The sequence below is a fragment of the Paroedura picta genome, chromosome 7 (genome assembly GCF_049243985.1).
Source record: "Paroedura picta isolate Pp20150507F chromosome 7, Ppicta_v3.0, whole genome shotgun sequence".
Lineage (NCBI taxonomy): Eukaryota > Metazoa > Chordata > Lepidosauria > Squamata > Gekkonidae > Paroedura > Paroedura picta.
In genome coordinates, this window is record NC_135375.1 from 71965833 (window position 1) to 72080952 (window position 115120).

General features: G+C 42.4%; 4 protein-coding genes across 11 annotated transcripts; 1 reads left to right on the plus strand and 3 right to left on the minus strand.

Annotated features, from left to right (window-relative positions):
• The first annotated feature begins 247 nt into the window (after positions 1-247).
• On the plus strand, positions 248-5297 carry TMEM252 (transmembrane protein 252). Its single transcript, XM_077344857.1, has 2 exons — positions 248-719; positions 3295-5297. The coding sequence occupies exons 1-2, from the start codon at positions 421-423 to the stop codon at positions 3572-3574; spliced, it is 579 nt and encodes a 192-aa protein (XP_077200972.1). The 5' UTR covers positions 248-420; the 3' UTR covers positions 3575-5297.
• Positions 5298-12525: 7228 nt separating this feature from the next.
• On the minus strand, positions 12526-61504 carry PGM5 (phosphoglucomutase 5). Its single transcript, XM_077344858.1, has 11 exons — positions 60940-61504; positions 49032-49194; positions 47496-47642; positions 46616-46741; positions 45498-45688; positions 43574-43728; positions 30265-30380; positions 25999-26134; positions 24621-24804; positions 23898-24032; positions 12526-15274 (listed from the first exon to the last, which is right to left on the minus strand). Exons 1-11 carry the CDS (start codon positions 61198-61200, stop codon positions 15185-15187), a joined length of 1704 nt encoding a protein of 567 aa, XP_077200973.1. The 5' UTR covers positions 61201-61504; the 3' UTR covers positions 12526-15184.
• A 12919-nt stretch (positions 61505-74423) lies between these two features.
• LOC143841101 (uncharacterized) lies at positions 74424-79172 on the minus strand. Of its 5 annotated transcripts, none has more exons than XM_077344864.1 (5): positions 78264-79172; positions 77180-77283; positions 76666-76942; positions 76114-76181; positions 74424-74735 (listed from the first exon to the last, which is right to left on the minus strand). In XM_077344864.1, exons 1-2 carry the CDS (start codon positions 79053-79055, stop codon positions 77221-77223), a joined length of 855 nt encoding a protein of 284 aa, XP_077200979.1. In that variant the 5' UTR covers positions 79056-79172; the 3' UTR covers positions 74424-74735; positions 76114-76181; positions 76666-76942; positions 77180-77220. The 5 variants fall into 5 exon arrangements, with proteins under 5 accessions (XP_077200979.1, XP_077200978.1, XP_077200974.1 ...); XM_077344863.1 differs by having other exon boundaries at positions 76666-77007; XM_077344859.1 differs by having other exon boundaries at positions 76666-77007; positions 77792-79172.
• Positions 79173-84776: 5604 nt separating this feature from the next.
• On the minus strand, positions 84777-112249 carry LOC143841102 (zinc-regulated GTPase metalloprotein activator 1A-like). 4 transcript variants are annotated; one of them, XR_013232559.1, is made up of 16 exons: positions 112014-112249; positions 110922-111071; positions 109712-109798; positions 109067-109163; positions 108638-108729; positions 105599-105658; positions 105321-105358; positions 98459-98505; positions 97742-97828; positions 96413-96457; positions 94447-94503; positions 93294-93345; positions 92230-92298; positions 91980-92016; positions 86715-86844; positions 84777-84997 (listed from the first exon to the last, which is right to left on the minus strand). XR_013232559.1 is itself a non-coding variant. In XM_077344865.1 (16 exons), the coding sequence occupies exons 2-16, from the start codon at positions 111058-111060 to the stop codon at positions 84924-84926; spliced, it is 1140 nt and encodes a 379-aa protein (XP_077200980.1). In that variant the 5' UTR covers positions 111061-111071; positions 112014-112249; the 3' UTR covers positions 84777-84923. The 4 variants fall into 4 exon arrangements, 3 of the variants coding, with proteins under 3 accessions (XP_077200980.1, XP_077200982.1, XP_077200981.1); XM_077344865.1 differs by having other exon boundaries at positions 91951-92016; XM_077344867.1 differs by having other exon boundaries at positions 91951-92016; positions 112033-112238.
• Between the last annotated feature and the right edge of the window lie 2871 nt (positions 112250-115120).

Here is a 115120-nt window from a genome sequence, read left to right on the forward strand (position 1 = left end):
ATAGAGCTTTCTCCTTCAATTTATGGAGAATTAAGAACAATTAACATTTCTTTTTTTCAAATTAAAAAAAAAACCTTCAGTGGTGGAACAGATTGTTCAAAAACTGGGAAGCGCTTGCCTTGGTTGTTCCAGCCCAAGCTTCCACTTGAACTGCCAGCCATTCGCATCCTTGGCCGGAAAAAGTTTGTTGAGTTTCTACTGGCAGCAGAACAATACAAGGAAATGTGTGGTGTGCCTGCTTGAGCCATGTTTTGCTTATAAATTAATCTCTTGGGATATTACAGCTGCTTCAACTGGTTAATGAGTATCCTAACAGTGCCTGCTACTCTTCCTTGTCCAAAGGCCAAATGAACTTATAAAGCCGCCAAGAGCTCCAGCAGAGGCGGCAGAGCTGAAGGAGAGCTACCCAGGTGAAAGCAGATGCTGAGGCTAACTGCAAAGATGCCCAAGAACCTTTTGTCCTTTCTTCGCTTGTGCGTGCTCCTGCTCGGCTTTGCCGTTATCTGCTCGGGAGCCTTCTGCATCTCAACAGGTTCTCCTGCCTGCAGATGCAATAATGTACCTATTGCATATTTCCTGTTGCCTCTGGGGTTTTTCCTTCTCATCTCTGGGATTTTCTGGAGCACTTATCACGAGGCCAGCAAACACAAGAGCTTGTTCCACAGAATTATGCAGCAAAGTCCTAGATTTCGAGAGAGTCACATCAATACCATAGACAGGTATGTCTGATGTGGTTCAGTGCCTAACATTTTCCTGTCCTGTGCAAGACTGTTCAGATCCACAGATGCTTCCATTCTTACCCCTCCCCCCTTTCATTTGCTTTATGTAGCCAGGTCTTCTTGCCGTCTTTCCTTCAGTTTTTCTTTGGGAATACTTACAATGTGCCTCTTCATCCTTTGCATCCATGACATCCTGCCTACCCAGTATTTGTTCATTAATTTCCCTTTCCACCTAATTCACTTTACACATGCTTTGTATTGCATGCTTTCTGTTCCTCTGCTTTCCATTCTACCAAACATTCCTGTTTCACATACTCATTGAATTCTATATGTTCATTCATATAAATTTCTTTCTTTCAGGCCAGCTAACAGTTTCTTATAAAATGTCTCCTTTGCCATATATACTCTCCTTTAATTCCTATTCTTGATCTTCTATCTCTGTTACTTAGTTCCTGGATATTTGCTCCACATCAATTGTATCAATTAGTCAGTAAAATATATTCCTAGAAGCACCTAGCCTAAATGAGCTGATAAGGCAGTATATTATTCACCTGTCCTAATAATCTGTTCCTTTCTTCTATAGAATACTGAATATTTTATTCTAGAGCTGGCTTTTAAAGGACTTTCTTGGTAAATTAGTTATATATATTTTTTGTCTTCTATCAAAACTGAGACAACAAGAATGCCCTGTTTGTTGTCTAAAATCAAACGGATTCTAAGTAATTTTAGTCCAGTCCTTCTTTGACTAAGACATATATTCTGTTGACCACACTCTGTTAAAGAGGCTGTGTAGTGATAAAAGATAAGGAAACCAGGTCAAGTTGGTATTCAGCTTCTGGGTTGATTGGGTAGTCTTGCAGATGTGATTACCTCTGGGGCTAGCCTGTGTCATAGAGCCATTGTGAGCATGAAAGATGTCTCTGGCTTCCTTAGAGGGACAGTAGCATGCACACAGATATATGAAGATAACTTATACTGAGCCAGATCCTTGATCTATTAAGCTCAGTATTAGCTATGCTTACTGGCAATTGGTCTTTAGGATATTTCCCTGCCTGAAAATTTTAACTGTAGAAGCTAGAGACTGACACTGGGACATTTTGCATGGCAAGCAAATACTCTATACCAGGGGTAGTCAACCTGCGGTCCTCCAGATGTCCATGGACTACAATTCCCATGAGCCGCTGTCAGCATTTGCCACTATACCACTGCCAAAGTCCCACCCATACAACATGTAAAAAGTACATAGCCAAGTTACCAGGGTTTCTAGATTGTTGTCTGGTACCATACAGTTTATTTCCAAATGCTGCTGGCACACAGTTTCATGATGGGAGAGATGATTCAGACACAGCGTATCTGAACCAAATACTGACAGCTAGGATATAAACTTGTAGCAGAAGCAGTACATGCGTTGCTGGGAGCTAAATTGCAATTCATATAAAAGTACTGTAGGCATTAATAGACTCATGTAAAATCTACATCCTGAAATCCAAGTCTTGGATTGTTTGCTCAAACCCATAGGCACTTCTGATCCTCCCAAATAGGTAACTCAAATATTGCGTTTTGTGTGTGCAATGTGCCATCAAGCCACAGTCGACTTATGGTGACCCCAGAGCGGATTTCAAGGCAGGAGACGTACGTTGCCTGTCCCTGCATAGCAGTCTGGGCTTCCTTGGTGGTCTCCTAGCCAAGGACTAACCAGGGCTGATCTTGCTTAGCTTCTAAGATCTGACAAGACGGAGCTGGCCTGGGACATACAAATCAGGGCACGCTTAGTAGAGTTTAGTTTATTGCTTCAGTAATTCTCACAATGCTGAAGGCTTTTCACAGCACAATCTGTGCCTGAGGTTCCTGTAAACATCTTTTGTCATACCTAAGCAAAGACTGATGCTTTGACAATGAACACTTCTCTAACTCAAGCTGGGCTAATGCCTGGCGGAGTTTGTTAATGGACCATGGATACAAATGTCACTTCCTATTCTGTTGTGGTAACAGCACCATAAACACTCCTAATAGGCCAAGCAGCCGCTCTATAAATATGACCCAGCACATACTCCAGTTAGATAAGCAGGAGACGATTTAGCGGTTTGAAAGAGCTTGTGGCCTGTACTGTGAAATAAATTGCCCTGTAGCCTGTACTATCAGCTTAGACAGAATAAATGTTTCCTTTTCAAGCAGAGGGGGGGTCTAACAGAAGAAAAGGATTGACAAACATCTAGGCAAAGCTAAGAGGAAGAGTTGGTTCTTATATGCTCCTTTGGTTACTTTTACGTTGGCAAAGTCATATTGTATTTTCTCTAGAAAACATGCAAAATGTCAGCCACATTCCATCCCCCCACTTTTGATCATTGTACTCAACATAGGCACTTTTGGTTCTTGTGTTCTTTGAAATGGTCGTGAGAGCCTTCCTCGATTTAGCCTTCAAATGAGTGGGCTTTGTGATGAGCAGCAATAGCCTTTGAAGAGTAGGGTGGGTGCACGCTGAGGGCTGATGCTCACCCTCTCAAGAGACCTACAGCATGTCACAGTTTCATGCAGAACTAACGCAGCATGTGTTTGTCTTGGTTGTTTCATGCAGACCTGACTTCTACCCCCCATCTTACGAAGACAGCACTGATCCTGAAAAACTGACCTTCCCCCTGCCAGACTGCCTACTGGAAGGAGAAAGGAATGCCTACAACATCCCTCCACCTCTATACACAGAGAGCAGTCTGGAATTCATTGAGGAGGCCAGCTTGCAGGAACAACAGCCACCATCATATGAAGTGTCCATGCAGCAACAGCAAGCTGATTCAGCACGTCAGGAACATGACTCAGCACTTCAAGAGATTTCTAATGCACCTGCGTCACAATCCTGATCAAACAGGTGTCAAAGGACTTGCAGAAGAGATAAGCTGTGTCTACTGTTCAGGGATAAAGGCAACAGTTAAGACGCCTGGTGTAGAAGAACATCAGGGCAAACACAGGACTGTGTCATTCCATTTGCGTACAAAGCAGGAGAGTACAAAGATAACCTTGTGAGAGTAGCCTTCAGTGGCTTGCTGTGTGGAATCACAGAGTAACTTGGTACCTGAAGATTCCTGGGGCTGCTAAAGATATGAACAATGTCACTGAGTGAGACTTAGTATTAATGGTTGCTCTGTTTGTTTACATGTTATACTTTTATTCTACCTGTTAAAGAAATGTCTGTAAGAACCCATGTTATCTTAAGAGCAAATAGTAGAGGCCAGATCTAGGCAGGGCTGCTTGAGAAAGAAAACACAAAGGGAAAAAGAAATCAACCACAAAGGAAGGAAATTGGGGAGGCCTATATATGTATCCTGAGAGACTGTTGCTAAGGAGCAAATGTATTCTAGCCCCGGCATAAGAGCTTCCCCCCATCAGCTGACATTTCTTAGACTGTCTTTGCAGGCACCCCTCTTTATAAATGGATTAATTCAATAGGTCTGTTAGATTCCAACAGTGGGCATGATTGGACCAGGCCACCCAGTCAAGAAAGGCTTGTGATTTTTACTGCAATAGTTCCACTGAAGTCTATGCATGTTAAATACATTGAATCCAAATTTTCCATTTCAGTTTATGTAGCTTTTTTCGAGCATTGTGGTACTCTTGTACAAGGTCTATGCCTAAAGAACTAGTTTACATAGGCCCTGTTCCAGCCACAATGGCCAATGAATTAAGCAGTTTGACTGACAGAAGATGCAGTTCCACTGTTAAAACATGATTTGTTCACTCTTCTTTTGAAAAATAGGATTTCAATCACAGTAATACTGTAGCAGTTTCCCTCTTTATCCTACTCCCCTTCCAGCTTGCCCCTCAAGAAGGTGAAAATGCCCAGTCTTTCTCAACATCTTTTTACCGTTGAGAAACCCCTGAAACATTCTTCAGGCTTTGAGAAACCCCAGAAGTGATGCAATCAGGCAGAATATGGTTGGGAAACATAGCTGTGAACATGCCCACCCAAGTCCCCTCCCCTTCTCACCCCCTCCAGGCCCATCATTGGGGTTTTTGAGGGGGGGGTCAACATGACCATATATAGCTATATCGCCTGATAAATATTTAACAAATTAAAAACATATTTAAAATATTTAACTCACACCCATTTGGGAAACTCTTTCAGGGCTGTCAAGAAACCCCAGGATTTCACAAAACTCTATTTGAGAAGGCCTGCTTTACACTGACCAACACTTTGATAAATGGCCAGCAGGGGTATGAAAACTACAAGGACCAGCACTATGAATTAAATACTAGCTTTAGAGAGAAATTCTAGGATGGTCTTCTCAGAAAGAAGTCCCATGTTATTCAATGAGACTTTCTCCCAGGAAAGTGTCTTTCAGGTCCCATATTTATTAACCTCTATTTCCTGTGGCATTTTGGCATAAACTTTCATTGTCTTCTCCTTATGTTGGTTAATTTGGGGTTACAAAATCTGATTCACTACATAACAGTTGGCATTTCTGTGTTATTTTGGAAGGCCAAAGCATTTATAATGTGGCAGAAGCTATCTTGTTTACATATCGATGAATATTGCCTTGCACTAACTTTTTTACAATAAAGTTTTGTATTTAAAAACAAAAAACATTTACGTTGAAAGCTGTGTTTACTTGAAGAATGGGGTAAATATCTGGTGACCAGCATAAAAGCTCAAACATAACCTGAAACATTGCAGTACATTTGTCAGTGGAGCTTCAGAAAGTCCTAATCAGTTGCTTCAAGAAAAGAGAGCTCCCCCCCCCCGCCCTACCGTCTGTCACATCAGCTTCTATAATATCACATCAATTTATCCCTATGGTAAAGATTCTCCCCACTTTCTAAGGCCATAGGAAGCAATGCAAAACATCCATGTGTCATATGCTAGCCCATATTTTCTAGAGATGCTAATCTTCAGGTGGGACTTGGGGATCCCCATTTTTACAGCTCATCTCCAGGTGACAGAGATTGGTTCCCTTAAAGAAAATGGCTGCTTTGGAGGGTGGACTCCATAACACTGTATTCCACTGAGGTTCCTCCCTGCCCCAAATCCTGCCCATTCCCAGCTCCACCCCCAAAGTCTCCAGTTATTTCCCAACCTGGATTTGGCAACTCAATGTCACAATGTTCAATGGAGTGTACCAATTCTAGGATGGAGAATTTCCCTCTAGCTTCCTCTGCTGATTATCCCTGCAAAATGCTACAGAAATTAAAAAGATAACACCTTGTGTGTATTATTGCGTGACCATATTCTTACAGTCATACTGCAGCTTATACCGCAGCAGAAACTTGACCAGAAAACAAGCTAAGCATGGCTAGGACTCTCGGGGTCAAACCATATTCTACCTCTCTCCTATGTAATGCCAGTTTTCAATTTTTTTTTTCATGAACTCACAACCTGCAGCTCAAGCATGACTTGCCCAAATAGAAGGAAGAATTTAAGTCCTTTCGATGCTCTGGATTTGGGTTCCACGGTGCAACCACCCTCTACACACACCATCCTCACCTTGCAAGCCACTTTTGAAATGAAAAAGCATCCATCAGCAATTAGTGCAGCAGCAATGCCTGCTATTTAAACTAGAAAGAAATCTATATGCAAATCCATGGGCAGGCCCATAGTAGCTCTTTGGATCTGGGCCCTTTTATTTTCAAAGAGCCCCCTGCCATTGGATTTAAGAGAGCATATGTTATACAGCGACAGCTGTATAAACATAAAAGGCTAAGGCCTAAGTGGGCGGAGAGTGGGCGGGGCCAGTCCGGGTGAGGACAGACAAGGGTTTTAGCCAGTCATGTGAGGGCCCAATAGGAAGGGCACACATCTCTTTAAACAGCATACACAAACATCATATAAAGCTTCTCTGATGCGCCTTTTTGAACCAGGGATCTAACATGCAAGGCATCAGTGCACTCCTAGACTCTTTCCGTTTGCTTAAAAAAATGAAATTGATAAAATGAAAAAGCAAGCAATGATGAGGGGGAGGGGAGACCATTTCGCTAAGATGGCCACTGGAAAGTAAATGCAATTCTTGTAATTTCAAAAAACACACCTAGAGCAAAACTGACCAATAAGGAGAGACCAAGCACACTGCCCCCTAAAAACCCCTCAGTGTTGCCAGACCACTTTTCTCATTAGTATGCAAAACACATACTCTGCAATGCCAAAGAGAAAGCTGGATTTTTTTTTAAAGGTGGAGATTGCAAACACAGGATTCAAATTAGAGGCATGCCAATGCAAATTCAGTGATAATAAAAAGTAAGCTGTGCATGCAGAAAGGGCCTGAGGAGAAAACAGAATTACACCCATCTAAGCCCATTGACCTTGTTTAAAATGGCACTGCAAGCTGTTTCCCAACACCCTGTGCATTTGGGAACATTTTCAATCCTTCGATTATACCATTTCCCCTGCATTCCTGGAGAGTTCCCTGAGTAGGCAGATAATTCTTACTTTTTCTGCAGCACTGGCTTTGTTATCTTGGGGCCAGCCAATTTTGCCATCATATATAACGATAGGGAACACAAACAGAAAAATGGTTTAATTATTAAAGGGCTGCACATGTCTAGCAGCAGGTTCTGATCTCATATATATAGCCACTGAACAACTTCCATATGATTCTTTCTCAATATGTGTGTCAGTGGAACCTTGGTAGAATGACGTGTCAACTCATTTTGCTTGTAAGTAATTGTGAAAACTGAAGCTCTTTTTGAAGCCAAGCAATTTACATTCCAAAGAGCATCTTCATGTGTATTGTGCCATAATTTATTCTTGCAATGGCAAAATGAACTGGTTTGGAACTGTTCAAGGAATCTAGATAGTGGTATTACTAAGGGCATATCTTATAGGTATTCTGTTAGACTGCTGGTTGTGTGCCTTCATATATAATCCTAAGTGTAGGAAGCAGGGTGAGACATGACTCCATTTCCGAGCCAAGCATTGTATAGTGGTAGAAGAGTAGTGGAATCTAATGTGGAAAAATGGGATTGTTTCCCTGCTCCTCCACATGCTGGGACTTTGGGCTAGTCACAGTTCTCTTAGAACTATTCTCACAGAGCAGTTCTCTTCCAGCTCTCTCAGTCCTGCCTTCCTCACAGGGTATCTATTGTGGGGAGTGAAAAGGAAGTTTGTATGCCCCTTTGAAACTCCTTTGGGATATAGTGAAAGGCAGGGATTTTAAAAAACTGCTTGTCCTCTTCTGAGTGGAGGACAACTCCCTCTAAAAATGTTAAACACAAGTTTTTTTTAAAATAATTGAACATAATAGTAATTTGTATATGAATTTAGGGTGATCACCCCCCTTTTATGTGCATGTCTGTGTGTTATACTTGGGGAAAATCTCTGGTCTTACATTTTAATAAAGAAACTAGCTGAATTATGGCATTTATTTACTTACTTAAAAGAGATTCCAGGTAAATCATTTTAGGTTAATTCAACCAGGATTCTACTTCATTTCTAAAGTCTCTCAAATTTCTTGCTGCATCACTATCTAGTTCCTGGTATCTCAGTCTATCTATGACATCACCATCGTCAATGAATATAAATAAGGCTGAGAAATCTCTACTTAAGAAAGACAACTTTAACATCACAGTAAGCCTGCCATTTTCTACCACATGAACCATACAGCTTGTGGACTACAGATGTAAACTTTCCTGAAATCACTTATTTAAAAGAAAGCTGAAAAGATATCAACGCCATCCTGAGCAGAAAGACTTAGAAGATATAACTTTGTTTAGTATGGGTACCATAATAATAGGAGGGATACCATAATACATACATGGAAAAGAATGGAAATTTGTTTTTAAAAAATCAAAATACAAAATATCTACTGCCCTATCAAATCTAAACTAAATCTACTGCTTTATCATTATAAAATACACCATGTATAACTTAGCATATCAAACTGCATTTTTTGACATACTAATGGAATTTAATAGTTATGAATGCCTTAGTTTAGTACAAGTAAAATAAATATATCTAAATATATCCCATACTTGACAGAAAACTGCAAGCTGATGCCCTTTATGCTGTCTGTTAGGACAGAGTCTGCCCTAATCCAGCAACATGGCCAAGCTGTAGTGGGATTTGGTTTCAGAAATTTCTCAAGTAAAACATACCATAAAGCAAAATAGAGCTTTATTAAAGGAATTCATTGAAAGGTTTAAAAACAAAGCAGTGTTCAGTGGCAGTAAAACAAGAAAGCTTACTAGCTTCTTCTTACAAGAAGCAAAGGGTCCTTGAGTATAATACAGAAGACCTGTTGGCAGCAGGGAGAGGTGGGGGTAAAGCAAAAGAGGCAGTTAAAAACCCATCCTCACTGACTACTTTTATAGGAAACTGGAGGCCATAGCCTCCTGATCTCCTCAACCAATCACTGGGCAGTTCCCATGGATTCTTCCAGGTTATAAGGAGTCCACCCCTCCTGTCCTAGATCCACAGCTGAACTAAGTGAGTTTAATTAAAGGAAGGGTGGGATATAAATGAAAAATTAAATTAAATCAGCAAGCCTGGATGGACTGCCTAATATCTGCCAGTGTGGGAGGTATTCAGTTCCTGTAGTAAATGAAGGAACGTGTAGAACAATGAAGTAACTTGGGGAACAGCATAGTTTCAGCTGGAAGTTTTAGCTCTCTCTATCTTGACAGATATCTTGTGTTAAGATATTCTCAAAGAATGTTTCAGAGTTTTCCTCTAATGCTTCTGCCCCACTGCCTGCTGGTCTTTTTTTCTTCCAGTAAGTTAGGGCAATAAGCTATTTTTTTTTAACCCAATCTGTTGGTAAGTGTGTCACGGTGGTTTGAGGGAGAGATGAAAAAGTCAACTATAAGTTAGCTCCAAAGGACAGCAGCAGGTATACAACAGCTGAAAAGCAATGGAAGCCCTTCCAGCTCCCCTCTTGAACATTAGTTATACTTCTAGGTGCAGAATTGCATATTGGATTTAAAAGCTGTAAATGTGTATAGCATGTCCACCTTGTCTTTAAAATTTTAAATGAGAGTTCTTTTAAACAAGTATTTCCTTAGTAAAAAGGGCTTGTATTGATCAACTAAAGCCTAGAAAAGCACCAGGAGCTGATGCGATCCATCCTTAGCTGCTTAAAACCTTCCCAGACTGGTGGGCTCCTCTTTTGGCTGCTCTCTTTACTGTAATTAACAAAACAGGCTTAATGCCTGACTCATGGACAAATACAATCCTTGTTCCAGTATTTTAAAAGGGTGACCGCTCGCTCCCAACCAATTATAGACCCATCAGCCTTCTCTCTATTGTTGGGAAGCTATATGCAGAACTCCCATCAAATAAACTTACCTTGTGGTTGACTAAGGAAAAGATTTTAGCCCTGAGCAGGTTGGATTCTGTCAAGGGAAATCCTCCCTTGATCATTGCACCATCCTTGCCTACCTTGTCAAAAAATATAGTAAGAAAGAGGGTCCAAAGCTCGTTGCAGCTTTTCTAGACCTTAAGGGGGCCTTTGATTTTATCCCTAGAGATCTTCTCTGGGATAAGCTGTTAAGGATGGAGATAGATAAAAGGCTCCTATATCTTATAAGGAAACTCTATTCTTCTACCTGTTGCTAAGTCAAACTCACCCCCTTGGGAATCTTACTCCTAAAATACCAATCAACAAAGGGGTAAAACAAAGATGCATTTGGGCTCCCCTCCTATTTAACCTTTTTATGAATGACCTTGCTCCATCTTTATCCCCCAATGCTTGGTTCCCTTCACATCCCACTGCTTTTATATGCAGATGATGCTGTAGTGCTGTCCCATTCACAAATTGGCTTAAAACGATTACTGGTTCAATTCCTGGACTTCTGTGAAGTAAACAAACTTGCTCTGAACTTAGAAAAATCAAAAATTGTGGTTTTGGAAAGCCATGGAAGCCTCTTAAATGGAATGTAAGAGGCAACAACATTGAACAAGTTAAAAGCTTCAAATACTTTTTTCACCATAATGCAAATTGGGCTACACAGAGGAAATATGTAATCACATCTGCAAAAACTAGTGCCCTGGCAATTACACGTTTCTTCTACACCAGTGGTAACCAGTACGTGCCAGCAGCCCTCAAAGTATTCAATGGGAAACTAAGTGCCCAACTGTTCTATGGCATCCCTATTTGGATCAACGCTTTTAACCAAGCAGTCGAAAGTCTCCAATCTGTCTTCCTTCATAAAATCCTTGGGACCCCGAACTGTGTCTCTTATGCAGTCCTATGTCTAGAAACCAGCCAAAGACTATTGGAAACCAGAGCATGGTTGTTAACAATCAAGTTCTGGCTTCGCATTCATTTTAGATCTGACCCCAATAGTCTAATTTCCCTTATGCTATCTGAACATGAGTCATCTACTTGGTTGAGACACATTGAGGGGAAAATTAAATCTATAGGAATCTCTTTAGACTCCTTGTATCTGGAATCTGAAAAGACTGCATTTGATTCAATTAAATGCAGACTGTTAGACATAGAACTGCAGAAACTTAGCAGTAAAGCTAGAAACGTTTGCTCGCCATTGAGCTTGGGGATCTCACCAAGCTCTCAGCCCCTAGCTGCGTACTTCTATCATCTAATCATCCCACAACAGCGTAGAGCATTCATGTTAGCTAGAACTAATGCTCTACCTTCTGATGTTCTATATGACCCATTATGCACGGGGGGAATAGCGCACATTCGGGGTGGAATGGCAGTGATTAAAATCACTGATAACACACGGTGCCGGCTGCAACCGGCCGCAGCTTCAGTGCATGCCGCCGAAAAAGCCGTGTTAGCAAAATGCGGAAGAAAGCGCAGCTTCCGGGTGACCGGGGCACAACCAGAAGCGGCGCCAGCATCGCCGTGTGCATAATCGGTTACTCTGGGTTTTGCCACTGTCGCGCCCCCTCCTGTGCATAACCGGTGTGCTTCGCTTCTTCCCTCTCCGCGTTTGCCATGTGACCCGAAATCACCGTTTCGGCGGCCGTGCATAATGGGCCTATGGGAGATTTCAACAGATCCCGCATTCAGCTAGGTTGTGCCCCTGTGGACAATGCTGTATAGAATCAATTACACACGTTCTCTTCCATTGTCCATTTTAATCCTCGATCTGAGCTAAATTTATTAACTCACTGCTGTGTAAAAGAGAACTGCATTTGGATGAACGTAAGTTTCAGTTTCTTTTGACATCCCAGAACCCTGATATAATTGAACCAGTTGCAAAGTTTTTATATCTTGCCATGAGAAATTGTGAATGTATTATGTCTTACTCTAAAGCATGATCTTTGCCTTTGTTTTCTCTAGCGGTGGATCCTTTTGCACTTCTTATATTGTACTTTGATATGCTATTAAAGGCTTGTTGTTGTTGTTGCAACAAGTATTTCATAAGAGTATTTAAAAAGTATTTAAAAGGGTGCCATATAGAGGATGGAGCAGAGTAGTTCTCTCTTGCCCCAGAGGGATGAACCAGAACCAATGAGATGGAATTAATTCAAAAGAAATTCTGTCTAAGCATCCGGAAGAAGTTCCTGACAGTTAGAGCTGTTTCTCAGTAGAATAGGCTTCCTCAGGAGGTGGTGGGTTCTCCATTTTTGGAAATTCTTGAACAGAGGCTGGATAGCCATCTGATGGAGAGGCTGATTCTGTGAAAGCTTAAGAGAGTAGCAGGTTAGAGTGGATGAGCAATATGGTTGTGAGTGTCCCGCATAGTGCAGGGAGTTGGACTAGATGACTCAAGGGACTCTTCCAACTCTATGATTCTATGAGAGGATCCTCCCCCTCCCAGAAATCTCCAAAATTTGCCTTGGGTGGGAAATAGTGTGTTTTAGAGCCTTCGCATCTCTAGTGTGGACATAATAGTAATATAAAAGAAACCATGAAACTTCTTTCGATTGAAAAAAGGTATTTAATAATACTGCAATAAATCATTGTGTTTTTAAAAGTGAGAAAGCAGTCAATTAGAGTCCAAATAACACTGATGCACTACAAAACAATCTCTGTTCTATCAGGTTGGGCTGTGCCCTATCATCATCAATTTCATGCAAGGCAGAAAAAAGGCATTCCGTTTTATTAAATGTCATAGCAAGTTTTTTTTACAAATATATAAAAAAGGAAACCAAATTAATTCCCCTAAGCATAAGGCACTAAATTGCACTTTAAAAGAGCCCCTTGGCCATCACAATGCATCACACTATGCTATGAAAAGTGTCAAATTGCACAAAAGCCATCTCCAAAAATGACATACAGCCACATCTCTGTTCCCAAAGAAGAAAAACATTCAAATGTGTCACATGCACAAAAAGTTCTTGGCAGTTAAATGTTGTGTGCCTTAGATGGAGTGGTGCTATCCTTTCACAGGCAGAAGAAACATATCCAAGGATCCCCAAACCATCCTTCCTTTGCTCCATCTGTTTATAGAGTTCCCTGATACGGCATCTGATAGGGCTTTCAGACAGCTAAATTAATTAGAATAGTTTGAAAACTTCATTCAATTTATTACAGCTTGACGGCAGCCACAGCTGATATTTCATTAAGGACAAACTATAGCATTCCTATCTATCACAGCAGGCTACCATGAGCTTTTCATAAAGGAAGCCTCTTGAAACAGGGTTGATGTTCCTCTGATCGGAGTTATACAAAATGACAGCACTCTGTTAATAGGTAAGGAAATAATCCAACACATTTAGGTCAATGAACTTCAATGCCCTTCAAATTAAGTGTCTGTCTTTTCCAATCTCCTCTCCATTTAAAGTGTTAGGACAATAACTTGATATAATGAAAACTGTGCTGGGGAACTTCAGGAGGACTACATGGGAGTTTAAATGGCGGTCATTTCCAACATCACATGGTTCCTTTAAAGGGCCAACATAAAACATAAACACAGTATATGGAACTGCTATGTGAGGATTTTGACATTTCAGATGAATCTGTGAATGAAGCATTTTTGGGGTCCTATTCCTAACAAAGTGACTAATCTCTGTCTAGTAGTTTCCACATGCATGAGGTACAGAGTTCAAAACAGTATGTTGGAAATGTTTTTATTCAGTTACCATGTACTTATTTAACCAGAGTACAATGCCAGTCCAGCACTGCAGTCTGGTTGAGTAAGAAATAACAGAGTACTCATTGGGACTGTGTCTGGTATTTGCACCCTTCTCTCAGAATGGCTTTTTAAAGGGTCATGCTTTCCTTTCCAGGAAAGTGCCAATGGCTACTCATCCCTAAGGAGGTGGAACATAAATGCATCTTGAGACAAAAAGAAAAATTTAAAAATGAGTACAGTGCCTCCCTGAGTAGAGTTATGCTGAAGGTGTTGGACTCAGAAGAAGATGAAGAGTTGGTTCTTATATGCCGCGTTTCTCTACCTGAAGGGGACTCAAAGTGGACTCTCCCCACAACAGACACCCTTTTAGGTGTGTGAGGCTGAGAGAGCCCTGATATCACTGCTTGGTTGGAACAGCTTGATCAGTGCCATGGCAAGCCCAAGGTCACCCAGCTGGCTGCATGTGGGGAAATGCAGAATCGAACCCAGCATGTCAAATTAGAAGCCCGCACTCCTAACCACTACACCAAACAGGGCAGAACTCTGCTAAGGATGGCACTATTAGGTACCAATCCATAAGATACCATTTATTCGTAAAAAGGGAAGGGGAACTGCAGCACTTTCCACCCCAAAGCAGTGAAGCCTAACCAAAGATTCAGTCAGATGTCCACCAAGGCAAGTGGGTTTACTGCATTTTTCATTATGAGCATGTGAATCTAGCATTCAAAACATTTATGCTGCTAACTGGGATGTGAAGAACATTGCAAATAAAAGCAGGAAACCACTGAACTAATTTAGACTTCTCAGCAAGCATGCATGGGATCCATATCTAGTAGGAATTTGAGAACCCAAAACCGCGGTTTCTGAACGTGAACAGTAGTGCTTTAACTCTGCTTACATAGTATAGCTAGTCCTTTACAGCAGCTGGAGTAGAAAAAACCTTGCTACCTTCTAGCTCAGTTCTTTATAAATCATAGGATGGGTTTTGAAAACATAATGTACTTTCTCAGCTTGCTGAAAAGTACTGCATTATATTTCATATACTTACCTTGGCTTCCATAAACTCTTTTATTTCTTTCCTTTTTTTTTTTTTAGTTGAAGCCAAGGTTCACAAAATAGCAAAAAGAGGCTGTACATTATACCAAAGTTCAGCAGGGGTTATATGCAGTCCTGCTTTGCAAGCACAAAACACAAAATGGCAATCACAACAACAATCTTGTATGTCATGCTAGCATTTTGTAATAACTGAGTCTAGATGAGAGGGAGCTTTCTCTTTGGTATTTTTTTATAAGAGGATACCAAAGATATTGATAATACAAAATTAAATACACCGCAGTCTTAGCAGAACAATAAGATCAGAAATGAGTTTTTGTTCCCCCACCCCTACCCTCAAACCCTTAGAGTAATATAAAGGCACAAACAGCTGGTGTGTCCATGCAAGAGCGTCCTCCTCCCTTGCTTTCTCATCTTTGGCCCTGGGTTAGCGATCCTTCCTTGGTTCAGGTGATGACAGTAGGACCCTTCCGACCTGTCCTCTCATGAATCTGAGATATTTTCAGTGCAATTGCTATGAGAGGACTCAGTACAGCCTAGGGGAAAAGAAAACAGCAAAAATGGCATTTGGAGGAAGACTTGTGATAAAATTGTAGCCCTTTTGTTAACAGTTTTAAATCAACTGAGATTTTGCAGGGTGCTCATGGGCACGCACATACATGCAATTCCATGTGTATGAAATTCACTAGCTGCTCCTTGAGGGCAGCCTTGCAGAGCACTGAGTATGCAATTCCATATTTCCCTTTAATAAGGGCCAAGGAGCAGCTATTGCGTGATTAGAGTGTTTCAGTTCCCAGCAAGCCTGGAAGTCCAACAATTTGTGGCCTTACATTTTCCTCTGGATTGTGCTCAAAGTGCAGATGCAGGTGAAAGTTACCTACCAAAAACTTTCTAAATTCACTTTTTGAATCAAGAAAGAGAGCAGTCAATATTATCATGCACAATGAATCACATGTACCATTTGAACTGGAAACAAACCAACTGTGTTGCTTGTTCAGGCTCTGTGCTGACCCAAAAATATTTTGCGCACTTTCCGCCTGCTGCCTTTACTGGCAAAACCGCAGCCCTCATACACAATATGCCAGGAGCCTTCAATGTAATCTCAAAATCCTAGCTGACTTCACATGCCTAGCAACTGGAGATGTAACCTGAGGATACAAACTAGGGACAGACTGAAAGGGCAGCCAGACTGTATTCATTACTAACTATAACAAAAAGGAATCCTGGAGTGGCATGCGGGTGAAACCTCACACAAGCAACCCCTCCTGGCTTTAGTCATCCAAAGTTTTGTGCAAATGAAGATCTTCCCAAAAATGAAACTATGCTACTTATTTCCCATATATGAATTGCAATCTCCCTGAGGCAACATGCAGAACATGAACTGTATATCAATTCTGTTTGTCTGAACAATCTCCTGACCTCTGTTCTCCAGGAAAAAAAAAACATGTTTTGAAACCATTTACAGAAAGAGCACAAACTGTGGGAATTCACAGCACTTCCTTCCACACAAACTACATGTTCTCCAGAGATTACTTAATTCCACACACACCCCCATGATGTCCTGGCTGTTTAATCACTTGGGGATTATATGGTGATCACGTCCACACATGCAATGCACATGCAACCACACCCACACCCTGTTTGAGATGAAAAGCACCCACTTTTGTTTACTCAAAGTGCCATCTGTAAGACATTAGCACTGGTCTCATCTTTCATAAATAAACATTCTTTTATCTGCTTTCACACACAAAATCAATACAATCAACAGAACCAACCTGCTAGTTCAATGTTACAGTTAGCAGCATGATGTGCATTTCTAGCCAACCCGGTGGAATAGTTATTTACTACTTATCAACTGAACTCTGCATATAATTTAATATCATCAAGACCCATAACTAAACTTCCAGAACTTTCAGGTCTTTGATAATGGGAGTGGGTGGGGGGGATAACCTGCATAATTGGCCAGAGACTCATGAAGCAGCTTTATACTGAATCAGATGGCTGGTCTATCAAGGTCAGTGTAGTCTACTCAGACTGGTAATGGCTCTCCAGGGTCTCAGGCAGATGCCTTCCACCTACTCTTCCATTCTTTTAACTGGAGATACTAGGACTCAAACCAAGAACTTCCTGCTTGTCAAGCAGATTCTCTGCCACTAAGCCATGAGCTCCTGCAGGTAGCTGACGGGTTTCCAAGACATGGGGATTGCATGTTATCAGTCCTGTGATAATATTTCAGGGTAGGGAATATACTGCTAGTGATGTGTTCCGTGTTGATATCAAGAGGAACAGAATTGGTCTCTTACTACATCTTTAATAGGAGTGTCACATGATTTTAAAATTATGGAAGACTTTTAATTAATGTAATAAATCAGTATATGTTCATATATGAACAAAATATTCTGGAATACAGTGTTTGGTTTTAGGTTGTGCACCCATAAATTGCCACATAAACTATCCTGAAAGAGTGTCACTAGGACAGTGAATGCTTACTTCTTTTGCAGCTTTTGTTGGTTTTTGTTCTAGCACTTAATCACTTGCAATTTTTGTAAGCATTTCTACTCAAGATAGTTATGTTTTTAAAAATTATTGCCTGATTAGGGGCATCTTTTTGATTCATTCAAAGGTTTTTAGATTAATTTGATCAACCAAATGGCTGATGAAATAGAATCATAGAATCATAGAATCATAGAGTTGGAAGGGACCTCATGGGTCATCTAGTCCAACCCCCTGCACTATGCAGGACACTCACACCCCAATCGCTCATCTACTGTAACCTGCCACCCCTTAGCCTTCACAGAATCAGCCTCTCCGTCAGATGGCTATCTAGCCTCTGTTTAAACATTTCCAAAGATGGAGAACCCACCACCTCCCGAGGAAGCCTGTTCCACTGATAGAGACCTAGTGTTTGCAGATCTAGGGTTTGATCCTATCAGCTATTTTACAGAAGCAAAAGGATAACAGGGCCCCTTTCTGAATCCACAGGAATACTATCCCAAGGACTAAAGGACCCATGTAGACCAGTGGTCCCCAACCTTTTTATCACCGGGGGCCGGTCAATGGTTGACAATTTTACTAAGGCACGGGGGGGGGGTAGTCTTTTGCAAAGGGATGTCGCCGCTGTGGCCTGAACCCCTGCTTGACTTGCTTTCCCGCTGGTGCCCCTGACTTCCCGCCACTCACTGGGGGCGCTACCAGCAGAAGTTGTGCAGTGCCACACCGAGGGGGAGCCCCAGCCATGGCGGCCGCCAGAGAGCACCAAAGGTGAGCTGGTGGCAGAGTGGCATTGCAGCCCCTGAGACAGCAGCCGGGGAGGAGGGTGAAGAGGAGCTGCAGCCCGGTACTGACTGATACACGGATCGGTCCTGGTCTCCGGACCGGGGGTTAGGGACACTGATGTAGACAACAAGCCACAGAGAATGGTGATGTAGTGAGGAGGGGAATCGGTTGAGATCCCTAATCCTCTCTTGTTTTCAGAATAACGGTTGTAGGATTCAACCAATATTCTTTGTTAATTTAAATTCAAGTACTTCAATTTAACTGGTCTCTAGGTCTATTTAAACATGTAAAATAGCAGATAAGCACTGTACAGTTTGCAAACAGATAATGAGATGAAACTGTACAATAAAATGCACCTAGAAAAGCCCAAACAATTAATGAGATTCAAGGCAATCATTTTATTATCATTTTCATCTAGATTAAATTTGATAATGCTGATGCAATTAGTGTAATCAAGGTTTGATTTGCTAAAGACCAACAATGAAATTAAGCCACCACATAAAAGTCCAAAACATTGTTTATTATAACTAGCTAATAAAAGGTAATGAGGTGCTGTTGCTATCAATATCAGCGGAAAGGAGGGGCTCATTCTGAGCTCCTTACTATGAACCCACAAAGAGGGTTCCTAGACACACGGAGTTGACTCAGAGGATCATTGAAGCCCTGGTGCAGAAGACTGAAAGCAAACTTCAAAAATTACTCACATATTCTTTACCTGAGTCCAGTGACACCTTTAAGACTGTTACTATAAAGGTGGCCCATAATTGAAGGGTGCCCCACACAGAGACACCTTCATGCAAAGAAGCCCATGATTGCACTCTGAGCAGGTTGGCACAAATAGAAACCAGCCTGGCATAGATCGACTTTGGAGCTAGTAGGGTCCCTCAACAAACCTAGGAAGCCAGGCCAGTTCTCCATCATGTTTGGCTTCACTAGCTTTCTTTCTCGAGCCTAGAAAAGCCAGGCCAGATTTCCATCTGGACTAGAGCCTTAGCTTCTACTTCCTGCTTGCCCAACTGACTAAGCTAAATGTGCACATTATGGAAATCACCCCCTCCCAGCCAAAGGCCATTAGACTATCAATAAGAAAGGTATTTCCCTTCAGGAACTAACTGGTGCTTCTTTTGTCCTATCTTGTACTGCACCAAGACGGGTGAAGTATTTCTCAAACTTTTTCCCCTGTAGAAGGTAGCGTATGTATAATTTCGCTTGTGTGTGTTTTGAATGTACCCCAATATTTTCCCCAAATAAATCCCCTTCAGTGTAAGCTTAATTGTCATCTTTATTTAAGGGAATGGACCCCTTAAAATTGGTAGAAAAGATCTTGCATTACCCAGCCTCTTGCTGTATTAACGATTCCCCATAATTCCCTTTGAGGGATCCAATTTGGGTAATGAGACCAACAAAGATGTATTCTGGGTATCTTTGGTGTATACACACAAAAGTTTATACCCCAAATTAAACTCTGTTGGTCTTAAAGGTGCCACTGAACTCAAACTTTGTACTATTGCTTCAACCAACATGGCTACCCACATGAAACTATGTTCCTTACCTGTCATACCCAGCTCCTCTTTTTATTTCTTTTTAGAGGTAACTATAAATGGCCATAAGCCCCTCAATTTCGTATGATCTTTCTTCTTTCCAGTGTCCTCCTACAGCTCCAATTTTTCCAGTGGAAAAACAGGGGGGAAGTCCTGGCCGGGGGGAGGAATCCAAGTATACTTTTTTCATTTATTCTGGTCAACCCACAGGCAGATCTATTGTTTTACTATGGTTTATTCTTCTGATAGTTCTTTTGTAGGTCAACTGAAAGTTGGGGAGTGGGTAGAAGAAAGGGAGGATATATCATTTAAAATAAACAAACTTTGCACAGAACGAATTATCAACTCTCTCCCATAGCACCTGACAGTTCACCTTTTTGTCATTAAACCTAGTATTCAATGTATCCATCTTTAGTATGGATTATAGTAAAAAAAAAATCAAAGCCAGACACCTAACAATAAAAACAGGACGAACATTAATGTATTAATTTAAATTAGACCAAATTGGCACTTAAGGTCTCTGCCTTATGCTGATTTTCCAGCAGGACTGGTTTCAGAGAAACTGTTTTCCTTTACAGATGCTGAAGATTATCATTTGCACTTTTACTAGAAGTTTTTTTTAAATCTCAGAGTACAATTTTTCTCCACTTTTAATAGAAGTGAACTCATGTACACTATATAACTAATAACGTAATAGTGGTTAGAATGGAGTGTTGATAACTAGAATAATTTGTCATCCTTTTAAAACTGCTGCTTAAGCAGGCATGACGGCACTTACTGGCAGCGGGGAAAGTAGTGAGATAAGGCACCTAGTACACATCAGAATGCAAGGAAAGAAATCTAATTCTGCTTGTTCAGATGATGTTGTGATATTTCCATCAAATGCCTCTGAAATTGTATTGTACATTTATTAACAGAACAATTACTGTAAAATTTTATTTGAATTAATTTAATACTGCCACTCTAAAGTTGAAATTCTGTCACACTTATATGGGAGTAAGCCCAAGTAAACAAAATATAATGTGTTTCTGAGTAATCATGCATAAATCTGGCCTGAAATATATAAAATACTGTTTAACCATCTCCCTGCAGATTTTAATTGCTTTATAAGCTCTAGTACTTGAGATTGTGGAAATAGTGGGGGCCAGAGATTACATGGAGAGCAACAGCAATGGAACTTCTCAATCCCAGCTGACCAAACCTTCAAACAAAGAAATCATACAACTCAGAAGTCATATATCACAGATAGAAAAAAATATCTTTCTTGAGGGGCTTAATTGCTGAATGCCTGGGGATGTTAGGAGGAAACAGGCCTAGGGCCTATATAGCAAAAAGTGTTTACTGTTGAATGTAAAGCAGAGCACCCACATGGTAAAGGAACACTGAATACCACATGAGTAGTACATGAAGCCTTTCAAACTCAGCCAAATTCAGCACATATCCTAGGATCTCCCCTGGTGCTGTGAAAGAAACCATGCTGATTTCTATACTTGTTTTTGGAAATTAATTCTGAAATTAATTTTTAAAAACCTCCTAACTTAGAAAATGTCTTGTTTGGATACCTGAAAGATGGAGAGAGTGAAATGAGCTGAAAATGATGAATCACAACTGCCAAAATGAGTGTTGTGGCCTTTTGGAATAAAGCAGATTTACTTCCTATTGCCAAGTGGTTTAGAAGAACTCAAGCCTATTTTTAAAAACATTTTAAGTGTACTTATTATGGGAGAAATATCACTCCCCAAGCTAATAAACTCACTGAAAAATGAATACTGTTCAGCACATTCAGGAACAAAGATGTTTATCCTTTGCACTTCCTTTTTTATAGTACAGCATTTTGATAACTTGTACTCGTTACTTGTACTTTGTATACTGCCATAAATAAAGCTATAGGAGCAATCCAATGTGTGTGTGTGTGTGTGGGGGGGGAACTAAAGCTATCCTAGACGTTTCATATGTGGCCTTGGTTAATTGGGTAATGTTTGTTTGGACAGTTTGAGAGAGCCAATTTGCTGTAGTGGTTAGGAGTGTGGACTTCTAAGCTGGCATGCTGGGTTCCATTCTGAACTCCCCCACATGCAGCCAGCTGGGTGACCTTGGGCTCGCCATGGCATGGATAAAACTGTTCTGACTGGGCAGTGATATCAGCACTCTCTCAGCCTCACCCACCTCACAGGATGTCTGTTGCGGGGAAAGGGAAGGTGACTGTAAGCTCTTTGAGCCTCCTTTGGGTAGAGAAAAGCGGCATATAAGAACCAACTCTTCTTCTTCTTCATAGCAAAACCAAATCTACTACACTGCCCGTTTGTTCACCTCTAACTCTCTGTAAGAGTTTCTTTCATCAATTGATAGTAAAGGGCATTGTTTAGGTCTTTCCACTTATGCAAAGAGTGATTTCTCTAGTCTTAAATAGATGCATTAAAATATTTTAATAATTCAGGCTTTCCCACTGGCAGAACATTCGCCATTGTTTTCAGGTTCATCTCAGAAGGCTCTGGAAAATAAATCATTTGACAAAGGAAATACTTTTGGGCTCTTATGTGTGTTTTACAGGCTACAAAGCTATTAGAAATGGTATATCTTTGCAAGAGAAGAGGCTATACATTTTTTTAAATGAAAGCTTGGAATTCACAGAACTTGTTGCACCTGTTACAATGGTGTAGCAGTATAACAGTATTGTAGTGCTGATTTTTTTAAAAAATGATATAACTGCAAATGCCCCCATTGACCCAGGGGAGGAAGGGTGGCCAATCTGTCATGTGGAAGCCCCATAGCCACTGCATTTTATCTGCAGCTGCATCAATAATGCACCTCACCATTAGTTAGATCAGGGTCACTGAATAAGAGGATGTTAGAATGGAACCAAGAAGATGGTGGGGGTATCTTTTAAAAGGACTTTTGACTTAAAGATAAGTTTTCAGGTCTCTAGGATGCAGACGGGTCTTTGCCTTTTGACTGTACTAGTGTAATTACCAGATCACCTTTTTTGCTGAGGTGCTTCTACACTTATTTTGGAAACAAAAAGAGACCTCTTCAAATCTGGTGGCGAGAGAATATGCTAAAGTGTTACCTAAATGTGTTTGTTTCCTTCTCTTCTTTCTATTACCAAAGTTGATGTTGGAATTCAGCATTTTTAAAATAACTTGCTGTTAAGCCAGTTTGTCTGGCAAATCACTTAGCTAATGTATCCCAGTGACTTGTCATCATAATAATATTACAGTTGGGAAACACAAATTCCAAAAGTACAACAAAGTTCTAGATTCCTTGTAAGGAAGAAATGGAGAGCTGCTTGTGAAGTTCTCTTGTATTTATAAACAACAAATCTTTTCTACAGAGGAGTTAAAGGCCGGGGGAGCAGAATGCAGCCAACATTTGCAGAATCCTTCTAGCTTTATAGTGTTGCCTGGCTGGTGGGAAGCTTTACAAGAAAGTCTTTCCCAGAGAGTGCATTAATGGCATTTGAAGTTTTGCATGATGATGAAAGCTATACTTGGTTATCTGTGAACTGAGACCAATTCTTAACTCTTATAATCCATTTTCTTCCAGTCCAGCTAAACTCAAGAAGAAGAGTTGGTTTTTATACCCTGCTTTTCACTGCCCAAAGGAGTCTCAAAGTGGCTTACAATTTCTGTCCCTTCCTATCCCCACAACAGACACCCTGTGAGGCAGGTGGAGCTGAGAAAGCCCTGATAGAACTGCTTGGTCATAACAGCACTATCAGGGCTGTGATGAGTTCAAGGTCACCCTACTGGCTGCATGTGGAGGGAGGAGCAGGAAATCAAACCCAACTCACCAGATTAGAAACTGCCACTCTTAATCACTACACCACACTAGCTCTAGTTTACAATGTTCTCCATCTCCCAATTCAAACTGCATCAGTACCACTACTTTGCCCCTTCCCTTGTTGCAGGGTTACCATTTTCCAAATGTGGAGGAAAGGAGATTTCCAGCCATTAGATCCCATTAAAATAACATCAACCAACTATCCCTAGCTATTTAGCAGGCAGCCTACTTAAAGGATACTCATCACTGCAACAACATTTAAAACAGGCAAGTTCATTCACTAATGCAGCTAACCGAGCATCAGAGAACTGAGGGTATGAATCAGGCTTTTGAGGAATTTTCCTCCAAGTCTAGGATGCACTCATTAAGTGCAGGAGCAGCTTGGGATCCTCCTCACAGCAGACACAGGGAATCCCTGGGATACACATGGGGGTCAGATTACACAGAGAGATGTCCACCTCATACAACACGGCTACTCAGTTGAATTCTTCTCCCTAGGACTTCTTCTAAATGCTCAGTGTTTGCTTTTACCAAGCCTAACGCAGTTTCCCTTTGCACTTACTTGTGGCTCCTTGTCATGTTTGCTGGGGTCCTTTTCATAGCTTTCTGCATAGATCCTAAGAGTGGATCGCACATGACTAGAAGAGCTTAATCTGAAGATGAGCCTGGATGCATCTGAGAAGATTATCCTCAGCCCCTTAAGGAGAAATTTCAATGTATTGGTGTCAACAACTGTTTTCAAGCTGATCACATCTTAGTATCATTTAACATTATTGTAGATGCTAAATAGCTGTTTTGCAAGAATGCCAATATGCCTATCCCTTCATCCCAACCCGGGCATCAGAGAGCTGGGGGGGGGGGGCTATAGAGTTATTGTAAAGGGCCTACAAATCCATATACACACTAAGCATTGCACTTTGATCTTCTAGTCTTCAGGTATTTTCTCAATACACAGATAATAGTACAACTGTCTGGTGGTGGTGGGGGAACCACCTTTTTTTTAATGTTACTGGAATAGACTAGGAACTATGGCTCTGTATCAATACAAATCTGAACCAGTTTGCAACATATGAATTTACTAGGACTTGGAGCTGATTAAAGTAGAATGAGTCTGAATGTTCACTCCAATTTAACATACACTTAATATGGAGCAATTCTTTATACATAAATCGGAAACTTTACAAAAGTTTAAATGTCAAATTGTTTACCAAAAACTAGGCTTGCTCTGTTGAAGTGGAATTTTTGTTGCTGTTTCTTTGCCTTTCATACCTGTCTCCTTTCATACCTGTCTTTTGGTCACAGTGCCATCTACGGGATCCACATATTCAAAGCTATTTGCTTTTTGCACACTGTAGACATTGCTTCCAACAGCAAACTGTTGATTACTGAATGACTTGTCAGTGATCAAAGCTTCAAGTTCTCTCATTATAAAATACGCTGTTTTAGGATCCAGTGCTTCATAATCAAACCTTGTAATGCAGGAAAATTAAGAGAGCAGAACTTCAGCAGATTAATGAAAACTTTAAAAAGGAATTTTAACATATTTGGAAAACAGTATCTGAACAGCATGGTCTTGGAAACAAAACTGGTGTCAGCAGCACTGGGACCGTTTCCACACAACTCAAGATCTTAAGTTCTTTTAAGTCCTGGATAGTTTTTATTGGCTGTTTTATATTGGCTTAATGTTATAGCTTGGTCTAATTTTATTGGCCTAGCTTATTTTATTGATTTATTTATTTACATAACTTATTTTATTGACTTGGATTGGCTTTGTTGTGAGCTGCCTTGAAAACATCAGGAGAGGCAGCACATATATATTTTATAAATAAAACAAAATATCAAAGGCAAAGGAAGGCCTGGTGCCAGCCACAGTCCCTTTGCACCATACAGTATGGTTCAGTTCAGTTATTTCACACAAGAAGATCATGTCACTGTTGTAGCAGTGATGCCAAAACCCATTGCTAGTTCTGCCACAACAATCACAGTTGTTTTTTTTAAATTCCAGCACTTGTCACACTGTTAATGGGGTGTTATTTGTTTTTTTCTTTTCTATCATGCCTTTGTCAGATGCCTAAGATACCTTAAAAGCAAAATAAAACCATTTTTAAAGGCCCAGTGCGGTTGGCCCAATACAACATGAATCAAGCATCCTCCTCAAGAAGCATTTGCTAGTTTTCATAACTACTCCTAGATCAGTTTGGCTTGGCTTTTCTTGGAACTGGCTTCAGATCAGACTTAACACTTCAGCTGCAATCTACAAAAACATGCTTGCCAGATTAAGGTTCTTATAGAGGCCATCCCTAAATGACACTGTGTTAAGTATGTACACCAAGTTTAAATCGTGGTTTGCAGTTTGACTTGAACACAGCCAGAAGCGTGTAGATAACTATTACTAGTATAATTATTTTTAAGATACCAAAAATCTAAGGCGCTTTGAAAAAAACAGTCCCTTGTATGAAGTGGCTCTTCTGAACTGAACATAGTAATCTGCAATGAAATGGATGTCATTTAACTTCCCTTAAAGAGATGCATTTGCATTAGCACTAAGCAAAGAACCAGTCTTTGGATGTATCACTATGAGGTAGACTATTCACTACACCTGCTGCTAGTTTAGCAGCAGACTGTCCTATGGTGTACTGATCATACATATTTGCTATTCTTACCTGCAGTAGTAATGACGGCCAAATTTAGCCCAGTGTTCTCTGACTATCTCTTCCACGCTTTGTTTGCGGGCTGCCATGATAGAGAGCCAAACTAGGACAGCCCAAAGTCCATCTTTCTCCCGGATGTGGTCAGAACCTAAAAGAAAAATATTAATGTACTAATTACACATCAAACAAATTTTGAAGATTAAGAATAAAGACACTAGAACATAGTGCTTCATAATTGTCATTGGGTCACAATCTTGAATACATTTCATGGAAAATATAAAATTGTCCAATTAACAAAATACCCATCCATACCTAAGAACTCAATTGAAATAGCACATCTGTTGGCTCAATTGAAATAGCACATCTGTTAGCCTCTGTAATTTAAAAGTTGTATTAATAATACACATGATCCATTTTTAAGAAATGTAATCCAAAGATGGTTGATAAGCATGTAGGAAACGTTTATGTCTATAATTTGAATTTAATTCAATGAATTTAACTATTTAGATGGTATATGTGTGTGTGCATAACAAACCTGATTAGAGTATCATACTCTCAAGTACAAAAAGAATTAGAATCCACCATTGAAGGCTGAAACTGCACAGATGATGATGAAGAAGAAGTGTTGATTCTTATATGCTGCTTTTTTCTACCAGAAGGAGTTTCAAAGCGGCTTACATTCACCTTCCCTTTCCTCTCCCCACAACAGACACCCTATGATGTAGGTGAGGCTGAGAGAGCTCTGATATTACTACTCAGTCAGAACAGCTTTATCAGTGCTGTGACAGGCCCAAGGTCAGCCAGCTGGCTACATGTGGGGGAGCAGAGAATCAAACCCGGCTCGCCAGATTATAAGCCTGTGCTCCTAACCACAACTCCAAGCTGCTTGACAGAGCTTAAGTCTCGTGAACCAGCTTGGACTGCTGACCTCTAATCTGGAGAACCAGTTTTGCTTCCCCACTTCTCCACATGCAGCCAGCTGGGTGACCTTGGGCCAGTCACAGTTCCCTCAGCCCCACCTACCTCACAGGGTGTCTGTTGTGGGGAAAGGAAGGGAAAAGTGTTTGTCAGCTGCTTTGGGACTCCTTCAGGTAGAGAAAAGGTGAGTATCAAAAGAAACAGCTGCTCTTAACATAACCTGTATGATTATCTGAAATGTTAATTTACAGAATTACCACTCTGATAAAGATGATCCTCAAGTCAGCTTACAAACAATACGACAGAATTTTAAAAGTTCCCTAACAGCCCTTGGGTCACTGGTCAGTGGCACAGGTCAGAGTAGCCTTCCTGTTGCATCTGCAGAGTATGGGCAAGTGTGAGTTACACAAAATGTTCTGTAAGGTAAGGAGAAAGAAAGCTCCTGCGGCTGTTTGCTGGTCTTCTCCAGGGAGGCTGTGCAACTTTCCTGCAGCTCTTGGACCTCTGGAGGAGGCCAGCAAATCTTTCCTCTCATGGTTGTCACTTCATATCTTTGACTTCTTCCTATTCAAGTTACCGCACAGAGAGCCAACAGCTGCTCGTATAAACTTGGAAACAAAGTTTAAACAAAAAGCAACCCCCCCCCAAATGTATTCCTACTACTGCCAAAATGGATTAAATCAAATATATAAATCATGTGTGCAGCTCTCGCAATGGTGAAGAAAAGTTTGCAGATGGAGCCTGAAGTGTGATGGCTATTGCTGCCCCTTTCTTTTTTAAAAGGCCAAGGCATCACTCATAATATCCACATCTTACTAATTTCATATGACAGACCCCTTTCTGCTGCTACAAAAAAGGAAGACTTTGCTATAACATTGGTTGAACTCCAGAATCAGCTCCCAGGGAACAAGTCTGAGAACACAGAGCGTAGTGAGTCATTGCCAAAACTCCTTTGTCCTTTTATAGCATAAAGGATGCTTTTATTTACCATGCAGCACTTTGTTATAAATGTGGGTATTTACATTACTGAGAGATTGCGGTCAATATATTAATAACTAAGAAATGATCTCTGTTTAGATGCAGATTTGTGGGAGCATCTCTCTTTTTCTAGTCATCGAGTAAAGCAGTAATTTGGATGCCAATCTGAATTAAGTTTCCAAGAACAAATCAGAGAACTATTAAACTCTGTTTTGAAGTAGGTAAAGAATTATTCTTGATACGGGCTCAATTCCCAAATATAGGGGGGAGGGGGGAGAGTAAGGAGAGTAAAAAAGTTACACTTGTAATCCTAGTACCAATCAATAAAGCCATCACTGGAACCAAGGAATCCTTCTGACAGCCTGAACATTGTTTACTGTATGGTACATAGACATGCTTCCAGTGTATAGACTTTGCCTTAAAAAAAGGGAAAAAAAACAAATTTTCCACTGAATGAATTTACTTATCAGTCCTAGACTGTCATGTGATATAAACAGAGCATGTTTATGGCATCTCCATATCGAAACCATGTAGAGAGATAGGGGCCTCCCTCCCACTGGTTAGCATGATTAAGTATCAGCTCTTTCCACACATCAAGGATCTCTGTGTAGCTCTTGCTGCTGTTGCAAATACAAACACATTTATAGTGGCAATGAAGTGGCCACTCAACAGTTTGCCCTGCATTTTTCATACCTCTGCTCCTACAGCCATTGTTTTGCTGCATATCATTGAAAAATCCATTTTCTGGCTTTTAAAATCAGCAACGGCTAGGTTACTATAGATTACTATGGCAGTGTAAAGTGTGGAGGCATGTGACAGGCGGGGGGGGGGGATCCCATCTTCTCCCTGCTCACTGGGCCAGCTATTCAGTGGTCATCTTACCCGCCTAAAGCTCTGCCACTTCTGCCAGCTTGGTTGAAGCAGGAGTGACAGTCCCTGCATTTCACCTGCTGTTTCCATCTTGCAACGCCAGCTGTGGAGAGGGCAGTAATTAAAGATGCTGCTGTTTCAGCCTGACTGGCTCACATTGCAGCACTGGGGGGGGGAAGCTCCCCCTGTTCTTTGCTTGCCTGTGTTCAGGTGTCCTGACTGGCTGATACAGCAGCAACTCTCACTCCTCCCTCCCCTTCTCCTTTTAGCCCACCCAGCACCCACCCACACCAGTGGTATGGTGGGGAGAAATGGCAATATCTCCCACTCACTTGCAATGCCACTGCCTCAGTCCAATGGGTTTAGCTTAGGTGGTTCCTCTAATCCTCCAAAAATCTTGCAGTGTGGCTTCACAAGATTTAGCATACTACCTCCCCAATTTTTCTACAAACCTGGGCATCCTCCCAGATCTGTAGGAAAGTGTTTAATATGGCTCCATTCTCTGGTCTATTGATGTGTATTGGAAAAAGATTAATAGGGGTTGACATTGTGTGGATGCTCCAAAACAATTCCTGATGTAGTTTGGATGCAAAACTGAAGTAAAACTTCTGTGATGAAGCAACCATAGTCTCCTGAATATGGGAAATGTCTTGCAAGGGAACAGCAGGGAGTGCAGGATCAATATGGATCAACCTAAGCCTCATGGATCCCAGCTGCATAAATGAGACTCAAACATCAATTCAATAATGCTTGTATTTGTTTTATATATTAATGTAAGAATGAAATGGTTTCCACTGAATACCTGCAAGATTTCGTTAAATTAATGTATGCGTGTTTGAGGTATATGTGCATGTGTATCTAGAAGAAAGATCCGTTAAGGGAGCTAAAATTTGAGTTACTTTAATCAGGCCATTTTTTCCTGTTCTTGGTTCAGGAGCAGGAGTCCACGGAGGGTCTTCCCGTCACAAAACTCTGTGAGCTTAAGCAATGGTATTATTAAATTTAGAAGTCTTTCTTCATTGTGGTAGGCTTCTGGTCTTATGAAACAGAAGTACCAAGATAGCCCTTGCTAGTTATGTCCAAATATCCAACAATGAATATGGAACATATTTTTCAGTTTGTTCTTCTGATAACATTATGTAGTTTGTAATTCCTTATGTGTTTGACAGATTTCTAGTCAGCTGTTAATACCATGGGACTGGGGACTTTCATAACGTGGACTAAAACAGGCCTACAAAAGATGCCTTCATCTTCACTGCCAAAATTAAGATAGCCCATTGACTATATGTTGCGACCTGTACAAGCTCCTGCCCCCACAACATAGGCAACAAAGCCAGGAGGTGCGTGGGGATCCTAGTGGGCCAGTATATATACATACATATGGGATGCATAGTCATAATAGGAGTAGTCTGCATTAAAATATCCAGCCCCCCTAAGTGCCCAGTTCTCATGTATGCTTTATGCCATTATATTTGACATAAAATCTGCCACACAGAATACATGAGGTCTCACCAGTGCCAAAGCTTTCTTCTCCACAGAGTGAACATCGACCAGAATCCATCAGATTTGAGAAGAACCTCCAGCCTGATGGTGTTTCATAGACAGGAACTTTCATGGATTTTGCCACCCTAAGAGATACGTCACAGAACACCACAACATAAGGATGGTTCAGTTATTTTATACATGTTTGCAAATTTATTCTATCAAGAGGCTATATTTGCTGAATGGGAAAAGATATCTCTTCCACACATGCAGCTAGCAAAACCAACTTCTATAAATCAGTGATAAATATAAGGCACCACTTAAAAAAGACACACTGAAATCTTGAAACTGCCAAATGAAGTCTTTGGGGTATCCAAAGAACAGATTATTAAATTTGCATCCTACTTTTCCTCCATTTCCTCACATAGATTCCTAAAAGGTCTAGAGAGGCATTGATTTTACCTACTTGATACATAAAGCAGCAGTCTTGATTAAATGTTCAGACCACTCCGTTATGTAAAGATTATATATTAAGGGTATAAGCCAAAAGGGTGTGAGCCAAAAGGGGGGGCAGTACAGAAGTAAAAAAAATAATAAAGTGCTAGTTTTAAAGTGCTTGATTTATGGTTAGAAAGCCAAAAGTTAAACTCTATTCACAACAGTTAAAAATAGCCTAAGAAGGCTCGAGATAAAGCTGATCACTTTTTCCTTGAAGATCACTTTTTCCTTGAAAATCGTATTTAAATCCACCATTCAAATTGACTTAGAAAGGACCATAACCCTGTTGGTGTATTCTTTTCTGCCAGTGTAATTCCCGTTGTAGCTCTTAATGTAAAACTGTCTTATCTCAAGAGCTACAAGCCATATGATATAGGAAATCTGCTAAGAACAATAAAAGCCTCAATTCCTATTTTCCCTCAAAGTCATATGGAAAAAGACTCCTGACATTTTTTGCTAAAGTAAGATGATTTATTTTTGCTATATGACTAGAGCATAGAATGGATCAAAACAATTTATTGTTAATTTTTTTCTGGACTACAGAACAATGAGAGAGGCTTTTTAAAAGAACAACTGAGAAACTATTCTTAACATCTCTCTCTCTCTTCCTTGGCTTTTCCACTGACCAGGTGTCAGCTGCACATTTAAAAAAATGCTGATGGTGGCATGGGAGAACTGCCTGGAAAGTCTGTAGTATGTGCACTAGCACCTCACTGACACACAGTTCACTCCTAGGGAACATAAGTCACAAACAGTTAAGTAGTGTGCAAATACAGACTGGATTCTAAAAAATGGACTGAGACAATAGCTTGGGTTTAGAATGAAGTAAACAGGCACCCACGCTATCCTCCCAGAACTTGTGAACGGAAGAGTAAAGTCAAAAGTTGGTGGAAAATTGAGGGCACTGCAATTAATAGTTGAAACATATGAAAGGATAAGTTTTTAATGACACATACTTAAGTACACCAATGGAAATCACTCACTGGCACTGTAATAACCTTTGGAAAGTAAGAAATAATTAATGGCCTGATGCAACATTTAGAAGATTTATATCTTTCTTCTTGACTGCAGAGTTTGAGATAACTAACAAAAACAGTAAATCAAAACAATACAATAAAAATGAAAGTATAAAGTTCACCCTAAACTTTAAGACCAACCCAGCAATACAAGAACAGGATTTTTTTTTTAATGTGCCATCCAAAGCAAGAAAATATATGCATCGTATGAATGGTTATAGTATCATGAAGATTTATTTGTATGACTACTAACTCTTCTGGCTGGACAGAAGATCCTGAAAACATGGTTAAGAAACTTATTCAACTATAACCATTTCTGTTGTCTTCTCTTGAAGCTACAGACATATATTTCAAGAGAACTATATAATGCGGAGGAAGGAGATGACATTATCCAACAGATAAGCATGCCAACCTGTCTTGAACTCTTTAAACACTAGGACACAGTCCAGCAATGAGGATGTCTAATCAGACAGCACAAACTGGAATATGTAGACTAAGATAACGAGAAAAATTTCAAGTGGAAAACTGGGAGGCTGGTATGGGGGTGGGGGAAAGAGAAATTCCAAACAAGCAGTAAGATTTCAGGATCACAACAGTGCTACAGCCAAGAGAGGTCAGTCGCTGGGAAGGCCATCACGAATATCTACATGGACACTTCATGCCATAAGACCAACTGGGAAGAGTTGAGTCACACAAATTTCTCAGAGCATCAGCAGATATTATCTCCAATTGTGTCTGGGTTTGTATATTTGTGGCTTTCATTGTGTTGAAATTTGTAGAGAAACACCAGACTTCCAGCCCTGCATCCCCCTTTAAAAAAAAATAAAATCTACAGAATGAGCCAAAGTCTGCAGGAGCAATACATAGATGCAGCAATGGTGAATTATACTTTTCTCTATGGCAACCAGCAGGGGACATTAAGTACCGTTTAGATGGAAGCCAGTGGCCAAAATGGCGAGGTGAATCATGGTATTACTCCCCTCCACACCTTCCTGACGTGTCTTCCCCTTCCCACATGCTGCACAAGCAGCAAACATGAAAACAAAACCACAGCAGGCCAGCAGAGGGCACAGCGAAGGCGGCAGATTCCCCCATCCACCCTCCGCCATTGCAAATAGCATAATCCTCTTTTTAGGTGTTCTTACCTAAGTGCATCCTTCCCATTCTGAAATGTGCGATCCCCCAGCAAGTTGTTTTGCTTTTTTCTTTTTCAAAGTTGAGCTTTTTGTTATAGCCAAACTAAACAAACATTTTAAAGACACCAGGCTCTTTTCATGCATGACCACAAATATTTCAATGCTAACTACAATTCATTTCAGATGCGGAATCACAAAATTAGCTTCAGTACAAGACTTCTTATAAGGTATGACAGGCTTTCCTGCTTCTTTCTCAGCATAGATTTATTTCTAAAGTTTATATTGCCTATGTATACAAAAGATTCACATGCAAGAGTTTACACCAAGGATGGTATTAGTTCTATCTGCTACATTCTGAATAGAACTAATTGTTTGATTTACTCTTAGAAGACTTGTGGAGTTCAATGGGTTGTATGCAATTCAAATAGTTATCTTTAACAGTGTGATCTAAATACACTGTTCCTTAATGTCCATCAATTAGACATAATGAAATGAGTACATTTTCTAAAGCTTTTTTGCTTTGTAATGAAACATTCTTCAGATAAATGGTTCCACATTATAGGGGTGTGCATTCAACTAATCTGAGCCAAAAAATACTCAAAAGAAAACTTATTAGTATTTTGGGGGTATTATTTCAGCTGGATTTTGATATATTTCAGCCTGATAGCTGAAGTTGAAGGGTGTTTAGAAGGGTTGCACTCCCTTTAAACAACTTCTGAGTGAACTCCTAGCTTGGAGGTATTTAAAGGAATCGCAAGCCCTTTAAACATCTTCAGAGTTAATATACACCACAGCTTGCAAATGGAATTTAAATTTTAAAGGGACTGCATCTGCAGGGGCAGACAGAACAACCATTGTGAATGGATGTCCACAACATATCAGGCTGCTTGTTCAGCCTCGCGTATGTTTAACAAGGTCTCCTGTGTGCAAACTACAGTCCTAGTAAAACCCTTCAGGACAGGGGATTGTTATAAAATCAGCCACACACAAACTAGCCTCTTCTGCAATATCCTGAAAAGTCAGGAATTTGTGAATAATCCAAAATTAAATTAAATGCGAATGACACAACATATGCCAGTATTCAGACAACACTTTTAGCAAACTCTTCTGATTTTAGAACAGGTCAAAATTATACAAACAACTTACTGAATTCTCTCTTCCTCCCCCCAGGTCTGTTACACTCCAGTGCCTGTACTTCTCATCTGACCCCATTAAACCCTAACAATTTAACAGTGGCAGCCCTATGAAATAGATGTTTGGCTTCTGGATATTTTCACTCTGATTGCACTGTGCTCCCTTAAAAGGCATCAAGTGTCTATACCGAGAGTGAAACCAAACAACTGCCAATCCTCCATATATGGTAAAGTGTTAGAGATGCTATTTCCACTGCCTTTAATTTACGGACTGAATAGCAATGGAACGGTCCTCCTTAAACAGATAACCAGGGATGTTTCAGAGAGCTAAGATACAACATGACAAATAGGTCTTTAGAAGAACTAGAAGGGATAAAATATAAAGGAGCTGGAAGCAACAAAGAAAGTCTGCTCCAAGCCCTTGGTTTTAAGACAGATGACTTCAGAGCAAATGGTTTCAGGCACCTCACATGCTAATTTGCAAGATCTCTGGCTGTTGCATATCTCCTCTCTGCAGGAATCCCAGCTGGGGCTCTAATTCCAGACATAATCCTGGCTGAGAGTGTGCCACTTGGGAAGAGCACAAGGAACTACCACTGTCATGTCTAGATTTGTACTGGACTTAATCATTGCTTGCTAATAATGTACTTTAAAATTATGTCACTTTATTAATTAGTTTCTGGAACACTTTAAAGTTACTTTCCTTCAATGGAACCCCAGGAGCAATGGAAAAGGACTGCTATGCCAAAAGAGCAATTAAATAGCGTCTCCTCCTTCTCCGTTACAAGTTGGGCTGTTCTTATGTATTAAAGGTTTTAAAGGCAGAACTATCAAAGCAGACCCAAAGGACTAAGCAAAGCCACATAAATATTAACTGCTCTGTTAAGAAAATATTAGTTCAGGAAAACAACTGCATTATACTTAATATATATAAAGAGACAATGGCTAAGCTCCAAAGCTTTATAAAGGCTGGCTGCCTTTCCAAAAGATGCTTCCTAAACCACGAAACCACTATTTGGATTTCTCTGAAGATTTCACCATACCAATGCTGCTTCCTGAAATTTCTTCTCTGAAAAGCTTTCTCACCTGCATACCAAATGACCTGAATGGAATACCATACTGTGGGCATAATTACTTCAAATAAATAAGTGCCAAACTGCTTTGTGATCTTGAGATTAATACTGGAGGACGTGGGAACTATCCCTTTGCACTCTACCTCAATTGATCAAGGACACAAAAAGAGCTTCCAGCACTCCATTCTCAGTACAACCATGGAATGGCAACATTTCCTTCTAAGTTATCCTTTACAGAAAAAGAATGACTGAAACACCCTGAAGGGGTAGTAAGACTCCCATTCAGGTGGGGCTTAGTGCTTAGAGTGCTAGACTATGAACAATGGGGCTCAAATCCCTCACTCTGCCTGCCATGAAAGTTTGGATCTACCACAAGATCTCACTCTGACCTACCTCTCAAGATTTTTGTTGTGAGGATATGGTGGAGGTAAGGGATGATCTAGTAAGTTACTCAGGGAGAAAATTAGGGATAATTTATTTCTTCTTGGGCAGAAAACTAAGCTTCTAGGGAGCCCTGGCCTTGCTGCCTCTATCTTAAATGCTGCCTTCCAAAGGCCATTTCCTGCTTCCTTCCCAGCTTCCTTGGCACTGCCATTGTTTGCAAGAGAAAGGAACATTCCCCCCCCCCCCGTTATGGGGCAGCCGCTATTCCAGAGACTCACTCTACACATAAACAAATTACATTTTGACATCTTTGACATTTTATTCTCCTTTTCTTCCCTCCTGTAGTGACCAAGACAAAAACCTTATTCAAGGCAGAAAAAAATCACTTTTGTAATGAAAAGGCATTACTGATGTACATAATCAGATAAAGAAAATACAATTCCAGTTAATTAAATTTACTGAAAGTTTATTTACCAACTTGACAGAAGCCTAAATTACATGATTCTTTAAGTCTGGCTCTACAAACACCAGAATTTACCAAAAAATCATATGAACAAGAAATTTAATTCTATGGAGAGGGACATAGCACCTGTTTGTAGCTGCAAAACACGGGAGAAGAAATAATTTCATAAACAAATAATTTAATAAACAATTATTTCATATGAAATAATTTCATAAACAGAAGAAATAATTTCATAAACACAAAATAATTTCATAAACAAATAATTTCATAAACATAAAAGGCTGAACTCTGAGAATTGCTGGCTCTTCAGAGCTCAGCTTGGAGAGAAAATCATGATGCAGCATGACAGAGTCAGAAGTTACAACCAAATTTGGGAACAGTTGTAAGCGGAAAGTTTTGGCAAAGAAAGTGTCAGTTTCAGGATTGTTTTTATACATCAGTATGATATGACTCTGCCCTCAGACCTAATTGTTTCATCTGCCAAAACGTACAGATCTTGAAAGGTTATGTCGGGCCAACAAACAGAGCGTTGTGGTGGAAAGTGCTACAGCCAACTGATGGGGACCCCATAGCAACCCAGGATTTCCCTGGTGCTGTCCCATCCAAATACTGACTAGCAGGGCCCATTCTGCACACATAGAATAATGCACTTTCAATGTGCTTTGGCAGCTGGAGGTTCCTGTGTGGAACAGGAAAATCTACTCCTAAAGTGCATTGAAAGTGCATTATCTATTGTGTGCAGACTAGGCCCTGGGTGAACCAACATAACCTCTGAAATCTGACTAGATCACCTGGGGCACCCAGGTCAAGGCAGCCAAACACTGCCCTTCAATCTTTAATCTGTCTAATTTCAAAATAACATCTTCTAGTAAGCAATATCAGACATTTGCTCTTCTCTGGTTCCTGCTATTCCTCTAACCGCTAAATGAAAAGATTCTTGATCATTCTGTGATACAAAAGCAATTTAAAATGATGTGTAACATACAGCCAATCTAAAAATTAATCACATGCAGAACCACATCTTCTGCAATAATGTGCTACTGCTGTTCGAGTCTTACCTAATAAATACAATCATATCACATTTGTGCTTCTTCCCAGTACCTCAGAGAAGCATAATTAGGGTTTCTCTCCTTTTATCAACCCGTTTGAATTCTAGTAGCAGAAGTTAAGTGTGAGGGTTTCTCCACAAAATTCTATGGAAGAAAATGTTTGGAAGGACATCTTTCTACAAAGAAGGAGAGCTTATGCTCTCCCAAAACCCTTGGGAAATGCGCTAAAACCAATATAAGCAGCTTGTTATGCATATAACTTCTTCAGATCAAAGCCAAACACAATGTATGCTGATATGGGCAAAAAAAACACAAATAGAAAATTCAAGCATTTCTGACAAAGAAAGATTTGTGACTGGGCAGCAGTTTTCTAATAACAAAAGCACTTGGCTCCTAGCTCTTACTTCCTATTGTGTGAAACTGCACACACAATGTACATCCACAATACTTCTGATGCCTGAATTTTCCACACTCTCCCCAGGAATCCTGCAGAATGCTGTGCAGCATATAAGTTGTTCAATATGTTTTAAAGGTTATCTTGATCCATCCAGGTCAATGGATTGGTGATGCTTTAAAAGTGCTTAGCTGATATCAGAATATATTTAACCCATCAATGAAAGGGACAACAACAGGATGGGGACCCATGACTCATAAATGTAATTATGTTCCCAGATTGTGCAGCAAACTCATCAAGTACGCTGGACCTGTTCCAGGGCAACACTGTGTTGACAGGCCCTTTCCCTTGAATTCTGCAACACAGAGACTGTTCCCATGGCCGAAGGATTTGACGACTTTTTCAGCAGCTATGCCTACTTAGGTTTAGCAGTCACAGAATGATATTCTCTGAACTGTATCTTGTGATAACTTCTCATTCTGTCAGTAATATTCACTTTTAGGGGAAAAACAGAAAAGCCAGACTGGCTCTTTACTCACCAGTCATGCATCTGCATCAACAGTTAGACCAGGCTTTTTAAACCAGGGTTCCGTATTCAAATCAAAACGTTGAGGGAGATTGTCAACCTCTCCTTAACATCTGGAGAGTTTCCCAAGGGGCTCAAGGAAGCAGTGGTACGCCCCTTACTAAAAAAGCCATCATTGGACCCACGGAACCCCGCCAGTTACCGCCCAGTTTCGCACTTGGCGTTTCTGGGTAAGGTGATAGAGCGGGCCGCGGCGGACCAAGTCCTAGGTTTCTTGGATGAAACTTTGGCCCTTGACCCATACCAGTCTGGCTTCCGCCCTGGCCACGGGGTGGAGACCGTGCTGGTCACCCTCATGGATGATATGGATAGGGGCCAGCTGGATAGGGGCGGCTCCGCCATTCTCGTGCTTCTAGACCTGTCAGCCGCATTTGATGTGGTCGACCACAAGTTATTGGTACACTGCCTCGCCGGAGCTGGAATAAGGGGGACTGCGCTTCAATGGCTGGTCTCCTTCCTCCAGAACCGGACGCAGAGGGTTGCGATGGGGGAGAGTATGTTGAGCCCTTGTGAGCTCCCTTGTGGGGTTCCGCAGGGGGCGATACTCTCTCCCACACTTTTTAACATCTATATGCGCCCTCTAGCCCAGCTGGTCCGGGGCTATGGGCTGGGTTGCCACCAATATGCGGATGACACCCAGCTCTACTTCCTAATGGACGGCCAGCCGGACTCCACCCCGGATACATTTGCCAGCTGTTTGGAAGCGGTAGCTGGATGGCTCAGGCAGAATCGCATGAAACTCAACCCCTCCAAGACGGAGGTCCTGTGGCTGGGCAGAAGAGGGCAGGACCAGAAAGCATGCCTCCCATGCCTGAACGGGGTGCAATTAACACCTGCACCAGTTGCCAGGAATTTGGGAGTGACATTTGATGCCTCCCTCTCTATGGAGGCTCAGGTCACCAATGTAGCTCAGACAGCATTTTTCCATCTTCGCCAAGCCCGGCTACTAGCGCCCTACCTGTCCTCGGAACACCTGGCCACAGTGATCCATGCAACGGTCACTACCAGATTAGACTTCTGTAACTCACTCTACGCAGGCCTTCCCTTGTCTTTGACTCGGAAGTTACAGCTGGTCCAAAATGCGGCTGCCAGGGTCCTCACTAGAACACCTTTGAGGGCCCACATTCAGCCAGTGCTTCGTCATCTGCACTGGTTACCAGTCTGTTTCCAAATCAGATTCAAGGTATTGGTATTGACCTTTAAGGCTATACGCGGCCTGGGTCCCATCTACCTGCGGGACCTCTTGGTTATGAATTTACTGGTTGTCCCGGGCCCACGGGATGTTCGCCTGGCCTCGACCCAGGCCAGGGCCTTTTCAGTGCTGGCCCCAACCTGGTGGAATGAGCTCCCAGAAGAGCTAAGGGCCCTGCAGGATCTACCAGCTTTCCGCAGGGCCTGTAAGACGGAGCTCTTCCGCCAGGCATATGGTTGAGGCCAGGGCAGCTCTCCCACTAATCCATCAGAGGATCCCCTCCAATATTGAGATCTCTAACATCGAGATCATGGTTAGATCTATTGTATTGGTGCCACCCTCTTCTGAGCATTATTCTCTCTACCAGGCTGAACTAAGATCAGAATTGTGACCACCGCCGCTATATGTTATATGTAACTTTTAATTGGGGTTTTTATGGGGAATTGATTGTGTTTTAACTATTTATGTTGTAAACCGCCCTGAGACCTATTGGGAGAAGGGTGCTCTAAAAATTAAATAATAATAATAATAAATAATAATATAATGTACTACAGTATGAAAGTTTCAATATAAACAGCCCTGAGCCACAATTAATATAAAATCTGTGCATCAGTTTTTAAACACAGGCCAGCTCATTTTTTAGTACTTCACAGAGATCCAGTCAGAACTAGTATAGAATGATGCTATTATTCCAAAACAGAGGCAAATATCAGAACTACCGCCCTGAGCCCCCGAGGAGGGCAGTATATAAATATAATAAATAATAATTATAATAATAACTATGCAATATACATGCAAAATGATCTGAAGGACTGGCTGAGCTTTCAAAGAGAGGTCCCTGCAGCATCAGCTTTGTGAGTGGAATTTTCAAGCAGTTTGGTTAAGACATTCAAGAATGAAACCCAGCTGGCAATCCCTGGATAGTACTGTTCAAGCAGGGCAGTACTTCAGTCCAAAGCTTCTCCTATGAGTAGGCCAAGAACCAATCCCACGTTCACTATGTCACTAAGGTATACTTGGGGACAAGAGATGAACGAGTTATCCCAAGTGCCATCACATCATTCAGGCCGCTGACTGGGGTACCTTGGATGGGACCTGGGGAGGAGGCCTCATCACCATGAGCTAACTGACTACCCAGTCCTTTTCTACAGTCACCTGCATTGCCACGTGGCACAGTTCTGGTTCTCTAGTTGCAGGTTACCAATCCATATTTAGAATATCCTCAACAAATACTTGATTCTGTTAGCCCAGATAAGCATAAGAGGAGTCTGAACACACTCTCAGGTGCTGAAGTACACAACTGGTCAGGGAGGAAAGTTCAGACTTAAGCCAGGCAGCCAGAAGGTTAAAAAAAATGAAAGAGGTCTGTGGAGCACAGCAGAATCAAGGTCAGACCAGAAGTCAGGATTCAATGGCAGTCCTAGGCTAGGAAAAGTATAGCTGAGGTAGGGCAAGGAGCCAGAATCTAAAAGATAATCCAAAACAAAGGCAAAGTAAGAGGTCAAACTAACACGTAACAGGAACCAGAGTAAGGCATGTCACATTACAGGCATGCTGCTTCAGCTGTAAGCAGCAGTTTTATACCTCCTGGCTAGGTTTTATCAGACCCTACTGTCGGCTGGTTCCAGAAATCCTCACTGGATCCCACCAGTTGGGGTGTGCTTCCTCAACAGGCTACCTCTCGGAAGAAATTATGATGTAGGGGAGATTGGCCAAGCAGTTTGCTCTGAAGGCAGGCAGCCTAGCTGGCACATACAGCTGCTGACCCAGCTTCTAGATTTGAGTCTTCATGGCACCTTACAGTTTCCCTGTACCCCATTTTGGTTTAATAGCACTTATCCTCCTTTACTGGCCATGTAGCCAGAGAAGACCATGAAGTCTCTAGAGCTCTATCCTGGCACCAGAGTTTGTGTACTTTACAGCAAATTCATCCTACCATGGATTTTTAAAGCTTACCTCTGAGAAAGAGCCTCTTGTGGCGCAGAGTGGTAAGGCAGCGATATGCTGTCTGAATCTGTCTGCCCATGAGGTTGGGAGTTCAATCCCAGCAGCCGGCTCAAGGTTGACTCAGCCTTCCATCCTTCCGAGGTCGGTAAAATGAGTACCCAGCTTGCTGGTGGGTAAACGGTGATGACTGGGGAAGGCACTGGCAAACCACCCCGTATTGAGTCTGCCAAGAAAACGCTAGAGGGCGTCACCCCAAGGGTCAGACATGACTCGGTGCTTGCACAGGGGATACCTTTACCTTTACCTTTACCTTACCTCTGAGAAAGCTTAGTGTTATCAGTACTCTCTAGATAAGTTCTGGCTGCTCTGAATTAAAATTAAAACTAACATTAAGAAGAACTAGTGCCTGCTCTTTTACTTAAGAAGAGATTCAACCCCCAAATATTATCCCTTATCTTTGACACATTATTCATTTGCAGCTGCTATCTACGGAAAGTTCTTGGCTCAAAGAATATAGCCATTAAAATGCTTGGCTGAAAACTCAAGAAGAAAAGAAAATTCTGCAGGAATAAGAAATATGGACTGTTGAACTGATTGTGTGAAGGAATGAACTCATCATTACAAGCTGTGATAATACAACTGCAGACAGGCCATTAGAAGTACCCTTGGCTTTTCCTGCTGGGTAAACGCTGAATGAAGCAGCAAATCACCCCAAGTACAAGATCAAAGCAATAAAAAGGAGTCAGGCTTGACTCCTAAGAGACCGTAGGAAAACCATGTTGGATCAGTGGCTCATCCAGCCCAACACTGTCTCACACACTTGCCAAAGCCCAGGTGCCATCAGGGGGCCCACCAGCAGTGCCAGAACTCCAGAAGCCCTCCCACTTTTGCCTCCTTCAAGCACCAAGTGTACAGAGCATCACTGCCACAGACATAGTGTTCCATCTACACCTTGTAATTAGTAGCCGTTGATAGATCTTTGCTCCAAAAATTAATCCAATTCCCTCTTGAAGCTGTCTATGCTGTCTAGGCACCACTTTCTACAGCAGTGAATTCACTCTTTGGGTGAAGAGGGCATGTCCAACTCAGAGTTTCAAAACCTGTGGGTTCCAGCCCAAAAGTGAGTCAAGAAGCCTGAGAAAGTAGGTCCAGGTTTCTGCGGTTATATTGTTTTGTGCATGCTCTGTTTGTTTTTTTATGTATCACTGTACCAAATACATTTCAATTTGTTCCCATACCAAAAAGGCATACCACTAGTCTAGCTTACTCATCACTAGCTCTGTGTGTGTAACATGCTATCAAGTTGCTTCACACTTCTGGTGACTCTATAAATTAAAGTTCTAATCTCCTTAGCCAGCCATTATCAGGTCTTGCAAACTGAGAGATGTGGCTTCTTTGATTAAGTCAATCCATCTCATGTTGGGTTTCCTTTTGTCCTGCTGTCTTCAATTTTCCCTACCATTATTGACTCCCGGCCCACCCTGCCGCACAGGTGAGCCGGCTGATTGGTGGCCATGGCGCCGTCCTGGGGAGCCGTCCTGCGGGCTCAAAGCATGCCCGCCATGTCAGGGACGCGGCAGGCCTGCTCCGAACCCCGCGCTGATGCCTGGGGACTCGTGGGAGAGGGGGCGGCCGGGGGAGGCTTCAGCATGGCCCTCGGAGCAGGCCAGCCGCACTGGACCTGCTCCGAGGGCAGCGCCAAAGCCAGGGACTCAGGAGGGAGGGGGACGACCTGGGGAGGCTTCAGCACGGCAAGGGATTTGCGGGAGAGGCTTGGGCGGGGACGGGAGTGGGGGGCTGCCCCGTCTCCTTCTAAGCCCATCACTTCCCTCCCCTCCACTGGCCTGCCTCCCACACCCAGCCGCCCGTATTTGGGCTAGAGCAGGCCTTAAACCTAGTTATTATTAATATAATTTACTAAATTTAAATTCAAGATATTCCTTAAGAAACCATTTTTTATTCAACCCCCAAAAGCACCAGAAAATACATTTTAATGTCTTCAAAATAGCAATTTTGTTGCTAGAACTGACACATGAAAAAAACAGGCTTGTATGACTAGACAAGATACACTGGATGTGTTGAAATGTGCTGAAGTGCTTAGAGGCTGCCCTTCAGGTGAACTGGAGTACTGGCAGCAACACTGCCATGAGAGGAAATGTGTGCACAATGAATTAACTTGAGAGTGACATCTTTAGAATTCACAGCAAAGCTGCCTCAGATAAGAGAGACTGGAGGGGAGAGGCCTATCTCTTCCGCTTAAGATGAAGAGAATGAGAAGGCAGCTAATACTGTTACTCTGTCACATGCGTACCCCTTTGACGAGTACTCTGATGAGTAGCAACATTTGGTGTGTGTGGGGGGTCAAAATAGGCAACATGTTAATCAACAATATTAAATACCGCCGTGTAGCATCCCTAGAGCTATCCCTAGAAAATTGTCTATGGCAATGAATTTTTTGCGCCTTTTACCTGTCCAGTGCTGTACTGGTAGGCATGCTCCTACCAAAGCCTCGCACAGGCATCTGACATAAATATGGAATGCAATGGAGATTGGCAGCAATGATGGCCAGTGAATCAGAAGGGTTCACAAAAAATCCATTTTGACCCAAGATCATATAGCGGTCCTGGAAAAGAAAAGAAAGCACAAAGGAGGGGGCATAAATTAAGTAGAGGAGTTCTGCCACAACACCATTGTAAAAATATCATTTCCATGTTGCGCTTTCTCTCCCCATCTGTCCAGCAAAGGGAGACCATGACTGGCTCCAGCCTGTCTTTGGCTCCAGCCTGTCTCATTGAACTAAGATACATGTATGTGTATTTCCTGTAAAAATAATCTTTTCACTGATTAGGCCTGACCCAGAGCTCACAGGGAATTATAATTGCCTTCCCCTCTTCCACTTTTTTTCCTTTTACTGGAGCTCGGTTTCACTGCTGTGATAGATCAGACTAAAAAGACTGATGAGGTATGTAAGAGAAGAACTTTCTTATTTATACTTGAATCAGAGCTCATGAAATAAGACTGACCTAGCCCCTTATTTCCCCACTTAATAGCCATGAATTAGGCTGCCCAATGTTTCTTTTCTACTTGTTTTGAATCCTGAACAGAAAGGAAATTCTGCCTGATAGGTCAACATAATCACAGTGCATGATGGGAAAAGTAAAAAGTATTCCTTCACTGTACTGTTTTGTATAAGGAGGGTACAGAAGCTAGTTCAAGGAGGGACAATTTTCTTTAGAAGAGTTAGTATTTATACCCTGCTTTTCTCTACCTGAAGGAGTCTCAAAATGGCTTACAATTGCCCTCCCTTTCCCCTCCCCACAACAGACACCCAGTGAGGTAGGTTGGGCTGATAGAGCTCTGACAGAATTGCTTTGTGAGAACAGAACTACCAGGGCTATGACAAGCCCAAGGTCACCCTGCTGGCTGCATGTAGAAGAGGGTGGAATCAAACCTGATGAGAAGCCGCTCACATGATGAGAAGCCGCCACTCTTTACCAATACACCAAGCTGGCTTTTTAACTAGCAATACTAAATTCTGATGACGGTAGAAATTGGAATATTTGTATTGCCCCCAAAAGTCTACAAGCTCCTGCTGAATTAAAAAGACGCATTTGTGTACATGATTTTAATTCAGCAAGATTTTTGGGATATTAACTCTTGAGAGTCTAAGCTCGTCCTACTGGACTTAAATAAAGCTCTTCTGCTGCATACCAATATGGCAACCTCCTGAAACTATATTTGTAAGTCTTTACTTATTGCTTTTTTTCCATTGAAAAGGGCATCTTGTCCTCATAGTTTCAAGGAACTGTTCAAAACTTGCCTGTTTGAATCTTGCCAATGAAGAATCAAAGAAAATGAAGCTTCCAGGGAACTGTTTTTTCCTAAAATGCTTATGTACCACTGTTCCTGTTATACAGTTTGTTACTTCCTTCCCCAGAATGTCAATTTGATAATAACTAAAGAGATGCATGTGTATCCATCACACATGGCAAATTACATTTTGAATTCTACATATACAGTGTTTTAATAAGCCAATGAACAGTGAAGTGATGTCTGGAAAATATCCCACATGAAACAGCCTCATTGACCCAGTACTGAAAGCTGGGTTATAGTTGCAGTTTCAAAAGCTTTAAGTTGGCATTCTATAGTCAATTAAACAATTTTGTTTGAAACTTTAAATAACAACAAATCCAATACTAATACTTGAAAAAACTGGGCTAGTCATGAATAAAATATAGATTTTTCAAGGACACAAGTGATGGCTTGACAATTCTTCTCTTCTGAACATAAATGAAAGCTGGGAATTTGTTTAAAAGCCTCTCCCTGAACATCATGGCGGAACCAACAGAGAGTTACTTTTAACCACAGAGCCATCCTTTCCAAAATACTTACTCCATCTGCATCAAAGGCAGCTCCAAATCCATACTCTCCTCCTTTCATTGCCTCCAGTAAAGAAGATGCATATGTCAGGTTCGGGTCAGGATACTGGCCTCCAAAGTCCTCCATCGGAACACAGTCCACCGCAGAATTAGCAGGAGCTCCTAATTCATCACACAGGATTCTTCGGACATAGGGACCCATTACTGCAAAATAAACGTATCCTCCAATTTCAAGAGAGTGCACACACTTTGTATCTTTATATTTGTATAATATGTGAGCATTTTATGACCACCACTAATGGCCAGGTAAAGTTCAGAACAAAACATACACACATCTGTTGAATGAGGTAAGATCTCTATCTTGAAAAGGTTAGTACCAGAGGAATCCATGAATGCATAGTTTCACTAACTTGAGTCTCTGAAACTTATTCAATGTCAGTTCTTTCACAGAAGACATTTTCTCAGGTCTGTTAAGATAAAGAGAGGTCGTATCACATGTGCAGAGAGGCACATGGTACAATCTTTGCTGAATATGCAGAACTGCATGTTTAGAAGTTTCTGTACATGGAAAGCTCCTGACATGCAGGCACTTCTAGGTTGCATTCTTAAGTATCTTTTCTTACTGAAAACCAACTGTAGACATTTTCTAATGGTTGCCAGACTGGCCTTATTTTAAAGTCGCACCCCCTTTTTTTAATTGCGCAAACTTCTAGACATTACAGTCCTATAAATATTATTGCTGCCCTTGTGGCATAGGTGCCTTTGAAGGTTAAATATAAATAGCCACTCTATACATTTTGAAGACATCTTTCCAACAAGGTCAGATCAATGTAACCTTTCTACTGCTAGTCTGAAAAGTTAACCTACATCAAATATTGAAGTCAGGCTCACTTCACTGAAATAGTTTATCTACCAAACTTATTAGGAGGCCTTTGGTTAAACAAACCCTCAGCCCCTGTGGGAAATATGTAACTAATACTGCTGAGCTACCTTAGATGGCTTATGTAAGACCTATTTAAAAGTGCAAAAGAAATGCTAAATATAATTATTTTGTATTGATCATGTAACTATTATTTCTATATTATATTATAATATATTATTTTCTACCCCTTCAGAATGCAGTCCCCTTACCTCCATTCATAGCATCAATCCTTATCTTAAGTTGGTCTGATTCTGTAAGCAAACTTCTAATAGCACTGAAGTCAAACACTGTCCGCAGCAGGTTGAGGTACACTTCCACAGAATCTATTATCTCAACTGAATAAATAAGGTAAAAGAAACAATGTCTAGTTAATCTCTGAATTTTTAAAAAATCTCTGAATAACTGAAAATCTATTGCACAAAACATCATATACTTGGGACCCAACATTGTCATACTAGCTAATGCCATCAGCCATCAAGTACATTTTTATTAGGTCTTATAAGCTGCCACTACTCTCAAGTTCCTAGAAATTCAGGAAGTAAGCAAAAATGATGTTTCATAAACTATCGATAAGCAAGATTTCAGAGAAGTTTACTTGATAACAGCTGGGCAAATGATGGAGTTATATCTCTACAACAATGATCATTGCTCCCAATCAACAAACTGGATATCTCAAACTACACTAATTGCCAAATTCCCACCCTCTACACATCTGTAGTTGAAAGACCTGTGTTCCTGTCAAAATGTACATTACTTGAGCATCATTACTAGCACCAAACAGATATGTATCAAGCAATTAGTACCACCAATTTGTAAAAGTGCCAGGCTAGCCTGATCTTGTCAGACCTCAAAAGCTAAGCCAGGGCAGTTAGTACTTAGACGGGAGACTGCCAAAGAAATCCCAGATTGCTACACATATTCAGACAATGCCAGAACATGTCTGATAGTTTTTTGCCTTGAAAATCTTAGGGGGCACCACGAATTAAGAACAATAATGGCAATTTCCACCACCATTTGTAAAAGTACGCAAAGCAAGCAAACTACTTTATAGTAACTCAGAGAGTCCAATGGTGCAAAAGAATACAGTACCTCGGAAAGGCTTGAATTTGTTCTCCAGATCAAATTCTTGTCTTCCTAGACGAGATAAGTCAATTCTCAAATCAGGACAAATGGCATATTCTTCTAGGGTTTTGCTGATCTGGTAGATTTTATCAGAAACAACATCTGGAGCTGGTCCTGAAAGACAAATCTTTCAGTAAGTAATCTAGCATTAGTGCTCAAAGTATCCTAAATGCAAAAAAATGGTCAGCAACATATATCTGGAGCATCCCTATAACTTGAGCTAACAAACTTTAAGAATGCTATAAAACACAATCAGCAGCACATTCAAAATCAACCTCAGAAGCCCGATTTTATTTCATTTATTTTTTAGACTTCTATTCTGCCCTGTCTTGACCTTCATGGTGCTTCCCAAATAAAATTCCTAAAATCGCCACTGTGTCACTTCTGGCTTCAAACAATGTGAAAAGACAAACTTGCTAAAGGTGGGGGAGATATGACAGAACAATAGTTTTTCACTCAAGTATAGAGCTGAATTATCTACCGTATTTGCCGGCGTATAAGACGATTGGGCGTATAAGACGACCCCCCAACATTTCCACTCAAAATATAGAGTTTGTTACATTACATTACAGTACTATGGGCCACTATGGGCAGCTATGTCTATCCCAACTGAAGTGCACTCGGCGTATAGGACGACCCCCCCCCCACTTGGAGGCATGTTTTTCAGGGGGGGAAAGTAGTCTTATACGCCAGCAAATACTGTACTTGAAGAAGAGAGAAGCTGAAACTGAATTCTTTCACTGCACTGAAAACTTGTTAGTCGAAAGATGGAATTACAAGTCACCATATACCTTTAGAATATATAACAGTCAAATAGGCAGAAGCGGATATAACTCGATTTCATGGATCTTAGGACAAAAATGAATGTCCCACTATAGCAAGTACACCTCTTTCTCTTGACTATCAGATCAATGCTAGCTCTGCTCTTCTAGGCCCATTTATTTCAATGGATTTAGAAGGCTGCAACTTTCCTTAGGATTGCCCTGTTACTGATGCATATGCACATCCAATCCTGGATAAAGAAACTGGATGTTCCTTTTTATGAGAATGAAGTTGTACATCAAAAGCTGGTACTTCTGATTTTCATGCAATATTGCCCACAGCTACTGATGGACTGAGGCTTAAGTTCTCTACCATTTCCTGCAAGACTTTCATCATACTTTGTGTATCGAGACAGTATAGAAATCTGGAAGATCTCTATGAAGTGAGAAAACAAGGCTTCATAATAGTAAGTTCCACAGGATATACTACATTAACATTTAATATCCGGCAACATTTTAAAAAAAAAACCTCAGCTGGCAGTGTAACAGGTCTTTGGAACAAAGAACACCTGTTGATTTCTCTGGGGAACCACCCAACAAAATGAAGCTTGGGGGGGTATCTCTTAAAATGCGTGAAAATACACAGAAAGTAGACGATTATAGTCAGTTCCTTCTGATTCTAACTTGAGTTTTTTTACACATCTAGATTTGCAATGCTATAGAATATCAAAAATACTCTTACCTCCATTGGCAACATTAAACTTAACTCCAAATTCTCCTCCAGGTCCTCCAGGACAGTGACTAGCTGTCAGAATAATCCCACCAGCTGCTTTGATCTTTCGGATAATGCATGACACTGCAGGAGTGGACAAGATGCCATTCTGACCAATAACCAGTCTTCCAATCTAGACAAATCAGACAAAAGTGGTGAGATCATATTTGATAAATGAAATTTAATTACTTTAATAATCAAACTGAAAATATGAAACCTAAGACCAACTAGTTGTTAAAACTACAATGCTGGATATAGAGAAGATATACTCAAAGAGGACAACAGTTTAAAATGCATCCATCCATGACAAAGGGAAAGGGATGGTATACATGCATTGCCAATGCATATTTACAAAAATTGTACCCCAACCTTCTGCCCCCATCAGGGCCACCAAGGTAATGAATGGATTAAAAAACATTATTAAATCAAATCTTAAAAATGATCACATCTAAACAAAAATACATAATTAAACCAATTTACACCAAAGCTACAATATACACACATACAACACAATTAAACACCTCCTAAACACAATTAAAACACTGGGCAAGAAGTTTACCACATGGGATCCGTTGCACCACACTGTCACCCTGTTTATGGGGTAGGGCAGGTTGTCCCACCTCTTCCAAGCTCCACACAGGGAAGCAGTCTGCCTGTTGTACCCCGTCCACCCCGGATGTGTGCTCCCACACAACAGCCAGGGCAGCGAGGTTCTGCCAAGTTTGGTGTAGTGGTTAGGAGTGTGGACTTCTAATCTGGCATGCCGGGTTCAATTCTGTGCTCCCCCACATGCAACCAGCTGGGTGACCTTAGGCTCGTCACGGCACTGATAAAACTGTTCTGACCAAGCAGTGATATCAGGGCTCTCTCATCCACCTCACAGGGTGTCTGTTGTGGGGAGAGGAATGGGAAGGCGACTGTAAGCCGCTTTGAGCCTCCTTCGGTTAGGGAAAACCGGCATATAAGAACCAACTCTTCTTCTTCTTCTTCTTCTTCATGCTGTGAGGTGGCATAGGTCTCTTAAGAAATTATTTTCAAGAACATGGTACTGCGTAACAATGCAATACCACATTCTTTTTTTTTAAATGCCCCAGGAGGCTCTGTCACGTGGCAGAATTGCCTGCGGCATTTCCCCCCCCCCTTCCGGGAAGCCATACTCGGGTGTGGGTAGGATGAAGCCAGACAAGGATGGCCTGATTCTTTGGCAGATGCACACTCCAGACCCAACATAGGCACCAATGAACCCTGTGGCAAAGAAGGGAGCACTGATTGATCTGTGTCCCCTTTCCATGAGCCAACTGAGGGCTTGAGTCATGCCAAGCCCGGGATCACCCTGTACTGGTGTGGCAGCAGGAATTCAGCAATGAGTAGTGAGTCAGGCCAAATCCCTCTTGCGGTAATGGTTAGAGGGAATGTCAGATTTAAAAAACCAACAGCCTTCATCTGCCAGCAGAAGATGGCAACAGAAGAGAAAATATTAGTCTCTTCTCCCTGGCCCAAGAATCCTGGAGTGTCACCACAACTCAGAAGTCCCTCTCCCATGTTGCCACTCCCCTAAACTCATAAGGGCAACTGAAACAGGGCAGTGGTTGGGTAGGCTTGTAAGGGCGTAGACCAGCCTTCAGATATGCTGGTCCTGAGCCATACAGAGCTTTGTTTGAATTGTGCCTGGTAAGAAACTGGGAACCATACACATATAACACATCTGGATTTGCATCAAGGTCACCTGCTTACTTGGAAGCCTGTGATGCATCTATTGATCAGAACTGTATCAAACTTTGAGCTAAAATCTCACATACTATCAAAAGAGCCACAGATCCCTAACTGCTTCTTAAGGGAAACCCTATCAAAATACTGGATAATACCTTAACAAAAATTAAATTAACAAAAATAGAATAATGGTTGCAATTATTTTTAACAGGCATTTCAGAGAAACTGTTTCATGGCTGATGCAGCTCTTCATAAGATATTTTTAAAATCTTGGTATAATTAAAACCTTGATATATGTAAGAAATGCTGTCAACTACCCCGGTCATTGAAATGTAGCTAGTAATGTAGCTAGTAACAAATAATTGATCCTCTGCAACCAATTATGCTGGTGCTACAATTAGGCCCATCACATTTGCAGATTTACAAAGGCATCTGAAGTGCAAGTACAGGTAGTGCCCAGCAGAAATCAGCAAATCCCCATGAAGATAGAAGAATCTAAAACATGTGGATTCAACTATAAGTTTAGATCTTTAATTGGCAGGAGAGAGAAAACAGACAGCAACTGCCTTTCACTGTGGCCTTTCAGCCGGATCAAAGAGATGACTGATTGCTAAGACCTGTAGCTGTCTCGAGTCAAATTTCTGTGTTAAAAATAAAAGCCAGGAGTACAGTGCATTTCAGAACACTTGGCCTGCAAGGGTGCATTTGCCAAAAGCAGTATGAATGGATACTGAGAAGGAAGTCCCATCCCATTTTTATAACATGACAAAATTTCTGGATGCTGTTACTTAATACTGACTATCATTAACAAATGCCATATTTTCACAGTTACACAACTGCTGTTTAGGCATCTAGCTCACTGTTCACTTACTATATGCAGCAAGTCATAAATGACAGCAAGTCAGAAATTTAAATTTTTACACCCACAGAAAGAGAGGCATTTAAAATTCTTAGAACTAAGGTTACTGAATGGAACATATTCCTACAGAACATAAAATAATTCTTGTAAAGTTTATTTTCCTCCTTTAAATACCATGAAATCATATGGCAAGTGTTATTTCCAACTATCTCCTTCTTCTGCAGAGCCTCACATACCCATGGGATCCCTCTTATCACTGGCTGGTATGCACTAAGTCTTCAGAAAAACAACAATAATTCAGCAGGAGGGACAAACAGGCTTGTTAGGTCTCCGTGTTTGTGCTCATAAGCCAACAACAACATCATTCAAAAGCAAACAAGAGAGGTAAGAGCCAAACATTACAGGATGTGACAAAACTGGAAACTGGGGTGGGGGGGGGGGGAGGAGATAAGTTGCTTTTTAAATAGTGAAGAGAAAAAATAAATAAAACACAAAACTGATAAAGTGAACTAGGGATTGTGGAAGGCCTTTGAGCCTAAAGCTGACAACTCAAGAAACAACCAGAACTTGGACCATGAATGGGAGTGGGGCAGTTAGAAAACAGAATTGCCAATAACTTGGAGGGAAAGTGGCATGTCCCCCTAATAGGATGGCGTTTACCAGGTGACGCTACATATCTCAATGCCATGAAAAAATTCCCTTGCCCATTCCTTCCATTGGTTGCAACCCTCACCGAAAGATACAGAGGTTAGCTGTTACAGAGAAAGATGCATGAGCTTTGGAAAACAACTGAATTTGAGTAGTAGAAGATTTACAATTTAATGTTGGCTTAAAATAGTTGCTAAATTGGAACTCTAGTTAGTATTTATGGTGGTTTAAGGTTGTTGCTGATGAAATCCTGAACTGTGGAAACTTAGGTAAAGATAAAGGTAAAGGTATCCCCTGTGCAAGCACCGAGTCATGTCTGACCCTTGGGGTGACGCCCTCCAGCGTTTTCATGGCAGACTCAATACGGGGTGGTTTGCCAGTGCCTTCCCCAGTCATGACCGTTTACCCCCCAGCAAGCTGGGTACTCATTTTACCGACCTCGGAAGGATGGAAGGCTGAGTCGACCTTCAGCCGGCTGCTGGGATTGAACTCCCAACCTCATGGGCAAAGCTTTCAGACGGCTGCCTTACCACTCTGCGCCACAAGAGGCTCTGTGGAAACTTAAGACAGGAGTAAAAGGGAAAGAGAAAAAAGCATATGATCCTACGGCTTTGTATTTTATCACAGTTAAGCTGAGAGAGGAGAGTTAAGTAGTAGACTAACAGTAACACCCTATGCAGTTACACAGCCCTTTCACTTCACTGATTTAGAACAGTGTACCTATGCTTACTGTGATAAAATATATAAAGGCACTAATGGTTACAGATGTATCTAGACTAGCTTGATCCTGTCAGATCTTAGAAGTTAAGCAGGATCTGTGCTAGTCAGTATTTGGATGAAAGATCACCAAGAAATACCAGAGTTACCATGCTGGCAAAAACAAACCACCTCTGATTATCTTGCCTCAAAAACACTATGGGGTCACCATAAGTTAGCAGTGACAGAAAAGAAACAACCCACCACTGTTTCGGATGGTGTTGTGAAGCTCATAAAATGGAACAGCTTAAATAGGGAAAAGAGGAAAGGTGACAACAAAACGGGCAAAATTAATGGTGACTGGCCAAGCAGAACAGAAAAGGCCCTTGTCACTAGGCCAAGACGTTCTGCATGGATTACTGTAGACCTTGTTTTAGTCCATCCTTCTTTATTTTCTGCTTGTAGTCTCCCAGTATAAGCCCAAATAATAGCAATCATTCTTGACAACTGCCAAGCTCAAATAAAAGTCCTATCAGGTCCTATGAAATAGCATAAATTTAACTGTTTATCAGGCAAGGACCAAGCATGAAAAAGATCATTTTTATCTTATATATACTAACCAGAAAGCCCGTTGCACCCAGGGATGCAACGGGCGCTAGCGGGGGGTGGTGGTAGAGGGGCTGTGACATTCCCCTACCTTCGTAGGGCTGTGTCCACGTTGACGAGGTGGTCCGCAGGCATCCCGGCTGCCATCCAGTTCAGGCAGAAGGCCAGGAGGGAGTGCGCATGGAGGGAGCAGGCCATGCTTCTGCTGGGCGGCTTTTATGCCTGCCTGCTCGCTTGGCCAGCTGCACCCGTTCTCTTCCCTTGTCTGGTGATGGCTGATACGGTGGGGGCTCCTTCGCGCTGCAGCTGCACAATGGCCCCCACCCACCCCTCCACCAGAGCACAGCCAGGCAAGGCATGTGGTGCGGGGGGAGGGCATGCACCCCCACCCATCCGTGCATGCGCCCTGCCGCTCACACACAATGCCCCAGCAGGAGGGACACGGAGGGATGTGGCCGCTCGGCCAACCCTGTACAGCTGAGGGCTGTTGCCGACTAGGCCAACACAGTGGGAGGAGGAGGAGCAGCGGGCAGGACAGGACAGGGAAAGGCAAGGCAGAGAGAGGCAGGACTGAGGTTGGGGGCAGCCAGCTGGGCTGGCAGGTATGCAGAGCAGTGGCCTAGTCAGGGCACTGCTGGCCTGCTACCCTCCACTGCCAGGGAGCATCTGGCTGCGAGACTGCAAGCTTGCCTCATGGCTGGCTTCTGGGGGCAGGTGCTGTAGGGGCCTGCCCAATCTGGGGGTCCAGCTTTGCTGGCCATGCCTGGATTGGCTTGCTGCGCCATAAACACTGTCCAGATACCAGACGTGTCCTGGACACTGCCCGGACAGCGGACAGCCCTTAGTGCCTTTTCCCAAATATATAAAGGCACTAATGGTTATAGATGTATCCAACTAATTTTGCTATTCTTTTACCTTTGACTGTATACACAAATCAAAAGCTGAAGCAAGATAATATGGTAAAGAAACTAGTAAGCTGCTTTGAAATATGGCTCATAGAATCATAGAGTTGGAAGGGGCCATACAGGCCATCTAGTCCAACCCCCTGCTCAACGCAGGATTAGCCCTAAGCATCCTAAAGCATCCAAGAAAAGTGTGTACCCAACCTTTGCTTGAAGATTTCCAGTGAGGGGGCGCTCACCACCTCCTTAGGCAGCCTATTCCACTGCTGAACTACTCTGACTGTGAAAAACTTTTTCCTGATATCTAGCCTATATCGTTGTACTTGAAGTTTAAACCCATTACTGCGTGTCCTTTCCTCTGCAGCCAGCAGAAACAGCATCCTGCCCTCCTCCAAGTGACAACCTTTCAAATACTTAAAGAGGGCTATCATGTCCCCTCTCAACCTCCTTTTCTCCAGGCTGAACATTCCCAAGTCCCTCAACCTATCTTCATAGGGCTTGGTCCCTTGGCCCCAGATCATCTTCGTCGCTCTCCTCTGTACCCTTTCAATTTTATCGATGTCCTTCTTGAAGTGAGGCCTCCAGAACTGCACACAGTACTCCAGGTGTGGTCTGACCAGTGCCGTATACAATGGGACTATGACATCTTGTATCCCATCAATGTATCCCATCAATACAATGGGACTATGACATCAATGTATCCCATTGTATACGGCTCAGAGCAACAATACTTCCAGTTTCATATATATAACGATTGATAAATTAATTTTGTTTCCTGCTAAGAGTACAGAGATAAACACGTACACTAACCACCCAGTGATGGGGAAATTAAGAAAACTTGGAGCAAATCATCTTCGGAGTCTTTAATGATATATTTATTATGCCTTCATGCTTCCAAGAAATTGTACATGATAAAATAATTAAAATTACACTCTGAAATGGTTTGCAGTGATTTTTATCCTTTTATGGTATCTTTTTTTTGTCTGTGAAGTGGCTTTTTGAAATCATGCCACTTGCCTCTAGACAATTATAATCTTGTCTTCACTCAATGCTTGCTGCCAAATTGTACTAAAAGGGTGGGGAAAAGACACAGAATTTCTTGACTGATGGCCATAGGTGGTTGGTCTAGCTGTTTACTTGCACATATTTCTCATGACACAATAATTTATTGTGGTAGAAACCCATGACATATTTAACAGTGTTCATTTTGTTCTTTTAAAGTCATAAGAATAGAAAAATATTTTGAAAGACTGACTTCCCCAGCAACACATTTTGACACAATGTATGTAATAGCATTCCACAAAAGAATAACTGAATTAACTTTTAACAGCAAATACACATTTTGTTATATTTATGGTTAGTAGAAAGGAAAATAGTTCATAAGCTTGTTGGAGAAGGATGAAAAAGAACTTGTATATAAGAACATAACCAAGAAAAGACAGGAAGACAGATTTAGAAATTAAGAAAAATGAAGAGAATTACAAAAGTTAAAAGAGAAAAATATTTTTATTTTATTAACTATAGTTTAACTTTTCAGAGCAGATCCAACAGGCTTAGGCTATTTTAGCCATTAAATAATTAAAATTTCAAATTAATAAAAATAAAAAGTTTAGCCATTAAATAATTAAAATTACAGGCTGGGTAGCATCCACAAACTACAAAATCAGTACCCATGCTGCACAAGAACAGCATAAGCATTAAATCCGCGAACAAATGACAAATGATTTCTTTATCCAAAATATTTGATTTTATTTATTAAAATTATGAAAAACAAACAACAAAAACATAACAAGATACTGTTTAAATACAGCATGTTCAATGAATAAACCAGCAGGCACGCCTCCCTCTGGCGGGTGAGCAAGCGAGCTGGGGGGGGGGGAGGCACGGGCTCATTAGAGCCTGCAAATGCGCTTGCGCATTTGTGGGCACCAGCTCGCTGGTGCCTCCCCCCAAGCTTGCCTGCTTGCTGGGTCACCCGCTTGCTAGCTCGCTGGGTCGCCTGCTCTCTTGCCAGCTCGCTCGGGCCTCCCCCCCATTTGCCCAGTCACCGGGTCGCTCGGGCGCCTCCATGCCCCCCCCCCACGGCTCGGTACCGAGGCCTCCATGGCCCAGTACCGGGCCGTGGCCCGGTGGTTGGGGACCACCGTTCTATACTACTGAGTTGCTTAATTTTTTGTATGTGAAAAATTCAGTTTCATAATCTCTCATACGTTTCAGTACACTAAGCTATACTATCACAGAATTAAGCAGATAATGTCAAGCACTGTCCCATCTTTGCTTTCTTATTCTTAACAGTCAGAATACACCAGAATACACTTAACACATCATCAGAACTGAGAGGCACAATGCTACAAAGCAGAAGCAACACAAGAGCAAGGACAAGAATAGGCTAGATATGGAAAGGAAAATTATAAAAATGACAGATTCTTATATCTAATAGCCAAGTATGGATTCCATGAAGCTCAAATAATACATACAACAGTCCCACCTGGGAGTTAGAAAAACCTTAGGTTTGCATAAAAATCCAACTTGTTAAAAAACTTCACGTGTTCCCCCCCCCCCCAATGTCTGTGCATGCATAGGGGTCTGCACCTATACAGACATCACCAATTTAAAAAACAATAAATTATTTTGCCATGGCAATCCAAATCCATGCCATACAAAATCCCTCTTATACGCAGGGTAAGACTGAAGAGGTAAAAGGGAGGGGATAGGGGTGGGTGGGAAGAACAGGCAGGCACAGAGAAGGAAGAGTAAAGAAGCAGCAATGTAGACCAAGGGAGTTGGGACAGAAATGGGATTTCTCTTCCCCTGAAAATCCTCATGGATCTCCTTTCTGTCAAATCTAAATCAAGTAAATATTGGTCAGTTCTGTACCAGCAGCACAGGCACCACTTGGGAAGTGTATTGGTACACATGAAACCCATCCATCATCATGAATTATGTTGACAAGTGGGGTGACTTTCATATTACACAAGGCAGTTCCTTGTAGAGGAGCAGTAGTTTTACTGGTCCAGTTTGGTCCACTTGCATCTGGTGCTATGAAATGGTGTGGTGTCAATAAAAGGTCTAGAATCTAATATAAGAAGAAATGGTTAAATAAAAGAGGACAGTGAAGTGATCTGTTTATCCCAGGCCCAAGACCACAGTGTAGATCAGCAGTGACAGCTCATCATAACTAAGGCTCTCAGGTCGACTTCCAAACATAAAGACCAGGGAACTATGGGACTTGCCCATCTTTCTCTGTTTCTCCAAAACACTGTCAGAATCTCACTGGTTCCCAGTCCAGACTTCTTATAACATGGCAGCCCTATGTAAAACTTCATGGATAAGGTCACTTCAACATGGACATTCCTCCAGATTTCATTTGTTCTACTTGTGCCTTCCTCTCTGCAACAGACTGTCTCCCATACCTATTTCAGTTTATTCCTATTTAAACAGATTGTCATCCTGGAAACTAAAACCAGATGTACCTTAATCGACCAAAAACAATTGCCAATGTTTGATCCAGGTGGGCTGAGGCTTCTGGCATGAGAAGAAAAATTCTTGGGACTCCGGCTATAAGTAACCAGCTGGCACAGCTGAGGTCACTGGGAACAAAGTTTGGCAGAGGGTCAACAAGTCTCTGGTGGGAAGTATGAGGCAGTGGAAGCCAATTACCCAGAATCCCAATCAATGCAAAAAGGGGAAAGGATGCTATTTTAATATTTTACTGTGGTAGCTTGATTGTCTACAGGAATGCTTTATTTTAACTGAGTTTCAAGACATGATAAAATTCTTAAACTAGTTCACAGCAGAGAAAATACATTGAACATACTTGAATCAAAACAGGATATTTAATTCTCTAAATTGTTCATTCCCAAGATACACATAAACAAATCCGGTTTCTTGTTTTTATTAGCAAGTACATATGACCACTAAGCATTCATCTCTCCATCCAGAACAAGATAACGAATCGGCCAAAGTACTGCAGTCTAAAGATATCAGACACCATCTGAGTGGAACATACTTTGCAGCCAACAATATATATTTCCTTTCCAACGCACATTTGTTGCCAGACTATTACATTAATTTGTTTTGGAATCCAAGCACAGGCTCAGATAAATCTGATATTCCCCCACACACAATATGGTCTTTAGAAAGATTATAAAATAGATTCCAGCCTTGGGTGCTTTTTGGAGGAATACTAAATAAATGGAAAAATCATAATATATAGCATACGAATCTGTTTGCCTACCTTGTACTGCTTTTTAGATATGAGTGAGAGAGAGAGGGACTATCAGAAAAAGAGATAGAAGGTGCAGTGTTAGAACCTACAATCTTTCACGAGATACAAAGCTCCAAATACTCATTGCTACTACAAAATCATGGGGATACAAATTCAGAAATATAACCGATAGTATATTTTGCAGTCTATATGATAAAAGAAATTACAGTGTATGGTCATGCAGATAAGAGGAGTAAAGAATGCACATGTGAGTCATTGTGGAAGAAGACAAATCAAATAAAACCTAATGAATGGTAAACTAGCCATTCCAATCAAGATATGCAATCCAATGCACGGTTACTCTGGTCAAAATCCATTGATTTTACCTCTGCAAAGGGCTGCAGTGTTAATTGATACACTGAGTAATACTACCAGAAAAACAATAATAAGGCATATGAAACAAATAGAAGAAATGAGAGGGATTAAAACATAACTGCCACCTCATGCATGTTGGGACTTTGTTGGTGAACACACTGGATTTATACTATATAGTGCAGTGGTTCTCAACCTGGGGATTGGGACCCCTTTGTGGGGTCAAATGACCCTTTCACAGGGGTTGTGGCAGGGCAAGCAGCTTGGCCGGGGGAGTGCCATCCACACAACAGCCTTGCAGGGTAGATTGAGATAGAGCGTTGGTCTGTCTGGAGCAGAAGAAAAGAGCAAGATCAGCATGGTGGGACAAGAGGCAGAACTGAACTGAGAAACCATGGGGGGGGGGAACAAATCATATACAATCATGACCAGTGAATCTTCATGCCATTGGTCAGTTTCAGTTTAATTTCTGTGAAAGAACACGTGCATAATTTTATGGTTGGGGGTCACCACAACATGAGGAACTGTATTAAAGGGTCATGGCATTAGGAAGGTTGAGAACCACTGATATAGTGGAACATTTCAACCTTTGCTCTGTTGGCAGAATAGCTGTATTTTTTTCTTAGCAACTGTTCTTGGTTATGCAGAGGTTGTAAATAATTAAATATGAAACAATAAGAAATACAGAGATTTTGATATCAAATATTATTTTAACATTGTTTTTAGCTAGTGGGAGAAAAACTATATTTTGAAGATAGCGGGGTGGACCTAACCATACTCCAAAGTAGCCTTTCTTCAGCGTTAGTGAGTCTTCCTACCACATAATAGAATGTTAACTTAATACAAGTTGGAAGATCCCTCTAGGATCAACCTAAGCAGGATAGATATGTGGGGGTGTAAATATGTAATAAAAAATTAAAATTAATAAACTTTGCTCAGTAGAAGAGGGATATAGGAGTAGGATCCATAGTGCTTCTAAAACTTCTGCCTTGGAATTATGTGTTGAGAAACACGTACCAAGACATTAAATATATACATCAAAATATTTAGATCATGCCAATCAGCATTCAGAAAGGAGCAGTTTGTATTTACTGTTTTTGTCTAGCGTCATAACTGCTCTATCATACTAACATCAAATACATTTGCTTGGGGATTGAAGTAAGCCAGAGTGGTATGTCTGTAGTAGGATGGTTATAAAAAGGTGGGAAGTAATAATTATTTATTAATAATAATAATAATAAAATACAGTAATTCAATCTGATTTCAATTACCGTCACTTATTTTTAGTATACAATTAGTCTGACATTTATACTTTGGGGTTTTTTTTACTTCATTTCCCCCCATTTTAACAGCTATGATTATTGTAAACCACACAGAATTGTTGTGGAGAATGTGATACATAAATATATTGTCACTAATGTGCAGGACAGATGGCACTTGATGAGTAGGGGGGATAAGGGTGTAACATAGGACACATCAGGGATCATCTTAGCATAAACAAAAGCGGCATGTACAGACGAGCTAGCACAGTTAGAGATGGCTCAAATACCAGCTCAGCCAAAATGTCTATTGGGTTACCTTGGACTAGCCACAGCCATCTACCTCACAGGGTTATTGTGAGGAAAAATGAAGGAGAGGAGAAACCTTAAACTACCAGGAGGAAGGTCAAGATTTAAAATAATATTTTTTAAAACATCAAAGCACTTTTGCTTGATTCACAGTGCCATCCTAGACAGAGTTTAACTTTCAAAAACCCACTGACTTCATTGGACTGTTTAGGATCGCACAGCTGTTCCAGATCAACCGCCACCGCCCATTCATGCATTGCCCCCCCCCACTCCCCAAACGACCCCGTCGGCGAGGGGGCCGCTGCCTTACCCCGTTGGCCGCCGCCATCTGCACCACCACCTCGATGGCCGTCTTGCTGAAGTACCTGCCGTCGCTGCCCACCACCATGGTGCAGCCCTGGCGGTCGCGCAGGTCGATGGACGAGAGCACGCTCTGGACGAAGTTGGGCAGGTAGTTCCTCTGGCTCTCGAAGACCGCCGTGGGCCTCCTCAGCCCCCCGCCGCCCGTCGGCCGCTGGTCCTCGCACGGGACGGTCTGCACGGTGAGCACCGGGATAGGACTCCCCTCCATGGCGCTGCGCCCCCGACGCCGGCCTCGCCCACCCTGCCCCTGGCCCCGCGGCCCAGCCCCAGCCCCAGCCCGCGCGCACGGGAGCCGCCCGGGAGCTCCAGCCCCACGTCGACGCCGCCGCCGCCTTTCTGCCCCGCTGGCAAGCCGCGGCTCCTAAGCGCTCTGCATCACGCCCACACGGCCGGCCGAGGGGAAGGGGCGGCTTTCTGCCGGGGAACTTCGGCAGCTGCTCTCTTGTCAGCCTCGCCCCGCTGCTCGCTGGAGCAGCCCGCCTGCCCTTTTTGAACAAGGACACGAGGGCGCTGCCAAAGCTTCATGGCCGGGGCCCAGCGGCAGCTCCCTCCCCCCCCCCCACTCCCGACCAATAATAACCCTGGAAAGAGAAGCCGAGGATTGTTGTCTGCTGCCAGAGATGTAACGAGAAGCGGAGGGTCTGTCTCTGTGTGTGTTGTGTTCAAACACATTTGTTCCAGGGGATCATGTACTGTCAGGTCTCCAGCAGCTTTCTATTTCCTACAAACTGCCCAGCCCTTTCTAGAGCTTTACAGGCAGCCTTCTGGGATTGCCACTTGGATAAACTGAGAGAGGGTTGGAAGAACAGGAGCAAACATTCACAAGCCCAGGGTGGGAGGGGAGGGTATCCTTTTCTTCACCTGCTCAGACCATTATGGTAAAACAAGAGAACAAAAACAATATTTGTGATTTTGAAGACCAGTAAGTCTGCCTCAACTATTAATAAAATAGCATAAATTCCAGCATAAACTTTTATGCACAGTATCCCACATCTGAATGTTTTCCTGTGGTTCTGGCTTTATTTAATTTTATCTCATTTTAGCTTTTGATGCCAGCTGGGCTTCCAGAGTGACATTTTAAAATAAAAATATTATAAAAATGAAGTGATGTTGAGGAGTTGTTTGTTTTAACATTTACATTGGATCTGCAGTCCAATCTCATGCATATAGATTCAGGTGGGTAGCCTCAAGGGTAGTCAAACTGTGGCCCACCAGATGTCCATGGACTACAATTCCCATGAGCCCCTGCCAGCATTCGCTGGCAGGGGCTCATGGGAATTGTTGTCCATGGACATCTGGAGAGCTGCTGTTTGAAAGCAACAGAGTTTGAGTCCAGTGGCACCTTTAAGACCAACAATGTTTAATCTTGCGTGTAAGCTTTTGTGTGTGTGCATACTTCTTCAGATACTTTGAAACAATTTTCTTGTTAGTTGCCAGGAAGAGCTAGTTATTATAGTCAAGATGTATAAGTAACTTACTCTGCCTCCTGAACCCTGGAAACATCATTCCTAGGATTGCGTGGGGATTTAAACCTGGGTCCCCCATATCCTAGTTTTTCACTCTGACCACTGCACTGCTCCCTTGCCACCCTTCACCTCCCCCCAACACATCATCTTAAAGTAAATAATACTTCCTTTTCTCTATATTGAAAGGTATGTGTGGCAGTCATAGTTCACTTAGGTCCGTACAGAACAGTAGGGCCTAATACTGACAGAGACTTTTTATTCTTTTTGCTTATGATCCTTCCTCTGAGGGAACTCATGGTAGGATGGCCAGACATTATCCCATTTTGTCTTCATAACCAAACCCATGAGAATGGTTACACTAAAAGATAGTACTTTGTACTCGGAGGCTACCCAGCAACCTCCAGAGATTTTGGCGTGCCCCCACCTGGTAGAATGAACTTCCAAAGGAGACATGGGCCCTGTCAGAGCCTACTGGGTTCCACATTGCCTACAAAACAGCTCTTCCACCAGGCATTCAACTGAGGGCAGGCGAAAAAGAACATCCAGGAGCCTTCCCCTCCCCCCCCTCCCAGCACCACAGATATAAGAGCATGGGATAGCATTTGGGAATGGAAAGAATGCTGACTGCTGTTCTGCAATAGTTTTAAGTGACTTATTTTTATTGTCTTATGGTATTTCTGGTTTTAAACTTCTGCCGAGAGTTCTATCAAATCATAATGCAATATTTGGATGCCAATTACTATAGCACACTTGAAGCCATGCAAACTTTTATTTCAGGAAGGGTGCAACATGCATGCTGCAAAACGATCTTATGGACTAGCCAAGCACAATTGCTGGGACAGCTGGGACTCAGTGGCAGAGCACAAGCAGAAGGTTCTAGGTTCAATTCCCAGCATCTCTTTTGGAAAAGACCTGGCAGTAGATTATATGGAAGACCTCTGCCTGAGACCATGGAGAGCCACTGCCAGTCTGGGTAGACAGTACTGACTGTAGTGGTCTGATTCAGTATCAGGCAGTTTCACGTGTCCATGTGAACATGAAAAACTCTGGATTTTCTTCAAACAATTCGCTATCTACAGCAGATCTTTATGCTCAGTATACTCAATTCACATGGCTGACCCATATGTCATTTTCTCATTCAGTCCATAAAGGGACTGCAATGTTTATTTCAATTCAGTTGAAATAAGAAGAGTTGATTTTTATACCCCGTTAAAGGAGTCTCAAATTGGCTTACAATCACCTTTCCTTCCTCTCCCCACAACAGATACCCTGTGAGGTATGTGGGGCTGAGAGAGAGCTCTTGACAGGGCTGCTCTGTGAGAACATTTCTGTTAGGACTGTGACTAGCCAAAGGACCCAAATCAGTTTTTAATATGTGTTGTAGTCTATCCAGCAAAATACTGAAAGCAGTTCAAGCATACTGCTAGTGCCAGACCCACCCTAGCAGAATTTCATGTGACTATGATTCAGCCACTAATCTGTGTGAAAGGTTCTGTAGTAACATTTGCTTGGTTTTCACTACAATTTACTATGTAAACACTGTCACAGTTCAAGAGTTTAACCAGTGTGGATGGAATTATGGTTTTCTAAATTGGAGGGGGTGGAGTGATTTTTTTGTTCTTTTTCAGATGGTAATTCTCTTTTCACCATGATGGCAGTAGATCTGGAGAGCCACAGTTTGGTCACGCCTGCACTAGACCAATGCTAACAGTAATAATACATGGTAGCATTAGGTGACTGCCGGGGCAATTTATGCAAAGTGTCTCCAGTTTAATTGAATCCATGCATTGAATTGCACTGTCTATTTTGTGGCTGTTCACTGCTGTGGGGCCATCCTTAACTGACAAGATATATTGAATGACTTCAAGCTATTCATGAACTTTTATGCCTAATAGGAATACACTAAAAAGTTTATTAAAATCTTCTAAATCCAAGATGTACATAGCTATTATACTTAAAATCAACAAAATATTTCAAGTCTTGTGCTGTGAAAACTAAACAATGTGACAGTTAAAACAAACAAACAATTCCAGCCTGAGCAGTTACCAGTATATTGAATAGCAAAGTATGGACCCATCCGTGAATATCTAAATCAGAGCCATATTTAACCAAAAGAGAGAGTTCAGCATACTTGGAGTACTCTTCAGATTTACATACAAAATCTGAATATTAAAAAAGGACATTGGAGGGTTAAAATATTGTGTTGCCTATGCATATGCACATTTGTGGGGCTTGCCAGTGTCAGTGATCTTTGTGGGACAAATCAGCTGGCCTAGGTTATGGGATACCACCATCTTCCTCATTGATGGTAGGGAGGAAGGTTCAGTGGGGCTGACAGCAGAGCCAGTGCTCACATGGGACTTGCCAGCCTTGGCAGACCCAGCTGCTGGGAGCCATGCTGAGCTCACAGCCATGGTCCTGGATGACAGGACAGGAGAAGCCTCAACGGGCCTTGCAGTGGAGTCTGAAAGCCACACTGGGCCTGGCTGCGGTGATGGCGGAGGGCAATAAAGGCAAAAGTGGAGGGGTTCTTCCCTGCAAGTATCACATGTTGACACTTGTACCCTTCTAAATTCATTGACTTCAGTAGACTTCCAAGGGTGTAGCTTTGCTTAAGGTGATACTGCAACTTGCTTCTAACAGACTGCTTATGTGTTTGGAAGATGTTTAAGTAGGATCTGGGGCAGCTCACACATGGTGCTTGAAACATTAGTTGTGGTGAAGCAAATGCAGTCCATGAGAGAAAAGTGGTTTTTGCTGAAGCAAAGCTTCATGAAGGGAAAAGCTCCACTTATCTTGAATGACTTGACTGCATCATACTTTCTGTTTATGCTCCATCCTGCATTACATGGTTCTCATATTTATCCAGATGAACTTTGTGTATACTAAACACACTGCCAATAATTCTTTGTGAGAAGTGACTATTTATAATCTGGTGGGAATTGTAGTCCTGTGAAATTGTTTTTTGGCAGTTTTTCATCAATCACTAGGAAAAAAATTTATTGCAGCTGTATGCTTTTAATTATTTGAAATACAGCCACGTGGACTGTCTAGTATTTTCTCATGCATATACATCCAAAATGGCATCCAAACTACAGCTGACAGCAATAATTTTATATATCCCAATAGTTATACTTGACAAGAGTTTCTAAAGCAACATCTGCAATCTTGTGTAGTATACAATGAGTTGATAACTTTGTTCTCTCTCTCTCTCTTACACACACACACATCCACTGACTATGAAACATAATTGTAAATAGAATTGCACAAAATAACATTGAATCCTCCAGTACCTTATGGGTTTATTTAAATTACCACACCCCTCAAAGTTTATATAATCCTAGTCAATGTAAATTCAGTAAGGAAGAATAGATCTAATTAGTCAGTAGCATCTTAGTCCTCATCAGAAACAAAACCAAACTTTACTAGCTTTTTGTTGTTGTTGTTTTGTTAAAGGGAAGAATGAGCAAAGTAAGAGATTGCTCAAATTGTTTCTTTTACTTGGAGAATATTAAAAGCATGCAATGATATGATGCATTTCCAGGAGCTAGTCACTCCCAACCCCACAGGAGTGGTCACAATTTCCCACATACAGTTTGTAATATTGAAACTCAGTTCATGTTTCAGTATAGTTTCAGAGTACCAAAACCTGGAGCAGTGACTTGGAACCGACATACCTTAAGGACCACCTTCTTCATTATGAAATCACCCAATCACCCAGTCACCTTCAGAGGTTTGCTTGTCCCCACCATCTGAGGTGGCAAATCAAGAAAGGGCTTCCTCGGTCATGGTACCAAAGTTTTGGAACTCCCACACTGGGAAGATCTGTCTGTGTCCCTCTGTTGGTGCCTTCTGCCAGTAGGTTTCATTTGGCATACTTCTAATAACAGTTTTTGGTCCTCCTCTCTGGTTCTGGTGTTGTTTGTGTGTTTTTATTTATAATTTTTAATTATGTTATTAATTGTTCAAGTGTTCTACTCTTTTTATGTTTGCCACCTTGGAGATCCTGACTAAGTACAAAGGCAGCAGAAACTTCTTTTGAATAAATAAACTCCAGACCAGCTTTTATTTAGAGCTCAAAACAAGGTGGCTAGATAAACTGCTATGAAGGACTCTTGTTAGGCCTTGTGTTACTTTCTTTGTTCACAACGAATAAAGTTATACTATGTTTACTTAAAGATCATCTTCCAGTTTGGTGAGAGCCAGTTTGGTGTAGTGGTTAGGAGTGCGGACTTCTAATCTGGCATGCTGGGTTCGATTCTGCACTCCCCTACATGCAGCCAGCTGGGTGTCCTTGGGCTCACCACGGCACTGATAAAACTGTTCTGACTGAGCAGTAATATGAGGGCTCTCTCAGCCTCACCCACCTCACAGGGTGTCTGTTGTGGGGAGAGGAAAGGGGAGGCGACTGTAAGCCGCTTTGAGCCTCCTTCGGGTAGAGAAAAGCAGCATATAAGAACCAACTCTTCTTTTTCTTCTACTTCCTGAGTGATTGCAGCATTTTACACCCCACTGCACCAGAGTTGTCAGCAAGAACATCTCAAAAAAATGTTAAAGGGGGCAAAACCTGGGCCTGAAGATAAGCTAGGGTTGCTGACTCTGGACTGGAAAATTCCTGCAGATTTGGGGGTGGTGTCTGTAGAGAATAGACTTTTTTGAGGTATTTCACCTAGAAGTTAAAGTATACAGGCCTGCCAAGCCCTTGGCTAAGAAGGGGACTCCCCTGCTCTGAGCCTTGGCAGCAGGGAAAAAATTAAAACAAACTCACCAGTGTCACAAGTGTGATGACATTGCTTCCAGTGAAAACCTGGAAGTGATGGTGAGAGTTGTGAGAGTCACTGGAAACTAACCAGAATGTTCCTGGTGATTCCTAGAGCTGTTGCTGTCACTTAAGAGTTTTCCCCCAGAAGTGATGTCATCATGTTCATGATAATGATGCTCCCATCCATGTCCCCATCCTCAACCCTCCTACCAGTTGCCAGTCCTGGATTGGCAACCCTAAAGCTATTCCATAGAATTTTCCTTCTCAAGCAGCCATTTTCTCCATGAGAGCTGATATGGGATTGCAATTTGGGGAGAACACCAGGCACAACATCACTGAGGTAAATATCAACCAGAAGTTGTGGGATTGTAGGTTTTAAAGCAGCACATAGCTAAGGATAACCTTAGGGAAACCTCTCAGGTAGTATTGTAATACAGAGCAATTATTTCTTTAACCCTCCCACCAGTGCACTATTGGCCCATATCAAGCATCTATCAATATAACCAGATTTTCTTAATTATTGTCAATCTGGCAGAAGTGATTCACAGCACCTCTTCCTGAAAGTGCACCATGGTGTCTTTTCAAGTGAGAAAGCTTTTTCTGACACACTTGGAAAGACTTGGAGCACCTACTGCTTACTTCAGATAACACGGGTGATGTTTCCAGCTTCAGGTGGTCACCTTCCATATGAAGAAGAGCCTTGATGTCACACTGAGAAATTTTCATCTCAGACAAACAACTATTATTACATTTCATCCAGCCCTGTGAATTAGGCTGAGAAAGAACAAGTCCAAGGTAACCTAAGCAGCTTTATGGCAAATTGGAGCCTATTATGCACACATTGGATATGCACTTTCCATACACTTTAGAAGTCGATTATCCTGTTCCACACAGGAAAATCCAGCAGCAAAATCACATTGAAAGTGCATTATCCAACGAGTGCATCAGGGGTCTTGGGGTTTGAACACAGGTTTCCCACTCCATGTCTGAAGCTAAACATTTGTACCCCGTACTTGAGCATTTGCTTGTCTTTCAGACATTAGATCCTCTGCTCTATAAGCCTCACACACTGGCTAGTTATGTATGTGCTCTACAGAAGGTGGAATACAATGACAGGGTTAAGCATGAAAGTGGTTCAATAGCGCCACCTGGAGTAAGAATGCATCATATAATTCCTTACTATCATCATATAATTCCTCACTACATACAATTCCTTACATAAGAATGCATAATATAATTCCTTACCTAAGTGTCCTGGCTGGATGGACCAGGCTAGCTTGATGGGTCACCCTACGTAGGGTGATGGGTCACTGCTGGTTAGTAGGAGGATTGTGAGCTGCTCCAGAGGGATCTGTTGAGGCTGGGCAAATGGGTATCAACATGGCAAATGAGGCTTGGCAAGTGCAAAGTAACACACATTGGAGCAAAAAAACCTAACTCTAAATATTCTTTGCTGGGGTCTGAACTGGCAGTAACTGACCAGGAGAGGGATTTTGGAGTCATGGTAGATGACTCACTGAAGATGTCAACTTAGTGTGAGACTGCAATAAAAAAGGCAAATGCTCTGCTGGGGATTGTTAAGAAGGGAACTGAAAAAAAATTAGCCAGAACCACAATGCCCCTGTCAACCACGGCCTTCAGAGCACCCTTTAGTTCAGCTGGAGGTGCAGCTGGTGTGGGCATGACAGACACTATGTTTGTGGCAGTGATGCTGGGTATTCTCGATGCTTGGAGGCAAGAGTGGGAGGACTGCAAATCGCAAGAGATATATCTGCTTAAGGTGCTTAACATCAATGGCTTATGTCTGACAGCACAGTTTCCTCACTTTCCTCTCCATTCTGGCAGCTCCTCCTGAACCAGGATTGTGAGACCCATAGGGGTTTACAGGGATTTCCCCAGGGATGTAGTTAGGTCTTTGTTTTTGTGGATTTGCTGGGGAAGACAGGGAAGCTGATTCTTTAATCTGTTTTTTACTGATGGGTTCCCTTTAGTTTTGGTGTGGATGAACTATGGGGAATAATGGAAGAGGTCCAAAGGCCTGCTAGATATTGTGGGAGCCAAGAATGCCTATTGACTTGCATAGACATCATTGAAATGTTATAGCATGGAAAATCTGACATGAACAAATGGAATAGATTACAAGAAACCAGTTCTGGCCCTGGAGTGACACTGTCCAGAGTGGAATGACAGTCCCTGGGCTCAGATAAAATGCTCTGGGATTTGAATTATAGCCTCAGTTCCAGATGACCAATTCCAGGAGTCCCAGGAGCCTTCTTTACACTCTGGATACTGTCATTCCCATCACATCACACTTATGCTACCTCCATTGACCATCACTCTGGTGACTGTCATTCCATTCCCAGAGCAGTCTATGTGGGCCCAGATACTGTCATTCCACAGTCATTCTAGGCCCAGAACAGGTCACTCTAACTCCATTCTGCATTTTTAATGCAGTTTTTTGTATGCGGTAAAGCATTTCATTGGATCCCATGTAAGTCAATGGGCATTCCTGGCTCCCACTATTTCAATGGCATTCTTACCATTTATTTTGGTACACCCTGTCCCAGCTCTCTCTTTATCCAGCCACAAAACAACAAAAGGGCTCTGCTTCCTCAAAGAAGAGAGGGAAAGAGAACTGTATCCCTCTGAGGCCTGTCTCTAAAGGTGTCTCTAAAGGAAATTCTCCTCTCTTGCAAGGATCTGACTGGAAGAGAGAAATGCTATTGCTCAAGAAATCAGTCAGATCAAGGATGGTTGCAGCACCCAAAACTGAAGATAATGCAGATTTCTTCAGGGAGAGTAGTTTCATTTCACTAAGAATCCTGGATTCCTAATACTGTTCCAGAATGTCTTGTAATGACACAAAACAGCAATATCTATGCATATCTTTGGCTCCGATCTGTCATTATGTATACGCCTAATTTTTAGGCTTTTGTTAGGCTAATTGTGTGTTTTTTAAAAACTATTTTGCAATTGCTATTAGAAAGCTAATTTAGAATCAAATTACAATGTAACTGGCATCAAATTGAAACAAAAATTAAATTACTTTACAATTAACTATTAATTATAACAATAATTTAATTTTTAATAGTTTAGTCAGAGGGTTTCTGAGCAAGAAGAGGCCTCTGGAGTTGGTAAACAGAACAGTAGTTAGTGGGGAGGGTTTCTCCCCCCCCCCACTAAGCTATGGGGGTCATGAGAAGAGCTGCCCAGAAGTACCCAGGTCTACTGTAAAATAGAGGCCCCATCAGGTCATTTTTCAAGAGGCTGCTATTCTAACAGACTGGTGATCCCTGGCCCATGTGAAGCATGTCTGGCTTCAAACAGGGCCAGGGACTTTTTGGTCCTGGCCTCTACCTGGTAGAATGAGCTCCCAGAGGAACTGAGGGCCCTGCCAGAGCTACCACAGTTCTACAGGGCCTGCAAGACGGAGCTCTTCCACCAGGCATTTGGTTGAGCCCAGGGCAAGAAACATCTATATGGTTCATCCTCCAAATGTTTTAATCTTTAAACCTCAGTTTTAAAAAAAAACACATCTACACACTGAGGCTTGGAGCCAGGCTAATTGGTAGAGCCAAATGGGGTTACTGGTGGGGTAATTGGTTGGGGTTACCGGGGGTGTTAGTTTTTTACTGATTTGTTGTGATTTCATTCTGGTGTTATTATCTTCTTGTGAACTGCCATGAGCCAGCTGGCCAGAAAGCAGCAGTCAATAAGTCTAATTATAAATAAAAAAATTAATAGGCTGGGAGATAACGAGGCTCAGAAGTGCTGCTGGCAGGTGTTACAGTTCCACTGTGCTTTGGCCAAGATCCCACAAAGATGCATCACTCTCATTGCAGGGCTCTGGGATGGGCTGTGCACAGCTGATCTGGCACTTTGCTTCCTTTGGACTGCCTTTGCCTTGGCCATCTTCTCCCACCACTGCTGCAGAGTGGGAACGGGTCCTAGGGAGCTATGGGCCCAGGTTCAAGACCGGTTCCATGGAAGCCTGGTGGCAATCTTAGGAGCTGGTGTGGAAGAGGACTGTCTTGCAGGCTCTAACAGGGTTGCCTCTGGAACCGCTGGCTCACCATCCGCTGGCATCTCTGCCATGTTAGGCCCTCCCTGGACCTGCTAGCCTTCCTCAGCCGGTGGGCTTGGCTCTTCCCCTGAGGTTTCCAAGTCATTGAGCTGGCTATAGTGGTCATGAGAAGAGGGTTCCTGTGCCTGCAGTGGTCAGTCAGCATCAGTGAACCATGCCCTATTTCCTTTGGAAGGAGAGCTGCACATTGTCACTTCTAGGTTGTACATGGAAGTTATGTACCACACAAAGGGTAGCAGCAAGTTTAAAAAATATTTTTCTCTGACTGCCACTTGAAGAGGCTACAGACAGCAGAGACAACTGGAAGGTAGCCGCCCACCATAGCAAGAGCCTGGCAACCATAGCTGTGGGACCTACCTTGGCGATCTCAACACAAGAGAGTTTAAGGTGGTGCTTCTTCACAAGAAAAGTGTTGCTCATGGAATTGCTGTACAGCCACCAATTTGTAAAGAGGGGGTTCTCTCCAATGCCCCCACTGGCTCTCCAGTTTGCAAGGGATGCCAAACAACTCAAGTGGAGATGTCTGGTGATGACACTAGTATACCAGGGAGTCAGCAAAAGCAGGCAGAGCAGAAGCTGTCTCACCTGACTGGTAAGATGATCACTTTGTACAGTAGGCAATTCTCCCTGCCTGAGAACTCTGGGTTTTGTAGGCTTCTCCATTTCCTCAATTACATAATCCCTTGTTGCATGAAAATGAGGAGGAGCGTGGTGATCTCCCTTTGCCATGGACTATATGAAGGCGAAGTCATTCAGAGCTATGGTTTTGGTTGTGCTTTTCACACACGTCATGCAAGTCACAGCATGGTGGCCTCAATGACCAACATCAGTCAGGGGAAGAGACCACTTAGCAACAACCAGTGGCTGCCTCCCAGATGGCCTTTGTCCAGAGGTACTCTGGTGCCACATAGCCAGCCTGTATTAAGTAATCCCCTTGAGCCAGTTGCACAGAGAGAAGTTGACTTTGATTTATAACCCAGTTCATGCTGGGTACCAGCACCCTTCAGTAGCCCAGTTAGAGATAGCAGAGGAGCATCAAAGCCTGGCTACAGTCTCACCTATATTAGATCTATGTGTTGGTGACCATGTGAGGCCCTCAGCTAAAAGGCCAGAATTTTTCTGAAGGAAAATACTCTTGCTAGCAGAAGAGATGAGCTAACCCAGGATTTGAGGGGCTTGCAGGCCAAGCGGGGCATGCTGGCACCTGCAAACAGGAGGGAGGAAGTAGTTGTGCTCCCCCAGACCCTTCCTCTGGACAGTATGTCTCCTTTGCCACCACTGACATGTCCTTGCAGTTGCAGACAATTGGGTATGCAATGGGCACCACTGGAAAAAGAGACACAGGGCCAAACTACACGATACACTATTTTGAAGGAATGAGTTCCTACAAAACAAGAATACTTGTTTGGGACCACAGTGGTGTAGAGGAGAAGAAGGGCTCCTTCTTCTCCTGCCTTCTCTCCTATATCATTTTTCCAATCTGAAGAAGCTTTGGTGCGTGTGTGTGCGCGTGTGCCAGCGAGTCCACCCTTGATGTCAATCAAGAATTTTAATGGGCTGTGGTCGCTTCAGAAGCACATATACTAAAATTGGAACAATACAGAGAGAAAAATGTTAATGGGTTAAGTTGCCAAAATGTTAATGCACAGCAGTAAGTACCTTGTATTTTTCCCCAACCTTCATAACTTCTCTATTTTAAGAAACACACTATCAAATCACTAGCTGCTTCTAACATCTCAGTCCAAAGATAATTGAGGTGGTTTCAAACTACTGTATCTAGAATGTTCTTTCATTCATATAAGTCATACTTCCTCCTCCTAAAACTATGTTCTGTGAAGCTGGATGCCTTTTCCAAGGTCCAGCAGAAAGCACTGTTGGTGTTCCAAAGGGGCTACTTATGAAGTCCCTGGCCATTTAGAGGTCCAAGCAATATTTGCTTTAGTGACTGGGACAGGTAGAACTAAGAAACATGTTGAGTAGTCTAATAAACTGTACATAAAATCTTAATATTTTTAACTTTTTGAATCAAGATTTCCCCCTCTCCCATTCAAAAACATTTCTTTTAAAAATTCAGAGTGATCTCCTGTACCTTTGGGAATGAATTCATGTTAACACTGGAGGGCAGCACATAACACCTTATTTCAATTATTTTTTTTCTAGCAGGGGATTCTTTTACTTTTCAATACATACTGTAGTTGGGCAGTGTAAATCAGCTGTCATCTTGTGTCCAATCATATTCTTCAAACTGAAGAAATTTTGTTTATGCTTAAGGAGTGGTCAGAGGTGTAGGATATAAGGATAATATTATTTGTTTCTGTGCAAACTAGGATAGAGTTTTGCTAGTTTTGTACATATTGTTTTCTCCTGCTCTAAGCTGAAAGATATATTCGGTGTGCTAAGTATTTATACTGACAGTTTACACATGTCTAGTTCACCTGATACCCAGAGCATTTTTTGAAGTTTACTGAAGAAATTATTTGAGCCTGTGGTAGTCAATATAAGAGTAAGAAAAAGTAATAAATACAAGTTTTAAAAGATCATTTGAAAAACGGGTCATTTGCAAGAAATCATTACAGATAAATGGAAACTCACATGGAACAAAAGAAACATTCTCCATATATAAGGGAATCTGGAAATCAGCAGCCAGTACGGCTGCTGGGAGATATCTTTACAAGCAGTGTCTCCTCTCCTTCCTTTTATCCTAAAATATGAACTGGCTTTAAATCACAAGAATATGGATATGTAGATAACTTTAGGAGAAACTGGACAACTGATTTATATGGGATACATTTTTATTGACCCTCTTTGTAAATAAATAAATTTAAATGCCACCTGTGGCAATTGGGAGGGGGGAAATGGTGTCTTCCCTTGCTGGGAAAATATTTCAAGAGTTCCTTGGAATATACACTGGTTACCTGCCACCAGGATCAGCATCTAGAACAAAGATGTCAAACTCATTTTTATGAGGCCAAGTCTGGCATAAACATCACTTGGCTAGGTAGTCCATGGGCACCATAAAATGCAATGCCTGGTATGGAAGATATAAACTTTATGAAGGACGCAGGCAAACCCAATTAACTGTTTTGTTTTTATTCAAAATACAAACATGCTTGAAACATCAACATTCTTATCATACTGACTTACTGTATCTCCCTGATGCCTCCCTCCCATTTCCACTGCCCATTGTACATTAGCACTGGGACAATGTACAGGGACATAATGCATAGTCTCTGTCATCTGGCAATAAAGGTAATCAGTTGCTTGCAGACTGGATAAGAGCTCTGGATGGGCTGATTCCGGCTCACAGGCCACGTTTCACACCGCTGATCTAGCCTCACCTGTTGAGAAGGTACCCATCTGTGCAATACTAGAAGAATAACCAAGTGATGGTAGAAACTCTGAAGAATATCTTACAACCAAACTGATAGCACCTGTGCAGTGGAGGACATGGGAAAGAGTTAAAGAAAAATACCCCAGATAAATCAACGGTACTAAGCAAAGCCCAAAAATTAAAAAGGTAGTTGGATATCAAAAGGGGAGTGGGAAAAGGGAAAAACACTCCTTATATTAGTAATGTCTCTAGCTTTCACAGGATCCATTCCACACACTCCTGAACTTGCACCTGTGATTTCCCCAGAAAACACTTTCTGGGGGCACCTTGGGGAGGAATGTAATCTGGACCTTGTAAATCCAATCCTTGCTAAACTTGGAGGGCAGGTAATCAGCTGGGGATACCTTGTAAGATCAGTGTCTCTAGCACCCTGGGTGGGGTGGGGTGATATTCTACCATGTTATGAACCTCCCAAACCAAATTGGTTGGTTTGGCACTAAAAGGTTAATGACAGTTCATGGCTTACGAACCAGGCACAGCACAAACCACAATGAACCATATTTTCCTTATTTGTGCCCATCCCTAACTAGACACTGAACTGTATGCAACTGGAGTAGGAACTGGACTGCATACTTTAGAGCGGTGGTCCCCAACCCCCGGTCCGGAGACCGGTACCGGTCCGTGGATCAGTCGGTACCGGGCCGCAGCTCCTCCTCGTCCTGTTCCCTGTCTGCTGCCTTGGTGGCTGCCCTGCCACTCTGCCACCGGTTTACCTTTGGTGCTCTCCAGCGGCTGCCATAACTGGGGCTCCCCCTCGGTGTGGCACTGCGCAGCTGCTGCTGGCAGCGCCCCCCAGTGGGCGGCAGGAAGTCAGGGGTACCGGCAAGAAAGCAAGTGGAGCAGGGGCTCAGGCGGCGGTGGTGACATCCCTCGGCAAAAGACTACCCCTCCCCCGGACCTCAGTAAAATTGTCAAGCATTGACCGGTCCCCAGTGATAAAAAGGTTGGGGACCACTGCTTTAGAGAACTACCCATGGAGATCATGTATATCCTGCGTTTCTCCTCAGTGAGAACCTAAAGTGGCTTACCTCATTCTCCTCTCTTCCATTTTATCCTGATAACAACCTTGTGAGGTAGGTCAGGCAAAGAGTATATGGTAGGCCCAAGGTCACTTAACAAGCTTCCAGTGGGGATTTAAGTCTCCCAGATCCTAGTCTGACATTGGACAAAGATTTTTCTTCTTTTCTCTCTCTCAGCATGTCATGGTAACCCATCCAGAACTACTCTTGAGAAAGTTACTTGTGAATCATCCTTAAGCTTTCAGAAATAGGCAGGTGGTTTCATTTAGCTTATACACACACTTTTCTAGAGCTATCTAACATTATAACCATCTTAAATTCTGAAACATGATAATCTATCCTCAACCTTAAAGTGCTGGACAAACAACATTTTCCCATTCTGTCTTCAAGGAATCTTACCTCCAGGACAACATGATTTCCCAACCACAGAAGGTCAATCTCAGGAAAGATTTATGGATTATCCTACACTGGATGTAAAAACAGAGGAAAAGATCTCAATTAATCTTCCATAGCTCCTGCATAGAGAAGCCTCATGTCTCTGGACCACTGCAGCACAAACAGACATGCAGAGCCTGGAGTGTTGACCTTTGGCAATCTGCTTCAGCCTTTTTCTAGCCAAATGTTTAATTTTTTTTACCAGTTCTGCTGCTTTGACTTCAGAGACACTGTGAAACCCAGATCTGGACATTGGAAATTAATAAAATTAGCAGATTCTGCTGTTTCAGTTGCCAAGAGACAACACTGTAAATCTCAGAAAACTTTGGAAATGGTACTTAAAACATATATACACAAAGGCAAAAAGGAATTTTAAGGCCACAAGGGGTTGTCTAAAGACATGTAGTTCTGGTTTTGGTCAGGTTTTGCATGGGAAACCGGAGACTTTAAGCTGGCTCAGGGAAAGTTCAGCTCTACCCGCCTCTGTATTGCTCTAAAAATATGGATTCTACTCACCCATTCTCCTTTAAATGACTGGGATGTCAGGTTTAAATGGTCATGTCTGCCTCCATCAGGACTAGCTATGGTTCTTCTGACCCATTCCCTGCAGTCTTCAATGAGATGTTGTTTCATGAAATATTTCAAGTTTCTTTAGCCTTGAATAATGCCCTGCTGGATTTTACTGAAGATTGATTCCACGTGGATGATTTTCTTCATTATAGTCACCTGACAAACTGTTTGTTTTGAGGTTTGTTTGTTTGTTTGCATTTCCAAATGACACAAGAAGGCTCTCCTTTTTCAAGAAAGAGAAATTATGTTTCTCAGCATGACGTTGTCAGGACAATATTTTTCTGATGTCTGAAAGGGAAGTTATACCTTTTGTTTAAATGGAAGGGACCACTCACCCATCACATTTCACAGTGGACTGCCTGCTTGAATTGGGGTATTCATGTGTCAGGGCAAAGTCATAGCACAGTTAGTAGAGTACAGCAATACAAAGCTGGAGGGGGGGGGGGTTTACACAAAGTACCTTGTTCAGAGCTGCAAATTCACTCCACCATGAGAATGGATCTACTCAAATTCATGGTTCAAAATTGCACTGCCTATGTCCCAGGTTGACAGGAGTGTTGCACCCTGCAGTTGATGTTAAAAGAAAATCACATCTAATAATGGTGGAAAACAGATTAACCCTGTGCTGTCTGGAATCTTTGTTGCAAGTATAAATCTGGCAATAACTGCACCAGCAACACAGCCACCAGGGAAAAACCCAAGGATAGAATAACCCCAGAACTGTGCATTCCTCAAAGAAGTAATGCTACGCGTTCAAGAGTATTTAAACAGATTTATTTCTAAAATGGAATGTATGTGTGACATCCCTTCATAAACTAATTAATATAAATATAAATTAAGTTTCCTGCACATGAATTCAAAATATTAGGCAAAACAACACCATACTGGTTTATTAGAGCTCTTGAGACAAGACCATCTTAACACCTGGTTACAACAAACTGCCAAGCAAACAGAAGCCACAGGTACCACTTAGCTGGACAATCTAGTCTAGTAAGGCTAATAAATCCGTTTCCCGAAAGAGAATGGAGCGCTTAACATTAAGTTCAGTGAGACGCTTTTTGATTGACCGGACCTGGCTTTGAATGCTTGTGTATCTGTCGCCCATAAAGTAAATCCGGTGACTTTCCCGAAACAGGTCATGACTCTCCCATTTTTTGCGCTGTCAGAACGCCTGACCAGAACCCTCGGCCCTTCATGGCGCACAAGCCTCAGCTACGAAGCCCCGCCGCTCGCCAGCCCGGTGACGCCGCTGTCCCCCAGCAGGTTCCCTCCAGCTCCCGGAGGCCCAGGGCAGCCAAGTCGCCTCTCCAAGCGCGCCGAGCCCCAAGCGCTGCACCACTGAGGCAGGCGGGCAGGCGGGCGGGCGGGCGGCAGGAGTGGGCCCCGAGGAAGCTGCCGCGCCGGCGGTGGGCTCAGAGAGCGGCCGGCGCCCGGCCTGTCCCGGCAGAGAGGAGCGCAGGGGAGCAGTGGCCGGGGTCGCCCAGCAAGGCCCCCGGGCAGCGGCTCCACGGGCCGGCCCTCGGGGTCACGAGCAGCGCGCTCACTTGGGCGGCGGCCGGAGGAGGAGGAGGCGCCGCCGCCGCCGCCTCGGTGCCCCGCATGAGGCTCTCGATGCTGAACGAGCGCCTGGCGCCCTGCGAGGCTGCGCCCGCCGGCTTCGGGCCCTCCCGCCAGGAGCGCAGCGCCCCCTGGTCTTCCGGAGGCGGCGGCGGGGGCGGAGCGGCGGGGCGGAGCTGGGGGCACGAGGCCGGCGGCTGCGGCGGCGGCGGGAAGAGCAGGAGGCCGGGGGCGGCGGGCCACGGGGGCATGGGGGGCCGCCTGAAGCGCTTCCTGCGGCGGAGGAAGCTGCCGTTGTGGAACATGCCCTGCGCGGCCGGGTGGAGGCTCCAGAGGCTGCCCTTGCCGGGGCTGCCGGGCTCGCGGGCCACCTTGACGAAGCAGTCGTTGAGCGACAGGTTGTGGCGGATGGAGTTCTGCCAGGCGGGGAAGCGCTGGCCGTAGTAGGGGAAGCGGCCGCGGATGAAGGCGCAGATCCCGCTGAGCGGCAGCTTCTGCTGGGGGCTCTGCAGGATGGCCATGGTGATCAGGGCGATGTACGAGTAGGGCGGCTTGCACACACCCGACGGCGACGCGCCCCCGGCCGCTGCTTCTGCCTCGGCAGCCCTGCGCAGCCCCTGCCCAGCGGCGGCTTCCGGAGTCTGGCCAGCCCCGGCGGGCTTCTCCTGCCGTCCGCGCAGTCCCCGCTGGCCTCGGCCCAAGGCGCCGGCCGCTTCCTCCCCATCGGAGCCCCGCGCTCGCAGCTGCTCCAAAGGCGCCTCCGCACCGGGCAGCCTCATAGGGAGCGGGGCGCGGCTGGCCTGCCCGTGGCCTCTCTGGCTCCGCCCGGAGAGCAGCCCCGTCTTTATGGACCGCGGCGGCTCCGGTGGGGTCAGTCCCCCGTCCAGACCATTGGATGGAGCCTCGGCGGATGACCGGGTGAGGGGACGTGGCCAAGCCTCCCGTAGAAGGAAGGAGCCGTCCCCTTGGGATGGAGCCAGAGACCCCGAAGCGAGCGGATCGAGCGAGCTCTTGAAAAAACGGGCAGCAGGCAGCGGCTGGGACCGGCGCGTCGCTGAAACGGGTCCAGATCCCTGTGCAGACACAACAGGGAGGAATCCGGGTCCAGCCCCAGTGCCGGAAAGCGGGGGGCAGCTGTGCCTCTCCCTTTGCGCCAGCCAGTCTCGGGCTTGGCTGGAAGCCGCAGCTCTCCCTTACTAGCTCGGGGCCTCGTGGTATTTCAACGAGGGAAGGGGAGAGGGAGTGGCTTTGCCCGGGGGAGGGGGGGTTGTCCCTGGAAAGCTTTAACTACCGGGTACTTTAAATCCCTCACTTTTTCAGCACGGTTGGGGCGGGGCGGGGTCCTAATCCGAACGCGCACACGAACATCGCCCTTCACAAAACCAAAGGCAGCACTACGCTCGTGGCTGTGTTTGAGGAAACAACTGCTTAACATCACCCCAGCAAAGTATTTGTTGCTATTAGGGAGCGAGCGAAGCCGGCCATCCATCTGTCAAACCAAAGCTAGAGACAGTGGACCCGTGGAGCTAACTTTAAAAAACAACAACAAACTCCCTAAGTATCCCGAGGCGATAAAGAAGAAGAAAATCACGGAAAGTTGCCCTTCCCCAAGAATATCTATATGCTCCTTCAGTCGTTGGAATAAGGCGTGACCGGCCTTTTACAAGTACGACGAAATAATCAAGAAATGGACCATCTACAGTTGGCAGAAATGCGGGGCGCGCTGGAACAATCCGTGGCGAAGAAAGGTGGAGAAAGAATTCCTCGGGAAACAAACACACAACACACACACCCCTTTCCATTTCCCGTCCTTCCGTTAACAGTATGTTACCCGGGGGGTGGGGAGTGCATTATACAATAAGTGCCAAAGTCAGAATGCAGGGATCGGGGCCGCTTGGCTCCGTGCTTTGCGTACTCTACTTGGTGGTCCTGAATGGAGCAAAGAGAGCAGACAGGTCGCTCGTCCTTCGCCATGGGAAACGCAGCCCGGGAGCCTGATGCCCTAAGATGAGGACAGTCCTAGCTCTGCTTTAGACGGCTGCCAGTGCAGCCTTACGGTTCAACGCATTTCTCTCCCGGGCAGATCTGACTGTGCGTCGAGCTCTCCCCGCAGGGCGGTCTAGATTAGAAGCTCCTTCACGGGCTGGTGTTGCTGGACGCCTGCAATATCCCTTGTTTAGACTGCACACCTATAAGCCATGTTTCTTTTTAATGAAAGGCAGAAGTTCTCTTTTAGGAACAGCTCGTAATGAAGCATTCTGTCGTCAGGGGTGGGCAAACTGCGGCCCTCCAGATGACTATGGACTACAATTCCCATGAGCCCCTGCCAGCATTCGGACACCTGGAGGGCCACAGTTTGCCCACCCCTGCTCTAGAAATATGCTAATTCTTCGACTTCTTGAACTACGCATCATTGACATACAGTTTATATAAAAAGTATTAGTCTGGAGGATCCTTTTGCTGTAGCCCAAGGAATGTTTTCAAGGCAAATGCTCGAAGGACGATCCGAGCACGTCCAGTGTGCATGAGCGTGTAATCTATGCCATTTATATTTTTCCTCCGACTGCTTAATAACAATGCGATTCTCGGAGGACACGCACATTTTTTTCTTACCGACTTTCCCCCGAATATCTTTACTCTCCGTAATCGAAAGGCTGAGGAACAATGTTGCTATGTGGATTCAGGTGGGTCACTGTGTTGACCTGAAGCAGCAGAACAAAGTTTGAGTCCAGGGGCTCTTTTAAGACCAACGTGTGCAAGCAGATACCCGAGGAAGTGTGCTTGCAGACAAAAGCTTATACCTTCAATAAAACTTCATTGGTCTGGACGGTGTCGCTGGACTCAAATGCTATATGTGCTATTGGTAGTCGTACAGAATCTCCAGCGCTGCCGGCAGTTTCCAAGCCAAAACTACCGTCAAATCGCGATCCTTGCCTGGGACCTGTTTGCCTTTCAGATGCCTGCAGGTATCACAGGGAAGTCAACGTTTACGTTTGAGTTCAGCAAAGGGCAGCGGCCAAGAAGCCCCGCCACCACCTGGCGACGAGGCTCCACGTGGACGAGATCAGCAATGCGGCCCCCTAAGCCTCAGCGCGCCTCTTTCCCGCCATGAGCAGTGTTCGCCTTCCCCACAAAAACGCCTTCCGCCCGTCAGGAATTCAAGCTCCCAAAGCTGGAGCAGCCTTGTCCTTCAGCCTCCTTCGCACCAGTCGCCTTTGGAACGCTAACGCATGGGGAGAGCGTGGCTAGAGCTCTGCCAGGTCCGCGGTTATTTCCACACCGCCTGGAGCTGCCGAAGCACAGCTCCTCTCCTCTTCTCCTTCCCTCCGGCACTGCCTCACGTATAGATCGCAAGTTTTTCAGGAGCTGCAGTAAGGAGATTGCCGTCAGGTATTGTCTGAAGAGACTATGAAGCCGGTTTGAAAATGATGGCAAATTAGGTTTACAGTGATGGAGCTCCTAAACTGAGCTCCAAAAGTTGCAAATCAGATTATTTTTCCTCACTGGGCATTTTTGTACACTGATATATTTTACTTCAGTAATTTATGTGATATACATCAAAAGTGTAGTTTGATTGGGAATACAATTTAAATATCACAGAATCATAGAGTTGGAAGGGGCCATACAGGCCATCTAGTCCAACCCCCTGCTCAACGCAGGATCAGCCCAAAGCATCCTAAAGCTTTTTAAATAGAGCACTAAGATAATTTATTAGAACCATCACAAAATAGTGATATTTTGTATTCAGCAGAATTCTGAATACAGAGCCAGTTTGGTGTAGTGGTTAGGAGCGCAGACTTCTAATCTGGCATGCCAGGTTCGATTCTGCACTCCCCCACATGCAGCTACACAGAAGCCAGCACTGACCATTTTTGCTTTGAAAAAATGCCAAAGTCCTGTCTTCAGACAGTCCTTCTCTTCAGCACAAATAGGAACACCCAGGCCCCTTGCACGAAAAGTCTCACTGGGACACAAGCGGGATGACAAGCATGATGAAAACTTTCAATCAGTAAACGATAAATGAAATGTGAAGAGGCAACAAGGCAATCAGTGCAGAAAACACTCTAATCCTAATGTCATCTCCTCAGCTGACCCTTTGTACCACAGGTTTGATACCGCTACAAAAAAAGCCCTCCTTCAAGGGGATATACAAGTGCTTAACTTTGACTGGATCTTGCCCAGTTGTCGGACGGTTACTTGATGGACAGTGTTCTAGCTAACACTTAGGAGGAATGAGTCAAGCTTCCAGGAACTTCAAAGATACCACTTCATGCTCTGTTTCTCCTTGACAATATTTTCTAGCAACCCTCAGCTACTACAGCACAGAATAGAAAGGGCCCAGCCTTTTTGTATGCTGCAGCAAGAGAAGAGCTGAATAGAACAGCTTGAGGTGGACAGTTTTCTTCTATTTTGGTACTAAACAACAGAGATGGAGCTTAACAGGCTTCCAGTGGTGGCAGGCACCTCTCTTCCAACTAGGGATGCCATTCCCTGGGTGGGACCTAGGGATCCCTTGGGATTATAGATCATCTGCAGAGATCAGTTCCTCTGGAGAAAATGGCTGCTTTGGAAGATGGACTCGATAGCATTATACTCCACTGAGGTCCCTCCCTGCCCCAAATCCCACACACCCTGGGTCCACCCACAGTCTCCAATTCCTTCCCAACCCAGAGCTGGCCACCGTACCTCCAATGGATGGGAAACTCTGGGAGGCATATAGCATATGGGCTGCAGGAGAAAGGAACAACCCCTGCCTGGAAAGAGTGAGCAAAACCATTATTTCCATTAAAACTATTAATGATCTTGAGGCTGATAACTTCCTCACTCCAAATGGCTTGTCATGCATCTAGCGCATGGCAAAATGCTCTGGACACCAGATGTGTTAACTATTTCCGAATTTGGAAAGACACTTAAGTTTAAACCACTTGCTTTAAAACTCTTTTCTCTTCCCAGTTGGGACCCAAGTGGTTTACAATTTAATTTCTACCCCTCTATTTAATCCTAATCCCTATAGGAAAGGTTAGGCCCAAGGTTACCCAACCAGTTTAAATGGCAAAGTCTCCCCCATCCTAATCCAACACTCCTTCCACTACTCCACCATGGCTTTTCTAATTAACCAAATGTATACATTTACAAAGGCTACTCTAATTTACTGCCTCAGCCCCTTGTACTCCTAGGTATGCCAGCCTTCAGTTGAGACCTGGGATCCACAGTGTAGCTGAAGTCCAGATATCAGTTTCCCTGAAAAAAACAAACAAACAGATGCATTGGAGGGTGAACTCTATGGAATTGTACCCTACTGGGGCTCCAGTCCTCCTCAGGCTCCAGAGGAGACCCCAATCTGGATCTAGCACCCCTTCTCCCATCCCTAGCTATTGGTCAAGGGTGACCTGGCAACCCTATATGCCCAGGAAGTGTCAAGTCATTCCCTGTGACAGCCTAATGTTGAGGTATTCCTGCATCAGGAGCCTTGGAACATAATCTAATCATGGCAGAGATCCTCATCCTGGACCAATTCAGGAAGATGACATTGAGACAGCTCCCACTTGTTGAGTCTTCTTACAATAAGGAACCCCATGTTTTGTCTCTTGTCCACTCCTGAGATTAAATAGCTCCCCCTCCTGAAACACGTACTAGTTCAGAGCATCCTGCCTTCTCTACCAGGCTAGTTCTGAAGACTGCAGGAGGACTGATCCCAGGACTTATCAGCACATTTTCCTTCTATCCCCCCCCCCCCAACAATTAGTCATGCCAGGAGGCAACATTAGGGATCGGCCTCATCCCTGTTCTTGGCTGTCCAGAGGAACTGGTTGATCACTGCATGAGACAGGATGCTGGATTAGATGGATCACTAGTCTGATCCAGCAGGGCTTTTCTTATGTTCATCTGCTGGCACACAAAAGTTTATACCTTAAATAAAACTTCTGACAAAACTTTGTTCTGCTGTTTCAGACCAACACAGCTACCCTAACCCAGCCAATTCTCTTATGTTCATCCTTGTATCTTTCCTTTTGCTGTCTTTCTAGTCAGCATGACTGTCGAACACTTTACTGAAGTCTGTTATTTTAATCAGGTGAGCAGGACTGTAAACTGTTTGCTCTGCCTCTGCTCTGGTCACAGTATTATGAGAGTGCAATATGGACAGCTGGAATGCAAACCCTGGGCTAGGCTTGTTCCTGGCAGCCAGTGGCCATTCCCCTGACAGGGATCCACCAGGAACTTTCCCATAATGGTTATTCTATCCAAGATAATGAATGGGTTTAGTGGGAGGGATGCTGCTACAAGGTGGGAATTCCAAACAGATACCCTTTGGGGCTTCCTTCTATTCTAGTTTCTCTTTTTAGGTTTCAACAAACTAGTCAATATAAAAAAACACAGTATGATGACTCAAGAAAGCAAGAGGAAATTAGAGTGTGTTTGCACAGGTCTCCCCCCCTTCCCATTAGCAATTTAATAAATTGTGTTATTTACAACTCATCCCAGTGATTAAAACACACACACAAATGTACTTATTTTATTTTAGCAAGTAAAAACAAATATGTTCAATGGCAGAGAATTCCAACTTGACAGCCACGAAAAAGGAACACAGTCCAGGATTTTTCCATTTTAAAATCATGTAGTGAAAATCCACTGTCCGGAAAGCAACATTAACCATTTTCTTCTCTCTTTGTCACAACAGCTATAAAGGCATCCTGAAGGATATCTTTATCCAAGTTCCTACCTGCAGAGAGGCCAACATAAAAAGCAAAAAATTCTTAATGCATATTAAAAGAGAAACTACTTCGATTCTTCTGGAAAAAGACAAATGCTTCATACAAGTGTCTAATCAGATGTCCCTCAAATTTAATGTGCAGGGGTGCAGGGCAAGCAGCTCAGCGGGAGGGCAAGACTGCCACTTATCCTCTCCCACCACAATGCAAGAAGCAAGGCTACTGCACAGAGTGACTCCCAGGGGTTACATTTCTTCACAACGAAGGCCCATGTAAGGTACTATGCATTAACAAATTGCTTGAGAGTGCTTGAAGGTTTTGGAAAGATATATCTGAAAGCCAAGTGACAAGCCACGATGTAGGGCTGCCTGAGTCACATTTACGGAAGGCCAGGGATATGATTTAAAGCAGTGATCCCCAACCCCCGGTCCGGGGACTGGGACCGGTCCGTGGATCAGTCAGTACCGGGCCGCGGCTCCTCCTTGTCCTCCTCCCTGGCTGCTGCCTCTGGGGTGCCCTGCAACTCTGCCGCCAGCTCACCTTTGGTGCTCTCCAGCGGCTGCCATGGCTGGGGCTCCCCCTCGGCGTGGCACTGTGCAGCTGCTGCTGGCAGCGCCCCCCTGTAGTCAGGGGGGAAGTCAGGGGCGCGGGCAGAAAAACAAGCGGAGCAGGGGCTCAGGCGGCAACATCCCTTGGCAAAAGACTACCTCCCCCCCCCCCCCCCGGGCCTCAGTAAAAATGTCAAGCGTTGACCGGTCCCTGGTGATAAAAAGGTTGGGGACGACTGATTTAAAGAACAGAAAGAGAGAGAGACACATTCATTCACCATAGCCATTCCATCCTGCTGGGCTCATTTCCAGGACAAAAGGCCAACTAACAGGTGACGTTAGGTGAGGGCTCAGTACCCCTTTTCTCCTTCAAACAGATAGTGTGCAAATGGGGATGCAATTAATTTAAAGTCATGACTACGACTATCACACCCAGCTTGGCCTCAGAGACCAAAACATGAACTGCCAGCTCTCATAATGGACACAATACCATCAACAAAGATGCAATATTTGGAACATTCTTATGATAAAAACTAATTATTTGATTGGAACTGATCCTGCATCAACCTTATTTTCAACCATTCATACAAGCAATTTGGGGGTGATCTTTGGTGCCTCCTTTCTATGGAGGTATCAGCTGCATTGGTTGCCAGTTGGCTTCTGGATCAGGTTCAAGGTTTTGGTTCTGACCTTTAAGGCTATCCCGCAGCTATCAGCATTCCACAAGGCCTGTAAGATGGAGCTCTTCTGCCAAGCATTTGGTTGAGGCCAGGCTATAAAGATTGGGTCCCTCCCTCTATAGACCACTAGGCCAGGCATCACCAGTAAATACCCTCTGGGGGAGTTTTTTGTAGATTATTTTTTGCCACCAATATTGGGCATATGCATTGTGTTTTATGTGGATTTTTATTTTCTTATTGTAAACCACCACGAGCTGGCCTGGCCGGGAGTGGCAGTCAACAATTTTTTAAAAAATGCATATAAACCCAGAACTGTTAAAAATAAAAATATGGACCCACAGATAAACCAAAGAAAAGTAAACAGCACTATAAATCATGCTAGAAATTGGATTGTCTCAGAAATGTTCTCAAAATTTATATTTTCTATGGCATGTGTCCCCCTCCATTAAATGATCAAGTGCTTGTAAAACAAGCAGAAGAAACATATATGGTTCCCATACCTATTAAAACTAATCTATTTGTTCGTTCATCCTCATCCTTCCATCTCACGGTGGTGTCTTCTAGATCATACAGCTCATGAATACCTTGGACTATCACTTGATGAGGTTTATCTTTGATAGAAACTAATCCCTAATGAGAAAGAATATAAATTAGTAGCTGTATAGCTGTATCATAAAATAATTTATAATATTTAATTTGGGACATGTCAAATTTGTTTTTTGTCTACATCACATAATTAGATTAGTTTTTATACCCTGCTTTTCAGTACCTGAAGGAGTATCAAAGCGGTTTACAATTGCTTTCCCTTCCTCTCCCCACAACAGATACCTGTGAGGTAGGTGGGGCTGAGAGAGCTCTGACAGTACTGCACTGTAAGACCAGCTTCTAACAGGACTGTGACTAGCAGAGGCATGTGTGATTTGATCCAGCTGAAAAGTCCAAATCCAGTTCAAATCACAATATGTTTAAGTGGTTGAATCAACCTTGCTTGAATCACCAAAATGCAAGTGTCCATTTAAACTTGAAAGAGAAAGGGGGGGAAAATCCCCTTTTTGTCTTTCCCGGGCTTGGGGGCAGGGCAATTTGAGATAGAGACATACAACTTGCAGCGTGCCTGCAGGAGCCTCTCCTCAAAGGAACCCCCAAGTCACAAAAAAATGTGATCAAGGTGATCCAATTATTTCTGGTCTGTTTTCTTCACAGGAAATGGAAGTTGGATGGGGGCACCCCTTTTTGGGTGTCCACAGAATTGGACCCCCCTGGTCCAATCTTTTTGCAACTTGGGGGGTTCTTTGGAGGAAAGGCTCCTGCAGCCACACTGCAAGTTTAGTGCCTCTACCTCACCCCTGAGCCTGGAAAAACAGAAAGGGTAAAAAAATCCCATAAGCTTAAAATGGCAATTAATTCAGCTGTATCCAAATACATTTGGGCAAATCAAAACTTCACTAGGTGATTCAAGTGAATCAAAAATTGTCCAGATATTCTTTTACTTGCATATGCATAGTGACTAGCCTAAAATAATGCAGCTGGCTGTATGTGGAGGAGTAGGAAATCAAATCCAGATTAGAGGTTGCCTACCCTTAAAACCCCCCTTCAAGGATCGCTGCCTTGTTGTGGCAAGGGGGCTTGCGTAGTTCAGTGAAGCTATGAGCTATGCCGTGCAGGGCCACCCAAGACGGACAGGTCATAGCTGAGAGCTCTGACAAAAGGTGATCCACTGGAGAAGGCAATGGCAAACCACTCCAGTATCTTTGCCATGAAAACTCTATGGACAGTTCCAATAGGCATAACGATATGACGCTGGAAGATGAGCCCCTCAGGTTGGAAGGTGTCCAATATGCTACTGGGGATGAGCAGACGGCTAGTACGAGTAGCGCCAGAATAAATGAAGCGGCTGGGCCAAAGCCGAAAGGACGCTCAGTTGTGGAAGTAACTGGTGGCGAAAAGACAGTCCGATGCTGTAAAGATTTTTATTCCATAGGAACCTGGAACGTCAGATCCATGAATCAAGGCAAGCTGGACGTGGTTAAACAAGAAATGAGAAGACTGAACATCGACATTTTAGGAATCAGTGAACTAAAATGGACAGGAATGGGTGAATTTAATTCAGATGACCATCAGGTATACTACTGTGGACAAGAATCTCGCAGAAGAAATGGAGTAGCATTCATAATCAATAAGAGAGTAGGAAAAGCAGTCTTGGGATACAATCCCCAAAATGACAGAATGATCTCAGTTCGAATCCAAGGCAAACCATTCAACATCACAGTGATCCAGGTCTACGCCCCAACCACTGCTGCTGAAGAGGATGAAGTTGATCAGTTCTATGAAGCCCTACAACACCTTCTAGAAGCAACGCCCAAAAATGATGTGCTTATCATCATGGGGGATTGGAATGCTAAAGTAGGAAGCCAAAAGATAACCGGGATAACAGGCAAGTTTGGCCTTGGAGTACAAAATGAAGCAGGGCACAGGCTGGTAGAATTTTGTCAAGAGAATACAATGGTCATAGCAAACACTCTTTTCCAGCAACCCAAGAGACGACTCTACACATGGACATCACCAGACGGTCAGCACAGAAATCAGATTGACTATGTGCTCTGCAGCCAAAGATGGAAAAGTTCTATCCAGTCAATAAAAACAAGACCAGGAGCTGATTGTGGTTCAGATCATGAGCTTCTTGTTGCAAAATTTAGGCTTAAATTGAAGAAAGTAGGGAAAAGTACTAGGCCACTCAGGTATGAACTAAATCATATCCCTGACGAATACACAGTGGAGGTGACAAATAGATTTAAGGAATTAGATCTGATAGACAGAGTGCCTGAAGAACTATGGACGGAGGTTCGCAACATTGTACAAGAGGTAGCAACTAAAACCATCCCAAAGAAAAAGAAATGCAAGAAATCAAAATGGCTGTCTGAGGAAGCTTTACAAATAGCTAAGGAGAGAAGGGAAGTGAAAGGCAAGGGAGAAAGAGAAAGATACACCCAATTGAATGCAGAATTCCAGAGAAAAGCTAGAAGAGATAAGAATGCCTTCTTAAATGAACAGTGCAAACAAATAGAAGAAAACAATAGAATGGGGAGGACCAGAGATCTTTTCAAGAAAATTGGAGATATGAAGAGAACGTTTCATGCAAAGATGGGTATGATAAGGGACCAAAATGGTAGGGACCTCACAGAAGCAGAAGAGATCAAACAAAGGTGGCAAAATTATACAGAAGAACTATACAAGAGCGAGCTTAACATCCCTGATGACCACAATGGGGTAGTTACTGACCTGGAGCCAGACATCCTGGAATGTGAAGTCAAATGGGCCTTAGGAAGTCTGAGCAACAATAAAGCTAGTGGTAGTGACAGCATTCCAGTTGAACTATTCAAAATCTTAAAGGACGATGCAGTAAAAGTGCTACACTCAATATGCCAGCAAATTTGGAAAACTCAACAATGGCCACAGGATTGGAAAAGGTCAGTTTACATTCCAATCCCAAAGAAGGGCAATGCCAAAGAATGTTCAAACTACCGCACCATCGCACTAATTTCTCATGCTAGCAAAGTTATGCTCAAAATCCTACAAGCTAGGCTCCAGCAATATGTGGACCGAGAACTTCCAGAAGTACAGGCAGGATTTCGAAGAGGCAGAGGAACTAGAGATCAAATTGCCAACATACGCTGGATCATGGAGAAAGCTAGGGAGTACCAGAAGAACGTCTACTTCTGCTTCATTGACTATGCTAAAGCTTTTGATTGTGTGGAGCACAACAAATTGTGGCAAGTTCTTAAAGAGATGGGAATACCAGAGCATCTTATTTGTCTCTTGAGAAATTTATATGCAGGTCAAGAAGCAACAGTGAGAACTGAACATGGAATCACTGACTGGTTCAAAATTGAGAAAGGAGTTCGGCAAGGCTGTATACTGTCGCCTTGCCTATTTAACTTGTATGCAGAGCACATCATGAGAAATGCGGGATTAGAGGAGTCACAAATTGGGATCAAGATTGCAGGGAGAAATATCAACAACCTCAGATATGCAGATGATACCACTCTAATGGCAGAAAGTGAAGAGGAACTAAAGAGCCTGTTGATGCGGGTGAAGGAGGAGAGTGCCAAAGTTGGCTTGAAACTCAACATCAAGAAAACGAAGATCATGGCATCCGGCCCTCTCAATTCCTGGCAAATAGAAGGGGAAGAAATGGAGATAGTGACAGATTTTATTTTCCTAGGCTCCAAGATCACTGCAGATGGGGACTGCAGCAAAGAAATTAAAAGACGCTTGCTCCTGGGGAGGAAAGCTATGGCAAATCTAGACAGCATCCTAAAAAGCAGAGACATCACCCTGCCAACAAAAGTGCGTTTAGTCAAGGCTATGGTCTTCCCAGTTGCAATGTATGGCTGCGAAAGTTGGACCATAAGGAAGGCCGAGCGTCAAAGAATTGAGGCTTTTGAACTCTGGTGCTGGAGAAGACTCTTGCGAGTCCCTTGGACTGCAAGGCGAACAAACCAGTCAGTCCTCGAGGAGATCAGCCCTGACTGCTCTTTAGAAGGCCAGATCCTGAAGATGAAACTCAAATATTTTGGCCACCTCATGAGAAGGAAGGACTCCCTGGAGAAGAGCCTAATGCTGGGAGAGATCGAGGGCAAAAGAAGAAGGGGACGACAGAGAATGAGGTGGATGGATGGAGTCACTGAAGCAGTAGGTGCAAACTTAAATGGACTCCGGGGAATGGTAGAGGACAGGAAGGCCTGGAGGATCATTGTCCATGGGGTCGCGATGGGTCGGACACGACTTCGCACATAACAACAACAACAACCCTTAAAACACTACATCCAGCTGGCTCTTTTTTGTTTACTTTAGCAATCATAATTTTGTTTATGGTAAAGGTAAAGGTATCCCCTGTGCAAGCACCGAGTCATGTCTGACCCTTGGGGTGACGCTCTCCAGCGTTTTCATGGCAGACTCAATACGGGGTGGTTTGCCAGTGCCTTCCCCAGTCATTACCGTTTACCCCCCAGCAGCAAGCTGGGTACTCATTTTACCGACCTCGGAAGGATGGAAGGCTGAGTCAACCTTGAGCCGGCTGCTGGGATTGAACTCCCAGCCTCATGGGCAGAGCTTTCAGACGGCTGCCTTACCACTCTGCGCCACAAGAGGCTCTTACCAGGGGATGTTGTTTATGGTATTTTAGTAAAATTAGGATTGTTAATTTTGTTTGTTTTAGCGATCCTAATATTCTTGAAGCATACTGTCCCACATTAACAGTAACAGGTTTAGCACAGATTTTAGAAGTGGGTAGAGACCAGTGTGTCTGTAAATCCTCCCCAGTTCAGCGCTACCTAAACATCCCCCGGTAATGAACAGCCCAATCTGAGATGTCAGAGCCACTGAGCATAACTCTTTCCTAGCGCTGAAGCATATGGGAGGAAATCCATGGTGTGGCTCCTTCTCCCATGCTAACTACTCCGGTTTTAAGAGGGCTACAATGGCTTGGAATGCAACTACATCCTGGAATCCTCTTAAGGAGACTGGGGGCTTGGAAGTATAAAAGGCATCTCAACTGTTGCCCCTGCAATGAGGATAAACTCGGAAGGGGCTCTACGTGGCACTTCACATGTCATTGCTTCAACTATTATCCAGATGAATGGTGGTCGATAGGCTTGTATTTGCCATGTATACAGCCACATTATGTCCAAGTAGAATGCCCCCCGAAACAAAGCTTGGTGAAACTGAGTACTGAACCTTGAGTCTTATGACTTCCATGGGGTTACCTCTCTTGTCTTTCAACGTCTTCTCCCACAGCAAGTTCTATGGACAGAACGGAAGATTTTTAAAAAGAAGGATGTACAAAGAATAAGATATTTTCCTGAACAAAAACGTCAAAGCTCTACTCATTAGTTCCCAGGGGGAAATTTCAATCCACCAAGAACCATGGGCATATAAGTTCCTTCTGTGCTCTCTCGCATTGCAGGGAAAATGATAAGTGAACTAGGCCTTAGATGCAAAGCATGAACCACTTACCTGAACAAACTCATTTAGGTCTTCTTCAGTTGTGCTTCCTTGTACTTCAAATGTGGATGTCACAATACTCTGAAACAGTTTCACATACGGCTATGATCAGATCTTTAACTGGAACAAATACATCTTACTTGAAAACCAAACATTTCAGTTGTGCTTCTTTTTGACATCCTGAATAACCCATGTTGTATTTGCAACAATCTGGACACCCCTTTACAGCCCCAGAATTGTATTACTTTAAACCATAAAGGGGCCAATATGATACAAAATATGCTATTTAGTACATGATCTGATACAGCAGCTCCATTGTGCTGTGGTTTTATGTGAACTTGAATCCTATTCTAGCACACTTCTGAGCAAACCCAGCTGCACTGATGCAACACTGATGTTACTAATGATGTTATTACAACTACAAAATCCACTAATTTTATTCATGATTTTTTTTAATGAAATACAACCTGCTGGCTATAGGAACTGCCATACCAGTTAAGTTTTAACAAGTGTCTATATAATTGTTTTAATAATAGCCATCTAACCAAGCATAAAAATTCTTGCAAATAACTTTCTCCAGATTTATTTCTACTTCTAAAGGAAGCAACTGATGCCTAAGGGCTAGTATGTAGGGATGATTAACAACTTCGTAATCCCGGCACAGACAGCATTTTACCAAGTTTTACTAACCTTATCTGCATCTGGAATCAACAGTAGACAATAAATATTATTGGAACTCCTTTATAAAAATCAACACAAAGGTTCTCCTAAATGATTTCCACAAATATAATCTAGCAACCTCCTTGCAAGCACAATTTGAGCTCATTTTAATCAATAAGAAAGGTCAATATGATGAACAATCGGTAAGGTTTTCCTCCAATAGTTACTTCATTTACTGATAAAATCCTTACAGTTGGGTGGAACGTAACAATCAAACATCTGAACTGCTGCCTTGCATACTATCAGTTGCTTGAAAGCAAGGTACAAGGCATTATGAAGAAGGCTGATCAATGTAAAATGGAATGAATGCAAGCCATAATTGATGTCTGACTCTTTTTTATGGAAATAAAGGTTACCTTATCTAGGTGTGGTTGAGGAGCCTCTTGAAGCTGCAGCTTCTGTTGCAAACTTAGAACAATAAACGTAGCATTACATTAAGCAGAAACGCTAAATTGTGTTGTAATTATATATTTATTCGCAAACCACAGAATTATAAGATTGTTCTTCGTGTTGCTGGTTTGTATGACATTGTGTACTCTTGATGGCAGATCTGTTGTGCAACATGCAGCTGTTGGTCAATTGATCATTTGTACTGTTTGTGCAATTAGTTCTAAAGAGCAGACATTATATTGCAGCCTGGGCTATAGGCAACCAAGATCATCTTGTTTAATCATGCTGGAGACTGGGGTGCGGGAGAAGTGTCAACAATTGAATGAAAGACACTTGCTGCATTTTTATACATTGTACAATTTTTTAAAATGCAGGGATGCAAAACAAAAGGCAGCATTCTTCAAACACAGGCAAAATGTTTGCCACACTGCATGAAAGAATTGTGGTAGGTAGAATATGACTCCATGTGGAATTTATATCACTCATCATGGAGAAGGAAAATGAATATGTGGCTGATTTTTAGGATACCTTTTCAAAAGGTTTTGTGCAGCATACAAAAAGTACCATTCATAGCCAAATCATGCATTTGCATGATAATAAAAAAATGCAAGAAGAAAAATGGATTGCAAATGCTATGGCTCTGCAAAGGTGTCCTTTCAAGTACGTTTCTGTTGCAGAAGATACATTCATCCAAACTGCATCTCCTTTGCAGAACTCAGCCCACAATTCCAAGATGCTGATTGGATGCAATTCTCTTTCCAGCCATCTTTTCAGCTTTTAAGATTATTACATTTTAGGTGATTATTTGTCACCTATTGGTTAGCAACTGCGACAAGACTGCTAGCGTAATATAGCCCCCCTGCTCCCTGGGTATGTACTATCCATGGAATCCTTTTGAGCTAACTAGTTGCTGGTCAGTTTTTCTCTCTTGCATTGCCATTTATCTAGATTTTCCTGTCCAATGAGTGGTTGAAAACAATGATAGGAACACAGCTAATTATGACAGTGGCTATAACTGGCCATGCAACAGACAGTGATGGAAAGCTAATTCTAAATTTGACAGCATCAGAACAGCTATATTATGTTAATTTTTACCTAGAATGTAAAACAGAATATTACCTTTTTCCTGATACACTATCAAAAGAATGCAGGTCCAACACCTCAGAAAGATCAACTCTACAAAAAAAGCAGAATAATGTTATTCTTTTAAATATGTACAATCAGTGTATCACAAAGATGCTTTCCCTATTTTGAGGAACTTAAAATCCATGTCAATTCAACAATTCTAAATACCAAAATCGGAACTGGATGTCGTTTGTACTTTTGTTAAATTTTGTTACATATTACACATTACTTCAACATTACAGTAGCCAAGTTAACTTGTGTCTAGATTATGATGAAAATGATTGGCTAAATATATGCACCTTTCTATTAAGCTGGACTCCAGTTTGAACAAACTGCCTCAATGCCTTGTGTAAAGAAAGGACACTAGGGTTTGCCAACTACAAAACCCTAGAACCAAACAGAAGACAAAATGATGTTCCGAGAAATGAGAAAGCATAGAGGTTCGGTACTAAATTTAAATCACTGATTTAAAGCTGATTTGAGACTCCTTTGAGTAGAGAAAAGCAGCATATAAGAACCAATCCTTAATGCTCAAAAATTGATTAAGAAAATTTCTGATTTGTGACCAGCTGAATTTGAATTGTCCGCTCTCTGGTACACCAGAAGCAAAAACCTTGATCCGGAAACAAGAGCTGGTCCAAAATGCAGCAGCCACGGTCCTCATAGCAACACTGTGGAGGTCCCACATTTGGCCTATCTTCTATCAACTGCAATGGCTACCAGTCAAATATACAAATATGATAAATATAAATAATAATAAATAAAGCACAATGTGAAGACAGAGCTAGAAAGGAACATCATTGCTTGGAAACAATATGGAACCCTTGAACACCAACAAGCAGGAATAAGTCCAGGTTCCTCATTCCTGTACCCTTCACAGGCATTACACTAGTTTCCTGTCTCAGCTCTACAAAGCTGAGATATCCCTAAACTCTTTCAAGTTACAACAATAGCAGCAAAGCTGGTACAATGCTGATGTTTTCTTGCTTGAAGAGATTCTTGCTGTACTTTGTCTTTTAAGACTAACTGTTGGAAACAATTCCTCAGTCATCTGTATACATATGAAAATTATACCTAAATTAAAAAAAAATTATTCAATAAGTTCCTCTAAATGTGAAGCTTTGCGGGACACCTGAAAGACACAGATGGCATATAAACACTTCAAATAAACATGTACAAACTACACTTCAATTGAGTCAGGGAATGTAAAAAAAAAATTACTGGGTAACAAGAAGCCAGCTTCTTCACCAGTCCTCTGCTGCCTTTTTTGAAGCTAGTGGTGTTTTCATGACGTCCATAATGGACAGCCATGCAGATCAGGATCCTGCTATCAAACAGAGTGAAATCTATTTACTTATTTTTGTCTGAATCAATAGATTCAACAGCATGCTTTTCAGAATGGTCAGCACAAAGACGTGGTACTTCAAGTGCAATCTTAAAAACACTTCCCTAGGAATAAGTCCCACTGAATCGGCCTGAATAGGATGGCTCAGAAGGAATAATTAATTCCCTAAGAAGTTCTGTTCCTAGTATTCCATTCCTTTGAGTAGAGCTTTTATATATCTCTTCTGGCTGTTCATTTCAGATGCCAGTCCCTAAATTTGCACATAAGACTTTATCTAAATTAATGTGAAGATTATTTACAAATGGAGCTGAAATCCAGTCAAAGGAATGGAGCACAGAATTTTAAAGCAGTAAGGCCACACATATCCAAATAAGTAGCACCATCACAGTTAAAGTCATTGCTGAAGAAGGACATATTGCAGACTCTACCGGTTTCCCACATCTCATATCCCCTATTTTTCAATCACTAGGAAAGAAAGATAGAAAGAGCCCAGAGCAAAACATAAAGAAGCCAGACAATGTGAATCATACAAAGCCTTCCTTGGTGAAATATAACAGTATTTCAGAAGACTATACAACAGTTGCAATAATTCATTTCACCTTATACTACCATTACCTTGATCTTTGAGTTTCTATAATTTTGACAAGTCCATTTATTGACCTAGAATCAGAGCAGGGAGAAATACTTTAAAAATTAAGCTGCTGGAAGATCATTTGTACTCAGTTACATGTATACATCTCCTACATACGACTGTCAAGCTAGAAGAGAGAAATCTAAATGATCTCCCTTTCCCTTTTGGATAGTTAGAAGGATCTCTGCTGTAAGAAGTGATAATGAGGTTAAGAAGTCTGTCCTGATTGGCAGCAGAGATTTGCCTCTGAGGATATCCTTGTGTCCAGTCCATCATTTCCTATAAGAATAAAGCTGGATATAGTCACACACCTGGAGAAGAAACGGCTGGCATTGTCTGGCTGATGTGGCCAGAATACCAACATATGGCTAGAGCAGGAGTAGTCAAACTGCAGCCCTCCAGATGTCCATGGACTACAATTCCCATGAGCCCCTGCCAGCAAATGCAGGGGCTCATGGGAATTGTAGTCCATGGACATCTGGAGGGCTGCAGTTTGACTACCCCTGGGCTAGAGAGTGTAGCAGCTCACACAAACCACTTAATCTTAGTATTGTAGCCTCTTTGCCACATTTCTTCAGCAACCTTACCCAGAACTGCAACCAAGCCGCCAACCCACCGTTCTCACCAGGCAGCAATATTTGCCTCCTTGCCCTAATTCTGGAGACAAGAGACTGACCACTGGACCCAGGAAAGCCAGGTCCAAGAGCTGCCTCTTCTCTCAGGAGAGAATGAAACTGTTATGCCAGCCACTGCGGGGGGGAAACCTCAGGTGCCTCTAAATTTATGGTTCACTGGCTGAACCCAGGGATGTTACAAGATTCGCATCTTTGCTTCAGGTTGCTTGGATTAGCTAATTGTATCCACACCACAGGCCTTCGGGTAACTCCAGAAACTAAGCTGAGATTTATAGGTAGGAAGAAGCCGCTACAATTGTAGACACTGTTGTGGCTCATGGTACATTGTGGAGCCAAGCTTTGCACTACAGCTCAATCCTTAAAAAGTTACACTTTTCTAAACACATTGAAAGGGCTCCAAAGGGTGTAACTGCTTAGGACTACGCTGTCAATTTGCTTCTCTGTCTCTATTGTATTTTGAAATCAAACTGTGCACCCTTCATTTGAAAGGTCTCATAACTAAACCGACAGCTGATAATGTCTCCATCTTGATATAGTTAATTCTTTATTTTGAGCCTTAACACACACTGTTACAGTAAACATGCAATCTGCAACTTGTGCAGCTACCAGCTGTAGGAAGGAAACAGTAAATATTCAAAACACAAAATCTGCCAGCCACTATAATTTATTTATGCTTACCTGACCACTGTTCTCAGTTCTGCCAGTGCTTCTTGTGGAACCAAATCTGTCTTATTGATGATGATAAGATCCGCTAATGCAATCTGTCTACACAAAGAATGGATAAATGAAAAGAACTCAATTGTTTTGATTTTTTGCCCCTTTCTGACAGAAATTCTGTTCAAATGTTAAGAAGGAATGCTATTTCTCTTCTCCCCAATACTACTAATAGAGAAAAAAATTAGCAGAGTTCAAATATCGATCATTTACACAATTATCTTACAAATCAAGAATCTTGAAGAACAAATACTTTACAGAACAGCTAATTGCCATGAAAAAGAATAACTTTGCCATGGACCCAGAGTAAAACTATGCACTCAAGTAGGAAATGTATAAATTCAATGGCAAAAAAATGCCTACAACACAATTCTGTGTTCTGAAATTATTCCAAAGGAGGCAATTTAAAGAGATAATTATTATCTGACTTTCCAATGAGATCCCCCCCCCCCCAATGTTAGGTTATATAACATAAACCAGTCCGGACACTAATCCAATGAACCACCACAGTGGGAAAAGGTTACAACCATGAAACTAAAGTGGCTAGAAAACACAATACTGGTTTATGAACTTAAATTCAAATTGGCAAAGTGTTTTTAGGGCAGGGTTTTCCTAATATGCTCAGTGTTGTCATCATTTGCAATACATTAACATGGAGAAAACCATATTTTGTTCTGATACCTTGCAGCTTCATTAGTAAGTCCACTGGGTTTTTCTTCTTTTAGATGCTGGGGGAAAAAAACAGTTAAAAAGAGGGATATCAGTTAATTTTGTTTTCTTATTTATTATATTTCTATACCGCCCTCCTGTAAGGCTCAGGGTGGTTTACATAAAACATAGGGGAGTACATTATAACCATAATAATAATCATAACAATAAGAACCAGTATTGATCAACATAACTAGCAATGCAATAGAACTTTTCAAACAGAACCCATTGGGGGGGGGTCAGTTGGGTTCGGGATGTGGAGGATGTTTGTGATGTCCAGAGGGGGCCAGCTGAATGGTGTCAGGTCTGTCAGCCTCAGTCAAATGCCTGGCAGAGGAGCTCCCTTTTACAGGCCCTTCAGAATTGTGGGAATTCAGGAAAGGCACTGTTCTCTTCAGGGAGCTTGTTCAACCACATGGGGACCAGGCCTGAGAAGACTCTGGCCCTGGTTGAGGCCTGCTGTGCTTCTTTGGGGCTTTGTAGATTTAAATTATATAAGTAATGCAAATACTGAAGGTGCTTTATACAGCAAACCAGGTATCATTTACCTGTTCTAAATATTCTAACTTTAAAATCCATAAACAGAAATGAACAATTATAATTCCATGAATAAATTTAAAAGTAAAAATTGAACTGCAACAATATATTACCACCAAAATGAGCTTACATAAAACAAAGCTGCTTCAACATGTGTAAATAAGCTTACAAGACAAAATGCCAAGTGAGAGCCCCCATAATTTGGGGCTCTAGCTATCCAGTCTCCATTATATTTTTAAACACTCACTGAAAATTGGAAAATATATAACTTAACCGGAGAATGTAATGTTTATGGATAATTTATGTAAGGAAAAGGTTTGTGTCTGTGTCCATGGAAAAATCTAAAGACCTTCAATTATTTAACTATTTCACAGTTCAGTAACTTAATTATCAATGGTCCCTAATAGCAACAGTAACTTAGAATTCTGCATCAACCCTATACAGCAGAGATCTTGCTCAGCCCTGGTTTTCTGTCTGGCAGCCAATTGCTGTTATCTTTAACACTATTTTGCTCCCTTATATATTTGGGAAACAGCCTCCTGGGAGGAGACTGTCCAGGGCCCTTTCCGTCCAGGTCCACCTTGATTGGACCTCCCTGCTTGCCTGCTAGAAGCCTTGTGGCTGCAGCATCCATTGTTGCCCACGAGGAGAGAGGCAGCAACAGGGCTTTGCTGCCTGGAAGGTATGGGCCAAAGGGAGCCGAAGCCACCCTCTCACACCCTTCTGCCTGCTGCCCCTTTCAAAGCCCATTTTTAAAATGGGCTTTGATACTAGTTGCATAATAAAGTTCAACCCAGCAACATAATGCAATTTCTATCTCAGAATTTTAAAAAGGAGCTTTGGTACAAAAGACCTGCAAGTTGTTATTGGTTCTGAAGGAACTTATTTTAGGGCCATGGTGGTCTAAATATCAAGTGGGCTTCCTTCCTCTCCATGTCCCCCACTTTTTTATGGGGGCGTAAAGGTAAAGGTATTCCCTGTGCAAGCACCGAGTCATGTCTGACCCTTGGGGTGACGCCCTCTAGCGTTTTCATGGCAGACTCAATACGGGGTGGTTTGCCAGTGCCTTCCCCAGTCATTACCGTTTACCCCCCAGCAAGCTGGGTACTCATTTTACCGACCTCGGAAGGATGGAAGGCTGAGTCAACCTTGAGCCGGCTGCTGGGATTGAACTCCCAGCCCCATGGGCAAAGCTTTCAGGCAGCTGCCTTACCACTCTGCGCCACAAGAGGCTCATGGGGGCATATTTATTGGTAAAAGAAGAAGGGGATGACAGAGAATGAGGTGGCTGGATGGAGTCACTGAAGCAGTCGGTGCGAGGTTAAATGGATTCCAGGTAATGGTAGAGGACATGAAGGCCTGCAGGATCATTGTCCATGGGGTCGCGATGGGTCGGACACGACTTTGCACCTAACAACAACATTTATTGGTGGGCAGGATTGGTAGAGATGGTGGGAATGTATTGGATTTCAGCATGTTTTAATGTGCTTATTGTACTTCTAACACTGTTGATGTTTTATTACTGTAAACCACCCTGAGCCTGCTTGTGAGGAGGAGAGGTATAAGAGCAAATTATAAATTTTAAAAAATTCTCTCTTCAGGTAGGGCATAAGATTTATCAATTGCATTGTTTCAGTACTGGGCTTAGGTACACATTTTTAAGGTGGGCATAGATTCTTCAGTACACCGGTGAAATGCAAAGCAGCAAACCTCTTTTGACTAATACTCTTAAAGCTTCTACCAGTATAGAGCGGGGGGGGGGGTCATTTTTATTGTCTATTTATTTTTGTGACTTTGGCAGTCAAATCTTTTTTCTGATTCTAAATGGTTTGAAGAGCTTGTGTAATAACAGGAGGACTTGAACGAGACCTTTCTTTTGACCTTTTCTCTGTAATCCAGCATTCACTGATTTTGTTGCATGAGATTCTGTCAGGCTTTGTAGATTTGCAAAGAACGGTGTCGGTGGCCTCAGTTTAGATCCTCAGACTTGTGACCTGTCACTGCAAGTTGTCCAATCGTTTGCCTTTTGATTAAAACATGAATATTTCAGATTGCTGGGTGACAATCCCATTAGAGTGATAGTCCATGATATCAATTACCACTTCAGTTTCAATTTGGCTTGCTAGCCACAGGGTACATTCTCTCAGCTTTCCCTGGACTAGGTAGGATCCCTGAAGCATGACACCCCTAAATTGCTGCCTATTATCCCAGTGTCACTGCTTGTATTGCCTCTAGAATTCGTTAACTCACAGGCCAAGGAGGAGGTCAAGCTTTGAAACCCAAGGAACTGGACAAGTTCACAATTTCTCCATACAAAGCAAAAGTTATTTATCTGTCATACGATTGAGAACACTTAAAAGCTTCTATTGTACTGACAGCATGTCAAGCTTTGTAAACGTTTATTGATTTAATAATACAAGAAGTAGCCTTGAATTCCCAAAATATTGAATATTACGTATTTATTACTTCAAAAAGGTTCTGGTGGGTTTGGTGGTAATCTCTTCGTTGACTGCAAAAATTATATACCAATATCAATAACTACATGCTAATATACCCAAAACTCCATTCTACAGGTTTATAGTAGCTTCTTTTCACATAGTGAAAAAATTAAGATGGGGAATGTTCATCAAAATCAACCTCTTTGAAGTGAACTAAAGAAGTGCAGTGGGGAAATCTAGGGTACAAATTTAGATTGTATGCTGTAACTAGTTAGACATAGAAAACCAACTAGAGGCCTCTTGGCCACCTCTGAAGGAAACCTAGTCCCCTGGCCATTGTGCCTATACAAACAATATAAAGACAGGGTCCACCCTCCAAGAGATTATCAACCACCCCCTCTTAACGGGAGAGCTCCTAGAGGGACTGAAGGAGGCTATGCTATGCCTGCTTCCGGGGAAAGAAAAACATTTGTGGATCCACTGGAGCCCATCAACTATCGACCTGCTTCACACTTAGTGTTACTGAGGAAAATGGTGGAAACTGTTATGGCAGACCAATTATCAGCATTCCTGGATGAAGCTTCAGTTCTAGACCCATCCCAGTCAGGCTTCTGGTTGCTCTGACAGATGACCTCTGTTACCAGATAGACAATGGCAGGTCAGCATTTGACATAGTCAACCATGAGCTCCTAGCTTGCTGACACTAGGATATGGGGGACAGCCCTCCAATGGCTCATCTCCTTCTTCCGGGGTCACGGACAGAGGGTAGAAATTGGAGGGAGACAATCAAGCCATTACCAGCTCTCTCATGTGGAGTCCCACAGGGAGTGGTGCTCTGTCCAATCTTGTTTGACATCTTTATGTGCCCTCTTGCCTAACTGGTATGGAGGTTCAGGCTGGGATACCATCAGTACGTAGATGGAACCCAGCTCTCCTTCCTGATGGATGGCCACCCCGATTCACCCCCAGAATCTTTACCCAGAGGTCTGGAAGCAGTGACAGGGTGGCTCAAACAAAATCATTTGAAGTTCAATCCTTCAAAGACAGAGGTCCTGTGGCTGGGTAGAAAAGGTCCATGCAAGGAAGCACAACTGCCCATCCTGGACAGGGTACAACTGTCAGTAGCTCTCGGCCAGGATCCTGGGCATGATCTTGGATGCCTCCCTCTATATGGAGGCACAGTCTGCAAGAGTAGCGTAGCTGGCATTCTACCACCTGCGCCCGACTTGACCCCGGAACACCAAGCTACAGTGATCCATGTGATGGTCACTTCTAGACTGGATTTCTGCAACTCATTCTACTTTAATTTTGATCTAGAAACTGCAACTGGTCCAGAATGCTGTGGCCAGGATCCTCACAGGAACATTGTGGAGATCCCACATATGGTCCACCCTTCAACAACTGCACTGGCTATCAGTGAAATCCTGGATCAGGCTTAAGGTCTTGGAAATCACCTTTAAGGCCACACATGGTCTGGGCCCAGTGTACCTGAGGGATCGCCTTACTGTCCATTTCCCCCAGAATTCTCTGCCACTTCCAACTGGCTGGTGATCCCCGACCTCAAAGAAGTACGTCTGACCTCAACCAGGGCCAGAGCTTTCTCTATCCTGCCTCCCAACTGGTAGAATGAGCTCCCACAAGAGATTAGGGCCCTGCTCAGTTCCATCTACTGGGGCCCCCAGAACTCCGCCTCTTCTTGAATTATCTTGGGGTTATATTCAATATGTTAATGTTCTATGTGAGCTATGTTATATCAGTTATGAATTATTATGCAACTGCTGTTACTATTGTTCATTTGATATTACTCTGAATTATAATGTACTTACCTTCTTTTTTCCTGTGTTATATTTAATCTGCCCTGAGCCGCAAAACAAACTTTTAAACTCTGATTGTATGATTAATAGTGCAACCCCAATCCAGGTTAACCCTTCTAAATTACTGAATGCATGTGACCAATTCAAAGTATGCTGTGCACGGCTGGGATAGGGGCGGCATTATGGTGACAGTGCAGGAGTTTAGTCTTGATTGATGTATGATGTATGATTGTTAAAACCACACCATTAAATGTGGCACGCCCTATGATGAAATTAATTCAATGGCAACAGGCCAGGCTGGATTTTGGAGATTTTAGGAGTGTGGGGTGGGTGGGGGGGGTCATTCGGGCATGACATTGGGGCCACTGTGGATAGGCAGGTAGTTTTGAGTTCCTGCATTGCGCAGGGGGTTGGACTAGATGACCCTGGAGTTACCTGCCCACTCCATGATTCTATGAACCCATTATCATCTCATGTGAACACTTGGCATCATGAACAATTGGCTGCCTACGAAATGATAGACTATTAGCTAAAATATATACCAAAGCATGTTACCACTGATTAAAAGTTCTACTATTTAGCATCTGGAACAATAGTCAAGAAACTAAAATAAACAGCAGTTGGGATTTGCATCCTAACCACTTGACTGGTACAAGTCAATGAGGACAAGTAGAATTAAACATTTGCACTTACTGCTGTGAATACCAGTCCTAAAGGAAAGGGCCTTCCTTTAATTTGCTCAGAGCTTTGCTAGGTAATTGTTTATTCTCTCTATATAAAAGCCAATTCCTAGCATCTCATCTCATTATCCCAATTTTCAGCCACATTTGAAGTGATCATGAAACAAAAGAACATAAAATGCAAACAGGAAAGAGCATGGCCCCCAAAGACTGGACACCAGAAAATAAGTTAGCCTTACTTCAAAGGTGCATCATATTTTATTTCTCCCATATGTGAAAAATGTATTTTTTCTTTGGAAAATTACAAGCACTGCACTTGGGACCACACTGTGATGAGAAAAGCCGACTGTGGGTGGCGTGTCACTTTAAGAGTCCCACACACATCTACAAATTCTTTACCTGCAGGGACTCTTGCAACATACCACCTCTTCCTGCACACATTCTCTGTGGGTTATAATGATGGCCATTTCATTAGGTAGAGAATAAACTCAACATTCAAATTAAAATAACAATATGTATTACTGGATGAGGTGATATGTAGAACACATGAAGCTACCTTATATTGAATCACACTCTTGGTCCATCAATGTCAGTATTGTCTATTCAGCCCAAGAGATGCTTTCCAGGGTCTCAGAAAGAGGTCTTTCACATCACCTACTCCTTGATCCTCAACTGGGGACTGAACCTGGGACCTTCTGTATGTCAAGAAGATGCTCTGCCATTGAGCCATAGTAATGGCTCTAACCCAAGAATTAAGAATAAAATCTGTCTTTAAAAATTCCCGCATGATTTGAAAAAGAGATCAAACCAGAAATTAGAAGTTGAAAGTTCCATGATCGAAGAGAGCAGTAAACTTCGGGACATAGTAGATATGGAAGGGTATGTCACAAGAGAATTAAGTGTTACACCTAACAAAGCATGCCAGAATACTAGCAGTACTATCTTAAGAACATTTCCCTGGGATTGTCCCATTGAATCCCTACTCTCCCCTGTTCTCTAAATTAGCGGTTGCCAACCTTTCTCAGGTCAGGGACCGCCTCCGGGGTGATGGGAGAGCCGACAGCCTGGATGCTGCAAAAACGCGAATGCGCAGTTGCCGCGCATGCACGTTTTCACCACCAGGGGGTGGCAACTGCGTGTATGCGTGTTTGCATCACCGGCGTGCCGGCGGCTGCGCCTGCCTCTTCCCTTACTTCTCGCTGTGGGCGGGGGGAGGCAGGCACGGCTGCCGGAGGCCCGGTACCGTGGCCTTTGCGGCCCGGTACTGGGCCACGGACCGGGGGTTGATGACCCCTGCTCTAAATGATGGTTAATAATATACAGTACTTTTCTATGTTGTTTAATGTCAATAGGAATATTACTTTACCTGTAGTCCATATTTTGCATCAACAACAGATATAATACCTGGAAAAAATATGTAGATAATGTTTTGTCTGATGTATAATTAAAAACACAGGTGATACTTGTTTTGTCCTATTCCGGGGCTGGAAAAGCAATTATCACTCTTTAATAAATATCACTTGACATATTTACCCATGTTCATTACTATAATTTGAATTCAGCGGCATGCATTATCTGTAACTTTACTGAACTTGTGGTAGACACATATATACACATCTAAACAATATGGAATTTTTTTCTTACCATCAAGATAAATGTCACTTCCTAATTCAGCATCAACCCAGAACATGGAGGCAACAGCACCTAGCAAATAAAATACAGGACATTTATAAGTCAAATTGGAAAATGATTAATTACAATGTTGTAATTTTCCATTTCTGTAGGAGTGAAATTCTTGGGTTGAATCCCAAGGACCTCATTAAAGTTTTACAGGGAATTAAATCCAACCATTAGTATGAGGAAAATATTCATTTGCTAATATTTTTGTTGCAACAGATATCTTGAATGATCATAATTTCAATATTTACAACATCTTTCAGAATCAGAATCACACCCAGCTGGAAAAGGCCACAAAGGGTCATTAAGTCAAGTCCCCCTCTTCTCAGGGAGATACACTCCTGACAGGTGCTCATCCAATCTCCTCCTAAACATTTCCAATGAGGAAGACTTCACTACCCTCTGGAGGCAGCACATGAACAGGCTTCACCATCAGAAAAGTGGATTGCCCTTTCCTGTAATTTTAATCAATTGCTCCCAGTTCTTTTCTCTAAAGATTCAATAAACAAGTTAGCTCCCTCTTCAACATACCTACCTTTTACGTAGTTAAACACAGCTATCATATCACCCCTTTCCCTCCTCCAACCTACACATACCCAACTCTCTCAACCTCTCCTCATAAAGCATGAATTCCAACCCCTCAAAAGAACAATAATGAAAAACAAGACTATGACCGTTTATGCACTGGGAACTTCACTGTCCCAGCTCTCGTGCAGGAGCACAAATCAGGGGTGGATGAGGTGCACTGGGCCAAATGCTCCCCTGTGTGGGTACAGGCAGAGGTGGGGCAACCTGCCACAACTAAAACTCCAGCCTACAGCCTGGCATGAAACCTTCAGTGCGTAAATGGTCTATGAGACAATCACATTATTTAATTTGCTTTCTGGCAGTAATCTTTACTTTCAATTAGTGCAGAAAAAATTATTATTGTTTATCACTGAAAAGTAATGAAAAAGCTAAGCTTCTGTAGGTTATATTTTGAAAAATAAGAAATCAAAATTAGTTTTGACATGAGTTGATTTCATATGCACAAACACCGCAACAAGGAGGATGTGAGAAACTGGCAGCTTTAAAGTATTTTATTTTTCAAAGGCTCACCAATCTCATTGATGTCTGGGCTGTCCAAAAGAATGACGCCCAGAGGCAAAAACAATGATAGCTGCAGCCATTCCAATGTCTGAAGCTGTCTACCTGAACTGACAAGATGTGGTCTCCCAAGCATTGCTGGGTGTCAGGACAGAAATACCTGCCAGCTGTTTATAGTGATTACTCATGCAAGATATAGAAAGGGTCACAAAATCTAATGGTTTTAAGGCATTTACCGATTCCTCCCCCCAAAAACACCTTAATAGTTCTCCAAGGTAACTGAAATAGGATTGGTGTCTAGCAGCGCTGAATCAATGTCCTTTCTTTTAAAGAAAATTACTTTACCATGACAATTATTTAGCTTTGAACTGGAGAGTGTCAGTCTCCTTAACTGGAAACAACTGAATTGCCAAAGGGAATTCTCCTCACCTCTTACACAACAGAAATTTAATTCAAAGGATCTAGGAAATGCTTTAAAGACAGCTTTTGTTCTTTGAGTGTTTGTGTTTGGTCTTATTTAAGCATACTTATTGATGTACGAAAAATAAACCATCATATTTTTGGCAATTTAACTGTGTTGTGATAGGCAGATGGCAATCAAGAAGAAATTAAAATTTCTAAAAATCTTGACACTCCCACTCCAAAAACCGGAAAAAATGAAATATATGCAACACTTCCTCATTTTACTGATTTTCAAAACATTATATGCACTGTTGTAGCTTAGCTAACATATTAAATAGGACTATACATTTATGAAACTGAGAAGTATAAATGCCAACCAGTGCACGAAGAGACACTATTTTAAGTCCATTGAAATCAATGTGGTAGTTGTTTTTTTCACCAACAAAATGTTGTTTTTTCCACCACTAGAATGAGGTAATTGTTTTTTCCACCAACAAAATTATGAATATATACAATATTAAAGAGAGCTGCAAACTACTGCATCTTATCTTCCTGTAGCACATATCACTTTAGGTTTTCCCATTTGACAGCACAGGAAAGAATAAATGAAAATAGAAAACATAATTTTGGGTAGTAAACAGTCTCATGCAGTCACAATAAGATCAGCAGCATATCTGGACATTAAGACCTTTTATAACACTGGAAGCAAAAAAGTCTTCAATAGTATTATACACATTATAGCACAGTAATTGTGGGAAGAGTAGTTGCATCTATTCAATATATCCTGGAATTATTCCCTAACTACACTATGGATTATTCTACAAGAAGATCATCATGTTACATGTTTTCTGGGACTAATACTTCATATTTAAAAATCATCACAAAAGAACTATTTCATAGGAGTTTTCCAGTGCCCAGATTACCAGGAAAGTGGGAGAAAAATATTATCTACAGAGTAGCCATGAAGTTTGAAATGAAAGATGATGAATATAAGGTACCCCATCAGAAGTAAATTCCATTATATGCTATAGACAAAGTCTCCAACATGTATCAGTTTAACCAAGGAGGAAGTATTTTCTCTTTTGTATACTTTGTTATATAATTACCTTTGATATATATCATTGTTAGGTAACCCTTTCCCCCCTTTCTGCATTTCTTTTATGCTATTCCTTTTTCCCTCACAATTAAAAACCCCATACTTATTTTAAAAAGAAAATGGAAAGGAAAAATCTCCTCTTCCCTTGAAAGTTTCCTGGGCCTTCACATCTCTGTAGTCACATTTCCAAGAAACAGAATTCCATTTGAAACACTTTAGGTAACAATATACCACACAACACAGTCCTACTTCAATGGCAACCAGCAGGAGACCAGGAGGGAACGCACAGAGGGGAAGCCGTGAACAAAAGCATGATGTCAATTTTGGGAAAACCCAGAAATGATGCCACCCCTTCTCTAGGAATCGCTAGAAACTGTATGGAGTTCCCAGGTTCTCATCTGAGTACCCTTAATTATACCTACCTGGATCCGCCAACCCAGTTGTCTCTAGCAGAATATAGTCAAACTTTCCTTTCTTATGCATTAGGTTCTCAATAGCTTTCACGCCATTGTCCCTGTACAAAAGAGAATTATGCTTTAAGAATACAAAAATGGACTGGATCCTGCACAAGAATTGTAAATCTTTCCCAAGAGTCATTTCTGACAGCGGGACAATTCATTCCTGAAGTTGCAGAACCTTCACAGAGCAACAGCCATGTGAGCTGTGTCATTATCATTTGCATCATTTGCACCACCTCCACCACTACAGCAAAAGACACAGTCAAAGAAAATGTTTTCTTTTTCTAATTTTTTTGTGAAATACTTATTGGCCCCTTCCTGGATGATCAGGCAAAACTGAAACCATGAATTGACATACAAAGGCCAGTTTTGCATTTTTTTAAAATTACTTACTTTACAGAGCAGCAGAGGCAACCATTTCTGAGCTCCAGCCATTCTTCATAGAGTTCTCCATCTTGACTTACAGCCAAAGATTTTTCCAATGCACTTCCTGAAAACAAGAATATAACAGTAAAATTCAGTCTTACATTAGGAATTTCATATCAAAAATGGGTGTGCGTGTGTTGAGATTAGACTGTTTATTCTCCAGAGCCATGAGGAAGTCCAAAGACCTCATCAACTGTCATGAGTCAGCGACATTCTTCAGACTCTGAGGAGCTGGAGGGCAACCAAGGGGCACAGGCAGAGGCTCAACCGGGGCAGCTGGCTGTAGAGCCAGAAGTACCAGCAGAAGCCTCTCCAAGTCTTTTGTTGTAAGCTGCCATGAGCTGGCAGGTCTGGGAGTAGTGGCATACAAATGTAATTATAAATAAAGGTCACTAGAACAAAATCTGAGTCCAGTGGTTCCTTTGACCAATCAAGTTTAACTCTGGGTACAAGCTTTCATGTGCATTAAATTATATATATATGTGTGTGTGTGTGTGTGTGTGTGTGTGTGTGTGTGTGTGTGCGCGTGCGCGCGTGCATGTAAATGTATATACACACATATGTGTATACATATATAAATATACATATATATTCAGGTTTTGTTTTACATACCTTCACCAAACTCATTAAGGATAACAGCTATTCTCTTGTTATGTTGTTCTGTCAAAATATAGTTAAGAAGTGTAGTTTTTCCAGCTCCTGAAAAAAAAATTATTTGCTAAAGAACAAATAATGAAAAGAAGAGATAAAAATCATACTTTCAAACGGTATTTTTAGCATTTTTTTAGCATATTGAACCATTCACATTTATTGTATTTTACATAACAGTTAAAGTTTTTGGACACAACACATTTACCAGTGATTAAGAAATTGTTTATCAAGTATTTGTGTCTTTTGTGTTATTTGATTATCATTGCTTTTTATTGTTATTATTATTATTATGTATAATGAACTACACAAACTACTCATGTGATTGTATTTTGACTTTAAACTTCTGTGAGTTTAAAACACCAGAAGGCAGTAAAACACTAGAAGGGAGGGACCCTTATAGTACAATCCTGGGCAGAGTTACTCCATTTTAAAAATATTGACATTAGTAGGTTTAGACTGGAGTAAATCTGTATAGAATTGAACTGAGTTAAAAAAACTGAAGATTTTGAATTCTCAGAAGGGTACCGTCACCTTGTAGTGCAAAACTTCAAGGCAGAATCAGCACTTTCCTGTCACAGTATTATTGAGATTCCTCCTTTAATGCAGCACTTTAGGCCTATCTGTTCCACATAACATATTTCTGAAAAGGCCTTGGAGAACAAGCCAATACAATCTTGATTCCACATCATATAACATTTGAACAGTCACATAGAGCTTATGAAGACTCTCCCACTGCTTTCCCTCCTCCAGAGGTAGCCATATCATTATAACTGACATGGATTTTGTGCTCTCATAATATCCCACCCATCAATAGGACCCAGAGATCAAGCCCTGGAGGAAATAACAGATTTCCATGAAACACTCAGTGGACAGCATATTTTATCAAAGAGCTACAGCTGGGAAGAGTACCCAGGTTTTGTAATTGTTTCTGACAGCAATACCACAGTAAAGGACTTAAGCATTTGTAAAAGGCATTTACTTTAGCTTAACATAACAGTTTTATTTTACATAAACTCTGACTTAGTTCATCCTGTATATTTTGCCTGCAAGAAAGATACCATATCAATTCTTGATATACACATATTCTAAACAAAACAAAGCAACACTGCATATATCAATGGAGTGGGGTTACTTTGATTGGTAAAGCAACCATTTATGACCACAATATTACCTAAATATCCAGTGATAATAGTAACAGGAATCTTAGCAGCTTCATTGGGTTGAATATCTCTCCTAGGTCTGTCAATTTCCTGCTCCTTTATGGGAATCAAGTCTGGACAATCTTCTTCATCCATAAACGTGTCCTCCATTTTTGAGCCACCTGCCAACCCAAAGCAAATAGCTTAAAATATGCTTGGAAAAACACAGAAATATTATCAACAGGGTATAAATGGGAAAGACTGCAAATAGAAGACTCTGAAAACATAGCTCAAACATACATGTCTGGCATGTCCTGGATAGGACACTGCATTCAGGAGGAGACTTAGATTTCAGGGGCAATCTCCAGTGCCTGGGATCACAAGGGGTAGGATTGACATCTACAAATATTCCCTTTTCCTTCTTACCTTATTACTGAATAGCTGCCCTTCACTTCTGTGCTAGGTAGTAAAATACAGCACATCGCAATGAGGACAACACTTTCCCCTCCATCCGGGATCCCACTTACATTCCACCACTAGTGACAGCTAGCTAGTCATTTATCATAGTGTGGAGTCAGAGCCACAATGAACAAAATATGATGAGATGAAAAAGTAAAAATATGGTTATAATTAAGGCTGCCATCTTTTCTGGTTACACCAGTTTGTTCACCACCATTAGCAATAGCACCAGAGGCACACACTCAGCAGAAGCGGCTTTGCACAAAACTGAAATACAGCAACTGAAAAGGCAGAAATTTCGATGGAGGAAAACCAGGCACGCAAGTAGGCAAAATATTAGCTTTCAGTTTCTTAATCCAAATTAAACAAAGATGTGTCAGAAACCACCGAGTAGGGGGACTATAGGAAATGAGATGTTTCCTCCTGCGTGAACAGATGACCCAAAGGGAAAGTAAAAAGGATTCTGAAGTTCTTAACTGACTTCAAGGCACCATCCTATGCATATTTGATTATTACTCTGGAATAAGCCAGCACAGAGTAGAGCTGCGAGTGGAGAACGCCTGCATTAAGGACTTAAGAGGGCTCAGGTGATGTGGGAAGGAAATTCTCAGCACTCAACAATTAATCGCAGCTATTTTCCATTCTACCCACCAAGAAACACCTACTTGCTTAGCAGCAACGAACCTCACTTCCTCTTCTTCTGGCTCCTTGTACCACGACCTTCCCAAGCGCATGCGCGCCTCAGCTTTTGAAGTAGAAAGGGACCAACCCAACCCCGGCTGACGTCACTGGATGGCGGTACTTCCGAAGAAGCTTTTTGCGTTGATTTTTAAAGGCCGCAGTTAGGAAACCAATTCTGTAACACGCAGGCGCCGGCTCTCAATTTCTGCCCTCGGCTGACTTACGAAGTAGAAGTGCGCCTGCGCACGATTTATTTCCGCTCCTTCTGCAAGTCCGTGATTGACAATAACTCAGAACTAACAAAGAGGGACGAGTGGGGAAAAATGCGCGGTGAAGCCATAACTCCGTCACCCGAGGAAGCACATAGATTTCAGAGATCATTAACGCTCTCCCCCTTCGCCCCCTACACGTCTTTATTCCAAAAAAGCACGGCTTTTAAGCAGTGGAATACAAAAATATAAAATGTTTAAGGTATGTGCTAAAAGGAAAGACAAGAATGCCCATTGGAAACAGTACATCCTTTAAAAAAAATTGAATTTAAATAGAGAAGCCAATAAAGAACTGATGTTTCCTTAATAAAATTGATATATTAATTGGTTTGTTGATAAAATCACTATTGTAAAGAAACTCAAGGTATCTCTATGACTAGGGTTACCAGCCCTGGGGACTGGGTAAAAGTCAGCTATAGATACTTTTGAACAAATCCTCATGAATTCATATACTTTTTGCATTGTCACAAAATAAAGCCACCTTATTGAAGATCATGTCTTAGTCTGTTGGCAGCACCACAAAAATCACACATGCACATTTTGTGGCACTGCCATGATGTAGAAAAGTGGGGCAGGGTAAAAGCTGGAATGGCCCGGAACGGAGTACCACAAAAAACAGTGGGCTGCATTACAGGCACTTGGGAACAATATTTTGGAAATGAAAAAGTGGCGCTCCCACACCTTTATTAACCCTTTCCAGGCCAAAATGCCTCTAACAGGCTGGAACAGGCATTAACCAAATAATGATCTCAAAAAGCAGTGGGACGTATTTAAGGCATATCAAAATAATATTTTGAAACTCCACATACAGAAATGTGCACATTAACTTGTTCAGGGCTAAAATACCTCCAGAACAGGCTGGAATGAGCATTAAACAAACCTTCAAAAGGCAGCAGGATTTATTCAAGGCAGTCCAAAACAATATTTTGGAAATCAGAATACAGAAATATTGTGCATAGATTAACCCTATTCAGGCCAAAATGCCCACAGAATGGAGGGAAGGGGAGGAAGTAGTTCACGTTTAAATGGCTGCATTCTAAACTGAGCAGAGGTTTCCAGAGGTGCTGGGTAGTTGTTGCTCATGGATTCCAGAGTGGACAGAACAAACCCTGGGCCAACTAGAGGCTAAAAATTCACAGTGACTCTTCCAAGACTGCGAAGTTTCATAAAACTTGCTGGACTTGCTAAGTCTGACTCCAGAGATTTTGCTGGTTGACTGGCAGAGGCTGACTAGATTCCCATCGCTGGAGAAAACTGCACTGGTTTGGCTGGAAGGAATCTCTGAAAAATGTTACCTTTTCTTTTTTCTCTCTTCTTTTTTAAAAATTTATTTTCCTTTTTTTTTTGTCTAACTCTTTTGAGTTTCTGTGAATGTGTAGGTGAGTGGCTGTGGCTGAGCGGGTGGATTGTGATTTTTAAATTCTCTTTCTATTCTGGGCTTCCTGGCTTTTATTTATTTTATTATTTTTAAAAACTCAAAATTATATTTGGATTTTTTCTTTGGATTCTACTGAGATAACATTCCAACTAACATGACTATGAGGGCCATTCCGCATGAGTTCAAAGTAGCAGAAGGCTTGCAAATGGTAAACGCTACTAATTTGCCGTTCCGCATGACGTCGACCACAATCTGCAACACTCCTGCAACACTAGCGCTAAAATCGCTTCGTTGTAGCGATTTCGGGTGAATCCAGAAAAGTGAACTCACCCTCAGAAAATCGCTACACTCCTGCCAACAACCTGCAACACTTGCGAAAAAGACCTGTGCGTTCTCAATGTAGCGGCTGCAACAAAGTCCCTCCCCCTGGCTCTCTCCTCTGAACTTCCGGCGAAGCTATCGTCATTTTTTTCCCTCGGAGCGAGCGGGGAAAGCAACGAACCAGCAAGGCTTCATTCACCCAGCGAGGCTTCTCCGGCTACAGTCCCTCCACAGAAGTGCTTTAAAGCTCCCCTAAGTCCCCAAGCACAACACAGCCCCCTGTTTGCAAGTTTCCTTTATTTTTGGCTGAAAATTGCACCTGATGACTCGCCAGCTCACACACCTGCTAGATAGGTCTCTACGTTAGGAAGAATCAAGGCATATTTGTTGCAACGTGTGTGTTTTTTTAAAAACCTGTTCTTAAAGGGAAAGGGGCTTTTCCGGAGCATGATAACAACTGCCCATTGGCTGTTCGTTTGATTGGCGGCCAGGGGTGGGAACACGCACAGAAAAAATGGCTTCCTTTCTAGTGATTTTCGCGGGACCGGAAACCTGTGGGGAACGAATGAAACGCTACTGGATTCCACTACAAAGGCAGGTATGCGGAATGCCAAGATTCCACTAATTAAAATAGTGTTTCCACTTTGTGAAACCAATTGGCAACATTGGTCCTTGTGCGGAAAGACCCTGAGAATATGCTCCCCCTGCCTTATTATGGAAGAGACTATTTACAGCATTTGCATATGGTTTTGCTTTGTTCAATGTTGCTGTAAGTTGGGGTGTCCAAGATTATTTTGCAAAGAAAATCCCCTAATAGGAGAATATTGCTTCTTAGTTATAAGGATTTCTCTTTGCAATGGCTTAGTATTGGAAACCTGCTAAGGAAGTTCTAAAACTTGAGTATAGCCTCTATCTTGACAGCTGTTAAAGATGATCTGATGATTCAGTGGTTTGACAGCTGTAAAAGATTATCTAATGTAAATTGGTTTGACAGCTTGTCTGCAGTCAAAGTTCAGTTAATTGGCTCCAGCTGTTTACAATTAACTCTTACTCCTTTCAGCTGGAGACCATTAGCCAAGATGTATTTCACTATGGTAGTTTGTGGGTCTGCATAATACAACAG

Coding starts and splice junctions, on each gene's coding strand:
- TMEM252 (XM_077344857.1), top strand. CDS start 421: ATGCTGAGGCTAACTGCAAAGATGCCCAAGAACCTTTTGTCCTTTCTT. Junction 720..3,294: donor CACATCAATACCATAGACAG/GTATGTCTGATG, acceptor TGTTTCATGCAG/ACCTGACTTCTACCCCCCAT.
- PGM5 (XM_077344858.1), bottom strand. CDS start 61,200: ATGGAGGGGAGTCCTATCCCGGTGCTCACCGTGCAGACCGTCCCGTGC. Junction 47,643..49,031: donor GTTTAATGTTGCCAATGGAG/GTAAGAGTATTT, acceptor TTTGTCTTTCAG/GACCAGCTCCAGATGTTGTT. Junction 24,033..24,620: donor GCACTGTGACCAAAAGACAG/GTATGAAAGGAG, acceptor TTTCTCCTTAAG/GGGCTGAGGATAATCTTCTC.
- LOC143841101 (XM_077344861.1), bottom strand. CDS start 79,055: ATGAGGCTGCCCGGTGCGGAGGCGCCTTTGGAGCAGCTGCGAGCGCGG.
- LOC143841102 (XM_077344865.1), bottom strand. CDS start 111,060: ATGGAGGACACGTTTATGGATGAAGAAGATTGTCCAGACTTGATTCCC. Junction 105,659..108,637: donor AACTGGGTTGGCGGATCCAG/GTAGGTATAATT, acceptor TTTATTTGCTAG/GTGCTGTTGCCTCCATGTTC. Junction 84,998..86,714: donor AAATAGATTAGTTTTAATAG/GTATGGGAACCA, acceptor GCCTCTCTGCAG/GTAGGAACTTGGATAAAGAT.